Here is a 114,215-nt window from a genome sequence, read left to right as displayed (position 1 = left end):
CAATATTTTATAAATGACCTAGAAGATTGAGCATATTCCTTCAGTTTCAACTGCCAACTAGCAAGCTTAACTAGTGAAATTAGAGATCAAGATGAGCTTTTAAAGGAGGACTGGAACATGTTTGCAGCTTATTAAAAAAATTATTGTAAACATGTTAAAACGTAAGTAGGTTTGGAGTAATAACAGCAGTAAAATACATATAGGAGAATATTATGGAGGAGATAAGTTATAGAATAATTAGAATATGCATCAATATTACAATACTTGGGGAAAGCATGGAGTGGTGGAGGGGAAGTAATACTAATTGAATGTTAATTGGAAAATGTACAATTATTTTTATTTTATTTGAAAAAGGATAAATTAAGATAGCTAGCTAGATACATAGATGACCTGCCACCATGGAACCTTTTTATTAAACCTCTGGCCTTAAACAAAGTATGAGCTCTACCACTTCATGAAGGGTCTTCCCACATACATAGGTAGCTACTACATGTCAAAATCCTCTATTGCACTATAGGATAATTAAGCTTTGACAAACAGGAAAGGATGAGTGAGATACAGATTTAGCTGCAATACATGTCTGAAGTTAAGTGGTTTTCTTAACTGGTCATCAATACAAGCAAATTTATTGAACACAGCAAGAGCTACTACAAAAGTTGAATAGAAACATCGTATTTAAACATTCATTAAAAGAAATTGCTTACAGCATATCATAGAAGGCACTTTAATAGACATACCTGTATATAAATGCAAAGCTAAATGTTTACCATTAAATGCACTCCTTTTTATTAAGAAACTTACAAAACTATAGACCCATTTCCCCATAAATCAAAATTATATTAAGTACAAAGTCATTTCCAATAGTTATTTAGTAAATAATAAAAGTTTCAAGTCAAAGTAGCTTAGTTTAGGAAAATGGCAAACTGGATAATTTTCATTTTCATATATACAAAACACAAACATACAATGACGTTATAAGAGGCACAAATCAAATGCTCCGTGGATAAGGGCAACACCCAACAGTGACAGCCACTTGTGCAATGGGACTTTCCCCCTGACGTGTACACTGATGCCCCTCAAAATCTACTCTGGACAATTGGGGAACCTTTTGGAATAGATTTTGCAAGCGTGAAGAGGAAGAGGAGAAAGGGAAAGTCCTATCATGTTCCCTGCCATGACAATGTGTATCCCCCATAAGTGTCAGTCATACTATACACACTGAATGACTGTGTAATTTACATTATACCATGGAATGTGCAGCTAGGAGTATCTTAAGTACTGATGCTGCATTTAAGTTAGTATATGCTTAAATTCAGTAGGAGTCTCCTATTCCTAAAGAAGGAGGCTCCTTTTCAAGAATACCTTTAAACCTTTTTAGTTCCAGAAAAGGAAACATCAGTGCTTTATATATGCTGAATTACCACAAAACTACCAGGGCAATCAAAGTGGGCCTTTCCCAACTGACAACAGGAAGATGTGCTTCCTATTAAGATACTAATCAGTGTCCTTTGCAATTTTTATAATTTCATTATAAATTTCAAAGATCAGACCTCTGGAGCTAAATATTTTAACACAAAGAAGAGACATTAATAAACATACTTACAGACTTAATACTTTATTCATGCATAACCAATTTTCTACCTACCTTTCACTTGGTACTGTGTATTTTGCACATGCGTTGTGGTAGTCAACAGACAAAACATAGATCTGTATTTGACACACATACATGCTATGGGAAGCTGCTATCAAATTGGGCTTCCTATTATGTGGAACTGGCATGTGTGTTCACATCAATAACATGACCTGTGGTTGCACTTCAGGTTGCACTGTGTATAGTCAATGTATTACACTTGCAAAGACAGGTCAATATTCCCATAGCATTAGAAGTAACTTCACCGGGAAAGCTTTTAGGCTTGAAAGACTGATAACATTTACTATGAGCTAGTAAATGAAATATATATACACACACAAATATATTAAATGACATTGCATGTCGATAACTTAATAACCTGGAACATTGTCACAAACCAAGCCCCACCATTAAAAAATAAAAACTTCCACAGAACAATTCAACGTATTACCAAAAAAAGGAAGTTGCACAGCAATTGAGATGCTAACACCTAAACAAGCCAGTGCAGTTTGTTATTAACCTTTTCAACCAAATCTTCAAAAAGAATCTTAAGATGCCCAATTACACAGAATGTCATGTTTTTTAAAGTTTCCAAGTCTGTAACTTATGTCCAGTTTCTGCAGTCATATGAATCCAGCTATAATTAGTGCAGCATAAATCTGCTGAATTTCATTTATCTCCAATTTTATTTTCACAGAAAAGTAACTGTTACTGTTTCCTCAATGACTGAAACAGCAAGTGTAACTGACAAGAACCAGTCAGCCAGTGCTATTGAATTAAGTTATTTCTAAGACTGTTTGGTCTATTAATATTATATATTAAAATGCTAGTTGTTGTCTTTCATCCACTGTTCGATCCACTGTATAATCTGATCTAAGTTGTTCTCCATGTCCTCTGGAATGTTGCTGGGCAACTGATGAACAATGTCTTCCTTATACGATAACATGGCTTCTTCATAAATGGTCTGAAAAATTTCACATTGAAGGTTGTCTTGAAGCTTTTTTCCTTTGTATCCTCTAAAAAAATAAGATAAGATAAGACAAAAACACTTGAGATAATTTGGGAGCACATTTTAGGTTAAAAAATAGAGACAAGACTATGTACTAACCAGAGGCTTCATCATAAACCAAATCTGGTACTGCATCTATTTTGTAGCACTGATTTTACCTGCTTTCCAATCTGTTATACAAGACTGAGTTTTCAGTTCGAAGCACAAATACTATATTAAACCAACGTTCAGGAAAGAAGTCACAGCTGTGATAATCAACTATTACACCGCCATCACTCATCTTCTCTTCCAGTTCATCAACTACCTAAAAGAGAATTCATACAAAATAAACTTATAAATGTATTCTTAGTAACAAAATAAAACCCACAACTGTGCTAGTTTTTAAATGTAAACGTACCCTGTCTTCATCTAAAATTGGACATCCATATTCCTCATCAAATCCTTCATATAGCTCCCCTGTATAATGAGGAAGAAATGGTAAGAATACAAAAAATGTTTCCAATGGTTTGCTGTCAATTGCTTTTTTAAGATATGTCTCTCAAAAACCTGTGCGCAGCCCAATATTATGGGTTTTATTCAGAAATAAGTCCCATAAGTCCAATGAGGCTTACTCTATGCATTTTAGACGTATGTTTAAAAGTTTTTTTTTAACAAGCATGTCTATAAACAGAATTTATTCCCTTTAGCATTATAGCTATGGATAGGATTCATCTAGGCATCCTGTCAGCAGAAACTCTGTGCAAGGACTACTGCTTATGCAATGGAGCTTTCTCCCTCTTCTCCCACTGAATGCCTCCCAGAATTGGTTTGGGCAGGAAGGGGCGGGGAGAGTCAGGAGAGAGGGGTGGGGTTGTTCCATATGATGAGCTGAAATGCTGCATTAGACAGAATGTTCATAATAGCACAACATTGAACTCTACCACATATATCTAAACTATACCTACTTACCAGTATATAACTTAAATACGAATTCTACATCAACTTTCAAGTGTTAAGTTCTGTAAAATAAAAACTCACCTTCTTTGGCCAAATCACCCACATTAATGTAAGTAAAATCTGTTCTTGCAGCGATCTCTTTGCCTAGGGTAGTTTTCCCAACACCAGGCGTACCTACAAAGCAGCATATGTCATAACAAAACAGTAATCAATAGTAGCAACTAATAACATATACAGTGGTACCTGTACTTAATTCATTCCAGAGGTCCATTCTTAAGCTGAAACTGTTCTTAACCTGAAGCACCACTTTAGCTAATGGGGCCTCCTGCTGCTGCCGCGCCGCCAGAGCATGATTTCTGTTCTCATCCTGAAGTAAAGTTCTTAAACTCAGGTACTATTTCTGGGTTAGCAGAGTCTGTAACCTGAAGCGTATGTAACCTGAAGCGTATGTAACCCGAGGTACCACTGTACTGTAATCAACTCCACATGAAAACTGCTACTAAAGGCTCAGACAGGCCTAGTTCAAGCAAGATAGCCAAAGACTTTCCATTTAAAAAAATATCCTGCAGGCGTGTGCATCACACTTTGAACACTTCTCTATATTAAAAATTGTCTACAATCAGCTTGTATGGCATATGGCAAAGAGCAAGTTTTGTATTTGCATGTTATATAAAACAAACAAACAAACAAACACGGAGCAGCATTCAAAACAATGTTATAGCCCATTCGATCACATCGTTTGCTTGCATGTTAGCCCAGGCCTCATATTTGAAGTAGAAATAGGAGGGTAAAAGTGACATTTACCGAGGCACACAATCAGGTAAAACCCATGAAGCTGCCTCGCACCGCGTCGACCCAAACACACAGCTTTCCAGGATAGGATTTCAGACGGGAATCTTTCCCAGCCTTGTTGTTACTGGTTGCCTTCATCCGAGAACACTAGAAACTGGACCCGGGACCTTATGTTTCTAAAGCACTTGCATGAGATACAAACACAACCCGTTTTGCTCTTACCCGTGAGAAGAATATTTGGTCTCCTCATGTTCGCTTGGGGGACGATCCAAGTGCCTGGAAAGGCGTCACGAAGACACGTGTTCATCCTTCGCGGGGACCTTTCCCAACTCTGCCCGAGTCAGCGCATAATAACAACGTCACAGGGGCCCCCTTTCTTCCGCCCGTCTTCTGGTAAATAGGAAGGCGAGTCTGTGAGGTAAGAATCACGTATGACATACATACATACATACATACATACATACATACATACATACATACATACATCAGTTTCGGCGAGCTTTTGGCTTTTCTTTGGGGCCAGAGGGTGAGGCCTTAGCGTTTCGCCATCAGCTGGGCGCCCACATGCGTGGGAAGCCCCCAGCCTGAATGGAGGCAGCCTGAGTCCCAGGAGGAGAAAGGCGCCTCCGGCGGGTATTACGGGACCGCGGCAGGTCTCCCTGGTGATGGAGAAGGGCGAGTAAGGCGCTGCCTGAGCTACAGAAGCGGCGGAGAAGGGTCAGCGCAACACAGTCGGGCAGAGCCGCTCCGCAAGTCCCTCGGCTGGACATCCCTGGAGGAGCGGCGCAGTCCGAAGCATGTCCGGTCAGAAGTAAGTCCCGCTGAGTTCGGCTGGGCTGCCTTCCTTTCGCCCTGGAAGATCTGCCTCCCTGCCTTGTTGGCCGTTATTTTCCCACCTGGCCTGGGTGGGCGGGTCCCTGACTGACCCCAGTTACAAGAGCTGCTGAACAGACTCTTCGGCTGCGGTAGAGTTTGGAGGTTTCTTTGGTTGCTCGCGCTGTATAAGTTGAATAAATAATAACAATACTGATGCTGATTTTTGTATCTTTATTTCTAGATCATGTTATGATTCGTGTGGAAATTGTTTTAATTTGGTTGTGTACTTTTTGATGTGTTTTATTTATGACTTCTGTTATGTTTGTAATTATGCAAATCTTGTCATGTCATAAGCCGCCTTGAGTATGGTTTTAACTCAAACACCACCGTGTCTGTGTGTGTGAGAGAGAGTGTACTCTTTATATTGCACAGCCTTTGGGGATGGTATGACAACTACTGACATTTGTGACTGGGGATGGTATGACAACTTAAATTTGTGACTGAATAGCCAGTTCTGAAGTTTTCGCCTGCTGTATAGATGAAACCTATAGTTGTCTGTGACAGGTTACTGAAATCTGCCTACTACTGCCTGATGTACTAGTACCACTATATTTAAAAATCATTGCAGGAATATGTTTCACAGTCATGCTGCTAATTAGTTTCTGAGGTTTTTCTCCACCACCATGAGTTGGTAGAAACAATCCCAACCCCTTTTGCACCAGTCTGGGAAGGGGGTGGATAAAGTGGAAGCCTGTAGGATCTCTGCCAGTGAAATCCAACGGAAAGACCCAAAAGGCCCTGTGTGAAGAAGTGGCCTGGCATTCCATACAGACTGGTTGAGCAGTGGCCAGGGTTAGGAATGAACCTTTTCTTGGAAAAACAGCACATTTGGAGGAAAATAGCAGCTGGAGTGTGATTTCTCCCTTCCCTGGGGCTATCCCCTCATTTGAAGGCAGCCGTAGTTGGATGTTTTGCCTAGTTGGACATTTTAAAATTCTATTTGTGCAAAGTTTGTTTACATAAATATTTTACACTTTTTTAGGTCATTTAATTTAAAGGGCTGTCAGTCATATGCTTCGGATGGAAACTACAAAGGTTGATGATGTCAAAAAAATATTCAAAAAGAAAGATTGCTGCAGTCAATGTGAGTGATTACTTTAAAATATTAAAGATTTTGGATTGTATTATTCTTTAATGCACAGTTGTTATACTCATGTAGAGAAGGATTACTTACTTTATTATCACTTTTCATAACATCAGTCAATGGTAGTTTGGAAATCACGGTTAAATGTTCCAGACCAAGTATAATTACTGGAAATAAGAACTGTTGAACACACCATGGCTAAATGCCTGTATATATATATATATAAACTTAAGACATACTATTTTCATAATTTCATGCTGATTCCAGACTCCCTTTCTTGTACAGTGGTACTAAGAACTTTGCTTCAGGATGAGAACAGAAATCGGGCTCCGGCGGCGCAGCAGCAGCGGGAGGCCCCATTAGCTAAAGTGGTGCTTCAGGTTAAGAACAGTTTCAGGTTAAGAACGGACCTCCGGAACGAATTAAGTTATTTACCCGAGGTACCACTGTATTAAAACAAAGTTACTGAATGTTCAATTAGATAGGGCTTAAAAGTTGAAAGGGGGCTTTCCAATAGTATGACAAAGTTATTAAGACCTTGGACTACTCTACTGTAAAATACTAGTTGGTTTAAGAATTAATCATTTCTACCGTGCAATAACTTTTGTTTACTTACATTTTGTCAGGTGACTGATTGGGTGGAGCCATCTTTTAGTGATTTCTGTCAGGATACAATTCTGTCATCTGACATTCTTCATAAGAAGCCATCAACAGATACCAAACACAGTCGGAAGAAAAAAGAGTGTTGCTCTCCGATAGAAAGTTGTAAGACTGAAAGAAAAAAAAGAAAGCCACTTTCTATAGATGAGCAATATAAATATAAACTCTCAAAACAAAACCATAGCCAAAATGAATCTTGGGTGGATAAATACAAACCAAAAACTCAGGTAAAGTTTAAAATTCCTTTAAAACAACAAATAGCTATGTGTGTTGCTGAAGTGGTGTGTCCAAAAGGAAAAATAGATAGTGTTTCATTGTTTTATTAAGTTGATAGAACATAGGTATACTTGGTTAATAGAAAAGTGTAAGATATATATATATTTAAATTGTCAGCAAGTGTTTGGAATATTATGCAATAGCAATGGAATATTTTTTGCACTTGTTATTGAGTAATGATATTGACTATGTCTAGATGATCATCTTTCAGCTTAATAAACAGAGATGTGAGCAAGACTTTTGTCCACTTATGGTCGTTTCTAGAAATATGTTGGATGTCCTTTGAATGCCTTGAAAATTAATACAGATCTAGTCCCTTGGCTCCGATACGTGGCAATTATGTAAACACATTCCAGTTCATTAGGACAGAGGTCTTGTGGTAGCTTTCAGACTGTAAATGGACCCTTCCTACAGATGCCCCTTATCTTAGCTCAGGCTTCCTCAACCTTGGCCCTCCAGATGATTTTGGCCTACAACTCCCATGATCCCTATCGAGCAGAACCATTGGTTAGGGATGATGGGAATTGTAGTCTCAAAACATCTGGAGGGCTGAGGTTGAGGAAGCCTGTTTTAGCTAGTTTAGTAGGCTGTGGAACTATTTGCAGTCTGAAGGCTGCTGCTGAATCTCAGACCCTGAACTCTGCTGTGTGTGATGTAATCTCCACACTTCGGGGCTTGAAGATGGACACCAGATAGCTGGAACCCTAATGGCCTGAATTCTGGCCAAAATGGATCCCAGTTTGGAAGACAAACTGAGCTGGGCCAGTTATGGAAACAGAGTGAAAATAGAACCACTTTTATTCTGCTTACACTAATAATTAACTTGTTATAGCTACCAAGAGGATATGCTACATCAGTGTTCTTTCGCAGTATTTAATTCTACTGTAAAATTATTTGCCTCAACTATATATTATTATTTTTCTCATTAGAATGAGCTTGCCATACACAAGAAGAAAATTGAAGAAGTTGAAGCATGGTTAAAAGATCACACATCTCAAAGGCCACCCAGACAGGTAGCATATATTTACCTAGTAGCTTTACCTGCCACTAAGTTTGTTTTGAAGGCTTTGTTTAACTTTAAGACTCCTACTGGAAATGTTCAACAGATTATATTTTCATCAGAAATGAGGTGAGAAAACAACACAAATCCTGCATGATATTTCATTGTGCAGCAGTATTTGTTACAGTATTTCATGCACAGATTTGGCACAGTAATTTTCTAGAAGTTTGTAGCACCAAAATAAATTCTCGGGAAAAATAATACGGTGCACTTGAAAATAAAGTTAACATAAACTGTAGCTTTTTGACATGTGAACTGACATACCATAGGAAAATAGGTGTCATTTGATGGCATTTCCCCTTCCTTTTCTGAACTGCTAGATATGCATTTCATTGTTTGCTTCTTTGCAACCTGGGGAGAGGAACATAGGAAGATCCTTTATACCAGGAGTGTCAAACGCAAATTCATCGGGGGCCGCATCAGCAGTTTGGTCACCCTCAAAGGGCCGGTTGTATCTATAGGACTCAATATGCGCTCAATATAAAAACAAGTGGAGGTTTCCTGTGTAGAACAGCCAGCGCCGCTAGAGGGCAAACTTTCTCTGGCTTGTAGGCTTCCGCGCATGCGCTGAAGAGGCAGCTTTCTTGTGTCAAAAAAAAAAGGGGGGGAGAATAAAAGGTGAAGGCTGGCGGCCGCCGGTGGCTACACGGGCCACATGACAAAGTCTGGCGGGCCGGATTCGGCCCGCGGGCCTTGTGTTTGACACCCGTGCTTTATACCAATCAGACAATTGGTTTTCCTTGTAGCTCAGTACTGTCTGTTGGCAGCAGTTCTCCTGATTTTGAGGGAGCTGATATTCCCAGCTCTACCTGGAGATGCCAGTTATTGAACCAGGGAGCTGCTTCATGCAAAGCCTGTTCTTTACCACTGAGCTACAGCTTCTTTTGAGAGGAGTGAATGGCAAAGAGTAAGCTTGGCTCAGAGTAGGCACCCTGAAATTTTTGGATGCAACTTAGCTATGTTCAATAATTTAAATGGATCTGCTCCAAATGAAAACTAGTTGCAGGTCACTCAAAAAAGTTCTTCTGCATGCATGTTAAGTTTTTCCACTTTGCCTGGTGGACTTTGCTGCATTGTGACCTGAGAAATGCTGCGATACTCTGGTATATTAACAGAGGGGCATACAGGGATGAATTAAAAGGTGCCGACGTTTGCAGTGTTATACTTGGAGCTAAATCATTGCATGAGAGAAGTCTGCATATATTCTTCCTCTTGCACAAGTGTTTTTAGAAGACCATTGCTGGCAAGTTCCCTTCCACACAGGTTTTTTTTTGTGTGTGGCAGATATGGATGGGATCCAAACTGCTGTTAGCTTTTTTTTTTTTTGTCATCCTAATTCAAATAAAAACTAGTATTAGGGGTAATAACATAATTTGTCAAATATTTTGTTTTGGTAGCATTTTATTGCTGCTTCCAGTTCTTTGCAATATATATGATTACCTAATAAGCAATTAATTTTACACTTGTATAAGTATGGGGAAATATTGAATCATTGGGATTGTAACTTGTAATTTAAGAACAGAAACTGTGTTCACAGAAAGTGTGGGGAGGAGGAGGGAAATTAATAAAAGTCCATTAAATTTTTATCCTGCTCTTTCCTTCTAATATAGCAAGTTGGTTTATTATATGGTGTCTTGTAGGAAGGCTCTATTTTATTATTAACTGGTCCTCCAGGATGTGGCAAGTCTGCAACTGTGGAAATATTAGCCAAAGATCTTCGCATTCAAGTGCAAGAATGGATAAATCCTGTATCACTAGACTTCAAGAAAGACGACGTCATAGATTCTTTGAGCCATGGTAAGCATTTAATTGAAGACTTTGAGTCAAGCAGTTAGAATGTATTTGGTAGGTTTGTGTATTTGACATAATATCACAATCTGATGCCCATCAAATTGTTGTAAGTTTCATTGGAATTAATGAGACTCATTTCTACTTAATAGTGTGATACTTTAGATACATACTCAGATATTCACTAGTAGACCTTCTTTTCACCCCATGGTTTCAAACATTTTCACATTTCAAAACTGATAGTTTTGCAGTAATGGGAAGGGAACAGTGGGGCTGGCCTTTCCCCCTAGTAGATTGGTTCTTAAGCTTGCAGAGCTGCTTTTTCTGGAGAGTATACTGATTTGTACAACAACTGAAGCTCTTAAAATGAAGGTGGATGGGATTTCTAAGTTAAGGCAGGTATCTTTATCCACTGATGGAAAATAGAAACTATGAAGATCATATCTGCACTCTTTTTCTTCAAAGATGTGGTATACTTGTACTGCCCATCCAGTTCCCGTAATCTACACCTTTGGTGGATTTTAGCCTGTGCTATTTGGCAGCAGGCAAAAAATGGTCTGTTGCTCTAAAACACCAAATTCAAGGCAGATGGGTCCTAGGATACTGAATCTTCATGTTCATATTATTGTTATTTATAAGGTATACACTGTAAAATAAACTCTCCTGTTCAGAGTTTGATTTTCAGATACTTCCTTATCAGAGCCAGACAGCTCTCTTTCAAGAGTTTCTGTTAAGAGCAAACAAATATGCCAGTCTTCAGATGGTTGGACAATCCATGGAAACTGACAGAAGACTTATTCTTGTGGAAGTAAGTAAAAATAGTTGACTAACTAATTCAAGTTAAAATCTTATATTCTTTTTTTCTTATATTTTAAAGGACACTGTTTTATGTAAACTGCTTAGGGATTTTGAATATTAAGCAGTATATAAATATAAAAAATAGGTAAATAAGGCAAGATAGGAGTTACTATAATCGTAAGGGGTGATTCACAGGATGATTTGAAAATTTTGTCACAGTGAGCCTACTAAGAGCACAGGAACATTTGGGTTTCTCTAAAGTAGCACTTTAATCTAAACAGTTTGTTATTATAAATGTCAAGTAAAATAAGCATATGACTCTTATTATAGTCTTAATGGTCACCCACAATATTAATGCTACAGAGATGCTAAAATAGGAATATTGTGAAGCGCTAATATAAGGTAAGGAGAGGATTAGCTGCATTTCTCATAAGACTTCTCTTGACAATTTTCTCAGTTTAAACAGTGTAACTCCAATGATAATGGAAAAAAGCTGGAATAACAGTATTGTATTTGGTTTTTATAGGATATGCCAAACCATTTTTACCGTGACCATAGCTGTTTACATGAAATCTTGAGGTGAGTATAAAGCCATGGTTAGCAATTTGTTTTATCAAAGGGCCACTTTGAGGAATACGGCTGATGTGCTATAAAATTCCACGAACACAAATGGAAACCTTCACATCATTCAATTTATTCTGAATTTTTTGTGTCTGGGGGTGGAATGTAAACATTTTGAGGTGGGAGGCATTCTTGGGCCAGAGGCTTCTAGTTGCTTATTGCTAGTATAGACTCCTATAGATTGATATCTAGATCAACACTTGCCTTTAAACTTGGGACTTTCTCTTTTCATTTTTCATTTTAGAAGGTTTGTGCGGACAAGCAGATGTCCTCTTGTGTTTATAATATCAGATGCCTTCAGTGGAGCCAGCAACCAAAGGTCTCTGTTTCCAAAGGAGATTCAGGAAGAGCTACATATAGCTAATATTAGGTAAAAGGATCATTAAGTGCATTGGTTACAACTGAGGATTCATTATTAAATGTATATTGACCATCTGCCTCATTAATTTTCTCAGTTTTAACCCCGTGGCTCCAACGATGATGATGAAAGTTCTAAATCGAATAGCTGAAGCAGAGTTCAAGACGGTAGGTCAAATTAAAGCAGCACTGGGACACTTGCAATATGGTCATATTGTAAAAGTTAGCTGAAAGTATCAATTGAGAGATTTATTTAGTCTGCTCCTTCCAAAAAACCAGAATAACTTTTAACAAGCGGCTTGTGTTTGAGAAGTGGCTGCCAAATGACTGAGGTCTGTCAGCATTTTTCAGACTACTCTACCTCACAGATCTGTAGTGGGCAACCATATACAGTGTTCTGAACTCCTTTGAGGGAAAATACAGGTAAAATAAAACTAAAAGAAAATGAGGCTCAGAAATGCATGGATGTATACAAATGGCTTCCCCACACATAGCACTTGTAATTGATTTCACTATCAGAGGAGCTGTAGGTGTTTAGTAGTGTTTGGATATGTGTTTATGCTCATTTAATAGGTGACTTAGAAATGTAAATAATAATATCATTTGCAGCATTGTTCCACCATTGAGTAGGGAAACCCGTGAATGTGTTCTGAGTATTACTAATACCAGATGGTATGCTGATTGAGAGAGCAAAGAGGTGAGAACTAATGGAAGTCTAATCTCTTAGGTTACTCGATGCTGCAAACATCAGTTTAATAAAATCATATAAAGCTTATGGCCAATGTTTATATACAAACTAACAGTAGTCTTGTTGTGCAGACTAAAGACCTTACAGATGCTTTTGCTTTTCTTTGCAGAATGGAGATGTCCCTGACATATCTTCATTAGAGTTGATTTGCAAAGGATGTTCAGGTGATATTAGGAGTGCAATAAATAACCTTCAGTTTTCTTCTTTAAGAGGCAAGTATTGAACTTCTTCTGCTTATATAGGTTTGTGTTTTGTGGAAATCATTTTTATTTTAACACTGTTGGGGTAGCCTTGTGGGAACTCTATCAATGCAAGACAGGAACTGAATGTCTCTTGGTTGTTAAATGGGGCTTTTATACTGTGGTGCTGATCCAAAGATTAACAGCAAAGACAACTCTCCGCTTGTGAAATAATGAGCACACCTTATTTTTCTATTGAATAAAAAATTCTGGAGTTCATGTTTTACAGTCTACCACTTTGTTCTTTTGTTGCTTTTTGATTACCAGACTGCTCATCAGAGAACAACTTTCTGTCGCAGAAAAAGGGGAATTCCACATTAAAATATGATACATTATCTAAAGTAAAAAAGAAAAAGAAATTTGGTAACCAGGAGTTACAAGCTGTTGGTGCCAAAGATTCCTCCATCTTTCTGTTCCATGCCTTGGGGAAAATACTTTACTGCAAAAGTAAGAACACGTTAACCTATTATTCTTAACTCTATTTGTGTGAGGGGAAGAATTCTCATGTCAATTATTGACAGCTTCTACATTTGCCTAAACTGATTCATTTACTTTTCTGACTCTTTTAAGACAATATAAAGAATCAGCTATTGTTTTTCCTAACTGGAATCTGTCATATATGAACTGAGCAGAGGGCTTTGCACAATTATTGGGAGCAAGCCCTGTCCTATAGATCTCTGCTTTGGCATAAACTGAACATGAGTACCAGCTCATGCGCAGGCTTCCATGCAATTAAAACTTGCACACACTACCAGGAGCCTTGGTCACATGGAAGTCTATGTGTGCTGTAAGCCATGTGAACCAGTACTAGCCAAGTTTGAGTTGTAGACAATCCCGTCATCTCTGATCAGTAACCTGTCTCCATATCCAAATACTCTATGCTTCTCATATTTAATGCAAACTTATACAGTGGTACCTCGGGTTACATACGCTTCAGGTTACATACGCTTCAGGTTACAGACTCCACTAACCCAGAAATATTACCTCGGGTTAAGAACTTTGCTTCAGGATGAGAACAGAAATCGTGCTCTGGCGGCGCAGCAGCAGCTGGAGGCCCCATTAGCTAAAGTGGTGGTTCAGGTTAAGAACAGGCCTCCAGAACGAATTAGGTTCTTAACCCGAGGTACCACTGTATGTAGCTGTAGTGTGTGTTATTTTTACAGGAGAACCAGCAACAGATTGGGAATTTCCTCAGTTACCTGTTCATTTAACAGAATATGAACGAAATCCCTTGCTTGTTCATCCTGAGGTAAATACATTTACTGTTTACTGTTAATTGAGTGAAAATTTACTGCTAGTTATCCTATGTAAGTTGTAGATGTAACAATGATATTCTTAATATGTCATAATGCTAACTCATTTCCTTCTGATGCATAACATTAATTCTGTATATTCTCCTTTATTTAGGATGTCGTAGAAAAGTCACACATGCCTGGGGACTTATTTAATTTATATCTTCATCAGAACTACATAGACTTTTTCTCTGATATAGATGACCTTGTGAGAGCCAGTGAATATTTGAGTACTGCTGACTTCCTTTGCAGTAACTGGGATGTAAGTTTTAAAAAGTAACGATAGGTTAAAGTAACAAAACATAGAAATATGAAGGCTTCAGAATAAATGTCAGAGGAGGGAAATAAACATTTTGAACCAAGGAAAGTGAATGGCTTCACCATTCCCCAGTGGGTGTGCTAAATTTGTAGGTTCTGTATTTATATATTACCATAACTGTTTCTGCTTATTATTACCGTACTTATTATTAATTAAATTTGTATACCGTCCTTCATCTGAAGATCATGGGGCAGTTCACAACATAAAAACGCAAAATGAAAACAAAATGCATAATAAAATAGAGACAAACCAATAACCTCCCTCCCTGCTTAGAATTGTAACAGACCTCAAGATTTACCTAGTCAACTCCCTTAGACTTGTTCTTGTATGACAGTGTGTTTTATGTAACTTTAAAGCTTACTGTTCATGCATTGCCTTACCAAACAATTGTTCCGAAGAAAGCATGTGCCATTTTCTAGCTACTCTTTCTATAGTCTGGATAAAGTTGTCGTGTCTCAGATACTTTTTTTAATAGATGACACCCAGCTGAACTCCCTTTCCTCATCCCTACAGCCTCTAATGCACATACCAAATCTGCTCTGGAAGATTGGGGGACCCCTAGAGTCTATCTTGGAGTTGTGAGGGGCGATGGGTAGAGGAAAGGAAGCAGGAGTGGATATCCATGACACAATCCAACAGACATCCTTTAAATTTGCTCCCATGTGTTTGAACCAACAGACTACATGGCATGGAAAAATACCAGCTGTTGCAAATGTGAGGGGGTGCATTGCTCATTATTCACCATATGAAACTGATAGGTTCAAATCATCAGATAATTTTAACCAATTTAGAAAAACCTGAGAATTTAAAATACTTAATTGCAACTCAGTTGCAAATAGGTGAAAACTTGACTGCCAGAAATGCTCCCCCTTTCACCTTGATCTTGTTTTTATCATTTCCTATAGGCAAGACCTACTCTCCGGGAATATAGTGCATCCATAGCCACAAGGGGCGTAATGCATTCAAACAGATCCAGAGCCTCTGCTCAAAGCAAAGGAGGAATGGGCTTTCGACCCCTTCATAAACCGCAGTGGTTCCTAATAAACAAAAAGGTAATTATTTTGAAATGATATTCTTTATTTCAACATTTATTGTAAAACGTTTTAGATTTATTTCAAATCATAACCTAAAATAGAAACAGTAAATTAAGTTCAGCTTTCTTTAGTATCATTCTCATCTGATTTGTGATGTAGGTTACTAATGCTGTAAGATTGCCTTAGCTTGCATGTTTGTGATAAGCATATTCATTACAAGATTAAAGAGTTATTTAATAAGATTTAGGTTTCAGTTTAAGTTTCAATTAAAGGATTGCTTTGTGCCATCTAGCCAAGGAAAATATTTTAGATGAATCATTCCTGCAGTGTAATCTAGGACCAGCTTGACTACACAAACAACCCAAGAAGAAATATATTTAGCAGCTACCACAAAATAGCATTTGGTCTGGGGAAAATACATTTCAACATACTCTGTAACATGGTTAGGAATAAAGAAGTGTACCTCTTGGATTGTTAGTGTAGCAGCTTCGAGTAAAAATGGACAGACCTTCAATTTATGCTATCTCCAAAAAAATTAAATAGGAAAATCAAAATGGAAAGAAATAACTTGATGCTTTAAGCTCCTGCAGCTGTCCAGGCGACGTATCACACCAGATCTCAATAGTTATTTCCTGGATAGTGTTGCATGCTTGTTTTAATGTTGGGTTTCTAAGGCATGGAAGTTCTGGCAAAATAACCTGATATTTATAATTGGTAGAGAGTCAGAAGAGAAATTTTGTGGTTTAACTGTAGATAATATATTTTACTATTAGACTTCTTTGTTCTGCCTCCTTATAGTTTCAGGAAAACTGCATTGCTGCAAAATCCCTCTTTTCAAGTTTCTGTTTACCACCACTGTGCCTTCAGACCCAGCTGTTACCTTATCTTGCCATGCTGACAAATCCAATGAGAAACCAAGGTACTTTTTAAAAAACAAGCAAACCCTTTTTTTCAGAAAATGTATTGGAAGTTCTTAGCCAAACTCTGATGGTAAGCAGTTAGTACTGAAATTAGTACTGATAATTTACGCTTAACCTTGGTTTAACACCACATGGGAGATGTTGATCATGCTCTGTAATGCCAGTTCTCTAAGCGTTTGTGTCAGCACATCTGCATCTGATGCTTTGCCCTATTGCTTCAACATTGTTTGTTTTCTCATTGTGCTGCCTGTAGCTTGTTTGCATACTTGGGCCAAAGGGCTTCTATAGATGCTCATTTTTTAGGAGCAAGGGCAGTTGCTAAAATTGCACTCATTCAGTTTTTCCTACAGCAGCATGACAAATATATTTAATGGTATATGGAGGGTGGATCTTTAGAGCAGAAAAGCCCTTGGCCGTGGAAAATAATGTAATGATTAACCAGACCCGAGATGGCATGTTAATATCTATCTATCTATCTATCTATCTATCTATCTATCTATCTATCTAATCCTCTATCTCTGGTCTAAATTGGGAGTGGAGGAAGTATTGCAAAACAGTCTTAGCTTAAAATGGGACTATGTACTCTGGATACACAACAAATTCAAGTTCTAACACAATTCTAAGGAATAATTTTTGTGTATGCTTTCTCAGCTCAGATAACTTTTATTCAGGACATTGGAAGGCTTCCTTTAAAGAAACACTTTGGAAGGTAAATGCCTACTGTGGCTCTTTTGCAAATTGGAATATGTTTGCTCTAAATATCAGTATATACTTTCATATAGCACTTTGACTACATTGGTTAATTCTCAATCTATAAGGTGGGAAAAGTAACAATCAACTTGATATGTCACTCTGACCATATCAAGGACTCCATGTGTTTTATTATTTATTCTTTTATTATTTATATCCTACCTTTCTACGTGCAACCCAAACCAGAGTATGTACGGTTCTCAGGCAGTCTCCCATCCATATACTGCCCAGACCTGCTTGCCTTCAGCAAAGTGGAGGCCTCATATGTCTTCAAGACCATGCCCTGGGCTAAGTTGGGAGAGGGAATAGTCTGCATATATAAGATATCACTAAGAAGTGTAAAATCTCATGTTAGTTTTAAATTTACAATTATACACTGCAAGATTTGTCCTATAAGGCTGAAGGCAGCTAACTGTGCTTTCTGTGTTTAAATGCAAAAACTGGGTTAAAGGCAACTAGGCATTTGCAATCTCTCCTCCTTTTCAGTAGTTTTTAAGGGGTCACAATCTGTGGTGAAAGTCAACAGGAAGAAAGTGCTACAGCAAATCATGTAATCCGCTGTCAATACACACAGTTTGGAAATCTGGACTGTAAGGGTTTTTTAGGTGTATTACAAACTAGGCATACAAAACTATTTTCTTCCCATGTGTGTCCACACACCTACCTGTTGCTCACTTTAAGAATGCAGCTTTATAAGCTTAACTTTGAAAGGCAATGAGAGAAAAGGAGAAAGAGATGTTAGTTTTTATCTGATATTTGCATACCTGAATTCCTCAGTAATTCTCTGCAAGAGCATAAAATGCTTCTGAACTTTTATTACTGTCGTTCCACAACAGGTTGAAGCTTGAAACTCTTACTGATAAAGACTCAGCAATACAGGTCCTAGACAGTGACGATGAAGGGGATTTTGCTGAGATGCAGTCCACAAATGTGCTTACCCAAATGGAGAAAAACAAAACCAGTGAGAAAAATGAACCATATGAAAGTCCTCTTCCTTCCAGCCAATCTAGTGGAAATGAACTACCAGCCAGTCAACCTCAGCCTATTGTAGCACAAGTGATCATGGAGGAAAACGAACTAATCATAGAGGAATATGACAGTGACTAGGCGGTGTGAAATGGCAACCCCAAAGCTGTGATAGTGTTTAACATAATAATTTTAGGTTTAATATTTTATAAGCAGTCTTAGCCAACTGTACTGAGAGTGCTACTACTGATAACCTCAACTTATTTCTTTGAGCTATTATTACTTTGCCACAGTTTCACACAGCTTCATTTCCAGAGAAACAAATGATACACAAGATATCTGAGTACTGGATTTCGCCAGTACTATTTGACTCTACACTGTAAAGCTTCGATGGTGTGCACTTCAGTTCAAAATTTTGGTCCCAGTCCGAGAGGTGGTGTGGAAATCAGTATTATGGGACAAATACACTGATTTACATGCCTCTTACAGATATTTGGAGGGACCCTGTCAATAGTTTTGTTAGAATTTCACAAAAGTAACCCTTACCTGCAGTGATAGAAAACCTGTACAAAGCGTTTAAGTTCTGGGCTGTGTATTATTTAAGATGTAAATAAATTTCTGAATTCCTTGTATGCTTTGTGATTTTTAGATGTTTATAAAACTGAAGCAGGTACAGCGTGTGTTAGATAAACTTGCCTTTGGGCCACAAGTCATTTCAACTGCATCCAAAAAGTGCAACTGGCCCAAAGGACCTTTAAAAGGCTATTTCCCTGCCCCCACCATACAGTGCCTGCTTCTTTGCCCACTTGCATAATCTGCAAGTCTAAACAAAACTGTGGTATTTACTCTCCCATAAATTCGCCCAGCTGGTCAATGAATTGACTTCAACTTTGTAGGGGTTAACAGGTTGGAGACTTGAGTTGAGGGCCCACTCTACACCTTCCACGCGGTGGATGGGGGGTACAAAAGATTGGGGGGCGGGGAAGCGCCTCTCGCGTGGAGCAAAATCTTCGTCAAGCGGAAGCAGCAACCCTTTCAGCCGGTGGGGGCAGCCTAGCAGGAGAGCCGCTCTACCTGGAGCGGGCGGGCAGGTAGGCTGCGCCTCATTCGCGACGAGGACATGAGCGCATGACGCGCGGGAGGGGACGGTTCTCTTTGGCAGAGCCGCTGAGGGAAAGAAACCTCGCCGGGAAGGCGGAAGAAGGAACCTCGTCATTCCCGGGATTTTTGCGCATTCCTTCCCCGCCTGAAGCCAGCTTGCAAGTCTCTCCTGGGGCAGGAAAGCTGCGTAGAGAAAGGCTGAGCGCGGTGAGGCTGCGCTGCGCCAGAAAGAAAAAGGCGCCTTCTGGGTTCCGCTCCCGGTGGTTGTGGGAGCGCAGGGCGCCCGCGAGGTGTGGTTGCGAGTGAGGCGGCGGCAGGAAGGTGCTGTGGTCGTTGGTTGAGCCTTGGGAGAAAAGTGCCCGGGCGAAAAGCGGGACTTGAAGAGCCCGGGAGTTCCCATTTCTGAGAGGCGTCCAGTGCGCTCCAATATCTGGCTGCTCAGAACGAAGTCCCCTTGTGAAGCCACTGAGACTTACTCCCAGGTACGTGGGCGCCGAGCTGGAATCGCGGAAGCGCAGCTTGAAGGCTGCGACCCTCATAAATGTAGGTGAGAGACGCGGGGCGTAGTTTTCTCTTGACTGCACGCCCGAAGTTTCTGGCGAAGCTGGGCCTCCTTGTGTATAGGGAAAACAAGGGAAAGGGGTGGGGTAATGGTGTAACCGACTAGCTAGCCATTGTTTTCTTAGGTGGCTTGACGCTGATACCCGTTATGTGCGTGACTCCTGCTTCCTGTGCACACATATTTATGATTTTCTGTAAGATGGTGGAACTGTGAGTATAGTTAACGTTTTGCCCTCTGCTCGGGAAGCCTTAACTCTTAATCCTGTGTATAGTGCTAGCATTCTTCATGTAGTCAAAGGTACTCTGTTAATAGATTCACATGCCTTGGTTTTGGTTTAGAAGTCCAGTCAAAAACTGATTAAATGGCTTGGTTTGTTTTGTTTTTTTAAATTATAATGATAGAAGAAGAAAAATATATCAGCTGTGTTTTCTTTAGAAGATTTAAGGACTTTAGAAGATGTTGGGGTTGTTGTTTTTTTTTGCAGACTCTCAAAGCAGGAATTCAGTTTGCTTTTCCTTTTGTCAAGCACAGTATATGTGAAACCAGGAAATGAAAAGGAATCTTTTCACTCTTTTGATTTCTGAAACAGGGGAAAGGACCACAAATGTCTTCAAGGAATGCATCGTCAGAGCGCAGACCAGGACAACACAGTCGGTCAGTCCATTATGATGAAGTGAATGTGGATTATTCTTCAGAAGAAGATGCTGAAAGGGATTTTCAAGATGCTGGACACATACTTAACACAGATCCCTTGCCACCACCTCTTCCACTACAGCCACCCTTTGGCCCTGAATTTTATCCAAGTGACAGCGAAGAAACTGCTGGAGCCTCTGATCTTAAACCAGTGAGAAAATTCATTCCGGACTCGTGGAAAAACTTCTTCAAAGGGAAAAGAGACGGCCCTGAATGGAATAAGCCAGTAGCTGCGATTTCTGGTGGAGCTGAATGCTCTCCACCATCATCTCCAACACTTACTCCGGTGAAGCCAGGCCATACTTCAGTTCCAAGCTCATACCAGTATCCTTATGGAGGATCGGGGGGAACCTACAATTCACGGAAAGAAGCTGAAGCTATGCTTCCACAAGATCCCTACGGCTCCCTAGACAGGCACACACAAACTGTTCTAGCATACAGTGAGAAAGTAGAAGCCTTTAATTTGAGATACTCTTACATGAAATCTTGGGCCGGCTTGCTCAGGATCCTGGGAGTTGCCGAACTGCTGTTGGGTGCAGCTGTGTTTGCCTGCGTTACAGCTTACATTCACAAGGACAATGAGTGGTACAACTTGTATGGCTACTCTCAGCCACATGGGGCAAGCAGCATGTATGGATATGGAGGGGGAAGCAGCATGTATGGTGGCTATTACTACAGTGGGCCTAAAACCCCTTTCGTTCTTGTTCTTGCAGCACTTGTTTGGATAGTGACTGTTATAATTCTAGTACTTGGTATGTCCATGTATTACAGGACAATTCTTCTAGATTCCCACTGGTGGCCTTTAACCGAGTTTGGAATTAATGTTGCCTTGTTTATTTTGTATATGTCAGCTGCGATAGTCTATGTGAACGATGCTAACAGAGGAGGACTTTGCTACTACCCATTATTTAATACACCAATGAACGCAATGTTTTGCCGTATAGAAGGGGGGCAGACAGCTGCAATTATCTTCTTGTTTGTAACAATGATAATCTATCTTGTTGGCGCAATCGTTTGCCTAAAACTATGGAGGCATGAAAGTGCACGGAAACAGCGAGAGCTTATGCAACAAGAGGTAAGTTCTGTAGAAAACAGTTGTTCCTACCATACATTTAGTTTGTAAAATAGTTACTGTCATTTATTCACTGGCCTGGATCAGACACATAAATCTCAATTTACTAAAGCCAAGGTGTCCTAAAACCATGTGCTTGTGTCTTTTGTCCCCTTGCTACCCCATCCCTCCTTTGTGTAAGTAAACAATTATTAACCAAAAAAATCCCATTGCAGTACAAGCAGGAAACTTCGATAACCAGGACTGAAATAATCTGCCTGCTTCTAATCTCAGCAACTATTGGAAAGCAAAGGAAACCATATTTCACTAATCCAGGGATTGTTAATAATAATAATAATAATAATAATTTTTATTTATACCCCGCCCTCCCCAGCCAAGGCCAGGCTCAGAGCGGCTTACAAGCAATAATAAAAACAAGTTGATTGTTGAATTATGGCATGCCAAAAAAAGGAGGAAGGAAGGGGCAACATGAAACAGAGCACCTAGGCACAAGGCTTGTGCAGAATTTGGCTTAATCAGCTAAGATAAATACATCTGAACGAGCCCACTATGTAGATGTTATGTCTCCTTACTGTTGTACTTGCTTCTGTAACAGTTGCATCACTAAACTAAGGACCTGATTTGAGGCCTTTGGAGTTTTATAGATTATCTTAATATTAACTATGTGCAACTTTTTGCATATAATTCTGAAATGAACATTGTTCATGCAAGGATGAGCCTCACTTGGTAGAACATGAGACTCTTAATCTCAGGGTTGTAGGTTTATGCCCCACAGGCAAAAAGATTCCTGCATTGCAGGGGGCTGGACTAGATGACCCTCCCAACTCTACAATTCTGTGAGTCTATGAAGAATTTCGCCTAAACAGAATTGAGTTCAAGTAATATATACTTTGTTGGGGTTCTGTGTATGGGACCACATAATGTCAGTATAATAGGTGGAGTTTGCTTGCGTATGCACCTAATCAAAAACAATACTTGTTAGCATACCTTCAGCAGTGTTAACTACACTGATACTACATTGTCTTGTGGAGACATATATCGGTGCTTTTGACCAGAGATTAAACTTTGCTGCCTTGCAACATTCCAGGATCTGAGAGCACCTCCTCCCAAGTTTCTCTGCTTCCTACTTTCAAAGGAGAGTCAAAATATACCATTGCTGCTTCCAGATGGCCTAGCACCAAAAACAGACAGGGGAATCTTTTGGTCCTTTCCTCTTCCCTAATTCTGTCAGAAGGGGAAAGAAGAGCAGGACAGAGCTTCTTCTCCTTCATTTTTCCTGAAAATCCAGAATAGCTGGGACATTTTCAAAGAAAGATGAAGAGGAACTATATTAGCAGACACTACCAGTGAGGTTCCAAGGAAGGATAGAAACAGTTTGCACCTCTTTCCACTGGTTGGATTTAGGAAGAAGCGCAATCTCTTTTTGCTGTTTTTTTTCACCCCAGATGTCTGCGTGTTAAGGCTTTTATTGTCTACATTTGCACACTTAATGATGATGTTTTTGGTTTTTTATTAGATGATAACGACGCAATCTTTTGCACCAAAAAGGATGGTAAGAACAACACTTTTTTTTTCTATATTCAAATGCTGAGTACTTTCAGGGCCTGAACTACTTTAGTTTCAACAAGAATTCGGATAAAATAGGTAAAGGTTGAGACACACTGACAACAGGGGCCACCAGAGAGGCAACTATCATAATCCTCTCCCATCAACCTGGGGGTGAGGTGTATGTGATAGAATTGCACTCTTATGTCTGATCACTCTACTCCATGCTAAATTAGTGCTGTTTAAAGTGGATTTACTGACTGTTATTGACTGATAATATCCATTTTACATAGTATGAAGATGGCAGTCCCAAAGTAGCAACAAACGCAAAGAACTTCAAGTCTGTGGAACTGAAACCTGAACTACTCAATGGCCATATACCTGCAGGACATATTCCTAAACCTATAGTGATGCCAGACTACTTAGCGTGAGTCTCTCTGCAACCTTCCTTTTGAAGCTTTCTCTTGGAGTCATAAATCCCAATGACCGACTACAGATGATCACATCTTAGCTTAATAATATATGAATGAATTGAGATGTGAGCTTTTGCTCCTGCCTTCACAGCATTAGCAAACAAACCAGGGAGTCTTCAGCTAGTCATAATTTCTCATTTCATCCAAACTAGGGAATTACATTTACTTGCTTTGGAACAAGTCAGGATATTAAACATTGGTTTGAAGTTGGTGTGATAACATGGTTTGTTCTGAAGCTGGTAATCATCATTTTCCAGTTTGGATTAAACAGGAAACCATGAATAATGAGGGGCTTTTTGGTTTAACCATGGCTTAAATTAGGTGACTTTGTGTTTGGTGGGAAAAGGTTTGTTTCTATATTATTGCTGACTTTTAACCACCTAATTATATTTTCATATTAGAACTGTATCAGGAAATCAATGCCTTGCACAGCAGTGGTTCCATTCTGTTCTTGCAGATATTGATTTTGAGTGCATAGTTTTTAGCTATAAAGCATTTCATATTACATCATGCAAAGGAGACTTCCCATATTGATTTCTGTTAATTAAAAAAATGTTCTCTTTAAACTTTTGAGTTTGAATCACTTAGTATCAAGTGCCAATAACAATTTTATTGTTGACATATTGCCAAACCCAAACTTCTTCTTCTAAAGCAGAGTCTGCAATTAGCCTGCCATCCAGGTTATAACCAATGAAATTGTTTGGGAAACAGTCCAGGTGATTTGACTAAATAAACCAAGTTGTACTCTACAGAGGGTGGGAGGTAATCTAAGATTGTTGAAGTCTTTTCTAATTTGAGTCACAATTTTCATGTGGCAATACACTTTTACAAGGTTTTTTTTTTCTTTTCAAAAATCCATAATGCATACATTTGAAGCTTACATAGATGGTTGATCCTGTAGGACTAATTATAGTTTCTTACAGGAAATACCCAGCAATTCGTTCAGATGAGGAAAGAGACCGATATAAAGCTGTGTTTAATGATCAGTTTTCTGAATATAAAGAGCTTTCTGCTGAGGTTCATGCAGTCTTAAAGAAATTTGATGAGCTAGATGCGTTGATGCAGAAGCTTCCTCAGCAGCCTGGAAACACTCTTGTAAGTACTTAATTGAGCATGGATTTAAAATTTGCATTTATAAGCGGTTTTGGCTGGAGTCACATGGCAACCTAGACATTGGATCACCATTATCCTTTACATTTAGCAAGCCAAAGACATTTTAGTTTGGTTGCTGCAGAAAATTGTTGCTTGAGGTAGCAGCAGAAAAGTACTTGGTAGTTTACTGTCATTCGCCTAGCTGCGAAATTATTAGATTACTAGTAACCACCACATGGGACGCGGGTGGCGCTGTGGGTTAAACCATAGAGCCTAGGACTTGCCGATCAGAAGGTCGGCGGTTCGAATCCCCGTGATGGGGTGAGCTCCCGTTGCTTGGTCCCTGCTTCTGCCAACCTAGCAGTTTGAAAGCACGTCAAAGTGCAAGTAGATAAATAGGTACCACTCCGGCGGGAAGGTAAACGGCGTTTCCGTGTGCTGCTCTGGTTCACCAGAAGAGGCTTAGTCATGCTCGCCACATGACCCGGAAGCTGTACGCCGGCTCCCTTGGCCAATAAAGTGAGATGAGCGCCGCAATCCCAGAGTCAGTCACGACTGGGCCTAATGGTCAGGGGTCCCTTTACATTTACCTAACCACCACATGCTCCCTTTTCTCCCATTCCCTTCAAAACCAGAAGGACCACCAATTTTTGAACTAAAGTAGCAATATTCAGGATTAATATAGTTTAGTTGTAATAGAGTTTTGCTGTTGTTCAGCTCCTGCAGTTTCAACCTAGCAAAGCAGATGACCTCTCTAGGAATGGTACTCTGAACTTGTACTATGGTTACATAAAAAAATATTAGGACAGAAGAAAATTAATATATTATTTGTGGATATAATAGACAGGATATTTTGAAATGCTGTTTTTCCCCCTCTACAGGAACATGACAGAATTGCAAATGTTTTGCAACAGTATAGAAAGAAAAAGAATGTGAGTTCTCATATCTACTTATTTATGTAATTACTGATTGTCAATGTGCATAATGTTTTAACAGAGCAGTAACAAAAATACCCCTGTCCTGAGTTGATTTACATAGTAAATTGTGGCACAAAGAAGGCAAAGGGCAGAGAGGTAGGGAATAAGAATGAAGGGGAGGGTCAACAGGAAGACCATGTGTCCATATTAGTTGCACGTACTTCAGCTTTGTTTGGGTTGGAGATGAGGACTTTGCTTAAAAGTCTTCACATAAAAGGTGGATTTTGAGAGAGAATTTGAAGAAGGGGCATCAGAAAAGGGCGTGGTATCAGTTCTTGCAGGCAGTTCCATTGATAAGGCTGAAATGCATAACTAGTGGGTTTCCATTCAAATACTAGTTTCCATCCACAATGTGGTTAACATGACCTTCCAGGATAAGAACTTGCCCTAGATTTAAGTTTTCATTATTCTGGCATTGGATTATTTTTTAAAAAAATATTCATTGCATGTATACATTTAAATGTATTGCTTCCCCATCTCAAATGTTAAGGTTTGCTGACAAAATATAAAAGAAACCCAGCAAAACAATATAACACTTAATGAGATTTATTGAAATTACCCTTTGTGACTTGACCCACCTACCTCTGCAGGCTTCCACAAAATAAATTACTGATCTGTTTATTCTCTGTATTGCAGGATCCCACATTTCTTGAGAAAAAAGAACGTTGTGAATATCTAAAGAAAAAGCTTTCTCACATAAAACAGAGAATTCAAGATTATGACAAAGTTATGAATTGGAATGCTTAGGGGGACTTTATTTACAAGGTTTTAGTTCAGTGGTTTTTTATATTTATTTATTGCCATAACTGTATAAACATTCTGCTGTGAAATGAATTTTTAAATCTTGTGAAATTTTATTACTGGGCTGACTGGCACATAATGCTAAACCATGGTTTACTGCTATTTGCACAAGCTGGAACAAGATTGAGCAAAGCCTTGGCTTTCTGTGCCTCTCCCCTCCCCTCATGCAGCTGAGGGGACTTTGGTTTCCAGCTAATCTGCGTTTGCTATTGAGAATCAGAGACTGTGGATTAAAACTATGATAAGTTTTTGAAACAAGCCATCTTCAAACCATTATGAAGCTGGCTTGTTTAACTAACCAGCATTTTAAACAAGTTTTTAATTTGCTATTAACAAGAAGTCTGGGTTAATGGAAATGAAAAGTACATGCTAGCATATATTCCTTCTTTTAGCCCCATAGGAAGGGAAGGGAAGAATGAGTGCTTAAACCCAAGGCTTTAGTCATACTTTGGGTTGTGAATGCAGTGGGTTGCGCGTTTTCAGGTTACGGACGCGCCAAACCCAGAAGTACCGGAACGTTACTTCTGTGTTTCGGCGCTCGTGCAGAACCACTAAATCACGCTTTACACATGTGCAGAAGTGCCGAATCACGTCACGCGCAGACGCGGCGCTGCGGGTTGTGAACGCTGCGGGTTGTGAACATGCCTCCTGCATGGATCACGTTTGCAACCCGAGGTTCCACTGTACTTGGACTCCTTCCTTTTCCCCACATATTTTAGCATTGTGTGTGAGACAGGCCGTTATCTTGAACAAATTTTAAGCTTTTACTTCATTTATGTAAATTTTGTACTTTTATGTTCCTGTTCCTTGATCATATATAAATGCAATTTAATTTGAGTGTTTCCTTTTGCTGCTTGATTATTTTTTTGCTTTTAGTTTGGATGTTGGTTTCTTGTAAATGTGAATCTGTTGTGTCTGAAAGTACGATTGTGATAATTAGGTTTATGTAACAGCCTGCCTGCTTGCTGGTGTGTGCACATAACACACACATTCCTAACTGCCCAACAAATTATCAGTACTGTCAGGCTGATTCCCTCTTTGAAAGGCTGAAGAGTCACTCTTACTTCCCAAGTAAGTAATGCTCTTAAGGCTAAGAGTGCTGATTTCCCAGTTCTCTGTGAACATGGTTCCCAGTGAAGTGTTGGGAACTCCCATATTCAGCACCAAGTGCTAAGTAGATAAATTTTCATTCCTTTGTGTTGAGCACCATTTTTGTACAATGGGATTTGGAAACAGAAACCTGTTGCCCAAAGTTCTGCTTGCCAGGTTCCATGTTTAAGCAGTTCCTGCCCCTTGCCCAGTTCTTTCTGTTGTTACAATTCTTTGGGTCAGTTTCACAAACCAGTAAATACATTTTTTCCTATTTAAAAATACAGTGGTACCTCAGGTTACCGACACTTCAGGTTACAGACTCTGCTAACCCAGAAATAGTACCTCAGGTTAAGAACTTTGCTTCAGGATGAGAACAGAAATCGTGCTCCGGCGGTGCAGCTGCAGCGGGAGGCCCCGTTAGCTAAAGTGGTGCTTCAGGTTAGGAACTGTTTCAGGTTAAGAACGGACCTCCGGAACGAATTACGTACTTAACCCGAGGTACCACTGTACTAACTTTTCTGTCTACTACCTTATTCAGAAACTTTCTCTGTAGCTCTTAATCACGGAACGTTTAAATAACTGAAGCAGTCATTCAAGGGCCTACTTTTGCCTTGCAGCAAAATAATCAATTTGTATTAGTAATGTTGATGGATCAAACCCCTGTCTAATTGTGCCACAACCTTCAAAAATTTATGAATGACTGCTGGGATACCTCAGTCGGTAGAGCACGAGACTCTTCATCTCGGGGTTATGGGTTTGACCCTGAGCATGGGCAAAAGATTCTTGCATTGCAGAGGATTGGACTAGATGACTTTCGTGGTCCCTTCCAAATCTACAATTTTATGATGTTTAAATTCAGAAAGCACTGTTCTCTGCTATGCGCAGCTCTCAAGTTCTCTCACTCAAGGACAAAAATGAGTTTTATAGTGACGACTGCCCTTATGGACGTGATGCAAAATACAGTGGTACCTCGGGTTACATACGCTTCAGGTTACAGACTCCACTAACCCAGAAATATTACCTCGGGTTAAGAACTTTGCTTCAGGATGAGAACAGAAATCACGTGGCGGTGGCACGGCAGCAGCGGGAGGCCCAATTGGCTAATGTGGTGCTTCAGGTTAAGAACAGTTTCAGGTTAAGAACAGACCTCCGGAACGAATTAAGTACTTAACCCGAGGAACCACTGTATATGAAAGGAGGAAGCTGAAGAAGGGCACCTGCATACTGCCTAAAAAGCAGATGAACCGCAAAGGAAGCTAAAGAAAATAGTTTTATTTGAAAAAAGTACAGCAATTGAATGGCATGTCTAATGCATTTTGAGTGTACCATAACCTCTTGTTCAGACATTAGTCATTTCTTTTCCCCAAAATATTATATTGTTTGTGCTTAATTGTAGAAGAAGGGGATTAGTTTCCTTACCTTTGGGAAAGGAGGTGGCTACAGCCTGATAAAAAGGTTTATAGTCAAACAAGCTAGGTATGACATAAAACAGGAGTGCTACTGCAAATGAAGCAATGTTTTCACTTTGAGGTTTGTTTTTTGGTTTGAAAATTGGTGCTGATAAATCTTTTTCTTGGTGAAATGTATCCTTGCCAAATATTTAGCACTGAACTGCTGATAGAACTAATAATCTCAGGTGGAAAGGGGGGTTCATTCAATTTTTCATTGCCCACACAACAGCTTACTATCCAATGTAACAGCAGATCCATATGTTGGAGATTGTGTTCAGTGCATAAATTGCTGCTGCTGGATAAAGGTGACTATCTGTAAATAGAAACATCTGTTCCCACCTGAACAGGAGGGGGAAATCCTTTGGTAAACATTGTGTGCCTGTCTACACTGTGCCTTATGGCAAACGTTTGCATGTTTTAAACATTAGTATTTATATACTCTATTATCCTGATCTTTAAAGAAAATTTCAGCTGTTGGCAATCAACTTCTAATCTTTTGTACTGATTTTACAAAATATTTTTCTAATAAAAATAAGAGGCACTGAAACAGTTTTCTTCTTTGCTGAAAATATAACCCTGTTCAATCTTTATTCTGAAATATGTTTTTACATCCCATAAAATGTCTATAATAGAAACATATTATAATACGTATTGCGGAGCTCATTGTGGTGTTAGCAAATTGTTTGACAGGAACTATATTTTTATAAGTTTTCTTTGTTCATTTTTTAAATCTAGGTTTTAGTTTCCAACATCAAGAAAGAACCATGATGTCATTTGTATCATGTTACTTCTTATTTTATTATATGAACTTTATAAAATGTGAAGTGTCAAAAATTAAGAGCAACAAATTGTCATAAGCTGTATGCTAAATATAACATTTAAATACTTCTTTCCTTCGGTCTATATCAGGGGTCAGCAAACTTTTTCAGCAGGGGGCCGCTCCACTGTGCCTTAGACCTTGTGGGGGGCTGGACTATATGGGGGGGGGGAATGAACAAATTCCTATGCCCCACAAATAACCCACGCTGATTCCTGGACCGTCCGTGGGCTGGATTTAGCAGGCAATTGGGCCGGATCCGGCTCCCGAGCCTTAGTTTGCCTACCCATGGTCTATATTAATCATTTCTGCAGTGATAAGCTAATAAGATTGGATGTGGACTTTGGAAAAAAGTTAGAACAAAATTCATTAGTTTATTGAAATACCAACCTTTTGGACTAGTGTACACATTTTGAATTTTAAGTGTGCGCTGCACTAGTCACAGAATAGGCCATGAGAGGCATGGTATAACACAAAATGCCTGCATGGAGAGTGTGGCATAACACAAAATTAAGAAACAGCCACCATGGTAAGTATGCTTTATCCTGCTGGTGGAAATGACAATATTGATTTCTCTCTCACATACCAATCCTGTTGCTACCCATGATATATAGACTTATTTAAAGTTTCAGGTTCTCTTGCAGTAGTACCGTTTTTCTCGCCTGAAGCCTTGCTGAGGGGCATAGATCATTGCAGAAACTTGGGAGCAGCAGAGAAACTTGGGAACTGATAACCCCATCAGTGAAAAATTGTTATTAAATTTCTATACCTCCCTTCATTCGAAGATCAAGGGTCGTTTGCAATATAAAAACACACAAATATTTAGCATAATAAATGAGCAAAAACAATAACTCACATACACAGTTTAAAAGGCCATAGATTGTATTTGAATTATTTATTACATTTCATATGTATAAAACATGAGAATAAATTATAGACAATTGCTTGATTCGGTATAAGCCCGTCGTTATCTCAATCCATATACAGTCATAGCTGGCATACCACACGAAACTAGTAAGAGACATTCCTAGTTGCAGATGTTACTTTGGCCTCAAAAGATACAAGACGTCTCCAGGAATAGACCCAAACCATACGCCACCTCCTTTAGGGGGAGTGCAACCCTCTCCAGAAGAGGCAACTGGCCTATACTGGGCACAGGAACCATCCTACCCACAAAGCCTCCACCTTCCCAGGGTTTAAATTCAGTTTACTGGTCCTTCTCCAGTCCAGCACTGCATTAATGCATTGATCCAGGGCCTGTATAGCCTCTCCTGATACAGATGTTATGGAGAAACACAGCTGTGTGTCATCACCATACTGATGCCACCATGCTCCAAAACTCCTAATGACAGCTCCCAGCAGGGTGGATTTGATTTAAATCAAATTGATTTAAATCACTAGTCAATAAGACTTGATTTAATTTTTTAATTTTTTTTACAGAAAGACTCATTCTTGCTGGTATAATCTTAATATATTTACAACCAGATGAAGGTTTCATTTTTGGAATAATAATTTTTCAGAGTAGTTTTTACAGTTATATCAAAAATTACTGATTTGGTTATACTATTAGAAATGGATAGATAATTATGAAATTATTGTGAGGTTTAATAAGTTAACACTTTATATTTGGACCACTTTTCTGCTGTACTTTATTGGAAGGAGAAAAATAATCATTTTCTTGATAACAATTTAAACAATTTATTTAACTAAAACAATAACATTATAGCATATGTACCCATGTTTGTTAACTGATGTGGTTAAACTTTTTTAAATAAAAAACGTAGACTGAGTTTTAGCAGACATGAAAAACTTAAAACAAATCCTTATTTCCTGATGAATAGCCTTTGGACTATAATGTAACTTAAACAGAAAACTATCTTTAGAAAGATTTTTCCTCCAAAAGCACTTTATTTTAAAAATCCGATCTAAATTTTAAAAAATCCGATTTAAATTTTAAAAAACTGATTTATTTATTTTTAAATCATTGATTTTTATCCACCCTGGCTCCCAATAGCTTCACACAGATGTTTAAATAGCACTGGGGACAAAATTATGCCCTGCCAGAGCACTCCCCAAACACTACTCTCTAGACTCAACCATACAGATAGTGACAGAACCACTGTAGTATAGTACCTCTGATACTCAATCTAATCACTTGATCCAGAAGGATACCATGACGGTAAGTGGTATCAAAAATTGATGATAAATCAAGTAGGAGTAACAAGGTTGTACTCCTGTCCCTCTCCCGATCATTCATTAGGGTGACCAAGTCCAATTCAGTCCTGAAACCAGCTCTAAACCCAGACTGAAGTGGCTCCAGATATTCAGTGTCATCCAGGAACACTTGCATAAACACCTAAAGTATGAGAAACAGCTTTTGAGCAAGAATAGACACATTCAGAATTGAAGACTATTGCCTGGGACACCTAATTAGCCTTCGTTGTGTTGTGTTACTCAGCAACCTGTTATTGTTTTGGGAGGAATAAATAAATCACAATGTTGAATTGTTCGGCTTCAGCAATACATTATGACCTCTTTTGAAAAGCAAACATTAACTTGACCAGTTTTATGAAGGATGGAAAATCCCTTGCATGTGTGCTATAATTTAAAAATAAATAAATCTGTGTTAGAATTGTTACAGCAGAGCTAAAGCGTTAAACTGGTCTCCCTTCCATTGTTCTAGAAATATGTTGAACAATGCACTGCCGGAGCCACAGCAGTGTCAAATTGTTTCACGGTAAATGCCTGAATGGAAAGATGGCAAATGCTGTAGTACAATCACCAAAGTTGAAGGATCACATGGTGGTGGTGATAGTATTTTTTAAGAATGCTATTAAGAAAGTCATGCATGGTGGGTTATACAATTCAATGATAGTTCTTTTAGACACAATGAAAAGCGTTTGGACATTTAGAAATGATGGTTTTTCTGTCTGCAGAAGAATATTTAAAGCTAATATAATATAATTATTTTGAAGCTGAAGTGTTGCATTAAATGTATAGAAGGAAGAAGTACAAGCTTCTGGAAAAGCTGGCTCAGCTTCTTTTTTACAGTGGCAGTAGGGAAGTAAATACAGAACATGTTAAAAACTTATGATAGAATTGGCACAATGTGGAAACTCATATTTTCATTACTATTTGAATGCTGCAAATGTGAAGAGTTGCTAATATGCATATGAATATACCGTATTTTATGTGTATAAGACTATATTTTCCCCTAAATTTTTGAAGTTTAAAATAAGAGGCCGTCTTATAGAGTCCCCCAAAATAGGGTGCGTCTTATACACGGAACAAAATGGTATTTAAAAAACACAAAAACACTTGTGGCTTAATACTTCAATCATGAAGAATGTTTCGTGTTTCCTTTTGTTTCTGTGCTTTTTTTTGTTCCTGTTGGGATGAAAAAGCGACTACATGCAATAGCTAGGATCTAAAGCTCTCTGAAACTTAACTTTGTACTCCCACGGGAAGTTTGAACCAGTGTTTGTTGGACAGAAGCAATCGCCCTTCATGTCACATGACAAAGTGCTTTTGAACCTGTTAGAAGCAGTTTCCGATATGGAGTGATAGGTTTTGCTAGACAAAGGAAAAGCAGCCCAAAATGCCAGTGAGCTCCTAAAGTGGCTCTTTGGATTCTGGCTAATATTGTTATGAACGATGCATTTATGAACTAGAAATTGTTATTTTATTGTTCTTTAGGAGGTTTTGTGGAAGGTATTTTATTATGTTAGTTGATATACTATTGTTTTAAAATAAGAGAGCACAGCGGAGGCCTTCTTGGTAGTTCCTCTGTCCTCAAAGCTGGCGGTGGGGGGGGTGTGTGACGGCCTTAAACTGTGGAACTGCCTCTCCACAGAATTACATCTGATATCTTCAATAAATACAGCTTTTGGAGAATGCTTTTTTTTTTGACACACAAGGTATATGTTTTTAGGACCCATGTTATTTTTATGGTTGCAATTTGTTTTAATTTGTTGTTAATATTGTTTTTTAATGCTGTAACCCGCCCTTTGACCTTAGGGTAAAGGACAGGTAATGAATAGATAAATAATAAAACATAATCTGCCCTAGATGAATTTTTATTCATAAAGGCAGCATATAAATACTTTAAAATAAATATTGGGGCAATGACTTCCTGCTGTTAAGTGTACATTGTGCAAGGAAGTATTTAATGTGTTGCCTTTTATTAGCATGATATATAAACAATATCGGTTTGTTTATCATACTGAACGCATGCTCTGATGCTTTGAAAGTCAAGAAGCTGCAGGTGTTTAGAAATGCTTATATTGTAATAATCTCTGCTGAATTAAACATCACTATACATTTCAATCCCACTGTGTGTGGCCCATCCTTGAGGTTTTTTATCCTGGGGCATGTAGTAGCTTTCTCTTTGGATCCAACATCTGTCAAAACTTAATCTGTATGTTCCCAATTCATTTTAATGCTTGATATCCTCTTTTTCAATATAATTATGTCAGAGAAGGGTGCCAGGGAAATGATTAAGTCACAAATCAAAGCATTATGCAAGAAAGAGGAAATGAAAGCCTAAGGTAAAGGGAAAATATTTAAATAGAACGATGCAACTCTTGTTATAGCTGAACTTATCCGTGCTTAATCATTAGGATTTGTCAACCTCTTTAATAACTTGTTTGTGAGCACATGAATCATGAGATGAACGAAAGAGTTTCCTAATTGCTATATCTACACAAATACATATTTATTTATGCAAGAAGCCTACTCATTTATAACCATGACGAGGAAATTTGTTAAACTCTTCCAGCAGGTGCTCAGTTTAGCACATGGCAAGGTATTCCTAGAAATGTTTTATTCAATATTTTTCTACCAGACTCTTCAGCTGAGGGACAGTGTGCCAGTATAGTTTTCATCAAAAGCAGATGGATTGATTTATTTCCTATTCCAAAATAGAAATAACTAAATTTGTTTTAAACTGGTTTTAATGTTTTATTTTATAGTGCTGTAACACACCCTAGGATGAAGGGCAGGTAATACATAAAATAAATAAATAAATAAATAACCCAATGATGAAGCATATTCATTCATTATCCTGCTATGATACATCACTGAAGCGAAGCATTTCAAGTGGAATGTATGCAATCACCTAAACTGCAGAATCATCTCTGGCTGCCTTTAGGTGTAACACCAAACCATTGTTTAGCTGCTATGTGAATTACACATGCCTCCTTCCTGGGCTTGTGTGCTTTCCCCCTCCTCTCTTTTCACCCACACGGTGGGAGGAGATGGGCGCTTAGAAGCGTTTTGTTTTTATGCTTCTGAACATAAGAAGAGCCTGTTGAATCAGGCCAATTACCCATCTAGTCCAGCATCTTGTTCTCACTGTGGCTACTCAGGTATTTGTAGGAAACCGCAGACAGGACATGAACACAAGAGTACTGTAGTCTCCCGTCTTGTGGTTTCCACCCACTGGTTTTCAGAAGAATCACCATTTCTAGCAGTGAGGCAGAGCACAGCGGTTATGGTTAGTAGCCACTGATCACTGATGTCACTCTCATCCATGAATTTGTCTAATCCTCTTTTGAAGATCTCAAAGTTTGATGGCCGTCATTGCCCCCTGTGGAAGTGAGTTCCACAGTTTAACTATGCTTGTGGGTAGAAGTTCTTTCTTTTATCTCTCCTGAATCTTCCAACATTCAGCTTGATCGGATGTCCATGAGAATTGTGGAACCCACAATCTGGGTTGGTTTCAAACAAAGTCACCTTCAGACCATAGATATGACAATGGCTTGCTGAAACTAGCCTGCTCTGTGACATCTGCAGTGTAGGTTTGAGTCCTGGGAGCTCCCTCTCCTTAGCCCCTGACTAGAGATGTGAAGGCTCATGAAAATTTGAAATTGGGGGGACCACTGGAATATATATATGAGAAATGCTAACTCAACCAACTCAAACTGCGTAGTTTAAAGATTTTTGTGCGAGACAATGAAGAACTCAAATTTCTATGTATATTGTGTATGCATAACACACCAATCCAAGATACATTTCTACATTTAAATGTGAACCTCAGTTTTGCTGTCTTCTTAGCACGGGGACAAACAAAAGAGGACGATTTCATCCCAGTGTGGCTCCCCTTTATTACATACACAGCCCAACAAGACAAGAACAGGAACCCACCAACAGTATATGAATCAATATGGCTAAGTTGACCCAACAACCCCCTCCCCCTCACACACTCAAACAAAACTCACTGCAGTCAACTACTGTATAGGCAACTAATCATGCCCTGCCCCCCTCCCCATGTCTCTCGCTGCCAACAAAAACTAATAAATGAATAGAAATAGAACCTACCCATGTGACGCTGACACAAAAACCTTACACATACACTATGTAGAAGAATGAAACTTCTCTCCCCCCCCCAACCCTGCTGGCTCTCCATACCTCTCTTTTTTCTCCTCCAACTTTATACTGTCTAACACCAGCGTCTCACACGGAATATGATCCATAATCTGTAGAAAGAACTCTATGAACTGAAAGCAGAGATGCTGTACGTACTTTTGTAACCCAATAAAAATTAATAAAAACGTTTTTTTAATTAAAAAAAAAAAGCTTTGCCTTCTTCTGGAGACCTTTGATCTAGTTTGGAGACACTCCCTTGAGGCTGACCTTTTCTCCTCTCCCTTCCTGTCTGTTTACTGAACTGGGAATAAACTCTACTAAACAGAATGCTTTTACTTCAAAGTATGCTTGCATCAGATTGTTCTGTAATGTTTATAAATATGCAAAATATAATTATACATGCTAATTAAGCCATAAAAAATACTGTTTATGCTGTTAAAACTAAAATAAGTTTAGATTTCATGGGGGTAAAGGTTGTATCCAAACCTGTGTGAGTCGTGTTCCACCCATGCAGTGGAACTTCCCTTTCCTCTCCTCACAGGTCTCCAAAATCTGCTTTGGAGGACCGCCCAACTCTCTGAGGCAGATTTTGAGCATGTGCAGAGGGCTGCACAGGAGAGGAGAGTTCCAGTGCGCAAGTGATCAGAATAGCAATGTTGGCTACAACACACAATATTGCATATATTTTTAAAAATAGATAAATAAAACTACCCTCCTCACAAAAACCCAGAAAAATTGCTTTTCTGAAGATTTTACATCATAGAGACAGGACTTTTTTATGGGCATGCAAAATTTTCCCTGGTGGAGCTCAAACTCCCATTTCCCGATTCCCAACTTCATGGCCATTCAGTGAAACATTAAAAGTTGCTGCTATCAGTATGTGTCTGTGGCTACCCTTGTTGTGTGTCCTGGCTGCTTTGTTTTGGCTGCTTGGCAAGAAGAAAAAAGAAAACAAAAAGTATTTCACTCTGTGTCTGAAGGGAATTGGAGTCCAAAACTTCAGGAGGCTCCAGGATGGGGAAAGGTTATGTAAACAAGACTGAGCTGGATGGCTCTTTGGTCTGTGTGAGTGCACAATGGAGCTTCCCATGTTCCTCTCTATACCCCCTGCAGATTTGTACTGAATCTTCTAATTGTGCACATTTCTCTCATTCTGAAGACTTTCTAAACATTTTAGCATGTTGGTTTTGTGGTTGTATGCCAAGGCCTTCCCACCAACTAGTATATGAGTGCTTTTCAATGAGAAAAATAACACTTCTGTCAACAAAACAAGGTGTTCAGCAACATATACATAAGTGGCTGGCTCACCATCATTTTTGGCACATCATGGAAATAAACATCTCTAGAAAACTCTGTAGTTCTCTAGTCCCAAAACATATTACATCTATCGCTGAGACAGGAACACTTTAACTGATAACTTATCTCATGGAATCACTGGGTAACAATTATACATAACAACTTCCTCTTTCTACACTCCCGCTCATTTAATCACACCCACTGTCGATTCTGTAAGTTCTGAAAAACAACATGTTATGAGTTTGGGGTGGGGGTGGGCAGTAGGCTGTAGGTGGAGACCCTTCTATTGCTTGGGAGCCCTCTTCTAATTCTTGGAATAGCCAGGCAGCCTGGTAAAGCCTGCTAAGTATGGGTCCTTAAGGGAACAAAGGAAGTGGCTCTGTGCCTTCTTCAATTGTCTATTAGTTAGAAAGACAAAAGCCCAAAGTGGAGAGATATGTGAGCTAGAAGCTGGAAGAAAAGCTGCAAACTGGAAAGGGGGAGAGAGAGGAAGAGAGATAAGACATGTGTGGTCTCTGCTGGGATCCAAGGCTGTGAGTATGGGAGAAGCAAGACTTTCTTGGGGTGTTAATGCTTTGAACCCCTCCATCGTGGATTCAGGTTGTATATATGTGTAAACAAACATATATCATAAAGACAACACAGTCTCCACTATCCCTCATTCCAAGTAAACTAAACCCCAGTGGCTGGGTGGAAGACACAAGATTTACCCACCCTGGAAGAGTGGCACATGAAGGTGATAGACTATATGGAACTGGCGGAAATGACTGGCAGAATCCGAGACCAGGGAGAAGAGTTGGTGGAAGAAGATTGGAAGAAATTTAAAGACTATTTGCAGAAACATTGTAAAATCAATGAATGTTAAAATGATGTTGGATTAAAACTAAGTGGTATTAGCAACAAGGTTAATAAGAATATGTAAAAATGGATTGATAACGGATGAAAATATATAGTTATAATATGTTGAGATATAGAGTTAAGATAAATGAAAGAGGGTAAGGATTTGCTGAACCAATCATGTGAAGGGGAATACAAAAAAGGGAGGCGTGAGGTGGTCAGGGAAACAAGCAAATGAAAATCAAGATAGAAAAACTAATTTGTTTCTTTTAATTTTTTCTATTTATCTTTGTACGTTTTTTATATCTTTTTATATATGTTTTTATGTATTTTTTTCTCTCTTTTTTTCTTCTTTGTGTTTTCTTTTTATACTGTAACTCTTTGTTTTTTGTGAAAATTCAATAAATATCCTTAAAAAAAATAAAAATAAACCTCAGTGGCTGGGGAAACCCAGCCGGATGGGCGGGATATAAAGAATAAATTATTATTTATTATTTACCTCCCCAGCCACTAGGGTCTGGTTTTCTTGGAATGAGGGACAGTGGAGACTGTGTTGAATAAACGTGAATAATTTGAATAAAATATTGGGGGGGAGGAGGCAAGTAAGCCTGTGTCGCATAATCAATCACAAGATGTGCATATGCACACTATTTGCATGACAATGCTCATTAACTGGGGGGAGGGGCAGGCAGACCCCCTCAAATATTTTATGGGTGGGTGAAGGCCCCTGGGCCCCTACGAGTTGGCTCCTATTGTTCTAAACGTCTTAGATTTTTTAAAATGCCAGTTATTTAAATGGTCTTTTTTGTGGACATGTTTTGTTTGGTGTTTCGTGGACATGTTTTTATTTGACCATCATGTAAGAACTCCGAATTTAAGAGAGTCAGGACAATTACCCAACACCTGAGCGAGGGAACGAACCGCCTCCCTCCCTCCGTCCCCGCACCCCCTCTCAGGTATGTGAGCGATTCCTCGCAAGAACACCTGGTTTCAAGGACGCCAGGATGACGCGGCAGTCTCGGCGAAGTTCACCCCACCTGGGTAAGCGCGTCGAGGCACTTTTTGTGTGCCAGTCTCGTCCCGGCATCCCGAACGAGACGCCGAGAGCGGAGCTCCTCTTCCTCCCGACTGAGCCTTGTCCCTTTAAATGCGCTCTCTCCCCTCCAAGCGCTTGCAGGAACAACCTGTTTGCCGCCGGCAGGTGAGTATCAGGTGAAGAGGTCACATCCCCGCGCGCGGCATTCCCGCTCTCCTACTCCCTCGGCCATTCCGGGCCCCGCCCCCGAGCTAGGAGAGGGAAGGCGCTGGGCCAATGGGGTTGCGCCGTGCGCGCATTCCGAGCCTCTCATTCCCGAGCGAGCTTGGCTGGTTTCGAGGGAGCGGGGAACTCCTCACCCCGCCCCCTCCCTTTCAACCCCCCAGGTGTGCCGGCAGTGCGCATGCTCCGCTCGGGTGTGGCGCTCCCCCGCTCGTTCTTGGCTGCGGGGAGAAGGAGGAGGAGGCGGAGTTGGAGGAAGAGATGCAAGTTCTTGAGGGGAGAGCGAGGCGCGCAGCAGGTCGCAGTTCATCGGCGAGCCAAGGTGCGCTTTTCTTTGTTGGGGAGCTGTTTGGGTGAGTCCAAAACGTGATAGGTGTAGACTATTTCAAGAGGGGGGTGGGAAAACTATGCTCTGACTGACTTTGCTCAGGCTTAGTAGTGATTTCAGGTGGGATATCTCGTTTATGCTTGCGAGTCCCAAGCCAGGGCTTAAGCTGTTCAGCCTTGCTGCGTGGGCTGAGATTGTGAGGTTAACCCAAATCGCTCTGGATGGAGCCAGCTCTTTCAGGTTACCTGGAGTTGGCTGTTGTGAGGGAGCTTTATTTGTGGTGGGTGGGGAAGAAAGGGGGAAGACAGCCTTGCTTCTCTAGTCCCCACCCTCTCCACTTTCCTCTTAAAACTTTACAGGACGCTTATCCGAAACTTAAAACTTCACAGGATACTCATTTGCCATTCTTTCCTCCAGGCGGCTGAGATTTAATTTTCCTCCATATAACTGAGATTTAATTTCTTGCCGCAGCTGCCTCTTCGTCGTTCTCATGCAAAGTCTGCGGTCGTTATCGAAATATATTAATTTATCGACCCTAAACTTTATTTTGGTTAAGTGGCATGAATGTTGTTGGTCTAATATGATTCGCTCAAAGACGCGTCCAGTTTTAAATGAGCACTGCTCATCGACCAGGTGTTTAAGCCTCCCTGATCCTTACGAATTCTTGTTTGTTCTTTTGTCTATCATTTAGGAATTAGCTTGCTTTCACTCTGAGCCGTGTTTCTTGAAAGTGTGGTTGTAAACAAGGCACTGAGTCTGGCAGGTCTTTAGAGCCCTAGGTGGCAAACTTTTACACTGTATTCTAAATTCAAAGCCTAATCTCACTTACCTGGGAGTAATTTACCTGTTGATTTCAATAGGATTTCTGAGTAGACATGGTTAGGATTACTGTTAATCTGCAGAAATTAATATGGAATTTTACACTGGCTAAAGCACATTAAAATCCACTCTCCCCCCCCTGCTATTTCCTTGTTCTTTGCTCCAATTCAGTTTTATCTCGACAGTGAGGGCATCTTTTTAAATAGGTGGCCTGAGGGCATAAATGATTTTCTTTAATTGTTTGACTTTTCTGTTCTCTCATTTCCTAAGGCTGTAATTCTATGCACACTTTTACTTAAGTGTAAATCCCTATGAATCCAATGGGACTTGCTTCTTTGCAAATGTCTGTAGGGTTGTGCTGCGAGTTTGTTATGTTGAAGAGCATGCTTTAATTGGTTTTTGCTATACAGTAGATGGGTTCATGTTAAAGGCTACTGGTTCTGTATGCCAAGCAGAGAACTAGGACACTCTGGTAAGTTAGAGGAGTCCTGCGAGTGCGTCATCAAGCATTGCACGTTCTGAACAATGCACTGGGAGGTTGGATAAGTTTGACGTCTTGGCCAAGGGTGGACTCTGATCAGTCAAATGCTTGGAAACTGGTTTCACATAGACTTGTCACAGAATTAAATAATAGCATGTGTAAGTGCAGGCTGGTAGAATGGGTTGAAATTGTAAGCGTTATCAGTGTTGAGATCTGGTTGAATTTTTTCCAATTTTGTGCAAAGACATGACACACAGTTTTAGTTAACAAAATGAATACATTATATTTTTAAAAGGGGGTTTTCTCATTCTTGCATGTTGGTTTCCAGTACATTCCTAAATTAAGAGGGCGATTGCTTCAGAATGTGGGACTGCAATTAGGTGGAATATTATAGTAATATGTATCTATACCACATTTTTCAAGTTGCGTAGATCGATAGCCAGAACACACAGCAGGTGGATCTGCTTCCCTTGCTTTGTATGTATGTTTGTTAAGCCAAATGTGATTTTGTGTTTGTTGGACTTTCCAGTGTCCTGGAATAGGTTTGTTCAGAAATTAATCCCATTTAGTTCAATGGAACCTGCTCCCTGGGAAGTGTGTTTTGGATTGTAGCGTAAATCATGAAATGTAGGGATGATCTGAGCATAGATCATGTTTGCAAATGTTCATGTTTAAAAACTGAAGAGAGCTCGGTCCTACATTTATGATATAGCAATGTGGAATGCTAAAAAGAAATACTGGTGTGCAGTGTGGCATTATATAGAGAACACAAATGCCCCTGCGTGAAATGCCCCTGATCCATCACATAAAACATATAAAGTGTGTGGCTTGTTTTTTAACCATAATATGCAAACAGCTTGGAAGTGCCCACAACTTGAGTGCTTTCTTTACATTCCCCTCTTTGTCCAGACAGGAGCAACAACTTACAAACCACAAGCCTTGGGCTAGCATGACGTCTGAACCAGTACTCTGTCGGTTGTTTTTCCCAAACAAACCATGATAACATCATGGTGAATTTAGAGAGAAGCAAACAAGAATCTCTGGTTCAAACTTCAGGGTAAGCCAAAGCTTGTGGTTTGTTGTCACAGCTGGCCAGAGTGGGTTGTGAAATGGAAGTGCATAATAATCTGTATGGACAAGCCTGCAACTCATGAACAGTATGGTTTAAACCAACCATGCACCATAGCTTAACATTACATGAAAACACTGCCGTTGAGCGTATGTGTAGATCTGCCATCTCACCTAAAATGAACAAGGGAGCTGCTGTCTGGGAGCAAGATAAAAGGATGTATCTTTAAAAGTTTGAATTGGATTGAAGAGTATTGACCAAATCTATTTTCAATAGATGGAATCAATTTAATTATATTAAAAGGAATGAATGAGGAAGCTAATTATGAGAACTGGAGAGGGGGTGCCTCAGTTTATATTGTATCCATAAGCTGCAGTCCTGTGCATACTTATATAGGTGCAATACCATTTACCAAGTAAAACATACTTCCTTGTAAACACACTTGGGATTTCCTGTAAATTTAGATGGAACATAAATAGTTGCCCCTGTATCATACATGGTAAACAGGGATGGTACTTGCATGTGCATGTGTGTCCTCAAAGTCCCCTCATGCTGCTGAAATTGGGCTTTAAGGAAGCATTGTAGCTGATATAATTGGTTGCAGTGCATGGTTTGTTATGGGGTGTGTTTGTGTGCCTATGATGGGTTCACCAATTTGTAAATGTGCTTACGGGCCAAAAAATGTGGCGACCCTTTATAGAACATAAATCATTCCGTCTCTGCTGTCTACATCTACTTTGCTGAAAAGAGTTGTCCCGTTATTGTAATTTAGAAACTTACAACTCCATATTGGTGTGTATAACTATTGATGGTTTGGTTATGGTTGACTTAATATTCTAAGTTGAGTTTCTTTTTTCCCCATTTCTTCTTATAGATTTAAATTCTTGCAGCTAAACAGTCCAGAGCTTCCACTATGTCATCGAGGCCATTTGAAAGTCCGCCGCCTTATCGACCCGATGAATTGTAAATATCTGTTTTTCTTTTCTCCGTGCTAGTTCAAATTATTGTTGATAACTAGTGTACACTGTTAAAGATAAGAATTCTGGCAGCTCCCAACATTAATTGTATAAACAGTAGATGCAGTTTATGCTAGCTACTTTGTCACTAAAACAATACATATTTTGAAAATTAAATTATATAATGGTAGTAGCCATAAAGCAGACACCATTTTAAAGCTCAACATAGGTACTCTATGTGTGTGGACGTACACTTACTATTGAGAATCAAGGGCATAAGGGGGGTAGACTATCCTGCCCCTGCTATAAATTGTACAGCCTTAGAGTAGAGAGAGTATTGTTAAATCCACTGTATATATGGAGACATTTCAAAATGGTTGTGACAATACAATGGTGGGAGAGGTTAGCTGCTTGATGGGGAAAATAAGTTTCCTTAGCAAGCAGGTTTGTGGATTTCATAGCAAACTAAGGTCTTGCTGAAACTGAGTCCATATTTTATTTATCACATTTACATACCACCTTTTTTCTTCCAAGGAGCTCAAGGTGGTGTGCATGGTTCTCTTCCTTTCCGTTTCCTCCTCACAACAGCGCTGTGAGGTAGGTTAGGCAAGGAGATGTTAACTGGCCCAAGGTTTACCCAGTGAGCTGCATGGCTGAATGGGGATTTGAACCCTCGTCTCCCAGGTCATAGTTCAACATTCTAAACATTATGTCATGCAACTGAGTGGCTTTTTTTTTTTTTTAAAAGTACACTCTAGCTACAGAATGCATCTAGCCCATCCGCTTCAGATTGGCTTATCCAATCATCCCTCTTTTTAAAACACGGCTTAAGTTTGGTAGAAGGCTGCTGGAATGCAAATATAATCTCTGCAGATCTGTTAGCCCACAGTACCTAGGAATTGTGACTATGAGGTGGAAATAAATCCTGTGTTTAAATCTGGTAAGACTTCTCTCAATGTAAGGTGCTTAAGGTCGAGGAGTCATTGCTTAATGTGATAACAGTACTGTTGATCTTTGCTGTTTCTGCATATTGTGACTGGTGAAGGCTTCAACACCTGCACTTTTTGTGTTTATAAACGTGTATGTTTTCTGTCAGGAGATATTTACTGAATAACTGAATATTTAATAATGTGCAAAGAATTGTCTGCTTTCCAGCCTTGTGAGCTGGAGGTTCGACTGTACTTTCCTACTGACTGGAATGTTGCATTGGAAATGACTGGCAAAAGTACCATTTACTTACTGACATAGAGGAAGTTCATGGGGGAAGGATGGTTTTTCTGTGCCGATTGTGATAGCATGTGTCAGCCTCCCACAATCTGGGGAACCTTGAATGTTTACTGGGGCTGATGGGTTTCCAAAACACCTGGACTTCACTTGGTCAGGAAAGGGTGGTCCACAGAGGCCTTTGTTTTCTTGCCCACATGAGTGACTGGGAAGATTAATCAAATCCTGGTTCTATGTTAGTGGAAAGGACTAGTTGGGAAATGTGCCTGACCAGTCTTCAGCTACTATAGTTTGGTAATGTGATGCTTTTCTCAAGCCAGTGCAATGACGTCATTAAGCCCGTGATGGCATTCCTATGGGCACGCTTGTTCCTACAGGTCAGTCCAACCTGTGGGCTTTGCCTCTCATAAATTTAAATACAGAATGAACTTCATATTGGTATTATGGCTGAAGATGTCTGCTTCTTTTAGAAAGCATCAAGCTTCCCTCCCAAATACCACCCTACCTATTACCGTATTTATGTGAATCTAATGCACCATTGAATCTAATCTGCACCCTAATTTTTGCAACGTAATTTGTTCAAAAAAGGTGCACGTTACATTTGAGCAAATACAGTAATTGATTTTCACTTGCTACAGAGATGACAATGGGATGATCTGTGGGACAGAGATTTTTTATAACAGGTTTTTATAAACTTCTGAAAGATTGTAATTTTCTTATAAACTGCTATATTACAATCATATTCTTGTATGTAATCCTCATTAATGAAAGGTCTTTTGCCATATTTTTGTTAGAAGGTCCTTTTGTGGTTGTTTCTCTCTCTGCAATAATGCTAAAGAATAGGAGATGTTAGAAAATTCAGTATAAATGGCTTTTCAAATTTTTTAAGCTAATGCAGGTGAACGTTGTCACAAGATATAAAACTCACGCCAGGTCAATTATAAAATTGTCTTGTGGCGTTTTAGAGGTTGTTTCATTTTTAAAATACAGTAGGAAAGGGTCACCACCTGTTCCTGTATTAAAAAAGGGACAGTACTTTCTCATTTCCCAACCATTTTGAGGCATTTTGCATTCAAGTGGTATACACAGTATAACTTGTATGAAATAAAATACATTTTGGGGTTTTTAACTCACTCACACATACAATATGCAATAAATCTGGCTTACCTGAGAGAGTTTATTGCACCCATACCTGTGTTCATAAATGTGTGGGGGAGAATCTCTTTCCTCTGTCCCGCAACTCCACTTGTAGTCTTATGGGCAGAAAAATGCCACTTGTATTCTTTGTATTCAGTTACATGTGCTCAAATGTAAAACCAACAGGCAGAAAATCAATCCATGACATGTGGAGGACTCTACCCTTCTGCAAGCAGCTGTCCAGCTGTGTGCTCCCAACTCTTTCTGCTCAGCACTAATCAGGGCTGAGTGTGCAAGTGCCCCACTTCGCAGCACTATGGAGTGCTCAGCATGGGAACCCCTGTTGCCCTCCAGCCCATGCCACTTACAGGGAGATGGTGAACATCTGTTCTGTGGAACAGACAGCAGCAGAGGCTCAAGCACCAGGAGGTGTACTGGAGAGGGAGAAGGAAGTTTGATTCCAAGAGGTGGGAGAGGTTACTGAAATGAAAGCTACAGAGCTGTGTGGGTGGAGGGGAGAGGAAGGTGCAGCAGGGGCCCACTCCCCATAAGCTCAGAAGCAGGGTAGGGGGTGATCTGAATGGTGTTGTGCCCCATCAGAGATGTTCATTTCTTCCTGCTCCTTTTCCAGCATTTAGAAAGTACTTAGTATGCAAGGAGCCACCACCCCTGTTTACTGCAAGGTGCATGTGCGCACACACACACACACACAACCCCCACCCAATCCCAGTCAGTTTTGGCTAGCCAGGCAGCAGCAGCAGCTTGTGGCGGAACACAACTAAGTTATGTAAGGTTTTAGAAAGTGGGTCAGACTCATCCTCTGCAGAGTCCTTTGAACATGCAGCTGGAATGGGAGATGGATGCCAACCCTTGTGCAGGCTCTTGCTTGCCATATATTTAGTGTACTGTCAGACAAAGACCCTGTCTTCCAAGGGTAGGATTCTGACAACAAATTTTGGATTGACTACTAAGGCCAGTCAAAGTTTGTGAAACACTGCACAGAATACATGCATACCATATAATGTGTATTTCAAACATGGCAGATGTAATTCTTTATTGTAATTGATAAGTGTAAACAGTTTAATTATTACTTGCTGATGTTTAATTTTAGTGTTTACTATTGGAGTCTAATGCATTATTGTATACTACTTTATTTGGTATAAGTTGTTTATTTTAAACAACTTTTTGTGACTTTGTATATAAGGTCTGATTGTTACTATTTATGTTTGATGTTTTATTGTTACTTTTGTGTGTGTTGGAAGCTACCCAGGGTGGAAGCTACCCAGCCAGATGGGCGAGGTATAAATAAAATAATAATAATAATAATAATAATAATAATAATAATAATAATAATAATAATGCTGTATGCTGTTATAAAAGACAGTAATTAAATGGTTTTCAGAGGTATCTAGGGAAATTAATATTTCATATTTTAATAGCGGTTCATAACAAGGCGTGTGTTTTTTTTGGATTTTTGCAGCAAACCTTCACACTATGTACCAAGCAATAATGCGTATGGTGGTGAATTCCATTCTCAGCCAATGTACTCTCAGCCTGCATATTCCTACTATCCGGAAGAGGAAGTTCAACACTTCTACAAATGGTCCTCCCCTCCAGGAATAATCAAGATCATGTCGGTTCTCATAATAGTGATGTCCATTGGCATCTTTGCATGTGTTGCATCCACGTTGGCTTGGGACATGGATATGTATGGAACTGGCCTGGGAACTGGTCTGGGAACTGGTCTGGGAACTGGCTATGGCTATGGTATGGGATCTGGCTACGGTTTTGGTAGCTCCTTTGGTGGCTTTGGAAGTTCTTATGGCTATGGCTATGGAGGAAATTATATTGATCCACGAGGAGCAAAAGGCTTCATCATTGCAATGGCAGCTTTTTGCTTTATTGCTGGATTAGTGGTTTTTGTAACGGGCGTTACCAAGACTAGCATAGCCAGGTCAAGGAAGTATTACCTCCTCCTGATAATAGGAAGCTCCATCTTCCTCTTTTTGATATTTATTGCGGCCATTGTATATACACTAGCAGTGAACCCAACTGCACAAGCTTCTGGATCGATGTACTACAATCAGATTTATGCCATGTGCAGCTCCTTTTACTCTCCTACAAACACTGGAGTCTTTGTGAATCAGTACTTGTATCACTACTGTGTGGTGGAACCTCAGGAGGTATGTAGATGCGATAATTGAGAAATTCAAAATGCAAAATACTAGTTGTATTTCAGTCCTGAATCAAATGGTGTGCTGAATAATGATGCTAAAACTAGTTTTGTAATTGAGTAATTATTGATTAGCTTATACTGGTGGCTATTTAGCTAACCTTGGGCAGCTTTTGCAAGAATGTGATTGTTCTCTGTTTTTTAATACTGTGTATACTCCTCTAGAGAGGATCCAGATGATTAATTGGAGGCCTAGACCTAGTGAATAGGGAGGCCTAGACCTAGTGAATAGGGGTTCAACATGGCTTGACCGGTTTTATTTACTGGAGTCGCATTGCACCTCTAAATCTTCAGTTCAGATCTATGTATCCTGGTTTAAACTCTACTTGAATTATTGAAACACTTGTTAGGAAGCAGCTGGAGCCAACAAACCATGCTAATCCTTTTAGCTGTTCCTTTTATGGATTTGTCTATGTTGATCCTTAATTGAATAACCTGTGCTAGCTGTCTTGGGCAATTATGTTCATGGACAGTAACTCAACTCTGTAGACATATTGAATGGTCTTGGACAAGTTTCAATTCTCCATTTGTTTAAAAAAATCAATCGGTCACCACCTAAGATTTTTGCAAAAATCTCAAGGGGATTAATAAAAATAATTTGAAATGAAAGTATGGGGGTGCTAAATAGCTGCAATCATATTTTTTTGATTGCAAGAATGCAATTGTTTGCTTCTGCCCAAGGAAGTTAAAGGCTAAGCATGAAAAATTATGCTCAAATCCTCCCCCCCCAACAGCCTGATCTTAAAAAAAAAAAAAATTATCACAAGAAAGTTCTGCTCAGCCTTGCCTTCCAATTAAGAAAATTTTGCAGAAGTGAATGTGAAGGAAATGGCTCTTGGTTTCTTTTCTGCCCTATGATACACAAAAGTAGGCTGAAGGCTGAAATGAAGATGGGCCCCTATCATGGGGAGCTAGTTCAGAACTGGCAGAACAGGAGCCAACCAATCAAAGTATGAGCTTATGTCGGATGACCTCCCCCCAAATATTTGAGAATTGTTTCTTGCAATAGCAGACAAGTCACTGCTGCTTACCAGGAGGAAGAATTGGGAGGGGCACAGCAGCGGCGATGTTAGCGCAGTGCAAACACACCAGCAGGAACACTTCTGTAGCTCCACTGGTGCTGCCACCTTGCCCCTCCACTGTTCTCCTGAGAAACAGGGTGAGTGCCTCTGCTCCACCGTGCCATCTGCAACTGGTTTCTTGCATTGCTGTTGATAATTGGGAACCTGTTCCTGAGCACAAAAAAGACTTTGGAAAAAAAATCACATGTATCTGTGGATTCGGCCAGTAAAGCGCAGGCAGGTGCGGATTCATACTTCTCAGTTAATGAGATTGCCCTAGGACACCTTATTTTTAAGCACTAGGTTCACCTAATTGAGCTAAGCATTTCTTTTTTTAAAAAAAATACTGTTAGAAAGGCAGGTATCTCTAAATTATCCTTTAGCTTTCATTATTCCTTTCTTAATCCCATGAAAGCCTGAGTTTCTGGATATCCAGAGTATATCCAGTTTGAGGAATGGCTTGCCTAAATAAATGTAAGGAATTTCTACCTGCATTGAGATCCCGAGTAATTTACGATGCATAATCAGTTTTTGCAACAATCTTGTGAGGTGGGCCACCATTTTAACTATTCCGTTAAGTGCAGTTAAGTAACGATGGCTAAAAGAGTAAGTTGCTTAAGAGCAATGTGTTTCTGTCTCATTGTTACTTGTAGTTTTGAAAGGGATAGATAGTCAAATTTAAGACTATCTTTGTTCTGATTTGTTGCATTTTAAAACTCCTATTGATCTGTTCCTTTCCTAGGCTATTGCCATTGTATTGGCCTTCCTCCTTGTTGTAGCTTTTGCCATAATAATATTCTTTGCAGCAAGAACCCGAAGTAAAATGAATTACTATGGCAAAGTGAATATCCTGTGGGACCACGTAAAAAGTTATGAAGAGGCTCCCAATGTAGAAGAATGGGTAAGTTATGTTTTAATATTTTATTTTGAAATTTTTGTCTTCAATAATTGTGAGTCTGCATTAAAGATTATACACATAGACATGTGCATTAGTGACTACAATGCTGAAGAATCATTAAGTTTAGTGATTATTTGAAGTTGTGTGTTTTTTAAACCCACCTCCTAAGCATTATTTCTTGAGGCAGCAGGGTTCATTCTTGATAGGAGTCTAGGGAAGACAACCCATTTTTATCTCTTTGTTGCACAATGCTTGTGCTGGATAGGTTTTCTCCAGGTTTGCAGCATGTAAAATTGCAGTTTACACTCAGAATGAACAAGCTAAATGTGCTGTTCACTGTGGGTGTTGTGTGTTCTGGGCAGAGGAAAATATCCCAGGTCATATACAGTGCAGAATTGGCCCTTGGATTGTGTTTTGCTGGTGCTATTTACAAAGTCTAAATGCTCTTTTGGAATATAAATACAAAGAATTTTCAATGTAACTTCAGGTAATTTGAGAGGTAGTAGTACAACATTTGAGATAATGATGCAGATGTTATAAATGCAAGGCTGAGCATTTAAAATACCTTCACTGTAATATAAAAAGCAACCCACCTCCTTATGCTGGAGGTGCTTAATTAACTAGGAAAGTGACTCAGTTTAATGCTTGCTCTTTTATGAGTACAGTATTCACTGTGCACTTTGATATTTTATGACTTGCACATGACACGGACTTCGTTTGTCCTTTATCCATCAGGCCAGTGTAAAGGGACTGACTGCTTCATATAGTGCCTTACATGATATGAAGCAAATGTTTCGGTGAGACAGTTTCGGGGCGTGTTCTTTACTAGCTAATGAACTTGTTTACTCATGTTTCACTCTGCCAGGAGAAGTGCGGGTGAAAAAAAAACCCTGAGCCACATAACAAATCCCAGTGAATAACTATACAGTACCTGTAGCTTTTTGTCTTTACCAGAGATCAGATATCCCAAGCAGAAAATTATGGCTAACTTCTGATATTTGAGGTGGCTTTTTTTGAAGAACTACATTAACACTTTAGAGGAAATCTCTTCTGTTTTAATGCTGGGGGAGTTCTGAGGTTCACTTATATGTAACTGAATTTTTTTTTTAATGACACTTTGTTCAGGTGCACCCAGAAAATCCACAGTGACCAATTTAGAATTATCCAGATAAAGTACTAAATACTCATGGAGCCTTTTATACTGCATGTTCCAAGCTCTGCAACTTGTTACAGCCTAGGACTGTGGCTGACCAGAGTTATTAATAGATCAAACAGAAAGTAGTGGGATCGGATGTATATTGCTTTTTAGATGTCCTGGAAATGGTCAAGGTCAACCATGACTTAAGAGAGTAACGTATTAGCAACACTGCTCATTCATGCTTAACCAGGTGTGGCTGACTTGTGGTCCTCTAGCTATTGCTCAAGTAAAACTCACATCAGCTGCAGTGAAAAGGAATGGGGGGAGTTCAGCAACATCTGGAGACAACAGGTTAGCCATCTCCAAAAACTATGAAAATCTGTCATAGTTACTGTTGTCGAGTAGTATATTCAATGGCTTATCTAGCTCTCTGTATATCCAAGTTGTAAAGCCAGGTTAGGTGGGCTGTCACAGCTTTTAGAGTGCACATAAAAACACTCTTATATCACCATACTTCAAATGGTAATTAGAAACAGTTGTAGCATTCTCTCATTTTGTGGCGGGGGGGGGATTTTTTAAAAAAAGTCTTCCTTTTCACACTTTGTAATGTAGTCGTACCTTGGAAGTCAAACAGAATCCATTCTGGAGGTTCGTTCGACTTCCAAAACGTTTGAAAACCAAATTGTGGCTTCTCATTGGCTGCAGGAAGTTCCTGCAGCCAATCAGAAGCCATGGAAGCCCCGTCAGATGTTTGGGTTCCGAAAGAACATTCACAAACTGGAACAATCGCTTCCGGGTTTGCGGCGTTTAGGAGGCAAAACGTCTTGAGTTCCAGGACGTTCGGGATCCAAGGTACCACGGTAAAGGTAAAGGACCCCTGACAGTTAAGTCCAGTTGCAGACGACTCTGGGGTTGCGGTGCTCATCTCACTTTACAGGCCAAGGGAGCTGGCATTTGTCCGCAGACAGTTTTCCGAGTCATGTGGCCAGCATGACTAAGCCACTTCTGGCGCAGTAGAACACCGAAACCAGAGCAGTACATTGAAACACCACTTACCTGCCCGCTGGAGCGGTACCTATTTATCTACTTGTACTTTTTAGCATGATTTCGAACTGCTAGGTTGGCAGGAGCTGGGACCGAGCAATGGGAGCTCACTCCGTGGTGGGGATTCGAACCGCCTACTTTCTGATCAGCAAGCCCAAGAGGCTCAGTGGTTTAGACCACAACGCCACCCGTGTCCCTTACCACTGTACAATATATCAACCTAAAATGAAATACATGATTAGGTTTCTGAGATACATGGATGAGTGTTTGATACATCCACATGTCAGAAGACCGATAATCTTCCTTTTACTTTGGCATATGCTGATTTTGACCTAATTTTGGCAATAATTATAAACTAGATGTGCAGGGGAAATGAGGGTACCAAGCTTCCCAGGACTTGCATAACATTCCTCTGTGCATAACATTCCTCAGGTGCAGTAACTCCACCAATACTGGGCCAGTTTCTGTAATGACAAACCATGGTTTTGCGTTGCATGATCAAGCCTCAGGCTTGCATGCACCCTCCCCCTTTTCCCCCATGTTCCACTTAATAAGTTACTTTCAGGATTGCAGCCAATCATGATTTACTTTTGCATATTTAACAGCAAACTATATTTGCCATAACTCAGGAAGTGTCAGGGAGAGGTGCGAGCATATATGTAAATACAGGCTTCATTGCTGCGTTGCTAAACCATAGTTTGTCTTGTATATTTATTGAATTGATGGGATCAGCAGGCAGACTTCCGGAGTTGATTATTCAGTGCCTCAGTGTCTTACCACAACCATTATATATGTCCTCAGGCTTACTTTACACAGTAAATAGACAAACTTGGGTTTACAACCAAGCATATTCTCAACTGGGAGTTGCAGCCAATCATGGATGATACATGTATTTGCATTCAGACTTCATATTTTAGGTGTGCCCTTTTAAATATAATGCGAACCACCATACTCTGGTATCTGCCTGTTCTGCATCACTCTTTAAAACTAGAGGTCATGCATGGATTTCAGTTATGCCAAACAAGAGGATGACTTGCTGCAGCTCTTATAACTTAGGGAAATAGTCTTGTTTAACATGATTTGCACGTTCTCTTTTCTTTTATGCCATAGTCCCCACAAGAATCCTGCTTCCAGCTAACATGCTAATATGTGCAGTCACTTTAGGTGAATTTAGGCAGTTGAAAATTTTCTAGTCTCCGCCATAGAGAAAATCATTTGGTTCTCATGTTACTGATTCTTTACACGCTGGGTCAACAAACCAGCTAAACTAAATAAGTGAGTTCCATTGACCTTAAATCAATAGGATGAAATTTGTGCCAATCCAGTTCTCAGGGTTAAAACTTTACTGGAGCTATTCCTTTAAAAAGGGTTGTTGTGTTAATTGGACAGCTATCTTTCGTTTGTGGTGTGTGGAAAGTAGATTAAGTTTGAAAAGAATACAGTGACTGGGTACATAAGTGAAAACGCTGCTTTCCTAGAAACATTAGCAAAGGAGGAGCTGTAGCTCCATGGTGGAGCCACCTGCCTTATATTCAGACTGTCTTACATTCAGACTGCAGAAGGCTCTTCGCAAGCCCTGCATAGGAGGTCCCAACAATCATCTTCTGGCATCATTGTGATATCAGGTGATTGACCAGTGAGTGACTCTACCCATCTCTCTCATTTGCCCCACAAGGGGAGAGATAAGGAGCAGATTTTGTCCACACACTTAGTCTACTTGGTCATGATGGCCAGAATGGGGAATTCCTTGCTCTGCATAATCCACTTAGTCCTTACTCTTTTGGCTTTCCGCTGTAGGCAGACCACCTTTTCCAGCTTGGTTTTTGTTTTTCTTTCCTCTGGTGTCCTGCATTATGAATTGCCATTGTTTTTGCTTTGCCTTAAACAACAACAGTATTAATCACCTTGAACACGGTGTGTCCAAGGTAGAGAGAAAGAATAAGAAATTCAGCATAAATTGAAATGAGTATGAGCTGTCCTCCAGCACTGTTTGTGTTTTGGAAAGATGAAATTATTTCATCTGGAATGTCACACTTCTCCCCCTCCTTTTCCCTCTTAAGTAGCTGCTTCTGTGCTCTGGAAAACATAGCTGACAAAGCTATGCTATGGCTGTGAAGAGATGTAGGCTTTCAGCAACTCTGTATGAAGTTTTAAACCTCTGGAGAACTTGGAGCCAAAAGCTTTTTGTCATATTCTACATAGAACATGACAAACTGTGGAAGAATGCCATTTTTTTGGGGGGGGGGATACCTTTCCCCTTAATCACTCTAACAAATATCCATGTAAGGTTTGAAAAACCAGTCAAACTGCTCTTTCCCTCCCTCCTTCCTCTGCCCAAAAGAGATCGTGAGGTGAAGACACATAGCACTCCATATCTAATACTGAATATCAGATGGAATTTGAGAAGAAAGTAGTTCCTTTGTGAAAGTAGTTACACCCAGCCTCTTGGATGGGGTTGTTGTTGGTATCCCTCTGTCTCGAGAGACAATGGATTGCACCTCTAGGGGTGAAGGCAAACTGCTGTGTTAGTAGCATGGAAGTGACCTTCCTGAGGTGCAAGCCTGGGCAGTGTGTATGGAGGTCTTGGGCTGCCCAGATGACAAGACACCCCCCCTCTTGACCTCGCTGATGTGGTCCAAAGGAGCAACAACAGTAACAACAACAACAAATTTTATTATTTGTACTTCACCCATCTGACTGGGTTGCCATAGCCACTCTGGGCAGATTCCAACAAATATAAAAGCATAATAACATCAGGCATGTGCTTCCCTATGCATTTGGCACCAGCTCGGCTGCAGGGGGTCACTGGAAGGAGGTGTACAAGGCGCCACCTTAGGGACTCCATTCCGGATTTCTGTAAGGTTTACTCCTTTGCCTTTTCTTCTCCCAAGGCAGTGGAGGTTTTGACTGTATACTCACAGAACAAATGTCTATGCACACTGTTTCACAAAATGCTGAGATTAGAACCATGGTGCTTTCTAGTGTGGTATCCAGATACTGGCAGGGAATATTTTGCCCCATTGGTTAAACTGCAAATCACTTCAGTCCCATGCATCTTTGAAGCCAGTATGAATTTGATAAAACCCTGTAACTCAGGGGTGGAAAATATCAGCCTGTGTGCCAGATGTAGCCCCTGGGTCCTCCTCATCTGCATCATAAGCACCCTCTTATTGCTGCACCCCTGCCCTCCAGCTATCAGGCTTGAAAAAAAGCCTTCATTTATATACAGTTATCCCCTGGGGTGGCCATTGTAAACCTTTCTTTCCCCAGCCAGGACCCCCTGTGCTGCAATTAGGCTTGAAAGACTTCCAAACAACAGAAGCCTAATTGTGATGTAGGAGAGGGGCTTTCTCTCCCCCGCCCTCCAGGCAGAGCTTGGGAGGAGAGTTAACCCTTCATTCCCCAACTGTGATCCCAGAAAATCCCTGCTTGCAGGTACTCGTGAAATAAGGTTTCCTTTCCATGCTAATTGTTGTTTGGGGTTTGTTACTTTAAAAGCTTTTAAAAGCACTCTTTTTAAAAAAGCATGTGTGAGCAGGGGGTGGGGTAGCCACACCCCACTTTTGGCATGCAGGCCTCCTCCCCCCAGTTAGACAACAGGAAATGCAGCTTTTGAGCTGAAGAAGGCTCCTCCCCAATACTTAGCCATCAATCTCTTGTGGTCAGAGCTGCTCCAATTCATGCAGCGAAATTTCTTAAAAGAGAAGTACGTGTGTTCTGTGTCTCTTGATATGAGTGGTGCACTCCATATGTAACTTCTGCCCCACCTCAGAATGGCACGACTGGAATTATTTAGCAAGATGTCACAGCTGCCCCCACCCACACTGTTTTTATATCATGGTGCCATATAGTTAGAATTGTTTTTACAAATTCTGCCACCTTGGGCTGAACATTCCTGAGACTGGGTGATTTGTTCATGCATCAGCATGGAAACTGACCTGGATGGCTCTGGATTGATATCCTGGGTCTTGCCTTCAGCCAGCATGCCTGGGGGTCGGAGCCGCCTCCTGGGAAGCTCTTTGAACTGAGAAGTTGGCTGATAAGAGAGCCAGTCACTCAAGGGGGAGGCACTTGGATTCTGCTCTGGGCAGCCTGCTTTGGGTGAGGTCAGTGAGGGTGTAGAGAGCTGAGCCTTTTCTGTGGAATGCGTTTCCCAGAGTGGGCTGCCTGGCTCCCTTGGTGATAGTTTGTTGCTGACAGGTGAAATTGTGGCTCTAGTTGAAAGCGTTTTCTACTGGCTGACTTGGTTTGTGTCTTTAAGCTTGCTTAAGCTTTTAATTAGCCAGTTATGTTTTGATGTCTGAGTTATTCCTGGACTGCTGGGTTGGTTTGTTGTTTTTCATTTTCGTGCGATAGTTGTTTATATTGATTTTTTTTAATGAACCTTAATGTTACCATGTGTGCATTTCATCACCTGCTGTTGTTCTACAGCAGAGAAGGTGACTAAATGCCTGTATTTTCTGGATGAGTCAAGAAAGGGGATTCCCCTGTGGGAAGCTCTCGGGTGTTCTTAGTGTGGGATACTGGGAATTCAACAGGCATGCAAAAATCACTGCAGTAGGTCCAATTCAAGTAAACAGTTGTGGTAGCAGGAACCAGTACAACGAGTCCTGCTAGAATAATGGGTCTCCCCCCCCCCCTGTCTCCTACCCCTGGGCACCCGGGTGCCCCCCAAACAGCTCTGGGAGAACCTCAGAACAGTACACAAGGGGCAGGGAATAGCATTTGTTCCAATTGTAGTCCCATGTGTGAGGGGCTGTTGAGAATGACTTCTAGAAAGGTGTCTCATTTTGGATCTCTTCAGCTGTGGGTCAGACTAAGAAGATATGATCACTGTGCACCCCATTCTGCAAGTCTCACTTGCACATTGCTGTATGCGCCAAAGAAGGGTCAGGAATGTGCATTACCTGTTTGGTTTCCCCACTGCAGCAACCCCCTAAACCCCTATTCAGGAAGCTGTCACCTGCACACGCACAATAGCTGTTGAACTGTGGTTTAAGTTAGTAAATTGGATGGAAGCTGGTATGAGGCATTAAACAGCCTCTCAAACCCCTACAGGATAGATATTCATAGTGGCTAATGTCATGCGTACACAGTTTCAAACACCAGCAATGGGAGCGCACTGGAGCCAGAGTGAATCTGTACAAAGCCTTATTCTCAACATGCACATTTGAGGCAGGCTTCGTTTGGTGCGAAATTTTGGCATTTGAAAAATGCATAATTCTTCCTTGAGTGTAGTTGCTTATTATAACCTCTTTGGGCAGAGAGAGCTGGCAGGCAACCTGTTCTTTAGTGCTGCATTGTGGGTTCAGCCCTCTACTGTGGAGTCTAATCCTTTCTTTAAATACACATTTTGTGCCATTTTAGAATCTGAAATGCAGCCAATTAAAAGCCGAGAGAAGTATTCTGCTCTGGGATGACGGTATCCTGTTCAGTGTTACGTGTTTATCTTAACACATGTATGTCCTTCCAGGTGAAGAACATAAATCCGGAGCCAGCAATACCTACCCCTGTAGCTGACTATACAGATCGAGTTGCCAGTTCTGTGGGTTACTCAGTTTCTGAAGTTCCTGTACAACAGATCTATAATGACAATAGCTACAGAGCTACTCCGTAAGTATAAATGTTCCTGTTTTTTTTCTAATTGAATGGACACAATGCAATAGAAAGACCACACAGGCTCAATATTAAGCAATTCAAAGCAGGTTGTGATATCATTTTCTCCTGCCACACCCCCTTTCGGAACATTAATCAGTTACTAAGATTCCTGTTGACAAAACTGTAACACTGACCTGCAGTTGAAAGGGGTGGGGGGCAGTAACAGCGGCAGATTCAGGGGAGTGCGACTGGTTCACCTGCACTGGGTGCTGAATTTTGGCATTACACAGGGTCCTACTGAAATTTGAAAGCCCAAATTCTGACACTGGCAGTGATCCCAGGATCTGAATTACACCTTTGTTTTGGATCATGGATTAGTTTAGGTGAACAGCTGGCAGATAGGTTAACTAGCTAGGTTGAGGATGGGGTGAAGGGTGGTTGTTTTGAGCTTTTCTTATGTGAAGTTCTCCAGCCTAGAGGGGATAGGAAAACTTCAATAAATAAATAACACTTGGATCTGACCTGTCCAGAGAGTTAAGAGACTAGGGTGTTTGAAAAAAAGAAAAAAAGCATACTGTTGATCTTCATCTCGTAGCTACTTATCACTTTGTCATATACAGGATTTATTTGTTACAGTGTTCATCTGGGATGTGCATAGCTTTGTGGGGTTTTTTTTCAATATTCTGAGGTAAAAGCAAGGCTGGAGCCTGAGTGGGTATACTATTCAAGGTATGCAGACCTAACAATAAAAGTGCAAATATTTTATAAAATGTAGAATGTCCACATTCACACTTACACAACCTGAGAGAACAAACACAGGCCCTGTGCTTTTAAGAGCGTAGTTTCGTGGTTACACTGCTGTTTACTTTTCATGTGTGTCCTCCACTGTTTAATAAGTATTTGGATAAGGATAACCAATCCACATTTTGATAACCTAGGAAGTAAACATACACTTACAGTCCTCTGGAAGTAAGTCTTGCTGAGTTCTGTGGGACTTGTTGTCAGATAAGGGCATAGGATTACAGACTTAGTCCCTTGGGTGTATTGTTCTTTCACTGTTGCACCCTGCATTTCATAGCATTTTGTAAGGGAATTTATGATGAAAACAATAACATAAAGCCAACACCTAGAAACATTAAAGCAGCACTAAGAATCCTAACTCTAGGGATTTTTAAAGAATGAGCAGTACTATCCTATCTTCCTTCATGCATCTTGTAAATACTGAACAGCCTTTAAAAAAAACTTCTCCCAAGTTCTTGGGTGTGTGGAAATTTTTAAAAAGCTTTTAATCAAGAGCCAATATCAACTTAGGGGTGTGTTGGGAGAACGTTAAGCATAGTGATTTGAAAGAATCATGTTATCCTCTGGGCTTGTAGAGGTTGCTTGAAGAGATTGCTCTTCTTGTAATATTCTCTGGCTCCATTGTGTAGAAAACTGAATTGCCTTCTATTACAGTGGTACCTCAGGTTACATACGCTTCAGGTTACAGACTCCGCTAACCCAGAAATAGTGCTTCAGGTTAAGAACTTTGGTTCAGGATGAGAACAGAAATCATGCTCCGGTGGCTCAGTGGCAGCAGGAGGCCCCATTAGCTAAAGTGGTGCTTCCGGTTAAGAACAATTTCAGGTTAAGAACGGACTTCCGGAACGAATTAAGTACTTAACCCGAGGTACCACTGTATTGGCTTCCATTGCCCACTTGCTCATCAAGCGTTCCTTACATCAGGTAGTATGCCCTCCAGATGTTTTGGACTAGAACTCCCATCAACCCTAGCAAGCATGGCCAATGGCCAGGAATTAATGGGAAGTGCAGTCTATAACATCTGGAGCGCATCATACCAGCTGCCACTGCCTTAGGTGATGTGTTGGTGGTTTATCATTACTTTGCCCCCATGTATCACCTTTTAATTGGGTTCAAAAGGAACTGGTGATCAGAAAGTATGTCGTTCATCCAACTTGCCTTTGTACCTTCAGAACTATGTTTTGTCTGGAAGATAGCCATAGTTGAACTTATTAGTTATTCTGTTTATGAATGAACATAATGGAATAAGGACAGTCCTTGCATACATATTACATGAAATAGCACTGTAATGAATGGTTGTCAAAGGTTGATGGCCATGTTTTGAGATGTGCAGCAACACCATCCTGCTTGCAAATTTAGCTCACAAGTGAAGATTTCATAATGTTCTCAGTCTCTATATTGAATGAAATAAAAACACTGCATTCATTGGGCGGGGGCAGGCGGGGCAGCTTGTCACATTAGTGGTATTCAGAAGTTTCACAACCATGTCTTAACCTAGAATGTGTAAGTCCCTTGGTCATCTGGGGTCTAATTGCAGGAAATAAATTGACCGGGGGGGGGGCTAATATTTTTATCGCCATGCATTGGAAAGTGTTCTACCAGCCCAATCAAGTTTCTTTGTAGCTTAGAGTTGGGCAGGGATCACCCTTGAACAGATGGAAGAAGATTTGTTCCCCACCACCTTCAAGCTAGAAAGGAAGGCTATGTTGCTAAAACACTCATCATGGCATGGCAGGCAAACAGCTAGAGAGGAAGGTTTGGGGCATCTGTTTGACTGGTGCTCAAGCCACCTCAACTAGTCCCTGCCAAAACAAACTCCTGTTCTCTTACCCCAGTTCCCCCAAAATAGAGCTGGAAATTGTGCCTGACCTCCCATGGAGGCACAGCATAAGGTCAATTACTACAGCTGCAACTCTATGCCTGTTAACCTAGGAAGAAGACCCAATGAATGTAACAAGACTGACTTTCAAATAAATATACCCAGGATTACACTGAAAGCAAAAGGCTGGGTCCTAGAAACCACATCATTTTGACTATCGGGGCCAGTCAAAATGTGCCTGACCCAAGATGTGCCACTCTTGTTTTGTCACTTAAAGACTAAAGTTAAATGTAAACCACCTTCAATAATGGCTGAACACAAGTCTCAGGGTGGTTTACATAATTAAAAATAAGTTTTGTTATGAATATTGGTCTGACCTTCCCCAAAACTGCCCCCAACTATGGCTATAAAAAGGAGGGCCAGAACCATATTCCCAGTAAAATTTAATTTTAATTATGTGAGCCAGGTTGAGAGGGGTTTTCAATATCAAAAAAGACATGACAAAACACAGAAGATGATGAGGGAAACTAAGGCAGGATATATATCTAGTAGTTTCACTTGCACAAACTGAGGTTTGCTTACAGAAGGATCTGAGGACTGTTGTGTGTGTGCCAAAGGAAACAATAATTAATATCATTTTGTCTTAGATTCTTGAAATCAACTGTTTTCTGTAAATGACAGGGAGATTAAATGTGTACAACTTGCAAAAGGTTGGGATACTTAAAGTTAAGGAACAGTCAAGCAAATGTGTCCAACATTTTATTTCATTAAGTTCAATTTGTGGGTCCCTTTTGTTCCTATTTTAATCATTAGTTTACTAAAGCTGAACAGTAAATCTGAGCCCTTAGAATTACAGGGGTTATTCTGATTAACATTTCTAGAGAAGGGTACCAGCTTGTGCTACAGAGCAGAAAGTATCTGGCATGACTTTGCTGACTTCGTTGCGTGCTGCATTAGTCTACCTGACTTCGTACAACAGCTCTTAGACAATAATGTCATTTTGTGTGATGAAGAAAATAATCTTAACATTGGGAAGCCTAGCATTAACAACCAGCAGTCTTTATTTTGTGTCTCTTAATATCTGCTCAGTGTATTGATGCTTTGGCATGAAACTGGAAATGAATTGTTCTTGTTTTGTAACAGGATACCTGAAGTGAATTTAACAAAGAGCCCAATGCCACCTCAGTATGCCAACACTAGCAGTTACAATGGGTCAGCTAAGGAGCCAGCACAAAAAGGAAGAGCAGGAAGAGCAAAGAGAACCTACACCGACAACTATGATGCAGATTACACCACTGGAGGAGAGTCTTGTGATGAACTGGAGGAGGACTGGGACAGGTATGGACAATTCCATACAACTTGGGCATTGGTACCATGTTAATGGCAGCCTGGTTGTAGAGCATCAGTACAGAGAGCTCCACTTATTCTAACTCAAGTTGATGCAGGTTACCATGAGGCTTTAACAGGTTGTGTATGTTATGAAGGACGCTGGGATACAGCCTCCTACCAACACTCTCTCTCTAGGTTTCCACTAGCATAAATGGAAACTGGATATGAAATTCAGAATTTGATGTCATCTACTTGTTAGTGAAAAGCTAGTATTTCAGTAGGGAAAATATAAGTGCAGTGCCTTTTCTACTACTGATGGAAGCATCACTGTGTTTGAATACAAGTATTTTACATGAATGTGATGGATTGAAAAATTAGTTGCTGTAGCTTCTGTGTGTTACCTACCTATTAAGGTGTCAATCTTGTATGTTAGGGCAGAGCAGGAAAATGAAGGGAGGTGCAGGCAGATGTCATATTTTGGAACATTATTAGCCTCTGGAAACTGTCTGCTGAAACTGACTCATCCTGAGCTGCTGCTTGTAGGCATACTTGGAAGCGCTCTGTTTTTAGAATCTGGTCACAAGAATGTAAGATTTCAGAAATGGCTCTTCCTGTGTTTCAGTGATATGATTCAGTTGGTTAAAAGTTCTTGGATCACTGCTTAAATAGGTAAAAACTGACCAGCAATTAAATAAATATACCTCACTCTAATCAGATAGTAACATAGTTTGTGAAATTCTTGATTTGTCCCTTAACAGACCTTTTTGTAAAGTCAAACTTACAGTAACCAATTTTCAAAATAAGAGATACAAATGAAATGCACTCCAGCTACCCTTTATGTAACCTGAGTTAGAAACTCAAGTGTGTTATGCGTAACTATGGCAACTCAAGCGGTCAGCCAAGATAATGAAGTATGAAGGAAAGCTTGCATAGCTTTTTAAGTAAACAGTCCCCTTTCCATGCATGTGCCCAATCAGCGTGCAAAAAACATAGTATGTGAAATGCATAATGTGTGTGTGAGAGAGAGCGAGATTTCCTTGGATAACCATATGTACATGGAAAGAAGATGGAGCCCAAAATAGTGGTAATAATTTCTAGAAACTGAAGTCTTGCTGAAGGAAAGTTGCAAATGGTCTACCATCATGACTTTATATGGGATTGTTACTCAGTATAAAAACTATAACAATATGCATACCATAAGCACGTTGGTACGTTGCCTGTCTGGTTCTTTCATTTCATGACTGCAAAAAATAGGAAGTGTTCAGTGAAATACTTGTGTAGTCCATTTGATCAAATCAGGTTATATAGCATGTCAATGTTCATTTCAAAAATATGCTGTGATATTGTCTTAAAAATGTAATTTAACAAACAAGTGTTGCAATATTCTGCAGAAACCGTTGACATGAAGTAACTTTCTGGGACTGAGAATTCTCCTTGGGAAAACAAACATGATAGTTGTATTTTTCAATTTATTAACATGTTTCTTTTGCACAGGCTAATGTTTAGTGCAGTGAAAACTTTACTCTTTAAAGGTGTGGAAATGTACTTCTTTATTATTGCGTTGGTTCATCTTTGTACAAGGCTCCTATAGGCATTTGCCAGTTCTAGTAAAGAATGCAGATCTAAATTCTACATTTTCATGCTTTGACCAAAGCACAAAACTGAAAGATTAATTTGCATCATAGGTATCCTTTCCCTATAAACAAATGCTAAATCAGCAAGTCTCTCTGCAACTGCCCACTCCATTTCTTCAAACAATGTCATTTAAATCACTCTTCATCCAGGGAATATCCACCTGTATCATCCGATCAACAAAGGCAAGGATACAAGCGAGATTTTGATGCAGGTCTACAAGAATACAAGCGGTTGCAAGCAGAGCTTGACGAAATCAGCAGAGAAATTTCTCGTCTTGATAAAGAATTGGATGACTACCCTGAAGACAGTGAAGAATATAGGGTAATTTCATTCATTGAAATATATTACGATATGAGAGTATTGCTTTAGTGGTAGAAGAAGAAGAAGAGGAGAGCCAGTGTGGTGTAGTGGTTAAGAGCGGTAGTCTCGTAATCTGGGGAACCGGGTTCGCGTCTCCGCTCCTCCACATGCAGCTGCTGGGTGACCTTGGGCCAGTCACACTTCTCTGAAGTCTCTCAGCCCCACTCACCTCACAGAGTGTTTGTTGTGGGGGAGGAAGGGAAAGGAGAATGTTAGCCGCTTTGAGACTCCTTAAAGGGAGTGAAAGGCGGGATATCAAATCCAAACTCTTCTTCTTCTTCATTACGATATGAGAGTATTGCTTTAGTGGTACATACACCATTTGCCTCCTGAGAGAATTTTGGACATTAGAATTATGTCTGCATCTGCACATGTGCTGTAATATGCACTAAATTCGCTTGCATCCCATCTCCCAGAACTACAGTCTAGCTAAGGCTGTGGAGGGTGGGATAGCCCTCCAGATGTTGTCAGATTCCAACTCCCATCACCCCACCCAGCATGGATGATGGGCATTGCATTGGACATCATATTTCTCATGCAGAAGGACCCGGGTTCCATCCTTGGCATCTCCACTTAAAACATTCTTAAGCAATAGGTCAGGGAAGGAGCTCTAACTTGAAGAGTCACTGGAAAGAGCAAAAGATTGGTGAAGTGACTCAGTGGTGTTTTGGTGAAGGCAAATTTGTATTTTTAATGTCTCTTTGTTTTTTTGAAATGTGGCTTTAGATGTTGAACGCAATATTAGTAGCCAATGGACAACTATTATTAGTCCCATATGCTTTCCCCTAAAAAAATCACAAGCTATTAAAGTCTGTGATACTGTAATTAAAAAGGAACCAGGAAAGAAACACCTAAACTCCTAATAATCGGTGCAGTGTTTGTTGAAACCAACTCTAACCGTAGGCTTCCCTTAGGCTAGGTACCTGGATGTAGTTTTCCCTTTCCGAAGAAAGGATATTGCTCTTTGACCTGAAAAGACAGATATATAATTTACTGTAATGTTAGAAAGCAGTCCTTAATACTAATACTGACTGGGACTCAAATGCCTGTAGCTTTAGAGGAAGTAACATGCTTGATAAAGGAGCTTTCTAACCTACTTCATCCAACAAGAATCCCAAGTGTTGTGGGAGTTAGCAACGTGGAAAGTATTTAATGTTGGTGACCTCTGAGGAAGACTTTTGGGGCTGACTGCACAATGTTTGCTGCTTCCTTTTTCTTTCTGAATGATCTGAGTCAGATTTTGAGTGAATACACTGATGATATAATGGGATATTTTTCTCTGTCTCCTTTCCTGCTGTTTATTGCTCAATCCCTTTTCTAGCCTCTTTAGCACTGCTTAAAGATAGAGACTCTGGCCCTTGTCAGCGGTCAATCAGTCTAGACTCCTACAGTGGCTATCAGCTAGCTTCCTGGAAACCACTCCTTATTTAGGCTGAGTTAAACCATTACTCCATCCATCCCAAGGTTGTCATCTTTGATTAGTGGTGGCTTATGGGGGTTATAGGAGTCGAGGAAGCTGCATTAAAAAGAGTTGGACCATTTGACTATCTATTTGAGTTTTGCCATTCCTGGGCTTCAGACACGAGTCTTTGCAAGCTTTAGTTGGAGATGTTGGGGATTGAACCTGGGACATTCTGCATGCAAAGCCCATGGGTTATCACTGAACCATACCTCTCCTTCCCCACTCCCAAATAGTGTGTGGTCTCCAGTCCATATTTGTGAAGGATCGGAGTAGATGGGAATTCCTCAAACAGATGCCTATGCTTGCAGGCTTTCCATAGGCATCTGTTTGAGAAAAGAATGGTAGCCAAGATGGGCCTTTGGCCTGATCCAGCCGGGCTCTCCTTATGTTCCTGCACCTGTTCTTGTCACCAATAAAGATATTGGTTTAATAGTTAAATATTTATGCATGCATCATAACGAAGGCTGCCTTCATTCTGCTTTTGATTTTTGCTAATGTTTGTGATATCTAATTTGAGTTATTTTTACTTGTAGTCTGCTGCTGAAGAATACAACCGACTGAAGGATATAAAGGCAGTAAGTAGTTTACTTAAGTAATCTCTGCGTAAACCAAGATATCTCCTGTTGCAGCAGGCTGGGTAACCCACTTGGAAAGAAGTACGGCTGGATTGTCAATTTTTGCAGACTTTGAGTGGCTCCTTCCTGAAACCTGTTGCAATTGTCTTCTAAAAAGCTTGTGGTGTCTTTTCAAAAACACTAGTCACTGTAGTATCCCACAGTTGATGATTTTTGTTCTTCACCAGTTCGGACCTAACTCACTGAACACATGTGCAACATGATGGGGCTAGAAGTGTCCCAAATGTGTTGCAGTAATCCTTGGCCACAGAACATGTAGACTTCAATTGTGACTTAGTTCTTGTTGAACAAGTTGCCAAGTTAACATAGCCTGGGTGACTCTGGCTCAGGTGATTTCTATCTAGGAGAGGGTGCAGTTGGCACACCAGCCTCAGCTGGTGAAAGGGTTTCTATGCCGCCAGTACCACTTTAGCCTCCAGTAGAAAAGTTGGATCTACGGATTCTGTCACTGAATCTACAGGTGAGGGGGCCAGGCAGCCTCTGGAGGGCAAGGTGAAACCAAGTTTTCCTCTGAACACTGGAGCTATGAAAGAGAGAGGATGAATCACACCCCAGAGTTTGGCAGAAGGCTAAGATCTGTTTTGGCTTTATACTGTCCAGGTACAAGCTCATAGTCATAGCAATCCTCTGCCTCCCAGCTCCAGCTCTTAAGAATTTGGCTCTGACCTGATGGGTGTTCCAAAATTCAGACCACTTTTCAGGTTGCAGGTTGCAGAAGCAGGGCAAGCCGAGGTTGGGCTTGCATCTGTCCCTGTCAAATACAGAGCCAAATTATGTTCAGTCTCTAGCTGTTTGGGGTGTTTCCCTCCCTGCACCAATATTGGACAGAATCTATTGTTGGGTGTGTTCACCGTATGAATTCCTAATGTTAAAGCAGCATCCTGCTTTTCAAACTGTTGTCTTTGAACTGTTCTGTCTCTTTTAAAACAGAAGCACAGCTATTGGTCTGCCATACATGTTCCTTCTGTTTTAACAAATTTTCATTGGTTTTTAAACAAATACAATAACCATTAAACTCTTATCTAGCAGTACGTCTAAGGGTGCTTGTTTTATGCATTGTCTTTAGACATTTACACATTCAAAATTCAAACTTACGTGTTCCTTCAGTTTCGAACAGAAGCACATGAGGTCGTATCCCTTGGGTGATTACTCTGCAAATTCATTGTTTTAAGGACTTCATAAACTATTGAGAGTTTCAGAATAGGCTCATTTGTCTCTTCTGATAGTGATCACTTTGAATGAATAAGACAGTATATTATTCTAGCGTTTTTAAGATGAAATCTGATTTACTTCATTTATTAATAGTTTTCATTCTGTGTTTTAGTCAGCAGACTATAAGAACCGCAAAGCCCACTGCAAGGTACTAAAGAGCAAACTGTCGCACATCAAGAGAATGGTCAGTGATTATGACAGACGAAAGTCATAACAAGAAGAAAGAAAGACAGCCTGGTTGCTTAAATATGTTAATTTTCATAAAGGTGGGACATAATTGTGTTGGACCACAGATAATGACAGGGCGATATTTTCACCAATACAACACTTGTGCCATGTTTACTATGAAGTATGAAATTGAGCACTCAGTATATGAGACCTCTTACTGTTCCACTGAGTCAAGGAATTTCACCACTCATCACATCAGGTTCATCCGTTTTAACATGTAGTGGGCATCTTCCTGTCCTTTGTCTGCGATGACTCATCCTCCATTCACCTCTGTATGTCGCATCTTATTTTTAGAAGCAGTTGAGAAATCCCCCCCCAAAAAAAATCTTGTTCCCCCCCCCGAAATAATCCAGTCCTCCCTTTCTTAAAGATTTATTGCCACATTGTATCCTTCTAAATGCCATTCATTGTGTGGTCTGGGTGCTTCTTCCAAAAGGTACGTTTCTTCATTATTTTGTTTTCGAAACATAGCAACCAATTTTCCTTGTAAATGTCAAAATATTAAGAATTGTATTTTTTAGGTGCAGCCAGTGTTGATCATTCTGTATGTTATCATCAATGTCAATGTGAAACTAAGTGTAAATATATCTATTATTTTTTAAAATAACCATTTGTATTGTAGGGAATGTTTTCATTGTACAAATGTAGCTTTGAGTAGCAATGTTTTGACTCTTAATATCTTCTGTGGATTGACTTTTGAGTTGTATCTGAGTATGTAAAAAAGGATCGACTACAGCTAGCCTGGTTCTTCTAAGTTGCCAAAGTCTGGACCACTCTGCGGTGAAACAGTTTTGCCATAGGCAAAGAAGAATGGAAACCAAAGTAGAAATTGATCATTTTATAAACATGTGGGTGCTCCTTTTTGAATGTTATGTTTAACAAAAGCACCGTCCCTTAGGAGTACCCAGTGAAAATCCAAATGAATTGTATATTTACTGAGATCCAGTGCTGTTAGGTCAGTTCTTAGCACACTCCATGCCTGCTGTAACTCTAATGCAATAGCCATAATTTCTCCAAGATTTGTATTGCCCCCTTTCCCCAAAGCGAAACATCATTTGAAGTAGCAAACAAGCCATTGTTAACATTAACTGCACCTTGTCAGTTTAGATAACATGACAAGCTGTGGCTAAGCCTCCCAGCTCCACTTTACACTTGTGCTGGTGACTGGCAAGTGGGGGCATTTGAGATGAAGACTTTGCTGCACAAGTTCTCATTATGCTAAACTATGGTTTAGCTTGACATCTGAACCAGGAAACTGTTTCCATGAGATTAAGCTACTAATCTATATTGGCATATCAAGGCTAAAGTTTAACACTTAGTTGTTTTCTTTTTAAGGCATATTTCACACATTATTTTGATATATTCATGCTAGGGTAATCCCTTTTTTAGTCAAACCAAAATACAACAAAAAAAGTGTGTACGCTTCCTATTTTGTAACACTTTTGACTTAATAACGGATAATACAAATTTTTGCATTTTTCTTGTGGGCAGACTTATTTACTTATTTCTTTGCTACAGTTACCATAGCTCAGTTTTAAACACAGCAGACTCACACCCTGCGTGCATTTAACTTGTGTGAATACAGCTTTATGTGCCCGGCAGCCGGTAAACTGACATCACACAAATTAAATGCACACAAGGCAGAGAGCTGTTAGGCTGTCGCAAGGGTTCTGGGGGCCTCCTCAAGATCTTGTTGGGACTTTGTGAGACCCCAGAGCCTGCTAAGCAAGGCTTAAAAGCTCTCTGCCTTACATGGGGGACAAGGCCCACTCAGCACACCAGCTTCAGAGGAAGGGGAGGGGTGATCATGCCGGGGGTGGTTCAGGGATTGCTCTGACTATATGCTGTTTTGGCTTTATAAATGTAACCCCTGAGCAACTTGCGAGTCTACTGTAGTTGCATTGTGAATAACAGCACAATATTATCCATGTCTGCTAGTGGAATATAGATGCTGTCTAATCTTCATGCATTCCATGATAATTAAAAATGGCAGTTTTTTGTTCAGTAAAGGCCACAGTTGTAGTTGGCCATTCTGCAGCCCTGGCTGTGGGGTAGCTGTGCAGCCCTGTAGATTCAAGCAGGGCTTGCACTGCTTATGGGGGAAAGTATATTCGCCTGAAAGCACCCGTATACATCCAAGACACTAGATCAGGAATAGGCAAACTCGGCCCTCCAGATGTTTTTTGGGACTACAACTCCCATCATCCCTAGCTAACAGGACTAGTGGTCAGGGATGATAGGAGTTGTAGTCCCAAAACGTCTGGAGGGCCGAGTTTGCCTGTGCCTGCTCTAGATAACGGACAATGTTCATAAGGATTTTAATGGACTGAATAAAGAAAAACAAATTCCTTGAATTTGGCAAAAGAATGGAAAGTGTGCTTTTAATTTGTCTTAATTGGAACATTATAACTGTGTACATAATGGCTGATTTGTATTTTTGTTATATGGTGTCAATAAAATAATGTGCTTAATACTAATTCCCTAGTGATTAAGATGGGAGTGCTTGGACATATTTACTTTTATTGCATGCTCCATTGCTAAGGGGTTTTTTGGGGGGTGGGGGGGTTTCATGAACTATGTATGAACTTCAGGTGGCAGCTGTGTTAATCTATTGTGGCAGAAATTAAATTAAAAAGAGGTATGTGCTTCCTTAAGACTAACAGATCTATTGTAGCTTAAGCTTTCATGGAGCAAAGTATGTCATTGGATGCACGTGATGAAGTGGACTATTAATCCACAAAAGCTTGTGCTACAAATAGGTGTGTTAGTCTAAAGGTGTCACAGGAGCCTTTCTATAGAGCAACAACAGAATATCCTATTGTGGTAAGAACCCAGGGTCATGCCTTATGGGAGCAGAGCATGGATTTAAGCAAAGGGCCATTGCACCTCATTTCTGCCTGGCAACTAGTACACACCATTCCCAAAGGGATAGTTCAACTGGTGGTTTTGAATGGTTGAGAGGGGCAAGCTCATACACAGCATTTAACAGGACATGGCTGTGGGTGAAGCAATAAAATGTAGCTTTCCTTTAAAAACGCATAGCGATACACATTGTATATGAACTGTAAGAATGGGTGCCCAGAAAAGTTTCCATGAGCATCAATGATTCATGAAACTCCAGCTATCCTTGAATGATGCTAATTATGTGGGTCTGTCTCAGGTCTAGTTTCAGATCAGAGTCCAGTGGGTCTCATTGTAAATTATGCCCATGATGTCTCCAAAATAAAATGAGCATTCTAAAAAATAATAATGAACAGCTGGTCAGTTATTGTTTTAATAAAGCATGTAGCATTTTCCATTATGGCTATGCTCTGCAACCTGTTCAACCAGTCTTTGTGACATTTAGGAGTCTAGCAATCAGATAAAGTACTTATTACTAATAATTTTAGAACAATATTTTTTTACATTATGAAATCTCTACCACATATGAAAATACTACTACAGCCCTTCCAATGTAAGCCCTGATCTGTGCTCTCATGTGTGGAAGTGGGGAGGTCAAGTACCATCCAGACAATACTGAAAATTATTTTCACAATGTAAGACATACTGAAAATATCCTGTCTTAGTTCTGGTTGTTGAATATTGGACCTGGTAGGGCTGCTTGACAACCAGAGGTCATGCTCAGGTTCTTTCTGTCCTCCTTGCAAATATACTGGACACTTAAGCATTTCAATTATACAAATACTTAGCCCCTAATGAAGCCCAAAGTCTTTGGTTCAGAAGGGGCCCCTGCTGCCACAGTTGCTTTTTTGTTGAGAGGGGAAAAATGTGCCCTCCACCTGTTCAGATTTCCGCCTTCTCTTTTGCAAAGAAACAGTAGGCACTTAAACACAACAGCTGCATAAATGCTTAGATATGTGCTACCTTTGTTCTGAAGGAATTTATGCTATCACAGTTTCTAGTGTGGGTTCATGCAACAATAACCACATTACTCAGAAGTAAACTACACTTAATGGGGATTGCTCCTTGATACATATGTACAAGATTGCACTATGTGGCTATCTGCTGTGCATGCTTCAGAAATAAATGGCGCAAGCATGTACAGAGTGCACCAGTCTTGCCGGTAAGGATTCCACAGCAGACTGACTTCATAGAAAGACTACATCCTACCATCACCACAGTATTGACAACAATAAAGTTTTGTAATCACTAAACATGCTCTGGTCCATGGGGTCACGAAGAGTCAGACACGACTAAACGACAACAACAATCACTACACCCAGTGTGGTGTAGTGGTTAAGAGCGGCAGACTCGCAATCTGGGGAACCGGGTTCGCGTTTCCGCTCCTCCACATGCAGCTGCTGGGTGACCTTGGGCCAGTCACACTTGAAGTCTCTCAGCCCCAGTGTTTATTGTGGGGGAGGAACGGAAAAGAGAATGTTAGCTGCTTTGAGACTCCTTCGGGTAGTGATAAAGCGGGATATCAAATCCAAACTCTTCTTCTTCTTCTGAACAGTTTGCATAAATGGTATTAACCCAGTCCCCTCTGCCCAGTTCATAACAGGAAGCAACTTCTCGCTTAAAACAAAACAAAAAATGCATGTCTCTGGCAAGATTGCAAACAAACCTACAATTCCCAACATGCACCTGTATCAAGTTGACAGGCTCACAGCATCCGTGGTTGGTCAAAAGAAACATGTCTCAGCATTCCTTTGAAGAAAGCACCAGCAAAATCAAACTTTGAAATTCCATCAGCCTTTAGTACAGGTTTTATACTTGTATCTCAGTTAAGCTGTTGAATGAGGTTGTCTGAAGATTTGGAGCTATCAGTATGTTTGTGCCATCCAGCTCCATTTCTTTTCATCTCATTCAGCTGAGGCTGTAGCCTTGCTGAACCAGCATTTTGGATTTTAAATTGACTGGATGAGGATTGATACATTGAAGCTCAGTTCTGATAAGATAGAGAGAAGTATCCAAACCATTCTGGTTGGGGTATCACTTATGACGGATCAGCTGTGAAATTTGTGGTTGCTGCAAGGTCCGGCATTGTCAATGGAGACTTGAGTGCCTTCTGTGGTTGATATGAAGCACCTTTCAACAACTTCAGATATTTTGCCAGCTGTGAATCCCCTCATGAGAAAAGAGAGTCTGGTCCTAGTGATTCATGCTCTGGTAACCTCCAGGTTAGACTACGGCCTGCAATGAATTCCACAGGAGACTGTGTTGTCAGATGATGATGTTGTTTAGTCATGTCCAACTCTTCGTGACCCCATGGACCAGAGCACGCCAGGCACTCCTGTCAGATACTGTACTTTAATTAGTCCAAAACAGCTGTTAAGTTCTAACCGAAACTGGCTATATCTTGTCACTCTAAACAATGCCACAGGCCACTGGAATTAACCTTGAACAACCTGGGACCTGAGTCTTTTAAAGAAGTGCCTTCTTCCACGTGAGCCTACCTGAGTTAAATTCACCATTTGAAATAATTATTTGAGGTTTTTCTCCACAGAAGGCAGATGGTGACCAGAGAGGGCACCTTTGCAGTGGTGGCACCTCATGGAAAATACTATTCTCTGGAGTAAAATAACCTCTGTGTCGTTTTCAGCACCAGGTGAAGACTATTTTATTTGCACTGGCTTCCCAGCATGTTGAGTAGCTGGTTTTAATCGCTCTACTGTGTTTTATATAGTTGTTTTGTTCTTGTATGTTTTTATGATCCTCTGAAAACTTGATAGCTGAGGCCGGGCCTTTTTGTAGTGTCAATGTGGGAGTGGTAACTGAGGCTTTGCAGCTATTTCTTGAATGTTGAGAGTCTTTTCGGGAGCTGTTAACCCTCGAGTTAAAGCTTTCTCTAAAATGGGATTGAGTTAATCCAGAGGACAGGTCTATGAAGGGTAATTGACCATGATAGCTCAGTTGACCCTCCAAGTTCAGGGGGAATGTATTTCTGCCAGTTGCTGGAGAACAGACAAGCCTGTAGGCATCCCTGAAGTATTTGTTGCACTAGACAGGTCTTGGCAGGGTGGTTTTATATGGGCTTCCATTATTGCTGACTTTAGCCCACACAGCATCCTGCCAACTGCCCAGAAAACAGACCCGTGGAGTCAGGTGTGTGTTTTCCTGGAGAGGTGGAGAAGCTGAGTACAAGCTCTTTCAAAACAGACTTTAGAAAGAATGACCTAGTTGAGAGAGGATGGCCTGGCATCCTTGGTTGTCCTATATCAATCATGACGTGAAGCACAGCCACATTTCCTCCTCAGACAAAGAGGTTCAAGATACTAAAAGAAGGTGGTGAGAGAAAATAGAGGCAAAGCCTACATTCTCTTAATCAGCATTAATTATCTTTGACCCAAAATACACTGGACGTTTTGTAATGTGGATGTTGAATGAAGCAACAGCAAAAACTGTTTATTATTATTGCACTTCAGCTTCAATAATGATTGTGCTGCAGCTCCATCAATTCAAATGTTTACATCATCACAACATATGGAACAGGATGTCCCTATTTTCATTGGAGACATGTTGGAGGGTATGCAACCCTTTGTCAGGAGTCCAGTCCCTGGCTTGATAACACAGTGAGCGTAGTTAATTAAAAAGGATGATTTATTGTCAAAACAAACAGATAACTAGACGGCTCTAACACAGCCTCCACCATCATGACCCTTCTGAAAAATGCTTCCAGCGAGACCAGAAGCAACTGAACTTTCACTTTGTACGTCTTCTGTTTCACTTCCTATATTGCAGCTCTCCCATTCATGGAGGGGGTCAGCTCCCTCCTCTTTCCCAGTCTCTGAGTGGGTGTCTCTTAACTCTTTCTCACCTATTTGTGCTTCCAGTGAGCTGTGACTGTGTTCTAGCTTGCTCTCAGCTATTCGCTTATCAGCGGGCATTCCAAGGGGTGGGTGCATGGCAGTTAACCCTCTCTGCTCCTGACTGCTTCCTTCAATTGTCAGCAACCATTCTCTGGGAGCTGGCTGCAAACCGTCCCTGGGGGCTGGCTCATTCATGACACCCTTCTCCATTGTTTAACATTGTCTTTCAGTATTGTCTAGCTCAGACAATACTGAACTAGATGACCATTGGACTTTATTTGGCATCAAGCAGCTTCCTTTGTGTGTGCCTAAGAGGAAACAATTATGATAATACACTTCTTTAAGCTCTTACACGATCACCTTCATTTATAATATTTACTTAAACACATTTTGTGTTACAAATTGTAATAAGAATATGGAAATATTTGGTCTGGCCTCTCCTGTGAGAAGGATTTCAATTAGGAGAAAAGAGGTAACACAGGCAGTTCTCACCCAGTTTCAGGCTGAATCGAGAGAAGGAAGGTAAGGGTGTGGAGTCAGGAATTGCACTGAAATATTTCATTAGTTTTGATTTAACATTCGTCAGTTCCATTTGTGTCATAATAAATGATGCAAAATGTTCCTTGTCTTTGCAGGGAGGAATATGGTATCTGCAGAATCTGAAGCAGTGCTATCAAAACTATGCAAACAAACATATTATGACAGGTACTGTCTCTGTTTAGTTTCAGGTGTCTGGTTAAAGCCATCTTATTCCAGGAGGCCTTTGCATCATGGATGCTTCTCCAATGTTCAAAAACAGGGGTAGGCAACCTAAGGCCCATTGGCCACAAGTGGCCCACAGGGGTCATTTAACCGGCCCATGAGCCACCCCCAAACCGAGCTGCCTGCTCGGAGAGTCCCCACACACTGTGCTAAAACGGCACAGCGTGGCGCAGGGGCTCGCTTCCGCGGTGCCGGAAATCGCGTCTGCACATGCTCAGATGCCGAAAATCGCGTCTGCGCAGATGCAAACACCGGAAATCATGTCTGCACAGACGGAGACGCTGGAAATTGCGGCTGCGTGCGCTCACGCACGAGCTCGATCCGGCCCACAGAGGGATCTCTGCTGGGGTAAACCAGCCCAGGCAAGGTAAACCTTGCTGACCCCTGTTCTAAAACATTCTCATTTTCTTGTTCAGATGCTGGATATTTAAATTTCTAAGGTTTAAATTTGTTGCAGTTTAATTATATTTTTATTTTAGAAATTTTGTGGTTTTTTCATTGTAAGCTGCTTTGAGAACGAGATGGTGAAAAGATGGATATAATTATTCAAAATAAATAAACTGCAGGGTGTTAATCTTAAAACAAACACCACACATTTTAATTGCACATAACTGTAAGGGTAATACCATGCTTGCAAATAAATGTTGTTGAGAAAATGTAAATTATCAGCTATTAATTAACATAGGGAAAATATTTTCAAGCCTTTAAAAAAGGTAAAGGACCCCTGACATTTAAGCCCAGGAGCTGGGACTGAGCAACGGGAGCTCATTCCGTCACAGGGATTCGAACCGCCAACCTTCCAATTGGCAAGCTCAGTGGTTTACATCACAGCACTAGTTCTAACTAAATACCTTCACCCAGCACATTGTTGTTGAAATAAAATGTTTTATGTGAATGTAATTTAAATGATCAGAGTTTTATAGTGTGTACTTAGTCCTCTATTAAAACTAAACCTTTTTGGAACAACAGATTATAGCCAGGTGTTCTGAAGGAAAACAAATGATATTTCAAATGGGTCACAGTGAATGTTGAAATGAATGGAAGCAGCAGCAAGCTTACTGGATGGTTCCCCAAAACTTTCAACTACAGTACTTCCTAATTTCTACAGAAGAATCAGGTGGAGGTTGACATGTTTCAAACTTGACGTTTTATATTGAAAAACGAGTGTTTCCATATTGTAGCAATATTAGGCAATTTTTGTAGTTTTTTTAAAAAAATAATCCGATATAATTAATTGGATAGTCGTGATTTGTGTGTGATATCCAGAGCCCAAAACCTAAAACCTTAAGTATAAGAGGGCTATTTATTTATTTAAAAGATCTAAAAGTAAATAATGTAAAATTTCTATGAAATATAATAATTTAAACAGCAGTCAAAAACATCTAGTCTACAAAACCACGTAAATTATTAAAATAGTTTAACTTTCTCAAAATACAAATCAAGAACTGCTTGATGGGTCCTGGGCTGTTATATCTCTTTTTAACCCGCTAACGTGGGCTGACTGGGTGACTTTGAAATTATTCTGTTCATAAAAACTAGACTAAAATTGCCACAGATGCAAATGTTTTAACAACCAAAGTGTTTATAATTTGGTCACAGAGCTGTCTTTTGAAGTCTTACTATTTTAAAAAAGAACTAAAAACTACCTGGTTTTACTTCCTTCCTTACTTTGTTTTAGAACAGGCTTGCGTGTATCCATTTTTCCCTTGAGAACATAACTATTGATCTTCATGTTATGATTGTGGGTTTCTGTCATGTGACGTAGCAAAGCATTTTGTTTGGATCTGCAAGTAGACGTGTTCAGCTGTTGGGCAACTGAAGGTATCGGGAAATGCACTCTCACTTGGCAGGTTTCTACTTGAAAGTTATGAGCACATATGGGGGTTGGTTTTTTTGACATCTTATGGTGATGGATGTGATATTTGTCCACATTGTGTTTAGTCATTCAACAAAGAACTGCGGTCTCCAGAGAGAGACGGAGGAAAGCCTTTTTGTGCCCAGATATGTTTTGTGCCAAATACCGTATTTTTCGCTCTATTGGACGCACCGGACCATAGGAGGGGGAGAACAGGAAAAAAAATTTTTTTCTTGTTCTCCCCCTCTAAAACAAGGTGTGTTCTGTGCGTTCAAGGTGCGTTCACCCGAAGCCTCCAGAGCCCAGCAGGAGTTCCCGCTGGGCTCTGGAGGCTTTGGGTTCCTTTCGACCTGCTCTTTGGGGCTGGCGGGGGGGGGGAGCGCTGCTTTCCCCCACCGCCAGCCTCCAAACCAGGTCGGGGAACAGCGGGAAGGTGGCGCTCTGCCTCCCCGCTGTCCCCCGAGCTTGTGGAGCGCACGCAGTGGATCTCTCACACCCGGCGCTTCAGTTCCCGGCCTTAGGGGAAAAACCCAGGCGCTCTGCTTGCGAACCAATATCTTTATTGTGTGGGAACCGTAGCGCCCCCAAATGGATGGCGCCCGGGGGATCTCTCGCACCCAGCGGATCTCTTGCAACCAGCGCTCCGGTTCCCGGGGGGAAAAAACCAGGTGCTTTGTTGTAAACAAATAGCTTTATTGCGTGGAAACCGTAGCGTCCCCAAACGGATGGTAACGAGTGGATCTCTTGCACCCGGCGCTTCAGTTCCCGGCCTTGGGCAGGCGGTAGACGCCGCCGCAATAGACCAGCTGCTCATCCTGGACCTTCTTCTGGAGGAAGATCTGGAGCTCCCGCAAGTCGATCTCGCTGACCATGGGACCCGTCATGACGAAGATCTTCAGCATGCTGTGGATCCGCTCGAGGGGCAGGCTCTCCAGGTTGGTCAGCATGGCCTGGATGTAGGTCCAGAAAACCTGGAGCTCCCCCTCCTTCTGGTCGGCCTGGGAGGCCATGGCGGAGTCGCCCTCCTCGTCGCTCTCCACCAGCACCACCTTCTCGGGTGCCTCCTTGGGCGCCTCCTCCACCACCGTGAAGGTGCCGGGCGCCTCTTCGCGCAGCACCCCCTGCTGGAGCCAGAGGGCCAGCTTGCGGCGCAGGAGGGCCGGGGGGCAGTGGAGGGCCGCGCTCAGCTCCTCCAGGGTCCAGGTGCCCTTGTCCTGGAAATGGAGAATGATGGCCGCCTGGGCTGGCGTGACGGACAGGGAGAGCGTCCTATCGGCAAGCTCCACCTCCAGGCAGACCGCCCCCAAGTGGTGCTTCCAGCTCAGAGTCCGCATGGCCTTGAGCTTCTCGTACTTCCGGGCATAGTCCTCCATGGCGGCCTTGATCTCGGCCGGCAGCTCCAGCTTCTCCTCCTTGAGGGGTGGCCAAAACTCACTGGAAATGATGGCGGCTGCCAGCCGGAAGGGGGGCCTCTGGCCTTCCGGAAGCTTCTGCTCCTCGTCCCGGATGTGGGCGTTGATCCGGCGCGAGTCAGCCATGTCCTTCAGCATCACCTCACAGTAGAGCATCTGGGTTTCCCCAAAGCGCAGCTTGAGCAGCTCGACGTTGCGGATTTCCCTCTCGGCGCTGTAGTTCAGCTGGTGGAGCAGGCGGTCGGCCAGCAGCGTGCGGTATTCGTTGATGAAGAGGTCCTTGCTGCCGTAGATGCTGACCAGCAGAGTGATGATGTCCGCCGAGCGGCGCTTGGCGGCAGGCTTTCCGGCTGGGTGGGCGTCGACCGGGTCAGGCACCCAGTCCTCCGGCTGGGCGCCAGCCTCCTCGTCACTCTCCTGCCCGTTGTCCAGGGCGACGGGATCCGCTCGGGAGAGCTCGTGCGCCAGGTCGCCCGATCCCTCGCCTGTCAGGCCAGCCACGATCTGCCGCACGGTGTCCTCACGGGTCCTCAGGTACTTGCGGATGGGCTCCCCGGCCACCTGCAGGATGACCATTGAGGGGTCCAGCTGGCGCAGGGCCTTGATGGCGCAGATGTAGAGGGTGATGATGTCCGAGGTGTTGACCCCGGGATGGAGGAGTCGCATCTCCAGGGCGCTTTTCAGGGAGGTCAGGAGGTGCTGGCGCTGGTTGGTCCTCTCTAGGCAGAACTTGAGGTCCTCTATGGCCGGCTTGGAGTCAGGGAAATCTCGGATGATGCCAAAGAGCTCCTCGATCCTCATGGCGGTGTAGAGGCGGTAGAAGAACCTCTGGACGTGGCAGCGCCAGCGCCGCAGGGGAGCGGCCTCGGCCCCGCCCTCCCGCCGGAAGACCCAGCCGACCCAGCCAATCACGCGCTCGAGCCATTCCTGGAAGTCAGGGAGGAAGGAGCGCTCAAACTCGCCCCGGCAGGTGCCCTCCAGGCGCTCGGCGATCATGCGGTGGAGGATGTCGGTCACGGCGGGCGTGCTGATTCGCTCGAGGAGGCGGAGACGGTGCAGGACGCCGTTCAGCTCCTCAAAGCGCGCTACGGTTCCCTCCTCCTCGGCGCTGCCCGCCGGTGCTACGTTTCCCGCCATGTAGACCCGGAAACTGCGCCCGTAGAGGTCGCCCAGCGCCTCCTGAAACACCCCCGGCGGTGCCAGGAAAACCACAGCGCGCAGCAGGGCATCGAGGTTCCCGCGCAGGCGCCCAGTGGCGCCAGTGCCAGGCACCACCTCGGGCACCCACTCCTCCAGCAGGGCGGCGCCGCGCAGGTAGGGCGCCAGGCGCTCCTCCAGCCAGCGGAAGGCCTCCAGCAGGGAATGGGCGTGCTGCGGTTCACCAGGCGCCGGCGCCGCGCGCCTCCAGAACTCGGGGCCCAGGCGAGACTGGAGGTCCGTCTGGAGGACCTCGAGGAACCAGTCTTCCAGGGCGCCCTGCAGGCCGTGTTGGCGGAGGGCGGCCCAGGCCGGGCGCAGGTCGGGGGGCGAGTCGTAGCGCAGCGGCGCCTCCATCCCCAAGGCTTCGGGCGGCACCAGGCCGGTGCTGAGTGCGCTCCAGGCCGCCGACAGTTCCATTTCGCGTCCGAACGCGGCGGCGGCGACCCGGAGGAGAACTAGGCCCCGCCTCCGCGCATGCGCGGACCGGCGGCGACGGCAAACTACGTCCGACGCGCGACGTGACGCCGCCAAATATATGTTTTGACACTGAATTCCAGAATGAGATAATAAGCAAGAAACTACAATGCAGGAAAAAAGCAGATATAATAAAAGTTTTTTCGGGGGGGCAGTTACTGCCTGCCGCCTTTAATGTTTGATTCGGACAAAAAGAAAGAAAATGGATCAATTAATTATATTTATATGAACCAGGATATTTTTTGTTTGTAGTTCAGTAAACTGTTATGAAATGTCATGGCCTTTGGCTAGCACAATAAACTTATTGTTGATGATAGGCTTATACCATTTTTGAGCCATCTTGTTTTATTAATTTAAAACAGAACATTCTTTTTAACAATAAAAAGGCTAAAAGTGAGAACCCACCCTATCTCTTATTTGTTAAAGCAATGCTCTGTTACAGAGTCTGTTCACCTGTGATTAGTGACTCTCTTGTCCTTGGGAAATTGAAAGCTAGCAACACCTTTTTTGGGAAAAGGTGATCCCAGTCTCTGACGGTGTGATGAGTTTCAGGAAAGTCCAAAATGATTAGGAAAGGCACATTTGGGATTTCTGTTGATGGAAGCTGGAGATGCTAATATTTTGATTTATAATTTGGTTGAATTGTGAATGGTTTTATATTTTAACTGATTTTTATTATTAGCCGCCTTGAATTTATTCTGAAAACTAGACGAGATATAAGTTTTTAAAAACAGACTATCAATAAATTGGAGTAGAGAAGTGAGCTGAGCAGATATATACTTGATTAAGTATACTTAATTAATGTAAGGCTTACAGTACCAGTTTCTTTTTAGGAGGGAGGAACAGTTGACCCTCCAAATGTTGCTGGACCACAACTCCCATCAGCTCTAGCAAGCACTGCCAATGTCAATGGATGATGGGAGTTGTAGTTAAGCAACATCCAGCAGTCCAAAGGGCCCCCTCTTGACTTAAAGAGAAACTGGCTCAAAGGTTCCCCACACCTGCTTTAAGCAATGCATAGTTCTGAACCAGCTGGCCAGTGGAACATTGGAAGCTGCCTTATAATGAATCAGATCAATGGTCCATTAAGCTCAGCTTAGTCTGACTGGGAGCAGCTCCACAGGTTTTCAGGCAGCTCTACCTGGAGATGCTGAGTTGAACCTGTGATTTCTACATGCTCTGCTAAAGCAGACCCTCCAAGTGTCCCTATTTTCAGGGATGTCCTTGATTTAGAGAAGCCCAGGTTTTTTATTTGATCCTGGAATGTTCCACTTTTCCTTAGGATATCCCTATTTCATTGGAGAAATGTTGGAGAGTATGGAGTTATTCGACTCACGAGCCATCTGAAGGCAATCCTGTGTAGGGAAGTTTTTTTGAAAAAAAGTTTAATGTTTTATTATGTGTGTGTGTATATATATATATATATATATATATATATATGTTGGAAGCTGCCCAGAGTGCCTGGGGAAACCAGTAAGATGTGTCGGGAATAGTATAATTATCATTATGGAATGGGACGTTCCTATTTTCATTGGAGAAATGTTGGAGGGTATGCTGAAGCTAAGCCCTGGAACTGGTGAAGCTCAGAGGGGGAATAAAGTCTGTGTGAGGAAAAACGTAAAAGGCGGATCTACACGGATCCTCGTGAATTCATATGATTTTTTCATTCAAATTAAATAAAACCACCATGATACTGTAGACCATGTCTTACTCTGTAGAAAGCATCAAAAAAATCACGCATCCACTGTTTCGGGGGGGCGCAGGGGCGCAAAAACATGGTTAAAAAACACGGATCCTCATGGATCCTCATGATTTTTCCACTAGATCAGCCCAAACTCACCATCAGATCAAAGATCATGGCCATGGGCACAGCATCCACCACAAAAATCACGGATCCACGGCTTCCTGGCCTCTCCATGGCCCAAAAACGTGGTTTTGAAGCACGGATCTTCATGGATCCACACGCTTTTTGCATAGGGCCAACCCAAACTCACCGTCAAATCACACATCATTCCCAGTGGCACAACCTGCACCACAAAAATTACGGATCCTCGGCTTCCTGGCCACTCCATGGCTCAAAAACGTGGTTTTGAAGCACGGATCCTCATGGATCCTCACACTTTTTGCATTGGGCCACCCCAAACTCGCCGTCAAATCACACATGATGTCCGGAGGCACAGCCTGCACCACAAAAAACACGGATCCACGGCTTCCTGGCCACTCCATGGCCCAAAAACGTGGTTTTCAAGCACGGATCCTCATGGATCCTCACGCTTTTTGCATTGGGCCAACCCAAACTCACTGTCAAATCACACATCATGTCCAGGGGCACAGCCTGCACCACAAAAAACTCGGATCCTCGGCTTCCTGGCCACTCCATGGCTCAAAAACGTGGTTTTGAAGCACGGATCCTCATGGATCCTCACACTTTTTGCATTGGGCCACCCCAAACTCGCCGTCAAATCACACATGATGTCCGGAGGCACAGCCTGCACCACAAAAAACACGGATCCACGGCTTCCTGGCCACTCCATGGCCCAAAAACGTGGTTTTCAAGCACGGATCCTCATGGATCCTCACGCTTTTTGCATTGGGCCAACCCAAACTCACTGTCAAATCACACATCATGTCCAGGGGCACAGCCTGCACCACAAAAAACTCGGAGCCACGGCTTCCTGGCCACTCCATGGCCCAAAAACGTGGTTTTCAAGCACGGATCCTCATGGATCCTCACGCTTTTTGCATTGGGCTACCCCAAACTCACCGTCAAATCACACATCATTCCCAGGGGCACAGCATCCACCACGAAAAACTGAGATCCACGGTTATCTGGCAGTGGCATGGCCCAAAAACGTGGTTTTCAAGCGCGGATCGTCATGGATCCTCACGCTTTTTGCATAGGGCCAACCCAAACCCACTGTCAAATCACATATCATAGCCAGGGGCACAGCCTACACCACAAAAAACTCGGATCCACGCCTGCCGGGCTATACCGTGGCTCAAAAACGTGGTTCCGAAGAATGGATCCTCATGGATCCTCATGATTTTTGCACAAGACCAGCCCAAAGTCACCATCAGATCAAACATCATGGCCAGGGACACAGCCTGCACCACAAAAAACACGGATCCACGGCTTCCTGGCCACTCCATGGCCCAAAAACGTGGTTTTCAAGCACGGATCCTCATGGATCCTCACGCTTTTTGCATTGGGCCAACCCAAACTCACTGTCAAATCACACATCATGGCCAGGAGCACAGCATCCACCACAAAAAACTCGGATCCACGGCTTCCTGGCCTCTCCATGGCCCAAAAACGTGGTTTTGAAGCACGGATCCTCATGGATCCTCACGCTTTTTGCATTGGGCTACCCCAAACTCACCGTCAAATCACACATCATTCCCAGGGGCACAGCCTGCACCACAAAAATCACGGATACATGGCTTCCTGGCCACTCCGTGGCCCAAAAACATGGTTTTCAAGCACGGATCCTCATGGATCCTCACGCTTTTTGCATTGGGCCAACCCAAACTCACTGTCAAATCACATGTCATGTCCAGGGGCACAGCATCCACAACAAAAATCACGGATCCACGGCTTCCTGGCCTCTCCATGGCCCAAAAACGTGGTTTTCAAGCACGGATCCTCATGGATCCTCATGCTTTTTGCATTGGGCCAAACCAAACTCACCGTGAAATCACACATCATTCCCAGGGGCACAGCCTGCACCACAAAAATCACGGATCCATGGCTTCCTGGCCACTCCATGGCCAAAAACGTGGTTTTGAAGCACGGATCCTCATGGATCCTCACGCTTTTTGCATTGGGCCAACCCAAACTCACTGTCAAATCACACATCATGTCCAGGGGCACAGCATCCACCATGAAAAACTGAGATCCACGGTTATCTGGCAGTGGCATGGCCCAAAAACGTGGTTTTCAAGCGCGGATCCTCATGGATCCTCACGCTTTTTGCATAGGGCCAACCCAAACCCACTGTCAAATCACATATCATAGCCAGGGGCACAGCCTACACCACAAAAAACTCGGATCCACGCCTGCCGGGCTATACCGTGGCTCAAAAACGTGGTTCCGAAGCATGGATCCTCATGGATCCTCATGATTTTTGCACAAGACCAGCCCAAAGTCACCATCAGATCAAACATCATGGCCAGGGGCACAGCATCCACCACAAAAATCACGGATCCATGGCTTCCTGGCCATACCGTGGCCCAAAAACGTGGTTTTGAAGCATGGATCCTCATGGATCCTCATGATTTTTGCACAAGATCAGCCCAAAGTCCTCATCAGATCAAACATCATGGCCATGGGCACAGCATCCACCACAAAAATCACGGATCCACGGCTTCCTGGCCATACCGTGGCCCAAAAACGTGGTTCCAGACCACGGATCCTCATGGATCTTCATGCTTTTTGCATTGGGCCACCCCAAACACACTGTCAAAACACACATCATAGCCAGGAGCACAGCCTGCACCACAAAAAACTCAGATCCACGGCTTCCTGGCCATATTGTGGCCCAAAAACGTGGTTTTGAAGCACGGATCCTCATGGATCCTCACGCTTTTCACATTGGGCCACCCCAAACTCACTGTCAAATCACACATCATGGCCAGGGGCACAGCCTGCACCACAAAAAACTCAGATCCACGGCTTCCTGGCAACACCAGGGCCCAAAAACATGGTTTTGAAGGACGGATCCTCATGGATCCTAACGCTTTTTGCATTGGGCCACCCCAAACTCACCGTCAGATCACACATCATGTCCAGGGGCACAGCATCCACCACAAAAGACTAGGATCCACGGTTATCTGGGAACGCCATGGCCAAAAAACGTGTTTTTGAAGGACGGATCCTCATGGATCCTAACGCTTTTTTCATTGGGCCAACCAAAACTCAACGGCAAATCACATATCATAGCCAGGGGCACAGCCTACACCACAAAAAACTCTGATCCACGGTTATCTGGCAACGCCATGGACCAAAAACATGGTTTCGAAGCACGGATCCTCATGGATCCTCATGATTTTTGCACTAGATCAGCCCAAAGTCACCACCAGATCAAATATCATGGCCAGGGGCACAGCATCCACCACAAAAATCACGGATCCACGGCTTCCTGGCCATACCGTGGCCCAAAAACGTGGTTCCGAACCACGGATCCTCATGGATCCTCATGATTTTTGCTTTGGGCCAACCCAAACTCACTGTCAAATCACACATCATAGCCAGGAGCACAGCCTGCACCACAAAAAACTCAGATCCACGGCTTCCTGGCCATATCGTGGACCAAAAAAGGTGGTTTTGAAGCACGGATCCTCATGGATCCTCACGCTTTTTGCACTAGATCAGCCCAAACTCACCATCAAATCACACATCATGGCCAGGGGCACAGCCTGCACCACAAAAATCACGGATCCATGGCTTCCTGGCCACTCCATGGCTCAAAAACGTGGTTTTGAAGCACGGATCCTCATGGATCATCACACTTTTTGCATTGGGGAACCCCAAATTCACCCTTTATTCACATATCTTGTACATAACCACAGATCTGACCACAAACATCATGGATCTACTGCTTCATGGCCCTGGCCAGATGCTACCCTGGATATATTGGCCAATTTTTAGGTGGGTGTGCTGGGATGGAGGAAACGTAGTTGGCTGAATCTCTGTCCTTTAAAGATGGGCGTCCAATGGCTGGGCCAGAATAATTTCAGTTTGGTTTGCCAGCTCCCAGCTCTTCATGGGGCGCAATAGTCACCTGTAGCTGCCATAAGGAGTCCCTGTGTGATCCTGGATGCTTCTGTCTCTATGGAGGCATTGGTCACAAATGTAGCCAAACTGGAATTTTTGAATCTATGTCAGGTTAGGCAATCGGTACCGTACCTGTCCCTTTCCAACCTAGCCATGGTGATCCATGCAGTAGTCACCTGCATACAGTGGTACCTCGCAAGACAAATGCCTCGCAAGACGGAAAACTCGGAAGACGAAAGGGTTTTTGGTTTTTTGAGCTGCTTCGCAAGACAATTTTCCCTATGGGCTTGCTTCGCAAGACGGAAACGTCTTGCAAGTTTGTTTCCTTTTTCTTAACACCGTTAATACAGTTGCGACTTGACTTCGAGGAGCAACTCGTGGTAGCCTTTTTTGAGGTTTTTGAAGACTTTGGTGATTTTTGAAGCTTTTCCAAAACTTTTCCGACACCGTGCTTCGCAAGACGAAAAAAATCGCAAGACGACAAAACTCGCGGAACAAATTAATTTCATCTTGCGAGGCACCACTCTACTAGACTACTTTAACTTGCTGTACACCTGAGCCGGGGAGTGCAGGGTATAAATGTGTGTGTGTGTGTGTGTGTGTGTGTGTGTGAGAGAGAGAGAGAGAGAGAGAGAGAGAGAGAGAGAGAGAGAGAGATAGATGCAGGGCTACCCTTGAGACTGCTCCAGAAACTCCAAATGGTCTAAAATGCAGATGCATGAGTTCTTACTTGGACTTTTTGGAGAGCCCACATTCAGTTGGTTGTTCATCAGCTGGATTGGCTCCAGGTGGAGTATCAAATCAGGTTCAATGTTTTGGTGCTAATCTTTAAAGCCCTAAACAGTCTGTGACCTTTCTTATCTGTGGGAATTATCTTCCAATACACCCCCATGAGTGTGACGCTCATCTAACAACAACCTACTGGTGGTCCCTGGCCCAAAACATATCCAGCTGTCCTCAACCAGAGCCAGAGCCTTTTTGGTGGAACACTTTGTCTAATGAGACCAGGGCTCAGTGCAATCTATCTCAGTTCTCTCACTTGTCATGGTGGGTGGGCTTGCACATTCCTATGACCTTTGTGAGCGAAGCCGTTGGGAATCTCGTACTCCCAGCAGGGTCACCCAAGGTGGTAAGGTCAAAGAAAATTAAATATGCTCAGAGTCCTGTAGTGATTTCATGCTCTTTATTGCAGCTTGTAAAACAGTGACTGAATTTTCCCCAAAACCTCAGGCTTTTATATACATTATTTACACAATGAGTCCCGTCTGACTGGCTGATTCTGCTTCCCTCCTGGAGCCTGATTGGTCTTTTCCTGCAAGCCAATCAGTTCTTGCATTCTAGGATCCTACTTGCCTATTGTTCTAGGATCCAAGCTTAGTACATAACAGGGAAGGAGCTAGACAAAGAATGATCCAAGAAGTCCTCAACGGCAGAACAGACGGGTGATAACAAGCAGTGTGTTACAACGGCTGTGAAGGCAGATGAAGGCTGCAGCAGATAGGATCCACCAGTTCGTCGTGACTACTCATGCCATCAGAACAGAGCCCTACTGCGAAGACTGTGCGTTGGTCAGTGTGCACTGATCTACACACATAAAACAAATTCACGCACAGGCATCTTCCAAAAACCCAACCCCCCCAAACCCTCCCCCCCATGGCGATCACTAAATGGCTACGGGGGCAGGAATGTGAAGCCCCTAGTCATGAACCGACACATGGGCGTTCAGTCGTTCTGACTCAAGGAATGAGGCAGTTGAGCAGCTCAGCAGCTGTATCCATGACTGAGCAGCCCCTTTTAGGATCCACTATGCTCACCCCGAAAAGGGGAAGGGGCTGGAAACAGTGCCCTAAACATAGTATGCCTCCCTTTTTCCCTGACTGGATTACCGCGTCCAGGTGGAATCTCTTTTCCCATAGTTTGAATCCATTATTCTGCATCCTAGTCTCTAGAACAGCAGAAAACAAGCTTGCTCCCTCTTCAACATGACATCCCTTCAAATATTTAAACATGGCTATCATGTCACTCCTTAATCTTCTCTTCTCTAGATTAAACAAATCCAGCTCCCTAATTCTCTCCTCATAGGGCTTGGATTCCAGACCTTTTACATTTTGGTCACCCTCCTCTGGACATGTTCCAGCTTGACAATATCCTTCTTCAACTGGACACAGTATTTCAGGTGTGGTCTGACCAACCAGAATAGTGTGGTAGCATTCCTTCACTTGATCTAGACACTATACTCCTATTGATGCAGCCCAGAATTGCATTGGCGTTCTTAGCTGCCACATCACACTGTTGACTCATATTCAGCTTGTGGTCGACTAAGACTCCCAGATCCCTTTCACTGGTACTGTTGTCAAGCCAAGTGTCCCCCACCTGTGCATTTCATTTTTTCTATCCAGGTGTAGTACCTTACATTTCTCCCTATTGAATTCCATATTGTTGGTTTTGGCCCAGCTCTCTAGGCTATTCAGGTCATTTTGAATTCTGACCCTGTCCTCTGGTGTATTAGCAACTCCTCCCAGTTTGCAGTCATTTGCAAATTTGATTAGCACGCCCTCTATTCCATCATCCAAATCATTTATAAAAATATTGAATAGCACCAGGCCCAGGACAGAACCTTGTGGAACCCCAATAGTCATTTTTTTCCAGGATGAAGGTGAGCCACTGATGAGCAATCTTTGGGTTCAGCCCGTCAACCAATTACAAATCCACCTAACAGTAGCTTTGTCTGGCCCACATTTTACTAGTTGTTTTGCAATAATATCATGGGGGACCTTTTCAAAGGCCTTACCAAAGTCAAGGTAAGCTGGTACAAGGGAAAGCAGGATTGTAATTACCGTAAAAATTACTGATCACTTTGGATCAGCAGTCTCAACCTAACCCGCTATGTGGGGAGAGCCACATGTTCCTTTGGAAGGCAAGTGGAATACAGTGTGATATACTGACAGCTGTTTTAAAAGATGTATCTGTAACTTAAAATCCAGTATCAGAAAAAAACAAAAATAGATGGTCCCTGTGTGGATAGTCATGTTTGCATGATGGGGCCACCTCCAGTGACCATGTGGCCTGATATAAGAGGGTTCTAAAATCAGTCCTGAAAGTAGACTGATTGAGAATGACACACTCATAGCTTTTGCTCTGCCATTAACAAGGTGAGCTGAAGCAAATTATTGCCTCCCTTTGGGCTTAGCAATATTTCCTACAGCATTCTTGTTGAAGGGCATTGGAGAGTTAGGTGAGGGTCACTTTTCTGTTTTTCCATCAAGCCCCCAGACAAGAATGCTACGGCATCAGCCCCAAACACTCAGTCTCATAACAAAAAATACTCAACGGAGTTAGGGCTGAGGGTAGGGGAAGTACAATCATGATCTTTACAGTCCTCTAGAAGCTGACCCTTTTGGTCATTGTGGTCATGGAGCCAAATATCTGTTCCCAAGTTTAAAGATCTAAACAAGTAAAGAACAAGCTTGCCCTTTACATGCAAAAGGCCTGAAATTCAGCCCATTGGGCAACGGATCATGGGGCTGGGAGGAGGGAGGTAAGGACTAGCACCTTCTCTGCCCTTCACCTCCAACAGCTACACCTGAAAGATTCATGATGGGGTTCGATTTGAGAAGCTGAATGTTTATAAAGGCACTTAGCCAATTTCTGCCACAGAAATTCTGAACAGAAACACTCTGCAGGATCAGCCCCCAAAAGAAACTGCTCTATGGTCTCTGTGTTGGGAAATGGGAACAGATCTTGCTCATCACCAACCTTCCCTCCACAAATCAGTATCACTACGAGGCTGAACTGAACAGCTTGCTCCAGAGTTTTAAGAGATACGTTTCTGTGGTGTAGTGGTTAAGAGGGGTGGACTCTAATCTGGTGAGCTGGGTTCGCTTCCCTGCTCCTCCACATGCAGCTGCTGGGTGACCTTGGGCCAGTCACACTTCTCTCTGAACTCTCTCAGCCCCACCTACCTCACAAGGTGTCTGTTGTGCGTGTGGAAGGGAAAGGAGATTTTTAGCCACTTTGAGACTTCTTCAAGTAGAGAAAAGCAGGATATAAAAACTAACTCCATAAATAAGAATTCTATGAAAAGGACCATCCCTGCCATGATGATGAAAACTATATGTTTGGATTTTGCTGTATTATACCAACCTGTGGAATATGACAGTTCGCAGTTTCAAAATCTATTTGGCCACAGTGGATTGACAGTCTGGACACACGAAAACCTCTGGAAGATCTTTTGAATCAATGCCTATGCGAAAGCAGTGGTACCAGTCCTTGCAGTTTCCTTCACAGTAAACCATAGTTAGGTCACCACTGGGCCTCCTGCACCCTTCCTTCAAGAAACATAGTGACCAGCAGCCTTCGAACAAGGAAGGTAAAATATCTGAGCAATAGGTTAGTGTATCCTTCCATCCCTCTGGGCATGATCGAGACACAGTAATGTAACTCTCGTTCAATATTTGTCTCTTTGGGAGGAACAGCATCAATTTCCACTTGAAAATATTTGTCTTGTCTTTCGAAATAGGTTTTCCCACAGGAACGGGGTGTCAGAGACAGAAATAATCGGAGAGGTTCATTGACTGTGAATGGAATATTTTGACAGATAACTAAAGAAGAGAAATAAACTGATTCCAATGTTGCCTTTTGCATTCTAATGAAACAAAATATCTGAAAAATGAAAGTAATTTTCCTTTGCTGGACTTGCCTTAAAGAAATGGATACAAATAGAAATTGCTTCCTCTAGAGGGAGCCTGTTAAATTGTTGCTACAGTCTACTTGAGGACTCAACAACTGTCAGATTAAGATCGTGGGACCAGACTTGTTTGACCTTGATTAAGTATGAGCAGGAAGGAAGTTTGGGTGCTTGCTTTATGCAAGACAAATGCCTTGCTGGAACAGATGCATGAAAAGATGGATTTGATGAATGAGAAAATGGACTTGGTGACTGTTGTGGTTTATAACTGTGGACAAGCAGGGAATATTGAGACAGAAACCATTCAAGGACCAACCTATGAACCTGTATTGACTGGGCAAGTGCAGAAGATAATGGAGGAGGATGTGGCCGCATCTCAAACATTACAAATGGAGAGACCCGAGGCCCTACAGGAGCATAAACCGCTGTCATTGAAGATTGAAGTTGGAGTGGGCCAGGGGGAGTCTTGAGCTGAGGAGGTTCTTAACTTTGGAGAGACTTTGAAATATGCTTTTAAATATCTTTTGGAGTACACTGATGACTGTGGAGAGTGGAACTGTGGGGAATGGGCGGCTTTGATGAAGGGAGAGGGAGACAATTTTGGATTTGAATCCCCCAGAGATCTGCTCCCCAATGAGAAAGGGAAGAAATTAAGAAAGAGACCAACAATCGACAAGGAAAAGGGCAAGTATAAACAAAAAGAAGAAGATTTGCAGAAGGGGCATGGAAGAGACTTAAGAGCCTCGGACATAAGACTTCCAGGTTGATGGACTAGATGGAATGGACAGTAAGGACTGACACGACCCGGGACCAGGAAGAAAAGACGCTGGATGAAGATTGGAAGAAAATTTATAAAGAAAACTTTTTATTGGGGGAATTAGCATAAAATGAATGAATATTAGGGAAAATGTTGGAAGGAAACTATATGACTCTAGCAGAATATATCAGGAGTTATGGATAACTGAGCATTAAGTTTTAAGCCTTAAGGCATTTTATGGTAAGACAAGGTTAAATAAATTAAGGTAATTTGAATAACAGAATATGGGGAAAGATGGAAAGGATCTGTTGAGTTAAATAATAGGTTAAATTGATAAGATAAATTATTTAACAAAAATTGAGAAAGATGGAAAGAATTTGCTGAAATAATTAACTAAACTAGAATACAAAAAGGGAGGTGTGAGGAGGTCAATGAAACAAGCAAATGGAAGTTGGAGATATGTAACCCGGGATTTGTGTTTTTTGTTTTATTTCCTTTTTTGCCGTATTGTTGTATTTTTTTTTCTCTTTTCATGTACTGTAGTTGTTCTCTATTTTCTTTTTTTTTGTAATTTTGAAATTATTAATAAATATTACATACTTAAAAAAAAAAAGGTTTCCCCACAGTACTGTATTATTTCTTTTGCAATCCAGGGTCTAATGGCAGCCATATCCTTTTGTATGAACTGTAATTGGATGTTATTGCATCAATCACAGAGTGGTTCAATCCATGTTTGGAATCTAGATAGAACATGTTCTTCCTTTTAAAAATGATTACTATCAGTATCCAGTGGACTTCTCTGTCATTTACTGGAATAATCAAAACATCTTTCTTTAGCATTCCAAATCTCAAACAGTTCTTCAGAGCTTACACTGGCAATCTTTGACATATCTGCATGAAGCGGCAAGTATGGTAAGTGGGAAAATTGTTCCATCATGACCTAGCTCTTTGGCCATGATCACCCTGGAGGCAAGAAAGGCATCTATTATGCGATCATTTATCCAGTTTGATCCTTTCAGTGTGGTTATGTCATAGTCATACACACGGATGTTGCCAACTGAACCCACAAGTCCCATGGTTTGTAGACTGAGTGTGGGGAAGGTACAGTTGTGCCATGGGGAAACTGATGTACAAATCAGTGATTTGTCCAAATACTTCTCACTTTGTGTTGAGAATATGGGGCTGCTATCAAAAGAATCAATATTGGTCACTGTTAAATCCTCTTTCCCACTTTTTGGAGTGGAGGTCATCTGAGGCTGAGTGCTTTCCAGGTGTCTCATAGTCAGTTGGTGATCTTAAGGAGTCAAACCCCTCAGCAGCCTGCACTGAGTCAGCTGCTGGAGCTACTGTTATCTTTTCCTGCAGCCTGGGGAACTTTCTTCCCGATCTACTCTTCTGTCTTTTATTTCACTTCAACTGTGTGAGCTGCAACTGGCAAGGCTTCCCTGGTTCTGGTGGCATGCTGATAGATTTTGTGGCAGCTATAATATGGTAACAAGTCCTGGCTGATGGGTGCACACGCAATGTCCTGTACGGACTGTGCATGCATGACAGCCCGTATGGCCGCTGTGCGTGTGGCAGCCCGTATGGTCGCCAGGAGAGCGGCTGCCCATACAGCCTGTACGACCGCCGTGAGAGGGGCTGCCTGTATGGACGCTACGCGAGCAGCAGCCTGTACAGTCACTGCGAGAGCAGCTGCCCATATGGCCCATACGGTCGCTGCGAGAGGGGATGCCTGTACAGTTGCCGCAAGAGCGGCAGCCCACATGGACGCCGCACAAGCGGCAGCCGGTACAGCGACCGTACTGTCACTCTCCCCCCAGCATGGCACCCCGGGGCACCATCACCCCGCTGCCCCTTCATATGTCCCTGCAGTCAATCAAATGTACTATGAACAATCTGAAGTCATGCTGGGCACAATTCACCACTAATCCTGTTCTTTTTCTAAAAACATGTGGTGGACTCCAGGAAAGCTGTCAGCAGGCACCATGATGCCCATGGGCACCACATTGGAAACCCCCTATTTCAAAGTTTGCACTGACAAAATATGTTGGCAAGAAAACTTGCAGTTAAACCTCCATTTATAATTACCACCCCCGCAAAGCAACCAACTTTTGTCCCAGAACCATTTGTAGCTGAATTGACGCAAGACAGGTGATTGTTTTTCATGGTTACTTTGGTGGTCTCCATCTAGTTGGTTTGATAATTTACATTCACAGGTAAGATCATCACAATCTCTGCCTTGGATATTCTTGAGGTTTAGCAGCGTCAAAAATTTCCAGGTGCTGTTCTTCACAGTGGAAGCTATGAATATGAATGTCATTTTAATTCAATGTTCTTGCTAATGCAGAACCATTTCAGATAGTGTTTGTATTTCGGTCATTCCATGGACATTGGTGTGATCTTACAATATAATTTGGTGGAGTCCATTTAACAATCATGCCAATCCATGAGGATTAAAGTATTTAATATAGTGTTTGTTCCTTGGCTGTGCTCTGTGGTTTTTGTGGTTCATTCTGTGGTCATATACATCATGTATGATTTGATAGTGATTTCAGGGTGACCAAACATAAAAAACCTAAGGATCCATGGGGATCTGTGCTTCATGAGAATCTTTTTACAGCATGGCAGTGCCCCAAAGTGATCTGGCCATGAGCAGCATAGATGGTCGGGTAAGGAATATGGGGAGACCAAGAAAACTGTGGAGCCGTAAATTTAAAATATATATATATATATATATTCAATTTTATAAGGATAGGGAAGTACAGAAAGGGAAAAGGGGGAGGGGATAGATATATAGATAGATTAGAAATTTAAAAGACCTATAAAGATTATCAAATCCTACAAAGTACTACTACTACTACTACTAATATATTTGTACCCTGCCCATCTGGCTGGGTTTCCCCAGCCACTCTGGGTGGCTTCCCCCCCAAAAAAAATGAAATAAAAATACATTAAAAAGTCACACATTAAAAACGTCCCTAAACAGGGCTGCCGTCAGAAGTCTTCTAAATGTCAGGTAGTTGTTTATCTCTTTGACATCTAATGGGAGGACATTCCACAGGGCAGGCGCCACTACCAAGAAGGCCATCTGCCTGGTTCCTTGTCGCTTTGCTTCTCACAGTGAGGGAACCACCAAAAGGCCCTTGGTGCTGGACATCAGAGTCTGGGCAGAACAATGGGCGTGGAGATGCTCCAAAAGCATGAGGATCCATGAGGATGCGTGCTTGAAAACCACGTTTTTGGGCCATGGAGAGGCCAGGAAGCCGTGGATCCGAGTTTTTTGTGGTGGATGCTGTGCCCCTGGACATGATGTGTGATTTGACAGTGAGTTTGGGTTGGCCCAATGCAAAAAGCGTGAGGATCCATGAGGATCTGTGCTTGAAAACCACGTTTTTGGGCCATGGAGTGGCCAGGAAGCCGTGGATCCGTGTTTTTTGTGGTGCAGGCTGTGTCCCTGGCCATGATGTTTGATCTGATGGTGACTTTGGGCTGGTCTTGTGCAAAAATAATGAGGATCCATGAGGATCCATGCTTCGGTACCACGTTTTTGGGCCACGGTATGGCCAGGCAGGCGTGGATCTGAGTTTTTTGTGGTGTAGGCTGTGCCCCTGGACATGATGTGTGATTTGACAGTGAGTTTGGGTTGGCCCAATGCAAAAAGCGTGAGGATCCATGAGGATCCGTGCTTCAAAACCACGTATTTTGGGCCACGGTATGGCCAGGAAGCCGTGGATCCATGATTTTTGTGGTGGATGCTGTGCCCCTGGCCATCATGATTGATCTGATGGTGACTTTGGGCTGGTCTTGTGCAAAAATCATGAGGATCCATGAGGATCCATGGTTCGGAACCACGTTTTTGGGCCACGGTATGGCCAGGAAGCCATGGATCCGTGATTTTTGTGGTGGATGCTGTGTCCCTGGCCATGATGTTTGATCTGATGGTGACTTTGGGCTGGTCTTGTGCAAAAATCATGAGGATCCATGAGGATCCGTGCTTCAAAACCACGTTTTTGGGCCACGGTATGGCCAGGAAGCCGTGGATCCGTTATTTTTGTGGTGGATGCTGTGCCCCTGGCCATGATGTTTGATCTGATGGTGACTTTGGGCTGGTCTTGTGCAAAAATCATGAGGATCCATGAGGATCCGTTCTTCAAAACCACGTTTTTGGGCCACGGAGTGGCCAGGAAGCCATGGATCCGTGATTTTCATGGTGCAGGCTGTGCCCCTGGAGATGATGTGTGATTTAACGGTGCGTTTGGGTTGGCCGAATGCGAAAAGTGTGAGGATCCATGAGGATCCGTGCTTCAAAACCACGTTTTTGGGTCACGGTATGGCCAAGAAGGCGTGGATCCGAGTTTTTTGTGGTGCAGACTGTGCCCATGGACATGATGTGTGATTTGACAGTGAGTTTGGGGTGGCCCAATGCAAGAACTGTGAGGATCCGTGAGGATCCATGCTTCGAAACCACGTTTTTGGGCCATGGTGTGGCCAGGAAACCGTGGATCTGAATTTTTTGTGGTGCAGGCTGTGCTCCTGGCTATGATGTGTGATTTGACAGTGATTTTGGGTTGGCCCAATGCAAAAAGCGTTAGGATCCATGAGGATCTGTGGTTCGGAACCACGTTTTTGGGCCACGGTATGGCCAGGAAGCCGTGGATCCGTGATTTTTGTGGTGGATGCTGTGCCCCTGGCCATATTGTTTGATCTGATGATGACTTTGGGCTGATCTTGTGCAAAAATCATGAGGATCCATGCTTCAAAACCACGTTTTTGGGCCACGGTATGGCCAGGCAGGCGTGGATCCGAGTTTTTTGTGGTGCAGGCTATGCCCGTGGCTATGATATGTGATTTGACATTGAGTTTGTGTTGGCCCAATGCAAAAGCGTGAGGATCCATGAGGATCCGTGCTTGAAAACCATGTTTTTGGGCCATGGAGTGGCCAGGAAGCCGTGGATCCGAGTTTTTTGTGGTGTAAGCTGTGCCCCTGGAAATCATGTGTGATTTGACAGTGACTTTGCGCTGATCTAGTGCAAAAAGCGTGAGGATCCATGAGCATCCATGCTTGAAAACCACGTTTTTGGGCCATGGAGTGCCCAGGAAGCCGTGGATCCGAGTTTTTTGTGGTGGATGCTGTGTCCCTGGCCATGATGTTTGATCTGATGGTGACTTTGGGCTGATATAGTGCAAAAATCATGAGGATCCATTAGGATCTGTGCTTCGGAACCACGTTTTTGGGCCACAGTATGGCCAGGCAGGAGTGGATCTGAGTTTTTTGTGGTGCAGGCTGTGCCCCTGGACATGATGTGTGATCTGACGGTGAGTTTGGGTTGGCCCAATGTGAAAAGCATGAGGATCCGTCCTTCAAAACCACGTTTTTGGGCTATGGAGTTGCCAGGAAGCCGTGGATCCGAGTTTTTGTGGTGCAGGCTGTGCCCCTGGCCATGATGTGTGATTTGACAGTGTGTTTGGGGTGGCCCAATGCAAAAAGCATGAAGATCCATGAGGATCCGTGGTCTGGAACCACGTTTTTGGGCCACGGTATGGCCAGGAAGCCGCAGATCCGTGATTTTTGTGGTGGATGCTGTGCCCCTGGCCATGATATTTGATCTGATGGTGACTTTGGGCTGGTCTTGTGCAAAAATCATGAGGATCCATGAGGATCCATGCTTCAAAACCACGTTTTTGGGCCACGGTATGGCCAGGAAGCCATGGATCCGTGATTTTTGTGGTGGATGCTGTGCCCCTGGCTATGATATGTGATTTGACAGTGGGTTTGGGTTGGCCCAATGCAAAAATCATGAGGATCCATGAGGATCCGTGCTTCAAAACCACGTTTTTGGGCCATGGTATGGCCAGGAAGCCGAGGATCCGTTATTTTTGTGGTGGATGCTGTGCCCATGGCCATGATGTTTGATCTGATGAGGACTTTGGGCTGATCTTGTGCAAAAATCATGAGGATCCATGAGGATCCATGCTTCAAAACCACGTTTTTGGGCCACGGTATGGCCAGGAAGCCATGGATCCGTTATTTTTGTGGTGGATGCTGTGCCCATGGCCATGATGTTTGATCTGATGAGGACTTTGGGCTGATCTTGTGCAAAAATCATGAGGATCCATGAGGATCCATGCTTCAATACCACGTTTTTGGGCCACGGTATGGCCAGGAAGCCATGGACCTGTGATTTCTGTGGTGGATGCTGTGCCCCTGGCCATGATGTGTAATTTGACAGTGAGTTTGGGCTGATCTAGTGCAAAAATCATTAGGATTCATGAGGATCCGTGTTTTTTAACCATGTTTTTGCGCCATTGCGGCACCACGAAACAGTGGATGCGTGATTTCTTTGGTTCCTCCTACAGATTAAGATGTGGTCTACAGTAGCATGGTGTTTTCATTTTGTTTCAATATAAAAATCATATGAATTCATGAGGATCCGTGCCTCGGATCCATGTTTTTGTGGTGCTGCAGCGCGGCAAAGTGTTGGATCCACGTTTTTTATAGACCAGTTTGTAGGCGTGCCTTCTAGGTGTGATTTGACACTGCATTTGTTGGAATTATTTTTTAAAAAGTGGAGGATCCATGAGGATCCGTGTAGATCCGCCTTTTATGGAGACCCTCTGTGTGATTAGGAGGAGAACTTTCCCACCCTGAGATGCGCCCCAAAGTTACGACCCTCCAAATTTTAGCCTCTAAAATACAGTACCTACTGGATGACAAGGAAGGCTTTCCAGGTCACAAGGCATGGTCTGCAACACTGTAGACACTACAGGTAGGCTTAAACCGCAGCGTTAGCAAAAGAGAAGCATTTTAGCGTCTCTCTGGACTGGGGGAAGTACAGTAATAGCTGTTCATAGCAGCTGCACCAGTTTATTCCCACGCCCCTTCCAAGACAAAAGGGCAGCAAAGAGAGGAGTCTTATTTCTCTTGAACCGTTCATTATTTTAAAGAGTTTCTAAACGTTTAAAAATAGTCCTGCCCGTTTAAAGTCCGAGAGTCCCCACATTGGGGGCAGGGACGTGAAAGAAGAAACAGAGAAACTTCCTTTTGAACACAAAGAGTCCTTTTCAGCCTTTAAAGTCCCACAGAGCTTTGTTGTTTTTGCTGCAACGCAGACTATAGCATAGTGTGGGTTTTAATTGGTACAAAAAGCTGAGGCTGCGTCACCCAAAGCAGCAGAAACATACTCTCCCCCCCCCCCCCCCACATCTATGTCAGTCACCCTGCTCTTTTCTTCTAATCTTTCTCCGCAACAAGCTCTTTGCACGGCGGAACTCTTCTTCTTAATATTTGCGCTGCCACCGGAATGTTTAAAGTGTGGAACCTTTAGCCAGAGAGATGGTTTTCCTAGAGAGGCTCCGAAGTGCATGCGAGTAGGTTCTTGGGCGCGCGCTTCTTTCGGTTCCTCCTCTTCGGTTCTTTCTGTCTCCTGAAAGATAAAGGCAGGTGGCAAGAACAGCCTCCCCCAAGACCTCCCTGAGAGCTGTTAGCCTATTCCTGAGCCAGGAGACTTTGTGGGAACAAGACGCTTTTGTCCCAACCCCAACCTTGTTCTTGTCCACCAGCTGAGGAGGGTAGTTCTACTTGTCTGGCTCTTGAGAGTTTAAAGGTGCTAAAGCTGTAATATGTGGCAGCTATCTTAGTTTTCGGTGGTGGAAGTGTCATTTTATCCTAGCTATTTTCATGTTGTTGGTTTTGTTCTTTTCTTTTTTAAAAAGTCAGTTGGGTAAGGGTTGAAACGTGCTTACTGTATGTTCTGTCCTCTCAAGTCAATTGCAGGAAAAGGCTCGTTAAAATCAGCAAAACTTCCTAAGCTGAAGGGGGGGGGGGCTTGAAGCGAGCATTAAAAAAAAAATATCTAATTGATTTCCTTGTAGCCAGAAATTTGCCCAGGCTGGGACCCCAGCTCAGGATCAACCAGAGTAGTGATGTGTGTTGATGCAGCAGAATCAGGATGTTATAAATCATTTCCCATCAAATACCTCTCCTTTTCCTAGTTTTTAGTACTGGATGGAGCTTTGTGGACTCTGTGAGTCTTGAAGACCACAAAAGCTGATGGGGTTTCATAAGGGCTTCTCCTGAGAATTACATCTGATTGCTCTGATTTATGTACTATTCAGGAACCTTGAACCTGAAAAGTAGCCGTTTGTACATATGTGTGTTATTTAATAATTTATTGTGGCATAAATTCTATTATAATATCTCAAAATACAGTTTTAAATTACAGTATCATAATTTTCCTTATTAGTTTCTTAACTTGGAAGAGAAATGGATGATGAACCAGAGAGAACCAAACGGTGGGAAGGGGGTTATGAAAGAACTTGGTAAGCTTTTCTATTTCTCCCCCCCTCCATTGTTTAAGAACTGTAGTCTTCTGTTATCTATATACAGTACATTATACTTTATTTTTGTTGCTTCTAGGGAAGTTCTTAAAGAAGATGAATCTGGATCATTGAAAGCCAGCATAGAGGATATTCTTTTTAAGGCCAAAAGAAAAAGGTAATCACTAAGCTGCACAATGTAGGGATGCACTATGAATGACACTTCAGAATAAATTGCATTTTGCTGCAGTCTTACAAGGAGAAGCGTGAAAAGTTTCCAGTTTAAATTCAAATCTAACTTCATTCTACTTAGGTTGTATGATGTTATAGTCAATCAGATTACAATGTGGCTCTGACATCCATCTTCACAGCATAATTAAAAACTTTTGTATCAAATATGCTCTTAGACTTCCAGTTTTTTTTAAAAAAAGTAAATATGAGTCATTGAATATAATCTGTTTTTCACAAGTGAGAATAGATTGTATATATTGATGCTATAATATATGAATGCTATAACAATTAGCAATTAATTTTTTTTTTTTTACTTTGCAGAATCTTTGAGCATCATGGACAAGTTCGACTTGGGATGGTAAGTTCTCTTTTTCTACTTGGCTCTAAACTTATTTTGCTGTGAAGTTGTGTATGAAATAGGTCTCATTCATATGCTTAATAAGAGCATACTTATTTTTTCCTTAGACTGCAGTTTGCTTTGGGCAGGCAGCTGCACTATCATTCAGTAATAAGAACAAGAAGAGACCTGGATCAAATCAAAGGTCCATCTTGTAAAGCATTCTGATGTCACAGTAGTTCATCCGATGTGTATGGGAATCTCATATGAGGGATATGAGCACTCTTGCTTGTGTCCTAGCAACTGATCCTGGAGGTCGTATATAGCCATTGTGGCTAATAGCCATTGAGAGCCTTTGTCCTCCATGAAGCTGGCCAAGTTGGTGGCCATCACTACATCTTGTGGTAACAAATTGCAGAGTCTGAGGATGTGCTATGTGAAGAAGTACTTCCTTTAGTCCATTCTGAATCTCAAACCACTCAGATTCATTGGATAACTCTGGCTTCTAGTATTGTGAGAGAGGGAGAAAAACTTTCCCTACACCATACACACCTTCTTGTAAAATTGCAGTGATATTTAACTATAATCTATTTAGCCATAAAGAAATTCCTTCCAGTAGCACCTTAGAGACCAACTGAGTTTGTTACTGGTATGAGCTTTCGTGTGCATGCACACTTCTTTAGATACCTGAAGAATACCTGCATTCACACGAAAGCTCATACCAATAACAAACTTAGTTGGTCTCTAAGGTGCTACTGGACGGAATGTTTTTATTTTGTTTCGACTACGGCAGACAAACACGGCTACCTACCTGTAACTAGAACTATTTTGGCATGTTCATATGACCATTGAGCTTCAAGCAAGCAGGTCAATAAACGTCAAATTGCATAGCAGAAATTCTAGCCATCCAAGTTCCCAGAGATAATCTGAAGTCAACCTATACAAGAGGCAGCTCTGGTTGATTTTTGGTTGAGGGAAGTTGGTTTCTATTTAAAGCAAATAAAGTTTAAACAAGTCTTAGCTTTGCTTAAGTGCTCTCAATAAAGACTGTGGGGTTGTGACTGCAGTTTACCAGCTTTTAGAGTTGGTTTTGGGATGTTATAGTAAAATGCTGGATTCTTCAGTTAGGATAAAGACGTGAGAAAAGTTCTACTTGATTATTAGCTTAGGCTGTGTGCAAATTTTACATTGAGACATTTATTTGTGATGTTATTGGGCTACTAATAAATAAAAATAAAAATGTATTTTGATTACATATAATTGATTGGATTTAAATTTTTTTAGTTTTTTATTTTTCTGCCCCGCTCTTCCTCTTGACCAGACCCAGGATGGCAAACAAGAATCTTAAAAGCATGGGTCATGAAGCAACGGTTTAAAATTATACCAGTTTAATGTGCTTAGAGGCACAGCAACAGATGAAAAGGTCTCTGGGTTGCATCCAATGATGTTGTGCTGTTAGCACAAGGACTTGAATGGGACTACCTCTTCTCTCCCCATACCCCACCCCCCAATCTGCTTCATAGGGTTGGGGGAATCCCAGAACCTATTTGCAGGGGTGAGGGAGGAGATTCTTGCACTGGACAACTTAGTTGGATATAACCCTCTGTATCTTTTGTAATTATCATTAGTCCTCTGCTTTGGTGGTTGACCAATTTGGATGTTGGGTGTAATGTATCTGAACTGAATCATTTAAAAAAAACAAACCAACAACCCATGGAGAGAATGTCAGGGCAGGATTAGTGGAAAATATGGTTTTCAGGGAATAAGTGAGAAGTATATAGTATGATAATGGGACGCTGGTGGTGCTGTGGGTAAAACCTCAGCGCCTAGGACTCGCCGATCGTATGGTCGGCGGTTCGAATCCCCGCAGCGGGGTGAGCTCCCGTCGTTCGGTCCCAGCTCCTGCCCACCTAGCAGTTCGAAAGCACCCCTAAGTGCAAGTAGATAAATAGGTACTGCTTTATAGCGGGAAGGTAAACAGCGTTTCCGTGTGTGGCGCTGGTGCTGGCTCGCCAGATGCCGCTTAGTCACGTTGGCCACGTGACCCGGAAGTGTCTCCGGACAGCGCTGGCCCCCGGCCTCTTAAGTGAGATGGGCGCACAACCCTAGAGTCGGTCACGACTGGCCCGTACGGGCAGGGGTACCTTTACCTTTACCTTTATATAGTATGATAAAAGTTGACAGGCTTCCTTGGCTCAATGCTGTGTGCTGCTTAAAAGCAAATAATACTGTCAGTAAACACAAAAACCCAGACCCAGCACAAAAAGAAAAACAAACAGCCTGAAGTGTAAATTTACCCTGAAGTAAGTTCCGTGGATTCAGTGGGGACCACTCAAAAGCAAGTACGCATAGATTTTCAGTTTTCGAATATATATTTCTGTAACTCTGAAAGAAGGGGCCAACAGCCCACAATTCCTTTGCAATGTTGTGCATTTAGAATAATTTGTGAATCCTAGATTACTTTTGAAAAGGTATGTATCATATTGGCCTCATACTCTATTTTATGAATATTATATTAAAATATATTTTAATTCCCTAAAAATATCTTACCCATATGTAGATGCGTCACCTGTATGTAGTGGTTGATGGATCAAGAACAATGGAAGACCAAGATTTAAAACCTACCAGGCTAACTTGTACCCTAAAGGTATTCTTGATAACTTGCATTTCTCTAAGATCACTGAAATCACTGAAAATAGATAAAATGTAAGATTGGGACAACACAGATTCAAGTTCTTGCTCAGCTCTGAAACCCACTGGATAGCCATGGGCCAAGTGCCATTTCTAAGCATAATGTACCTTGCAGAGTGGTTTGGAGGATGAATTGGGTGTGGTTGGATACAGCAAACATCACCTAGAACCTCTTGAAGGAAAGGTGGAGGGAAGGAAACAAATGTGATAAATTATCCTTCATTTGTTTCCCTTTCTCATCTGGTAATCTCAGGGTTTCCAGGAACAGTGTCTTTCAGCCATCAAATGGGAATGTTTTAAAATTCTCCTGAAAGTCAATAACTATCCTAAAAATAAGGTTTAGATGGACCTTAACATCACTCTTGAAATACCATTGGTAGCCACAACTTTTTTTTTGTTAGTTGTCCTTATGCATACTTTTAAGAAAACAAGAAGCTTTTATCTTTTTTGATGACTAGGTATAAAATGACTGTTGTGATGTTTATAAAGTTGTGCACTGTAAAGTAACACTTGAGAACTAATGGCTCTAATGATATTTCTCTTTTTGTAGTTACTGGAATATTTTGTTGAAGAATATTTTGACCAAAATCCGATTAGTCAGGTATGTACACTGTGCTGGAGATGGTTGCTGCGGATTAGAAATAATCACCTCTTTGAATGATTGGCTAAAAGCAATCTTAAGTGTGACTGTTAGCATATTGGTGAGTTAAAAACATTCTAAAGACAAAATAAAAGCCATGATTTATGTTAAAATTAAATAATGAAAATGTTGTACTGGGATAATTCAATTTTCTGTCAATAAAGCCCAAAGCATTTTGGCCTTCTAAATGAGGGGGTTAATATCTTCATCCCTGCCTGTGCATTGGAGAATGTCTGAAGAAGGGAGCCTGCTCTGTGAACACAGGCTGCCACCATGATTTGGAGTTCTATGTGATCATGCTTCCAGATCACAGGCCCGTCTTCCAATGCACAGCCAAAGGGGGCTGGACACCAGCAGGGGACTTGGCAGTCAGGCCAGTAGGTGGACTTTGCTCTCTAATCCATGTGATTAATAATAAGGTGGTTTATAATGCCTGAATAGGGTTTGGTCCTGCAGCATATATAAATGAGCATGCATTTGATGATTTTGCACAATTCATTTTGCTTCTGTTATCTATGGGCAAGAGCAAGAAATGTCACAGTGCAATGAAGCCTCTGACCACCCCTCCTTTTGCCCTTCCCCTCCCTCCCTCAGCTTTTGATTTCATCAGGCATCACCTCCCATCAAGCCTGTCTTTGTATCCACCTAGGCTAGCTAGGAACTAATTAAAAAGGTAAAGGGACGCCTGACTATTAGGTCCAGTCGTGGCCAACTCTGGGGTTGCGCTCATCTTGCTTTACTGGCCGAGGGAGCCGGCGTACAGCTTCCGGGTCATGTGGCCAGCATGACTAAGCCGCTTCTGGCGAACCAGAGCAGCGCACAGAAACGCCGTTTACCTTCCCGCTGGAGCGGTACCTATTTATCTACTTGCACTTTGACGTGCTTTCGAACTCCTAGGTTGGCAGGAGCAGGGACCAAGCAACAGGAGCGAGCTTCTGATCGGCAAGTCCTAGGCTCTGTGGTTTAACCCACAGCGCCATCCGCGCCCCAGAAACTAATTAGGAAGTGGCTAATAATAATAATATTAAAGCAGAGACTCTAGAGATTCTGAAATTTGCAGTGTCAAACTCTGTTTCTTCATTACAATTATGGACTGAAAGCTGCTGTAAATATAGTAGAATGAATTATATAGATTACCAGAAACTGCACAAACATTTCCCCCCACAGATTTCGTATTTATAGCTCTTGGTCAAACTTATCCCCAGCTGTTGATGTCATGGGGTAAGCGGAAGTAGCAATGGCTTCCATAATTCAAAGACAGGTGGAGATGAAACTATCCAGCTCTGCCATGTCGAATTCCCTGCAATGTTGCTCATTACATGTTTTGATGGGAAGCTGCAGGAGTGCTAGGTGGCTTATGTTCCTCTTTGCATCTCAAGTACCTCTTGTTACTATAAGCTCTGCAGATGATTCTTGGTTCTCTGCTGCCACCTCTGTACGTTGGAAAACATGGTTGGGTTAACGAGACTTCATTACTCTGTGACTCTATTAATAGCAGACATCTTTCTGGCAGGTTGGCATTATTGTGACTAAGGGCAAAAGAGCTGAAAAACTTACTGAGCTTTCAGGTATGAACAAATTATTTCTTTCATACTGAGAAGAGATTCATTATTATGGCCCTGTCATGTTTTTAAAAAAGCAAAAAAGATAATATTTTCTATATTTCTACCTCGTTTGGCCATTCTTTCTATTAAACATGATACAGACAACTGACTTTGACCCACTGTGAACTTTAAAAATACACTGGAAATTTAAGGATAGTTGCTGGAGGGAAGTAGCAAGTTTAAAGAGAATGTTCCCTATAATGTTTCTACCTTAGACTATGTACAAATGAAACTTTACTTGAGGGCAACTCTGTAAATTCATTCACTGTGTGCTGTTTAAATAAAGTTTTCTCCAGGATGGTATTGACCTTAAGTGTATGTATGTGGTGGGGACGGCGACAGGTTTGGTTTTGCAAATTTGATTCTGCAGCCAGATGTGCCTAGTGCTGATTGGCTGCCATATGTCACATGTCCCCAAAGTAACCTTTTAATTTCTAAAATTTTAAATAAGGCATTGAACCAGCATTTTAGTTGTGTATATGTACACCCCCAAAAAAAGAAGCCAGTGCAATGAAGATTAAGCATTCTCGGTCCCAGAATGCTGACAATCAGTTGGAAAAGAAAATGGGGTGGAAGAAATGAAATGGTTTTCTGGAGAAGGGGATGGCTGACTGAAGCTGTGAACAGGATCACTCTTATCGTTCTAGACCAGACTTTATCAACATTGGGTCCCCAGATTTTGTTGGACTACAAATCCCATCATCCCTAGCTAGCAGGAGTAGTGGTCAGGGATGATGGGAGTTGTAGTCCAACATCTGGGCTACCAAGGTTGACAAAGCCTGCTCTAGATTGCAGCATTTTGTTGCAGGCCCCGTTTCTTAGGCATAATGGACACTGGACAAAGATGAAGCAGGGCTTGGATGAGGGAAACTAGTTGATTGAATGGAAAGAGGACCCTCTTGGGGCAAAGGAGAAGGAGTGCATGAAAAATACTTGTTTTGAGCTTTCATGTAATAATGAAAGGTGAGCTTGGGGTGCCTGGAGACTTGATGAGCATTGTTGGTATACCTGTAGTCTTGGTTCAGCTATAATGACAGACAATGGGTTGATATTGCATGAATGTGCGTCAGTTTACTTCCTTTGTATTTTCCTTCTGCTAATAAAAGCCACTGCTAATAAAAGCAGTGTTTTATGTCAGAATATTTGTTTTTTTTTTAATTCAGCTATTTTCTGATGTTTGATAATGAGTGATTTTCCTCATAGGGAATCCAAGAAAACACACAGCTGCTTTGAAAAAAGCTGTAGATATGTCTTGTCTAGGAGAGCCATCTTTATATAATGCCTTAAATTTGGCTGCACAAACATTAAAGTAAGTATATGTAGTCTACTGCAGTGTGCTTTTTTTTGTTTAGCAACCATGGAGATTGATCTGACTATAATCATAGGGAGAGTGATTTATTAATCAAGTATCCCTTTCCAGCATTCATTAATCTGCTTCAGCAAAAACAGCCAAGTTTTGTGGCCCCTTAAAGATTAGTATATTTATTATGGTATAAACTTCCATTCAGTTCATCAGACGTATGGAATGTTTTTACTCATGGTTTGGGGAGAGGCAGAGTGTTAACTAGGTTAGAAGGAAATAAAATGCAATAAAACAGTCTGACAATTGTGTTAAAGTTTAAATGCATGTAAAATAATTACAGTGACCATTTCCAGAGCAGTGTTTATGATACCATAAACATCGTAGCATTGGTTAGCTAATTAACACCTATATTGGGATAAGAACCTGTTCTGTATTCAGGCCACAGGTGATAGATTCAAATTTTCTTGATAAGTAGTTTCATACTAGAATTTCCTGTTTGAAGTTCTTTTATCCAATAATAGAATATTTTGTTCAAGGACTAGATTGTTCCTCTTTGTCAAGATTGGGGAATCTTTTTGCAAGAGTCTTGGGTAAACTTCCAGGGACTGCATATTGGGAACAAAACTGCATACACCGCCCCCATTCACATGTACCCATCCATTTAAATTATCTCCCCATTCACACACATCCATACAAACCCAATTCTCACACAGCCATTTAAACAGTCACTTACGTTATCTCTCCACCTTTTCTCTCTACTCTCTTCCTCCCTTCACTGCCCCTCCTCAGTGTGGCACTTAGGCTTAGTTTTTTTGGGGGGGGTTCTGCATAGGGTGAGGGGAATGTTAGCTTCCTCCCCATGCAGTAAGTAGTCACAGGGAAAAGAATGATTCCATTTGTGCAAATGGGACCTCTTTCCTAAGACCAAGAGCTTATTACTAATTACATGGTGAATGGCACTGAAGAAGGCAGGCTCTGGTCCAGATTCAAAGAAGAAGAAGAAGAGTTTGGATTTGATATCCCGCCTTTCGCTCCCTTTAAGGAGTCTCAAAGCGGCTAACATTCTCCTTTCCCTTCCTCCCCCACAACAAACACTCTGTGAGGTGAGTGGGGCTGAGAGACTTCAGAGAAGTGTGACTGGCCCAAGGTCACCCAGCAGCTGCATGTGGAGGAGCGGAGACGCGAACCCGGTTCCCCAGATTACGAGACTACCGCTCTTAACCACTACACCACACTGGCTGGTGAAAGACCTAGCCAGAGATTGCCCACCCTGTCTCTTGGACATTCTGCAATTTGAAGATGCTGCAGCAACTCAAAGCAAACTCAGAATTATCCTGGAGATTAGTACATGCTAAGTTACAGTGCTAAATGTTTAAAGCCCATATGTCCAAGACTGATTCCCCTCCCCTATTTCTTACTTTGCTTTCAACAGCCTTGGCTGAACCATCAAACTACTTAGTGAGCATAAAACGTGCAGCATCTTCTCTGCACCGATTGATAACAAGTCTCATTGCTGTCAGAGTGTAAAATAATCTCACATAATTTATGTAGAAGTGGATCTCTGTCTTGTGTTTGATTGTTTTGGCACTTGTTTTTGTTTGTCACAAACATAAAAGAGTGTTTTATTCTCTCTAGGCATATGCCAGGGCATACAAGCAGAGAAGTCTTAGTAATATTCAGCAGTCTGACAACATGCGATCCTTCCAATATTTATGATCTAATTAAGGTACACAAGTTTTTGCTTTTGTTTTTTAGTTTTTTACTATTAAAACAATCCAGAATGAATGCTGGACTTTCTTGACATTTGGGATGATGCAGAGATACTTAACATGCTTGAAACAAATATTTGTCACAAAATCCTGAAAGCTTTGTGCATTTTATAGGTTTTTTTAGATCTCTCATTGCATGTGTTTTCTCTTTTTTATATTGAAGAGTTTAAAGGCAGTTAAGATCAGAGTGTCTATTATTGGCCTTTCTGCTGAAGTTCGAGTTTGCACTGTACTTGCCCGGGAAACTGGTGGTATGTATATATTTGAGTGTGTGTGAGTGTGTGTGTCTGAGTGAGTGAGAGAACCATGAACTAAATTGAAAAAGCCCTGAGGGCCTGCATTTTCAGTTGGCCTTCTAGCTGTGATGTTTATAATTTGGATGATGGTCTGACTGTAGTTTTGAACTGTAGTTTTTAGCTTTTAAAAATATCTGTCAGGTTTTTAAAATCTTTCTTTGGTTTTGATTGTTAGCTGCTTTTGACTGGCATTTGCCCCCAAGAGCTGTCTGGATTAAATAAAATAAAAACTGTTTGTATCTAACATATTTTGATGACAAATCACTAAAAGCTGAAGCTAACAGAGAAGGAAAATTTCATAAATAGTTAATCTTTACATAGTCAGTCAGCGTTATCTAGGCTTATCTAAATGACTTGTCACTTCAAAACCTTTTTATCTCTTTGCGCTGTGATGGAATTAGTGCAAAATTATTCATTTGCTGTTAAACCATTGCAGCCTTTCCTCTGACATATTCTCAGTAAGCCTCGCAATTAGGTCCACAAGGTAGTAGATGACATGTATTTTTACTCGCCCATCTGCCCACATATACCTGTGTCAGGTTTGGCCTAAAAGGAGGAAAAGAGAACTAATTGGTTTTGCAGGGCTCTTTTCCTTGGTCACTTGTTGACAATTCTTACTCACCACTGGCAACCAGATGAGCAACTATTGAGATGCCTGCTCTCAGTTAATTAAATTTTTATTTTGTTTCCTTGTGTGGCAGGAACCTATCATGTCATTTTAGATGAAAGCCATTATAGGGAACTTCTGATGCACCACGTCAGTCCACCACCAGCTAGTTCAAGTTCTGAAAGCTCGCTTATTCGAATGGGTAAGAAATTGTCCTTTAATATTTTGGTATACTGGTATTGAACACACAGCATTGTTTACTCTATATCCAGAGGCAAGCAATTAGGATAGTGCTAAAGACCACATATCATGAGCTGGTAGATTTCAGTGTTATATTGTGGTTGCAAGTAATTGCATAATTTAACTACTGCCATACTAGGTAATATTTCATTTGATTTGCATTCTGCAGATACTTTAGACCTGTTGTTCTCAAACTTTGGGCCACACTTTCAGAACAAAAATTTGTTTGCACCACACTGCATTTTTTATTGATAAGAAATGCATTGGGGGGAAAAAAAACTCCTAGCAGTGCTTGATTTATAACATAGAACACAACTACGTTATAATACAGTGATACCTTGGAAGTCGAATGGAATCCGTTCTGGAAGTCTGTTCGACTTCCAAAATTTTCGGAAACCAAGGTGCAGTTTCCGATTGGCTGCAGGAAGATTCTGCAGCCAATCAGAAGCCATGGAAGCTGTGTCATCCGTTTGGGTTCCAAAGAACATTCGCAAACCGGAACACTCACTTCCGGGTTTATGGCGTTTGGGAACCAAAACGTTTGAGTTGCAAGGTGTTCGTCAACCAAGGTATGACTGTATTAGGTCTAATTTGAGACAAACTCTCATCTCACCAACACAAAGAAGCCTTTCCATCTTTCATATTTGTCAGAGTTGAAAATCCTTGTTCACAACAATATGTTGTGGAGAACTGTAGAAGAATAGCCAATACTCTTGAAGAGAGGTGTGGATACTGTTTCCAGTTGTATATCCATACCACACTGAAATGTTAAAAAATTTTTTTTATTATCCTTGAATCTTCCCCTGACAATTGCCATCCTCTCCTGCCACACCAGTGTGCAATGCCTCACTCTTTGAGAACCACTGCTTTAGACAAGTATTGTTTATTAACTACAGGTTATTACCATTTTCAGTTATCTGTAACATACATTTTGCCCTGTCTACCTAGTGATGGCAAAGTGGCTTATATTGGGATGTAAATCAATGCACACTAAGATTCTCCTCTTAAATGAGGACCACAATACATATAAAGTGACTTAAAACTATGACTGTTCTTTTCCGCTAGGCTTTCCTCAGCACACCATTGCATCTTTGACTGATCAGGACGCAAAGCCATCTTTTAGCATGGCGTAAGTAATGGGTTGCTTTGTTTAGACATGGCATGGACTGCGGTTTAAAAGTCTGAATGAGTACATTGAGCAGCCAGCATTCTATCTGAAATTGCTGCTTCAATAGCTCCAGTAGTGTAAGAGAAAACATCGTTTTAATAGCAGCTCATAGTCTCTTTCAGCATTCAGAAATAATTTGGTGGAAACATCCAAGGCTGGTTTGGCTGTGTAGCTGTTCTTCCCCATATGTCTAGATTTTGGTCTTCAGTTCTGTTTAACTAAAAGTAGGTTTTGCTCATTGTAAATTTTATTATTGCTAGAATTTCAGTTGAACCGACTTTCTGTATGAGAGAGAACTCTTAAGGACACAGTGTCTGTATGGATCTTCCCAGATGGATTTATTGCACAACAGATGCAGAGTTCTTTTGCCATAGAAGGAAATCTCAATGTCTTTCCATTGCAGAACAGTCACCTTTTCTTCTGTAATATTATAATGGACTCAAGTGACTTACTGGGAGGGGAGGGGAAAGGCAGCAGTGAGGATGGTGTGGTACCAGTGGATGATGTGGCACCAGTGGGAGCAGCAGATTGGCTCTTCCCATGCCTTAAACCATGCTGGCCTCTCCCCTCCCCCTCTCAGTAAACAGCACTGATTCCAGTGATGAAGCACCACTGCTGGAAAATGCAACTCTTCTTCAAATGCTTGACAAAGCGTTGCAATTTCTTTAGCCATACTGGCTTCTCCAAGAAGTTAAACCATAAACTTTGAGGCCTAATGCCATTTCTCACTGTTACAAACCTTTTCAATTTGTTCAAAATGTTTCTGTGCAACATTGTCAGGGCGGTGGAAATGTTATTCTTTACAGGCAGCTAGAAAACAGCAGTGATCCAGGTCTTACCCTGGGAGGATATTTCTGCCCCCAATGTAGAGCCAAATACTGTGAGCTTCCTGTGGAGTGCAAAGTTTGTGGTGAGTAATTAAGTGCATTTATCTTTGTCTATTATAATAGGTTGTGGGAAAACAGAAAAGTTAGCCACCAGCCTTGACTCTTGTTGCATCCACTGTGATTTAGCCACACACTTCACAATTGTGCATGCTATTCAGCTTCAGTGTGTGAGGCAGTTATGACATTCCCGGTACTCAATTTCTTTTCTGGGGTGGAAGGTGGTGAGTTTCCCCAATATTTAATTTCTAAACGAAATGTTGCCACAGATCAGGCCTGTGTAAAAGTCGTAGCCTTTCATCTAGAAACCCTTCACATTAGTCACAGATAGTGGGTTGGTTGTGGTCTCTTGATCATGAATTAAGTGTCATTTGCATACTTTTCACATCCGTAAGGCTGTATATGTTAAACAAGTTTTATGAGAGGAGCAGAAGTTTGAAATACTAATAAGAGGGCTAATAAGTTAAAGCTACGTTTTAAAAAGGATAATTGAGAATTGTTTTTCAGGAACCCTTTATAAATATGCTGATAATTTTTTGTAGGTCTTACACTAGTATCTGCACCCCATCTGGCTCGATCTTACCATCACCTATTTCCTTTGGATGCCTTTCAGGAAGTCCCACTGGAACAGTATATAGGAGAACGGTGTGTAAAAGATGTCTGGTATAACCAGTCTGAATACCAGGGGTTAATGTTTCCAGCATGTGATGGGTTGATAGCTTTATCTCTGCCTACAGACCACAACACCATGGTGAACACATAGTAACAATGGCACATTTGCAGGGGGTTTCTTTCCCACCAAAGGGTGAAATATCTTTTCATAATTCCCATTTCTCCTGTTTCCAAGAATGGCTCTGGAGCTTGCGGCTACTGAAACAGAGCAAGGATTATCACCTTTTTGGGTTTGACTACCATTTCCTTTTAAATAGCCATTACTTCCTGTTGATCCCGCCACTGTTCTAGTTCCTTTTAAAAGATGGCAGGGTAATGTTTTGCTTGAAATAAGAACAAATTGTGATACAACATCCCCCCCCCCCCAGTTTTGTGTCAATCAAGTCATCATCAATCATTCATTTTGGAAACAGGTTTTTGTTTCAGAGATAATTGTTCATTATTATGAGCAAATTGGGGACTGTGATTGTATACACTTCTGTTCTTCTTTCTTGAGTGACCAGAGAGGCAATATTCTCATACAGTAATTTGCGTTACTCATTGGAATATTTTCAAATAAAGAACTTCAGCTCTTTATAGTTACAGCTTCTGTCATTTCACAGGGTCCAATATTTTATGCCACAATATCAGTATAATCATGCAGTTTTTGTGTTGACACAAGTGAAAGTAGGAACATGTGAGGGATCTTTTTTGCTAGACATGGGTTATCCCTGTTTTGGCTGGACTATTGGACATTTCTCTGTGCATCGTAAGCCCCCATTAAAGGTAACACTTATACAGGCAGGGGTTACGTTCTGGGCACAACGCATAAAGCCAAAATTGCATATGGTCAAAACACATTGGGTTCAATGACAGGTGGCATTGCCAAAGTCTTTTATCCCCACCTGCCCCCTTTCCACCCACTTTCAGAAAATGATATTTTGGGGGGGCCAAGCATATAAAGCTGATTGCATGCAAGTTAAATGTGCATAAGTTACAAGGTACCCGTAATAGCTGCAACACATTCCTGGCATTCAGTTAACTAGTTCTGATCCTATATTCTGTTATTAAAGTAATAGTTGCTTTATAAACACAACAGTAGCAGCACTGTTACTGTTTATTTAGGCCCTATGCATGCACATAACGCTTTACAAAACAGAGAACAGGTCCCTACCTCAGAGGGTTTACACTCTGTAAGGCAACAAAGGGAGTGGAGTGGAGGCAGGAATAAATAGAGAAAGAATATACATTATTTCTGTTATATATACTTAAGGCAAGGGTGCGGAACTTCTGGCCCTTGGGTGAATGTTGTCTCACCAGGTCATTTGCCCCAAACCATGTCTATGTGTCCATCAGCTGACAACGTGGGGTGTTTTGGGTGCTAATTCTCCACTGTGTTTCCTGGGGGGAATGTGCTGATGAAGCAGACCCCTCTCCCTACTGTTGTGGATCAACTTGGACAGGTGGGTGGGATTGTCCACCTACCAGTCACCTTACATCATCATGATGTAAGCTGATTGACAGGTGGATGGTCCCTGCCCACTTGTCAAAGTTGGTGGTTGGGGTTAAGACGCCCAAAATGTTCTCCACCCATAACTTAAGGCATATGAAGTAGAGGTTTAACATGAAGTATGTATTAATTAGTCTCTCTAAAATCTCTTCGTAAATATTCTTTTTAAACAGCTATTGCCAAGGATGCCAAGGAGAGATTACAGATCAGCATGTAAGTCTTCAGCGTTCAACCTATAGATTACATTATATTTGCTTGCTCTCCATGCAAGTAATGTTTTTTGTCCATATCCTTCTCTTCCCACTAAAAAAAATTGTTATTAAATGTTTAATACTTAATACAGTGTAAACAAAGGTCGTAACTTTTACATCAGAGAGAGCAGAAATATTTAGTAATGTTTAGGATTGTCTCTTTGCAGGCTATAAAAATGTGTCTGGGCTAGTTGATACATCAAGGCTCTTTCCTGATATATAAATGAAGTTTTGTTAATATGGTAACATTCAAATTAAAAGCAAAGTGGTGCATTGGTTAAAATGTCAATGATTGATTAACCAAAATATTTATGGAGTGGTAGCAATGTAAGTCTGTGCTATACCAACCTTCCCACCATGTGGTCCTTTTCATGAACGCCAGGTCAGTTCTCAATAAAACAACCCTCATCTGTCACCTAATCACAGCTGAGGTGTCTGACCTGGTATATATTTCCAAGGCCTGTATGAGCAAGCTGGGCAGGCCAGACGTGACCCAACTTTGTCCAGTCGATGCCACACCAACATAGACTGCTGAAAGGGTTCCTTTGTGCATCACACACCTGTCTGCGCAACTGTGGCTCTCTCCAGCAAACCAATCCACCTGAAAACTGGGCTTGAGGGTTTGTTGCTGGTGTTTGGGTAGGGATAAAGCAGGGATTTTGTTGGTGAAGCACTTATTCCTGCTACCCAGCATCAGCTGGCAAAGGGGATGGGCTTCAATATTTTAGTGTGTTTTACTTCATGCCTGAAAGTTCTGAGTGGCTAACCAAACAAAAACGTAAACAGAAGGGCAACTTAAAATAAAATAATATGCATTATGATCATAGCAGATAAATCCATGTTAGGTGTTCAGTACACGAGGCAATAGTTGCAAAAAAGAATTCTAGTATCTGCTGTAATGTAACCTTTTAAATTTCAAATCTTTTCTTTTTTGTAGGTCTATATATGTAAAGTCTGCCAGTGTGTGTTTTGTGTAGAATGTGATCT

General features: G+C 41.8%; 6 protein-coding genes across 12 annotated transcripts in view; 4 read left to right on the top strand and 2 right to left on the bottom strand.

Annotated features, from left to right (window-relative positions):
• Positions 1–609: 609 nt before the first annotated feature.
• On the bottom strand, positions 610–4,743 carry AK6 (adenylate kinase 6). Its single transcript, XM_053409200.1, has 5 exons — positions 4,590–4,743; positions 3,657–3,749; positions 3,037–3,095; positions 2,798–2,943; positions 610–2,646 (listed from the first exon to the last, which is right to left on the bottom strand). The coding sequence occupies exons 1-5, from the start codon at positions 4,672–4,674 to the stop codon at positions 2,457–2,459; spliced, it is 573 nt and encodes a 190-aa protein (XP_053265175.1). The 5' UTR covers positions 4,675–4,743; the 3' UTR covers positions 610–2,456.
• Positions 4,744–4,808: 65 nt separating this feature from the next.
• On the top strand, positions 4,809–18,787 carry RAD17 (RAD17 checkpoint clamp loader component). The gene is made up of 17 exons (XM_053409201.1): positions 4,809–5,178; positions 6,226–6,327; positions 6,954–7,214; positions 8,193–8,276; positions 9,964–10,120; positions 10,783–10,919; positions 11,436–11,488; positions 11,775–11,900; positions 11,986–12,055; positions 12,745–12,847; positions 13,142–13,321; positions 14,038–14,123; positions 14,282–14,428; positions 15,391–15,537; positions 16,318–16,438; positions 17,091–17,148; positions 18,026–18,787. The coding sequence occupies exons 2-17, from the start codon at positions 6,283–6,285 to the stop codon at positions 18,294–18,296; spliced, it is 2,046 nt and encodes a 681-aa protein (XP_053265176.1). The 5' UTR covers positions 4,809–5,178; positions 6,226–6,282; the 3' UTR covers positions 18,297–18,787.
• Positions 18,788–19,186: 399 nt separating this feature from the next.
• Positions 19,187–27,308, top strand: MARVELD2 (MARVEL domain containing 2). Of its 2 annotated transcripts, XM_053409196.1 has the most exons (8): positions 19,187–19,738; positions 19,943–20,027; positions 20,408–21,586; positions 23,100–23,135; positions 23,422–23,555; positions 24,525–24,696; positions 25,575–25,625; positions 26,307–27,308. In XM_053409196.1, the coding sequence occupies exons 3-8, from the start codon at positions 20,423–20,425 to the stop codon at positions 26,415–26,417; spliced, it is 1,668 nt and encodes a 555-aa protein (XP_053265171.1). In that variant the 5' UTR covers positions 19,187–19,738; positions 19,943–20,027; positions 20,408–20,422; the 3' UTR covers positions 26,418–27,308. The 2 variants fall into 2 exon arrangements, with proteins under 2 accessions (XP_053265171.1, XP_053265169.1); XM_053409194.1 differs by lacking the exon at positions 19,943–20,027.
• A 12,083-nt stretch (positions 27,309–39,391) lies between these two features.
• OCLN (occludin) lies at positions 39,392–68,710 on the top strand. 3 transcript variants are annotated; one of them, XM_053409199.1, is made up of 9 exons: positions 39,392–39,531; positions 43,160–43,248; positions 47,083–47,785; positions 49,639–49,797; positions 57,450–57,589; positions 61,338–61,532; positions 63,308–63,479; positions 65,514–65,555; positions 66,940–68,710. In XM_053409199.1, exons 2-9 carry the CDS (start codon positions 43,199–43,201, stop codon positions 67,039–67,041), a joined length of 1,563 nt encoding a protein of 520 aa, XP_053265174.1. In that variant the 5' UTR covers positions 39,392–39,531; positions 43,160–43,198; the 3' UTR covers positions 67,042–68,710. The 3 variants fall into 3 exon arrangements, with proteins under 3 accessions (XP_053265174.1, XP_053265172.1, XP_053265173.1); XM_053409197.1 differs by lacking the exon at positions 39,392–39,531 and adding an exon at positions 39,803–39,910; XM_053409198.1 differs by lacking the exon at positions 39,392–39,531 and adding an exon at positions 39,848–39,941.
• An 8,386-nt stretch (positions 68,711–77,096) lies between these two features.
• ANAPC2 (anaphase promoting complex subunit 2) lies at positions 77,097–79,518 on the bottom strand. Its single transcript, XM_053408435.1, has one exon. It carries the CDS (start codon positions 79,451–79,453, stop codon positions 77,183–77,185), a length of 2,271 nt encoding a protein of 756 aa, XP_053264410.1. The 5' UTR covers positions 79,454–79,518; the 3' UTR covers positions 77,097–77,182.
• An 18,530-nt stretch (positions 79,519–98,048) lies between these two features.
• Positions 98,049–114,215, top strand: part of GTF2H2 (general transcription factor IIH subunit 2) — a 17,391-nt gene continuing 1,224 nt past the window's right edge. The window contains exons 1-16 of one of the 4 annotated variants that reach the window (XM_053408175.1): positions 98,049–98,167; positions 98,974–99,049; positions 99,147–99,224; positions 99,599–99,635; positions 102,175–102,261; positions 102,856–102,906; positions 104,459–104,513; positions 105,753–105,858; positions 107,488–107,578; positions 107,785–107,872; positions 108,619–108,726; positions 109,830–109,893; positions 110,739–110,842; positions 111,359–111,461; positions 113,151–113,190; positions 114,166–114,215. The exon at positions 114,166–114,215 is cut by the window's right edge and continues 1,224 nt beyond it. In XM_053408175.1, coding sequence (XP_053264150.1) covers positions 98,994–99,049; positions 99,147–99,224; positions 99,599–99,635; positions 102,175–102,261; positions 102,856–102,906; positions 104,459–104,513; positions 105,753–105,858; positions 107,488–107,578; positions 107,785–107,872; positions 108,619–108,726; positions 109,830–109,893; positions 110,739–110,842; positions 111,359–111,461; positions 113,151–113,190; positions 114,166–114,215 — 1,118 coding nt within the window. In that variant the 5' untranslated portion in view covers positions 98,049–98,167; positions 98,974–98,993. The other 3 variants (XM_053408176.1, XM_053408177.1, XM_053408178.1) reach the window with 3 other exon arrangements.

Source organism: Podarcis raffonei, chromosome 11 (genome assembly GCF_027172205.1).
Source record: "Podarcis raffonei isolate rPodRaf1 chromosome 11, rPodRaf1.pri, whole genome shotgun sequence".
Lineage (NCBI taxonomy): Eukaryota > Metazoa > Chordata > Lepidosauria > Squamata > Lacertidae > Podarcis > Podarcis raffonei.
This window is presented reverse-complemented; position numbering and strand designations above follow the sequence as displayed.

Coding starts and splice junctions, on each gene's coding strand:
- AK6 (XM_053409200.1), bottom strand. CDS start 4,674: ATGAACACGTGTCTTCGTGACGCCTTTCCAGGCACTTGGATCGTCCCC. Junction 3,750..4,589: donor ACCAAATATTCTTCTCACGG/GTAAGAGCAAAA, acceptor GCTGCTTTGTAG/GTACGCCTGGTGTTGGGAAA. Junction 3,096..3,656: donor GGGTGATTTGGCCAAAGAAG/GTGAGTTTTTAT, acceptor CTCATTATACAG/GGGAGCTATATGAAGGATTT.
- RAD17 (XM_053409201.1), top strand. CDS start 6,283: ATGATGTCAAAAAAATATTCAAAAAGAAAGATTGCTGCAGTCAAT. Junction 12,848..13,141: donor TCAGTTTTCTTCTTTAAGAG/GCAAGTATTGAA, acceptor TTTGATTACCAG/ACTGCTCATCAGAGAACAAC. Junction 16,439..17,090: donor AAATCCAATGAGAAACCAAG/GTACTTTTTAAA, acceptor ATGCTTTCTCAG/CTCAGATAACTTTTATTCAG.
- MARVELD2 (XM_053409194.1), top strand. CDS start 20,423: ATGTCTTCAAGGAATGCATCGTCAGAGCGCAGACCAGGACAACACAGT. Junction 23,136..23,421: donor CTTTTGCACCAAAAAGGATG/GTAAGAACAACA, acceptor CATTTTACATAG/TATGAAGATGGCAGTCCCAA. Junction 24,697..25,574: donor AGCAGCCTGGAAACACTCTT/GTAAGTACTTAA, acceptor CCCCCTCTACAG/GAACATGACAGAATTGCAAA.
- OCLN (XM_053409199.1), top strand. CDS start 43,199: ATGTCATCGAGGCCATTTGAAAGTCCGCCGCCTTATCGACCCGATGAA. Junction 47,786..49,638: donor GTGTGGTGGAACCTCAGGAG/GTATGTAGATGC, acceptor TTCCTTTCCTAG/GCTATTGCCATTGTATTGGC. Junction 49,798..57,449: donor CTCCCAATGTAGAAGAATGG/GTAAGTTATGTT, acceptor ATGTCCTTCCAG/GTGAAGAACATAAATCCGGA.
- ANAPC2 (XM_053408435.1), bottom strand. CDS start 79,453: ATGGAACTGTCGGCGGCCTGGAGCGCACTCAGCACCGGCCTGGTGCCG.